The sequence below is a fragment of the Trematomus bernacchii genome, unplaced genomic scaffold (genome assembly GCF_902827165.1).
Source record: "Trematomus bernacchii unplaced genomic scaffold, fTreBer1.1, whole genome shotgun sequence".
NCBI lineage: Eukaryota > Metazoa > Chordata > Actinopteri > Perciformes > Nototheniidae > Trematomus > Trematomus bernacchii.
The window spans coordinates 296889-403656 of NW_022987714.1; the positions used below are offsets into that span (position 1 = coordinate 296889).

At 39.6% G+C, this 106768-nt stretch overlaps 12 protein-coding genes across 16 annotated transcripts; 5 read left to right on the forward strand and 7 right to left on the reverse strand.

The window, feature by feature from the left end:
* The first annotated feature begins 2774 nt into the window (after positions 1–2774).
* On the forward strand, positions 2775–11529 carry caprin1b (cell cycle associated protein 1b). Its single transcript, XM_034141225.1, has 18 exons — positions 2775–2908; positions 3924–4082; positions 4297–4359; positions 4448–4534; positions 4639–4874; positions 4970–5052; positions 6747–6938; positions 7052–7104; positions 7191–7274; positions 7825–8004; positions 8086–8194; positions 8308–8369; positions 8463–8555; positions 9019–9165; positions 9526–9679; positions 10048–10212; positions 10770–10876; positions 10972–11529. The coding sequence occupies exons 2-18, from the start codon at positions 3924–3926 to the stop codon at positions 11056–11058; spliced, it is 2061 nt and encodes a 686-aa protein (XP_033997116.1). The 5' UTR covers positions 2775–2908; the 3' UTR covers positions 11059–11529.
* A 1010-nt stretch (positions 11530–12539) lies between these two features.
* On the forward strand, positions 12540–22059 carry nat10 (N-acetyltransferase 10). Of its 2 annotated transcripts, none has more exons than XM_034141226.1 (29): positions 12540–12663; positions 13423–13543; positions 14024–14115; positions 14202–14373; positions 14539–14661; positions 14746–14807; positions 14896–15010; positions 15243–15350; positions 15501–15634; positions 15726–15819; positions 15901–15999; positions 16093–16229; positions 16742–16866; positions 16955–17105; positions 17628–17724; positions 17820–17936; positions 18432–18533; positions 18621–18695; positions 18784–18900; positions 19012–19145; positions 19235–19283; positions 19370–19466; positions 19558–19665; positions 20108–20280; positions 20371–20490; positions 20671–20769; positions 20931–21004; positions 21118–21198; positions 21285–22059. In XM_034141226.1, the coding sequence occupies exons 2-29, from the start codon at positions 13430–13432 to the stop codon at positions 21427–21429; spliced, it is 3114 nt and encodes a 1037-aa protein (XP_033997117.1). In that variant the 5' UTR covers positions 12540–12663; positions 13423–13429; the 3' UTR covers positions 21430–22059. The 2 variants fall into 2 exon arrangements, with proteins under 2 accessions (XP_033997117.1, XP_033997118.1); XM_034141227.1 differs by having other exon boundaries at positions 12552–12663; positions 13412–13543.
* On the reverse strand, positions 21734–27261 carry adal (adenosine deaminase-like). Of its 2 annotated transcripts, none has more exons than XM_034141229.1 (10): positions 27123–27261; positions 26861–26991; positions 25135–25195; positions 24939–25026; positions 24447–24528; positions 24150–24276; positions 23356–23436; positions 23132–23270; positions 22565–22665; positions 21734–22024 (listed from the first exon to the last, which is right to left on the reverse strand). In XM_034141229.1, the coding sequence occupies exons 1-10, from the start codon at positions 27168–27170 to the stop codon at positions 21833–21835; spliced, it is 1050 nt and encodes a 349-aa protein (XP_033997120.1). In that variant the 5' UTR covers positions 27171–27261; the 3' UTR covers positions 21734–21832. The 2 variants fall into 2 exon arrangements, with proteins under 2 accessions (XP_033997120.1, XP_033997119.1); XM_034141228.1 differs by having other exon boundaries at positions 26861–27031.
* An 895-nt stretch (positions 27262–28156) lies between these two features.
* Positions 28157–41867, reverse strand: LOC117491338 (tyrosine-protein kinase CSK-like). 2 transcript variants are annotated; one of them, XM_034141256.1, is made up of 13 exons: positions 41404–41867; positions 35649–35748; positions 35423–35536; positions 35213–35325; positions 32751–32970; positions 31817–31910; positions 31636–31701; positions 31122–31221; positions 30937–31027; positions 30776–30849; positions 30257–30452; positions 30059–30145; positions 28157–29181 (listed from the first exon to the last, which is right to left on the reverse strand). In XM_034141256.1, the coding sequence occupies exons 2-13, from the start codon at positions 35661–35663 to the stop codon at positions 28996–28998; spliced, it is 1356 nt and encodes a 451-aa protein (XP_033997147.1). In that variant the 5' UTR covers positions 35664–35748; positions 41404–41867; the 3' UTR covers positions 28157–28995. The 2 variants fall into 2 exon arrangements, with proteins under 2 accessions (XP_033997147.1, XP_033997148.1); XM_034141257.1 differs by lacking the exon at positions 41404–41867 and adding an exon at positions 39200–39346.
* A 164-nt stretch (positions 41868–42031) lies between these two features.
* edc3 (enhancer of mRNA decapping 3 homolog (S. cerevisiae)) lies at positions 42032–47767 on the reverse strand. Its single transcript, XM_034141255.1, has 7 exons — positions 47626–47767; positions 47225–47390; positions 46347–46573; positions 45894–46232; positions 45633–45786; positions 45127–45344; positions 42032–44775 (listed from the first exon to the last, which is right to left on the reverse strand). The coding sequence occupies exons 2-7, from the start codon at positions 47386–47388 to the stop codon at positions 44441–44443; spliced, it is 1437 nt and encodes a 478-aa protein (XP_033997146.1). The 5' UTR covers positions 47389–47390; positions 47626–47767; the 3' UTR covers positions 42032–44440.
* Positions 47768–49240: 1473 nt separating this feature from the next.
* On the forward strand, positions 49241–51342 carry LOC117491481 (ribosome-binding protein 1). The gene is made up of 9 exons (XM_034141493.1): positions 49241–49253; positions 49471–49643; positions 49734–49831; positions 49916–50051; positions 50145–50270; positions 50419–50532; positions 50720–50824; positions 50923–51021; positions 51109–51342. Exons 1-9 carry the CDS (start codon positions 49241–49243, stop codon positions 51340–51342), a joined length of 1098 nt encoding a protein of 365 aa, XP_033997384.1.
* Positions 51343–52066: 724 nt separating this feature from the next.
* LOC117491482 lies at positions 52067–55687 on the forward strand. Its single transcript, XM_034141494.1, has 9 exons — positions 52067–52110; positions 52219–52288; positions 52784–52856; positions 52959–53041; positions 53126–53224; positions 53783–53905; positions 53988–54122; positions 55009–55069; positions 55353–55687. The coding sequence occupies exons 1-9, from the start codon at positions 52067–52069 to the stop codon at positions 55532–55534; spliced, it is 870 nt and encodes a 289-aa protein (XP_033997385.1). The 3' UTR covers positions 55535–55687.
* Positions 55688–61095: 5408 nt separating this feature from the next.
* LOC117491273 (AT-rich interactive domain-containing protein 3A-like) lies at positions 61096–74874 on the reverse strand. Its single transcript, XM_034141170.1, has 9 exons — positions 74569–74874; positions 73275–73898; positions 68090–68164; positions 67934–68006; positions 66685–66868; positions 65964–66202; positions 63088–63363; positions 62868–62957; positions 61096–62489 (listed from the first exon to the last, which is right to left on the reverse strand). The coding sequence occupies exons 1-9, from the start codon at positions 74593–74595 to the stop codon at positions 62350–62352; spliced, it is 1728 nt and encodes a 575-aa protein (XP_033997061.1). The 5' UTR covers positions 74596–74874; the 3' UTR covers positions 61096–62349.
* A 2182-nt stretch (positions 74875–77056) lies between these two features.
* Positions 77057–81093, reverse strand: LOC117491857 (cytochrome c oxidase subunit 5A, mitochondrial). Of its 2 annotated transcripts, none has more exons than XM_034141961.1 (5): positions 80940–81093; positions 79509–79625; positions 77787–77908; positions 77558–77675; positions 77057–77466 (listed from the first exon to the last, which is right to left on the reverse strand). In XM_034141961.1, exons 1-4 carry the CDS (start codon positions 81010–81012, stop codon positions 77562–77564), a joined length of 426 nt encoding a protein of 141 aa, XP_033997852.1. In that variant the 5' UTR covers positions 81013–81093; the 3' UTR covers positions 77057–77466; positions 77558–77561. The 2 variants fall into 2 exon arrangements, with proteins under 2 accessions (XP_033997852.1, XP_033997853.1); XM_034141962.1 differs by having other exon boundaries at positions 77554–77675.
* A 2229-nt stretch (positions 81094–83322) lies between these two features.
* On the reverse strand, positions 83323–83982 carry rpp25a (ribonuclease P and MRP subunit p25, a). The gene has a single exon (XM_034141495.1). It carries the CDS (start codon positions 83980–83982, stop codon positions 83323–83325), a length of 660 nt encoding a protein of 219 aa, XP_033997386.1.
* A 2478-nt stretch (positions 83983–86460) lies between these two features.
* LOC117491485 (protein mono-ADP-ribosyltransferase PARP6-like) lies at positions 86461–92407 on the reverse strand. Its single transcript, XM_034141496.1, has 22 exons — positions 92375–92407; positions 91996–92073; positions 91039–91133; positions 90888–90948; positions 90693–90783; positions 90541–90607; positions 89873–90022; positions 89656–89785; positions 89378–89509; positions 88956–89051; positions 88765–88857; positions 88531–88656; positions 88259–88324; positions 88056–88123; positions 87895–87943; positions 87651–87763; positions 87470–87542; positions 87239–87308; positions 87030–87109; positions 86872–86935; positions 86703–86787; positions 86461–86587 (listed from the first exon to the last, which is right to left on the reverse strand). The coding sequence occupies exons 1-22, from the start codon at positions 92405–92407 to the stop codon at positions 86491–86493; spliced, it is 1917 nt and encodes a 638-aa protein (XP_033997387.1). The 3' UTR covers positions 86461–86490.
* A 4825-nt stretch (positions 92408–97232) lies between these two features.
* Positions 97233–104425, forward strand: pkmb (pyruvate kinase M1/2b). Its single transcript, XM_034142008.1, has 11 exons — positions 97233–97282; positions 98733–98907; positions 99037–99128; positions 100311–100442; positions 100570–100756; positions 100875–101145; positions 101227–101377; positions 101460–101612; positions 102651–102817; positions 103544–103725; positions 103845–104425. The coding sequence occupies exons 2-11, from the start codon at positions 98757–98759 to the stop codon at positions 103949–103951; spliced, it is 1593 nt and encodes a 530-aa protein (XP_033997899.1). The 5' UTR covers positions 97233–97282; positions 98733–98756; the 3' UTR covers positions 103952–104425.
* Positions 104426–106768: the final 2343 nt, after the last annotated feature.

A 106768-nucleotide genomic window follows, 5' to 3' on the forward strand; every position in this document is an offset into this window, starting at 1 on the left:
TGTCATTAAGCGGTAAAACCCTTATCTCTGTTTTTAGGCTTCATGTCACCGGAAAGGTGGTGCAAGTGTCATGTCTCAATTCTAAAATGTCTAAATATTTCATATGTAATGTTATGTCATGGGCCACACGTGCACACGGTCAGTTTTTCCGTGTTGATCATCTATAACTTTTATTTATATCTAAGGTAGAATTTGGGGAGCAAACGGTTAAGAGTGTAGACAACCTTTTGGGAAGTGGAGTCACTCATGTCCAGCTTCCTGTTTTGCCTGTTTGGTACTGAGAGCATTATGGAGTTGAAAGCCGTGTGGAATTTGAGGGCAGCTGGAAAGTGAGCGTCAGCACTAAGCAACAGATTCATACTAAAGAGCTATTCCTCATCATTCAACAAATATTGTGGATTTGTTACAAGTTTGTCGACTAAATAGCAAAGTATAACAAAGCTTTTGAAGGATGTACAACCAATATCCACCATCTTGCTGACTCATTAGAGATCTTAAAATATCTCCTAAATATTAGTGGAACAAAGATGGTAATCCATACATCATGGACTATTTGGCCCAAATTTGCAGGCCATTTCCTGGTTTAAGGGGACTCTGGACGTATTGTTGACAATTTGATAGCTTAAAGGCTGTAACAGCAATAGCAAAGCTGACCACTTCCTGCTTAATCTGAAGTGAAGTGATAACTGGCAACTGGTTTAAAGCTCTTCTCCCACGGATCTTCAAAGGTGGAAATGTTACCACATGGGTTTCAATAAGAGTCTCAAACTGTGGGATTCATTGTACATTCTAAAATGCCAAGATGTAAAGCTCAGAGGTCAGACGAGGAAACACCCTGGAATTCTTTATAAAATGGCTGGTGGACTGTGTTCAGTGTTGTTGTTTGATTGAAATACAGCAGGCTGCGGAAATTAGTCACTCATTGAAAGGGAGCTTCACTTACCCTTGGGATCCTCCCATAATCAGTATTATCCCTAAAAGAAAACACTTTCAGTGGAACAGTGCAATCAAAACACTGTGCAGCCATGTTAACTGCTTCCTGTATTCGGTAAAACAAAAGAAAGCTGGTCTCACATTCTTCTTGCTCCCTTTTTAAATACTGATGGAAAGTCTGTGCTCAGAAATGAAGAAAAAAAACTGAAAAGCATATAAGCAGCACCACATATATTAGAAAAGTAAGATAATCAAATATGCTTTCACTTGGTTTTAACATACATGTATGTGTGTGTGCTGTGTGTGTGTAGTAAGCAATTAATTGTACCTTATAATGGTACATTTGTAAATGAGTTTATAAAACATTTGCAGAATTTCCACACATATCAGGGCTAGGGGGTGTGCATAAACTAAACCTAATATGTGAGTACAGTTTCACTCTTTCAGTGTTTGTCATATTGCTGAGCTTCACTGCCACCTAATGGTGTAAGGGGGCAACCTACCAGAATCAGTTTGGTTCTTCCATTTATTCAAGTGCTGACAAAAACCCTTATACAATATCATTTCACATCAGAATTGAATGGTTTTTCTTTTATTAAAGTTTACATCCGAGTTTATTCACTTGAAGTCAAGACAACAGAGATGCCGATGGATTTGTGCTTGTAAAACATGCAGATTGAAATGTGTTTGTTATGTTCTAAACTTGAACAATGGATTAGGGAATACTGCACATCAAGACTTCCATAACATATATTTGGAGCTAATCTTAGTTCTTGAAAATGCAATGCAATGCAAAATGTAATCTCTACTGATATGTGGTCTACTTGTTAATTTGACACCTCTTAACATGCTTAAGTCAAACTAGGACAGCCCTATCAACTGCAGCTCTTCAATATACAATTCAATTTTTACTGCAATTATTGCAGGTTCTGTCAGTGTAAGGTGTAATGTATATGTATTATATACATAAAGTGTTACAAGTTGGGCTCTTATTTTCCCCGCATGGTGTGGGATTTCACACTGGCAATTTTGCAAGCGGAGTCTTTTTGTGGTAAATGTTGCCTTCATTTTTCCTTTTACTACATGAATGCATTTCTCCAGTAGGGGCAGAACTCAAACGGCCCTACATCTTTCTGACTCTCACTTTCCGTTCATTTGTGTGGTCCTAGGACCCCTGCCTATCTATCCAAAACAACCCTTTGACCAGCTTAGAAATGCATTTAATGTATCTTTATTATTCATGGAATATCATTTTACAATATATATAGTTGGATTATAGTATCATTCTGGATGTGTACTTTGGATCTGATTGTTTTATAACCAGCAATCTAATATTTCTCAAATAAGTTATTAAACCTTAACCAATAAGTGTAAATGACAAGCATCTTCAGAAAAAAAACCAGCCACTGAATTTGAACTTCAAAATGACGTGCAAAAGATAGCAAAGTCTTGTATTGCCATGTATAGCTGCAGAAAGAAACACTGTATATGGCACATGGATAGGGCCTTTACAATGTACATTTTTTATAATGTACAGTTTATGGTATAGTATAGAGACGCCTAATCAAAGCTAATGATTGTGCAGGTTTCCTGCCAAGAGGCTGTTGACTATTTTGCCTGACTACAAATATCACATCCTTATGTTTAAATGTGGCAAGTTTGATTATTTATTAAATATTCAAATTGATATTTGTATGTTATATTTGAAAGTGAGGTTATTATTAATCCTACCTTCTTTCGGGATTTAGTATTTATGGTTTATATATGCAGGCATGTCTTCGACGCCTAAAAACGGAGCTTCGCCTTTATATAGAGTTTCTCCGTCTTTCGCACGGTCTCAGTTGTCGGTGAGGCCGGCGGGGCGGATCCCACACCAGAGTAAAAGAGAAAATAAAGCAACACAACAACAATAATAACAACTTGGCCGTTTCCTACATTTCACTAGCAAGCTCCCCTGTGGATACATACCATAAAGGTGGGTATATCTTCAGTCCTGTTGCCTGGGGAACGCGGCTCCCAGCCGGCTGCTGGTTAGCACGCGTCGCCGTAGCTACAAGAAAACCGAGCTAGCAATGCGTGAAGATGCTAACGTTAAGTCAACGGTCTGTGCTAACGGTGGTGTGGAGGGCCATTTTACCAGACCTCAGATAACACCGGCGACCTGACCGTATGTCGGGGATGACTGGTCCAAGGAGCTGGGAGCCGAAGATACAGCTGTGTAGCTGCAGCTATTGGGGAAATAATTAGGTTAACTAAGGAGAAATGTGGGGTTCAAAGAGTAGGACTAAAGTTAGCCAGTTGCTGTGATGAATGGGTTTCTGAGGGTGAGGGATATACTGGAACTTGTATAGTTTTTTATTCGGAAGCTTAATTTCATATGTATAACCAGCGTCAGAAATACATATGTGATTGTGCCTCCAAATCTGAAACACTGGCAACATCGACCTTAATTGTTCTGTAAAAATAATTAATGTAATGTTCTACCAGTCATACTTTACTGTAACGTTACTGTTTTGTTCGTGCTATTAAATCCCACCTCAATCACTTGTATCACTTTCGTTATTCCATTCGTTAAAATGTTTGCTATTCTTAATACACAGGAAATCTCTGTGATATTTGAGTCGTGGGTTCTCTTTGTCATTCACTTTATCTAGGCCCACTGTATCATGCAATCTAACATTACTTCATGTAACACTTGCAGTTAGTTAACTCATTGATTAATCAGGACACTTTTGATAAACAATCACAATCAATTGGGCTTTTCTTTATTTTTGTTTTCATTTCAAACTGTTCCCTTTAGATTTTGGACTGTTTATGAGTTTGTGATTTTTAACAATTGTATCTACAGTGTTGACATTTTACATATAATGCTGATTACACTTATGTCAAATGAATCCTTTGTCCATGAATTTAAGTTATTTCTAAATAGATGTAGGCATATCATATCTATGCTATCGCCATAAGTTAATTTTTCACATTTTCATCTATAGATGCCCTCAGCGATGAATGCAAACGGGACCGTGCAGTCTGCCAGCCCAGATGTGGGATCCGCTCCAGGGTCAATGGGTAATTTTGCTGGACAGCCTGAAGTCATGAAGCAAGTGCTTTGTGTACTCGACAAGAAGGTCCGCAACATGGAGAAGAAAAAGGTGAAGCTTTTGTTCCAGATGCTTCCTCATAACAACATGTGGACATGCTGTTGTGTTTAATGTTGTGGCATGACATGTGTGTCACTCAGAAGCAATCTGTAACTGATATCTGAAGTGCCCTTGAAAAACTAAATCACTGACGAGAAGATTATCTTTACTTTTAATATGTACTAACATATTAAGAATTTGCTGCATTTTGGATCTTCTGTTACAGAGTAAACTGGACGACTATCAAGTCAGGAAGGATAAAGGGGAAAATCTGAATCAGGACCAGCTGGTGGGTGCACTGAAGCCTTATCATTCTGTACATTAGCACTAATAATCCTGTCATTCTTACAAGCACTTTTTCCTTTGCGTTTTATTAGGAGGCCCTCTCCAAATTCCAGGAAATCATGCATAACTTAGAATTCGGCCGAGATTTGCAGAAGACGTTCATGACACTGGGACAAGATGTAAGTATGACATTTTTATTTTTTGTTAAATTTCACCTCAAGAGTGATGTTGGACCTGACTTATAGTAACTTGACTTTTTGTGGCTCATGTATATTATCATTAGATCCAGAAGGCGGTGAAAAAGACTGCGCGGAGGGAACAGCTTCAGCGGGAGGAGGCCGAGCAGAAGCGGCTGAAGACGATTCTGGAGCTGCAGTTCCTGCTGGACCGGCTGGGAGAGGACGCGGTGCGGCAGGACCTGAAGCAGGGCGTCAGCGGATCACTGCTGACGGATGCAGACCTTGCATCTTTTGATGAGTTCTATAAACTGGTGGGGCCAGACCGTGACCAAAGCATCAGGTAGATCTGAGGCATTGATATCTAGATAGAGTTAATATGAAAAAAGCTTTTTTTGGTTGTTGTAAACAAGAGAATCTGTATCTTATCACTTGCAGGTTGGTTGACCAGTACGAAGAAGCATCGGTGCACCTCTGGGATCTGCTGGACGGGAGAGACAAGGTTGTGGTTGGAACAACATGTAAGTTAAATTTAACTTGGAGCCTATGATTGTTAGCGAGCAGAAGACCTTGATATTTTGGTTAATGATTGCTCATGCTAACTATTTCGAGCACCCAATTTACCAGCTCAAATGTTCCGTATCTTCAAACAGAAAAGGAACTTCATTGATAATCAGTTAATCATTAACTATATTTTACGATGATGGTGATAGAACATCCGCGGCAAAAACAAGCAATCTGAAGACATTCATTCAAAGTAATAACAAGTAGCGGCCCTACTGAAAGGTACAATATTAAGTTAGCATAAAAAGGGATGCATTATTTAAGTAATACTTGCTTTATTAAGATTCCCAGCTGGTGATGAAAATTGTTGGCAGAACATTTAGTCAGATGGTTGGTGACACAGCAGTCATTAGCAAGACTTTCCTTGTGATGAAACAGTCCGTAAGTAATTTCTTGGAAACTTTCAAGTAATCCCAAGATAAGTAAGCTAAAATTGTCAAACGCTCTGAACAAGACCTTCTTGTTATAAAGTACTGTAGGCTCTATGTTAATGTTAATGTAGCCCAGTATATATTGTATTTTGTGAATGCAGCATGTGTGCAGTGTTCTGATGTGAATAATCAGGCCTTTGGGAAATTGATGTTCTGCATTCTCAGCGCTCTGGCCTCAGGGCTGCTGCATTCTGCTGTGGGCCGAGCCTGAGGGCTGCTCCTGACTCAGCAGCGGGGGGGGGGCAGGGTGCCAGTGGCCTGTGGTTCCACTGGTCAGATCTCCGGAGCCACATTAGGATACTTGTGACCCAGTTCACTGTAGTGACACCAGCCAAGGCTTTCCCCTCAGTGAGGAGGTCTTACTCTGTGACTCAGGGGGATTCTTTTTAAGGCAGCAACAGACAGCTTGGCCTGAAGCATGTAACACTGACCTGCTCTTCCTGAACAGCTAAACGTGGAAATGCCTGAGCTAGCTTAAAGGCTTGATGGGCTTTCTAGTGAATGAAGTAATGGTTGTCAAATGACTTGGTATTGATTGTTAAAGTAGCATATTTCTTATCGATTTTGTCAGCAATTAAGGACATTTAGGCCCTGGATTTTCTTATATCATAAATTAGTTTTTGGTTCATCTTTTGACTCTTCCAGTATGGAGATATGGCCCTGAAAAATATGTTTCAATCTGTCTTGCATGTATTTAAATGTTTTGGTGCTTTCACATTCAATATTGTTGTTTTGGGGGAAAAGTGATTTCCCTTAACATTCGTGCATCCATCATGATTAAGCAAAATATGTCAGCAGTCACAGGGTTACTTGCTTTTGTTGTTGGATCACTCGCAATTAAATCTGATCAAACCATACCCACACTGTCCTGATAAAGCTTGTCTTAGTTTTTGTGTGTTTAAAAAAAGTAAAGATATTTTCTGTACTTCAACTTTGATTGTATACATATTAGATTTTTTGATTAATATGAAGATTGTGGGGCGTTAAACTGGGTATTTAATTTTGTTGTGTGATAAATGATAAAATCTCAGACCAATTAAAAGCACTGTACTTATTGTTACAGTGTGCTGTGTGTGTAGTCTAGCTAGCTGAACTACACACACAGTAGCCTCTTTCACCTCGCTTCCCCCCAATACCATGTCGACCTGACTTTAATTGATGTTGTATTGTTGTGTGGATTTCTTTCCAATAATGTGCTTACGATGTAATTCCTCTAATAGACAAGGCTCTGAGAGAGACTTTGGACCAGGTTCTGCTCAGTGGGTACTTTGACCGGGTTCCATCTCACCAAAACGGCATGTGTGAAGAGGAGGAGGAGGAGGAGGAAGTGGCAGCCTCAGCAGCAGCTTCAGCGGTGGCAGCAGCAGCCGTAGCTGAATCGTCAGAAGCAGAAGAGCAGACTGCTGATCCAGGTACTAACCAGTCTCTGAAGTCATGCTGCATTAAACTCTATTTTGAAATGCTAATGTAATAAAGCAATAATCAAATCAGCACTGCATTCTCTAAATAGTTTTTCTCTTTACAGAAACAGAAATAATTGAGGAGTTCACAGAGCCCATTGCTGTAGAGACGACAGAGGTGATACATTTTCCCCTTTCCAGTCAGGTCTTGGGGCTACTACTCTTTCCTAGCGTTGTGCTGATAGTTTCTTCTTCCCCCTGTAGTTCATAAACAGACAGTTCATTCCCGATGGCACATACAGCAGCAGTGAGAAGGAGCAGGGGGACGAGTGGACCACGGAAACAGAGGTATGCTGCAGGGATGGTTCTTTCTGGGATTTACATTTATTTATTCATCTTGTGTTGCTGATTTTTTTAATTCTTTTTTTTTCCTTCTGATTTTAGCTATGATTGCATTCTTTAATATATAAATATATATTATTATTTTGTGTTACTTTGTGGTTTGTTTTAACTATTTATTTTCACCTACTTTTGTTTAGTTGATTATAGTTAAAGTTTAAGGAAATCCCTTTCTTAGAAGACACATTATTTTTATTTAAAGTTCAATAAATGCGAGGTTTTCCAACTTCAATGACTATTCATGTATATATTTTAATGTCAACATTTACATTACTGTCAATATTGACCAATCATTAATCGTGGTTATAAATCTGCAGCAATAACAATTACATGTCATTATCAGCTTTGAAGTTTAAATGAACAAACTATGATATTAGTCAAGTTGAATCTTATTTAATGATCTGACTTTAAACCCACAGGTAATATCTATTAAGCACTATACAAGTTGTCTGTTTTTCCTGTTTTTCTAATTCATCTGTTCTGTCTCCCAAACCCTCAGGCAGTCGCTGCACTGCAGCAGCAACAGCCGCCGCCTATGCAGCCTGCCGTTTCACCTGTTGCTATGGAGACCCACCCCTTGAATTTAGCGTCTCCTGTGCCGCCGAACGACCCCTTGGTCAGGAAGCAGGTGGTAAAGGATCTAATGGCACAGATGCAGGGAACGTACAACTTCATGCAGGTGGGAACTTCGCTCTAGTAAACACAGTTGACTGTAGACATTAGACATTAAGCACGGTGCTCATCACTCCTCTGCTCTCAGGACTCCATGCTGGAGTTTGACGGACAGCCCATTGACCCCGCCATTGTCTCAGCACAGCCCATGAAACCCGCTCAGAACATGGACTTACCACAGATGGTGTGTCCTCCAGGTATGGTTATAAAGAGAAATCCAGTTCTGGTGATCTTGTATAAAAACATGACATTTGAAAGCTTGAAATTACTTTTCTGGTTTACTAAAGGTGCAATGCTCAAATCTTCTTAGTTCACCCAGAGTCCCGGCTATCGCAACCCAACTCTGTTCCTGTCCAGCCTGAGCCCACACAAGTAAGTAGTCAACCCTGGAAAACCCTGATTGTGTAGCCATGCTAAATATGCTTTGAAAGAGAATATGTTTTAATGTTTAATATCTGTGTCCAGGTTCCTATTGTTTCCCCAACTCCGCCCCCCATGTATCAGAGTTCACACACGCCAGATCCTCGACCCCCAACAGATACCATCGACCCCATCCAGGTAAACCATGCTTTGTGAAGAGTGAGAGCCCTTCTTAAAATGATGGGTATATCATCAGATTTGAGCCGATTGTCAATCAGGAAACGTTTCTTACTTGAGACTATTTTGTTTAACAACAATTGCAACATTTTAAGTTTAAAACGTTTTTTATAGTCCTTTAAATACTGTATAAGTATACAAACCGAGAACCAGCACCAGTCCTGAATTCAGTTGACTAAAAAATAATAGTCTTAATGAACTAAAAGCCTGTAAAATGTCCTGTTTGCAAGGCTGTGATGGTAGGTAGCTGTATTATTTAAATAAGAGCCAGGGGGGAAATGAAGGACATGACTTTAGTTGTCAAATATCACATCTTCATTTTCTCTTTTGATCCTACCAAGAGCATGTAACTTGGAATTTGCATTGTAATACCTGCACTTAAATGATATACGACATTGAACAATGTTGTGACCCTCTTTGTCAGACCTCCATGTCGTTGTCGTCGGAGCAGCCTCCGCCCTCCACAGCTCTCCCGTCTGCCTCTCAAACACAAGTGTTCCAGCCTGTCTCCAAAGCTCCGCACAGCAGTGGCATCAACGTGAACGCAGCACCATTCCAGTCAATGCAGACAGTAAGGCCCTTGTGTAATCTATCAAACTTACTCAATAGTTGTTCATGGTATCCAGAAATACAGCTATTTAAAGCATTTTGTGTTTTTAGTGTACTCAAATAGAATATGTGTCCTGTCAAGCAGATAGAAATGCATTTCCAGGACTTCGTGCATCACTGCCAAATATATCACTAATGACTGTCATTAGGGATTGTTAGTGCAGTCCTTAAGTGTGCTCTCTCATCATATTGCAGTTGTATGGGTTTTAAGTGAAGCAGCTGAATCCAGGAAGTAATGAGTAATGGACTTTACTCCTAATGAGCCTGTGACCTTTCCTCTGGTTTTGGCTTCACTACAATGTGGCCCTTGTTCTCCCCTCAGGTGTTCAACCTCAATGCCCCAGTCCCGCCAGCTAATGAGACAGAGGCTTTGAACCAGGCCAGCCAATACCAGAACAGCTACAACCCAGCCTTCAGCAGCCCGCCGCAGCATCCTTCGGAGCCGACAGAGATGCAGGCAGAGCAGCTGCAGACTGGTGGGCACATGTTTTCATTTTGTACTTACAGGATTGATTGTGCAAGATTTGTCTTGTCTTTTTTTAGAACTTTTTATTTATTCCACAAATATATAACATACATGGAGATGTACATAAAAGTCACCCCCGCCTCAGTTTACAGTCCACTCAAATCTGGACGTTATTGCTCACATACACATACATACATTACCCCTTTCCTTCCAAGTCTTGGCAAATTATACATAAATAGAGACATTAATTTAAATTCTCTGACCTTTCCCTGGGTAGTCGGTACAATTAACTCTATTTTTATTAATAAATACTGTGTTCAAATTATACTGGAGATTGACTTGCATCCGTTTTGGGGCACCCACTGTGTTTTCTGGTAGTTGGTGCCTTCCATTCCCAGGACCAGTCAGCAGGCCAGCAGCAGGGCCCGGGCTTCACCAGGCAGGGCCAGTCCTTCTACAACAGCAGAGGCATGTCCCGCGGCGGACCTCGCAACGCCAGGGGGATGATCAACGGATACAGAGGCTCCTCGAACGGATTCAGAGGTAGGAACACATCCTACAGCCACAAACATATCCTTTATTTTCACTTAAGTGACATCGCCTCATCTGTTAAAGATAGGGCTTGTTGTCATTCAAACATAGGTGTCAATTACATTATGGCTTAAGTCAGACTTAACAGAACCTTTACAGAAAAAATGGCATTGCTGACTTAGATTTTTTTTAATTAATTTTGAAGCCTCAGTTAATGATCTTTGTTGGCATGGTACTCCTTCTCACAGTGAGATCAAATGTCCCTATCGATTTTATTATTCATTAGACATATTTTGCCTTTTTGTAATTTAAAATGACAAGAATTTACAATTATTAAACACTTTCTTTCTTGAATTATGTAACTTCATACTGGTGTTGCTTTTCAGTTTAGGCATTTTGATTAAATTCAGATTAGTTTAACTGTCTTTTTAACATAAAAAAGTCAAAGTAACCCAGATGCTTGTAGACATTTAGAATTGCATGCATGTCTGAAGGGTCAAAATGTTCAGAGCTTACTTGGTATACATTTCAGGAGAAGCTTTTGAAGTTTCAAGTCTTCCTTCTTTCAGGTGGCTATGATGGATATCGTCCTCCTTTCGCCAATACTCAAAACTCTGGTTATGGACAGACTCAGTTCAACACACCTCGGGATTACTCAAACGGGAATTATCAGAGGGTATGAAAGAAGCTTTCAGTCCTCACACTCTGTTGGCTTTGCTTTCTGTGAGAGTAGTTTCTAACATGTGTTTTTTTTTCCCTCTGTTGCTCCAGGAGGGTTACCAACCGAACTACAAGCGCGGCGCGGGTCAGGGACCCAGAGGAGTGTCGAGAGGCAGCACTCAGGCAATACGATCCTGAAAAGGCCTTTCATAATGACTGTGACTGACTAACTTTGCACCACACTGAAAATTCCAATTCCAAAACGCATTCGCCCCAGCTCACTCATGTTCTTTATTTTTTTTTGTTCTTTATCAGTGGTATTTTTCCTGTCTCAAAGTAAACTCTGCTTTGGTATTTAGAAATATTAAATTGTTTAAAGTCTGAAACACAAGCTGAGCTGTAAATCCAATCATCGATTTACACATGCCATGTGCTACAATATTCCTGTAAACTTGAAAGATTTCATAAGTTATTTTTTGTATAAAAAAATGCACCTGCCACTGCTGGTCCAACCCTTGGGAGTTTGTTCCCCTTCTTGGTTCTTTACTGTCATTTTGGTTTCTAAAAAAACGTTTTTATGTTCAATGAGCTCCCGTTTCCTTGTTTGTAAATTGATGTTGCTTCAAGAGTTTCAATAAAGTTGTGTTGCATACCCATGCTTCAGCCTTAGTTTTCCACTGTACAGTTACTCAATCTGAATCAGTTTAATTTTCCAGATGTGTGGACACTACACATAGAAGGAGATTGTTGTTAATGCACACATGTAGACATGCAGCTAAACATAAAGGACCACTAGGAAGGCCATAGAGCTCAGACCTCCAGTAAGCCCAATCTTCCAAAATGTAAGGTGTTCTTCCTTGGCCCATGATACACACTTGCACCAAGTATCATGAAAATTGAACCAGTAATGTTTTCCCTAATCCTGTAGACCTAGAGAAACAAACCAAACTAAGCTCTGCGGTTAAGTTTTCAAAGGTGAATGCACTTAAACATTTAGCTATTATGTTGCTAAAAATAGGTGAAAGAAGATACATTTATTAAGTAACAATTAACAATAACATACAATGTTTTAAAATGTGACTGTAAATTGTAGTCCAATGATACTAGACTGCAATATGCTGAAGTGAATGATTAGTGTAACACCGTACATGACAAGTGCATACATTTCTATTTTAATTACTATATCTCATATAAAACTGAGATGCTGCCTTTCAATTGTCGTATCACCTGTAATTTGTTTACAGCAACAATAAGAACTTGTGTTTTTTTTAAGTATTTTGACTGTAAGGCTAAATGTTATTTGTAATGCTAACAAATCCCTGACAAACTGTTTTATTAATAAGCCAAATCAATCTAGTCTATAGTCCATGCTGTGGTTGCTAGGTATGTTACCACAGAGAGGCGCGTGCTCATTTGGTGCACATGGTTAATGGGCTTTTTCCCCCTCAACTAATGCTGACAGGCAGAATTCAAAAGGATCTTTCCTCCTTCTTCTGGTACCACCAGTCCCTAATTTGAAACGTTAAAACTGGATATATTATTACATCAATCAAACCAATAAACGCGTACGTGTAAATGAAGCAATAAGAGTTTAAGTTTTCCACCTGGCATACTAACTCGGGGACTTACTTGCACATGTTTTCACGATGCCGTCGCACTCTTCTGACGTCATACCGGGGGTCCTCCATGAACGGATGTCTCCACGTGAGTGTATCAACAGCATGATGTCTAGCATGTAAAATCAGCCCTTGACTTGTTGGAATTGCATACAGATTAAACAACCACTCGTTCCGATAACTGAAGGTAAGTGGAAACATTAAGTGTATTTTCTTTATATGAGACTTTCATTGCGTTTCTTCTTCGCTGTGTGGCTGATTTGAGTTTCCCTGCTGCCATGAACTCTCATTTGTTTTGGCTGCAAGTTAGCTTCAGTCTAATATTCCTCTTAACTCAGTTTGACAGCATTACTTTTGAATTGTTCAACTTCTATATTACCTAATAAGTTCCTCTTTAAAATTAGTAATCAAATATGTTTTTCCGTGTATCTTTTTTTTAAACGCCGATTTGCTCTAGGATAATAACGTCTCGAAAACATTAAAATATATAACATTTAGCCCATTTTATGAATGTAAATGTGGTTGTGCCTTTTGTAAAAAAAAATGCATTTATTTAAAAAAAGTGTGTTTTTTGTTATGTTTCTGAAAGATGTAAACAGGATGCATAGCATAATTATTATTATTATTATTGCAAGATTATCCATTTAATAAGAATATATTCCTGAAAACACAGCCTTATTTCTACTGTTTTAAGCAACTTGAACATTTTAACATCAATATTTCCTTTTAATGATAATAATTTATTAGGAATGCTTCCTGCTTTTATTTATTTTTTACTACTTAATGTGACTGTTTAATGGTAGATATCTGATGTTAAATGTTGTACATCACCATTTATGTTTGTGAAGAACAACTCAGTTTGACAGCACTGTGTGGGTGTTACTGCACCATTTGTCACACTGTATCTCATACTGTTTGCTTCTTTGTGTTTTCTGACTCCTCTTAGTGAAACAATGGCAACAGTCCGCAAGAAGATAGACAACCGGATTCGAGTCCAGATTGAGAATGGAGTCGCTCTGCAGCACCGGACGATATATGTGGTGGTGGGAGATCGTGGGAGAGATCAGGTAATCTTAATCTATAGCTGTGTGTATATCAGTTTCAATTGAATTCAACACACACATCCTTTTATTAGGAATCCCACCAAATGCACTTTTTTCTAAGAAAAATATCAATGGTGCTACACTTTATGACATTCAGCATGTGTAAGAAGTGAGGGTTACCTTAATGGTAAAGACTATTGAAAAACTGATACTGATTCTGCTTGGATCCTCAACATCCTTCATATGTTGATTTCCAGATACTCAACTATTCTGCCCAAAGGTAGCCCTTGCTTGCTATTTTCTTTTGAACAAACCTTAACTCAGCTTGTCGTGTCACTGCATCGTCCTTTTCCATGATGTATGGTGACCGTGAATGAGCTATGAATCTTTTGCTGTTTAGTAAATGATGTATTTATGGAAATGCTGTCTGTAGTTCAAACTACAGTCCTTTTAAAGTTTTGTTTCTGTTTTTTTATTAAATATTTAAATCTGCCTTTGATCCAGGTTGTCATTCTGCATCACATGCTGTCTAAAGCTAGTGTGAAAGCACGGCCCTCTGTACTCTGGTGCTACAAAAAAGAACTGGGCTTCAGCAGGTAAACTCCTCAGAGAATAAGCTGTTTGCCATTTGTTGTATTATAAAGGAGAAGGGTATTAAACTTGTCTAAAATGCTTGAAACAGCAATCGGAAGAAGCGCATGAGACACCTCCAGAAGAAAATAAATACTGGCACGTTGAATCTGAATCAGGATGACCCGTTTGAACTCTTCATCGCTGCAACCAACATCCGCTACTGTTACTACAACGAGACCCACAAGATCCTGGGAAACACATACGGGATGTGCGTCCTGCAGGTGAGTGTCTCCTCGTCCGCTGTACACCAGAGTGCCTCTATCAAAGAACATGGAATATGGTTAATGTAATTGGCTCACAACCCACAAACGTTTAGGCTGTAGTCAGATTTTGATGTAGCAGATTTACTTGACTCATTTGAGGTTTTTGTTTTCTGTGTCACCCAGGACTTTGAAGCTCTCACTCCCAACCTGTTAGCGAGAACGGTTGAGACCGTAGAAGGAGGAGGTATAGTGGTGATTCTGCTGAGGACCGTGAACTCTCTCAAGCAGCTCTACACGATGACTATGGTAAGTCTTTAACTTGTTACATCTCCACACATGTCAGACTCTGTTAGCTCGACTTGGGATCATTGTGGTCTGTTTTTCTCCCAGGATGTGCACTCTCGGTACCGGACCGAGGCTCATCAGGATGTGGTGGGACGCTTCAATGAGAGGCAAGGGCTCTTATGGATTTCATAACATTTGGAGCATTTAGAGCCAAAAGTTAAATGGTATTCATTTATTTTTTTCAACTGTTTTCAGATTCATTCTGTCACTTGCATCCTGCAAGAACTGTGTTGTCATTGACGACCAACTCAACATCCTGCCAATCTCCAGCCACATGGCGAACATCAAGCCCATTCCTCCAAAGACTCAGGTAACTTTATTATAGGAGACATTATTTTTTGTTGCTCATTGACTACGGAATATCCTCCTGAGGCATCTTAAAAGTTGCTTGGTTTTCCAAGTAACTTGGTACTTGTCAGTCTTTTTTTTTCACTTCTATAAACTACTTTGCAACTGTTTTTAAAAAGTGCTACATCAATGAAGTTTGCTTGCTTGTTGGCTCGTTGCTTCCTGATTTCTGACCTGTTGTCTCGTTTCTTCAGGAGGACGGTCTGACTCCACGAGAACAGGAGCTGAAGGACCTAAAGGAATCTCTGCATGACACTCAGCCTGTGGGTGTGTTGGTGGACTGCTGCAAGACCATGGACCAGGTCAGTACCTCTCACCTTTTAAACAATACAAAGTACAATTTTCAATGAATGTACTGATCGTATTTCAAGTTACCAACACAAAGGAATTACACCTCAATAATTGTCCAAGTCATAATAAATGTATATCTTAAGGTTTGAATTGTCCTCTAGGCTAAAGGAGTGCTGAAGTTCATCGAGGCGATCTCAGAGAAGACCCTGCGGACCACCGTGGCTATGACGGCTGCCCGTGGTCGAGGCAAGTCTGCAGCTCTGGGGCTGGCTGTCGCTGGAGCTGTTGCATTTGGGTAAGATTGGTTTGATAATGTCTTACAAATAAACCAGTTTGGTATATTATGCTGACTTAATTTGATATTGATTTCCTGGTATTGCCTACAGCTATTCCAATATCTTTGTGACCTCCCCGAGCCCGGACAACCTGCACACCATGTTTGAATTCATCTTCAAAGGCTTTGATTCTCTGCAGTATCAGGTATGCAGCCTGAGAGTCTTCTCTGTATCAAGGACTGTACGTTAATACTCTAAGCTCACATTCCCTTTTGCATTTTTGTAGGAGCATCTTGACTATGAGATCATCCAGTCTTTAAATCCAGACTTCAACAAAGCTGTGGTGAGGGTGAACATCTTCAAAGAGCACCGGCAGACAATCCAGGTAAACAAGACTAGGCCACTCTTCTCAAAGTTATTTATATATCATATTTAGTGAATTACTCACCTCTAACCTTCCTGTCCATGTGACCAACAGTACATCCACCCAGGAGACGCAGTGAAGCTGGGTCAGGCTGAGCTGCTGGTGATAGACGAGGCTGCAGCCATCCCTCTGCCTCTGGTGAAGAAACTGCTGGGGCCTTACCTGGTGTTCATGGCCTCCACCATCAACGGGTCAGTATGCTGGATGACATACATGATCCAATATCACACTACTTTTGTCCAAATAACTATACATGCAAAGACATTTAGAGGTGGTATTTTGATTATTATGGGTTTAATTAAAAGTCAGTTTGTTCTTTGATGCTTTGGCAAAAACATGAATACCAATAAAGCCATTGAAAGGCAGGAAAACAAATATTTAATAAGAGCAGTTATTCAATGCATTTTTGGATTGTTTTGTTTAAAAATAGTCAAGAAATACGCAATATGATGTTTGTAAAGCCTAGGTTACATATGCTTGATTTTTCTTTGAACAATAGTAAAAAAAAAACTGATAATATTCAGTTTTGTATAATAGAATATTTGTATTTTAAACAAATATTCACACCTCGAGAATCCTTCAACCAGTAATTCTGATTAGAGTTTTGAAATGGTTGATATTTCAGTTGATCGATAATTTACTTCACTATTTCAGCTGTAGCTCTTTGCCTCTCTCACCGCTGTGTTCCTCTCTCTCTCTGCAGATATGAAGGCACCGGGCGCTCTCTCTCCCTCAAACTGATCCAGCAGCTGCGGCAACAGAGTGCCGACAGTCAGCAGAACATGTCTGCAGAGAACAGGAGCTCCAACACAGAGAGGCTGGCAGCAGGTACAGACATCAGGGATCTGTCTGTGGTTGTTTAGTGACCAATGCGAGTCAGAAAATGGACTGACTGTTTCTCTGTCTCTGCACACAGCTCGCTCTCTCCATGAGGTCACTCTTCACGAGTCGATCCGGTACGCCCCTGGAGACGCTGTGGAGAAGTGGCTGAACGACCTGCTGTGTCTCGACTGTATGAACATACCCAGACTCATCTCCGGCTGCCCCCTCCCACAGACCTGTGACCTGTATCCTTTATGCACTGACCTGGTCAGCCCGGATTACATTACATTTCAATTAATTTAATTTAATTTAATGACCTATTATCCTCTCCCACATACTGGTTACATACAGCATGTAATGGAAGCAAAACATATTTTACATATAATTAAGAAAAGGGGAAGACACTTGTAATAAAATCAATGATTGCCTTCCAGTTAATATCAACTGGTATGTTTCAACCCTCTTTTTAAGTTTTCCAATATCCACTTCAAATATTTCTAAAGATATAACAAAACTTGGGGCTTACAGAGAACATTTCTCTTTTTATCACTGCTCATCTCTTTTTTGATATTACCATTCAGGACCATAACATTTAATGCATGAAACAAGAAATAAACTGTTATCATTTTGTAGCTAATCATAATCTTATGTTAATCAAATCAGACAACAAAAAATGTGAAATGTTGTATCACTGCATGCAACTGTCTGAGTGACACACTCCTACACACCAGTTTGTTCTGCGTTTGTCCTTAACCCCCACTGTGCAGGTACTATGTGAACAGAGACACCCTGTTCTGTTACCACAAGGCGTCTGAGGCCTTCCTGCAGAGGCTGATGGCCCTCTACGTGGCCTCGCACTACAAGGTGAGAATATTAGTCTGAGGATCACATTGCATCCTACATTGTATCCTGTCATCTGTTTGTTTATTCGCCGTCTCAAATGTTTTCTCTGGATCCAGAATTCCCCCAACGACCTGCAGATGTTGTCCGATGCTCCGGCCCATCACCTCTTCTGCCTCCTCCCTCCTGTCCCCCCCACACAGAACGCTCTGCCCGAGGTCCTCGCTGTGGTGCAGGTAAAACACTGCTGACTGGCGGCCATTTGATCAGATATTCGTTTCATTAAGTGTTAGACCTGTGTCAATTTTACTTGTTCATTTTGAGGTTTCGTAGGTTGTTTCCTTTTTGTTAGTTGACTAAAGGTCTGGGCATTTTGTCTTATCTTTGTCAAAGAAAACCCTAACTTATCTTAGTTTTAGTCAATGAAAAACTGTTGAGTTTTTAGTCACCAGATTATTTTGAACATTTGATGTCAGTCAGTCCAGCCAAAACATTACTTGTTTATTTCTTCCAAGCCATGTTGTTGTTATAGTTAACTTGAATAAGTAAGTTACTCCAAATCCTGACTATGCTCATTGTGTGCTGCCGCTGTAGTCCTGTTATGCAGCACAGGATACACAAATATGCTCAGTTACAGCTTTTATTAACAAAATTACCATTTTTGTATGCTTCTATCTTTTTAATTTGTGAATTGACTTGACTCTTAGTAAATGTACATTTGTTTTTCTCAGGTGTGTCTGGAGGGAGAAATATCTCGGCAGTCCATCTTGAACAGTCTGTCCAGAGGAAAGAAGGCCTCTGGGGACCTGATTCCCTGGACGGTGTCAGAGCAGGTACACACTCGATACAAGCGCTTTGAGATTTTTAAGCTCACATTATCAACGTGCAAATATTTGATCCTCTACTTTTTCTCTTTGTAGTTCCAAGACCCAGAGTTTGGCGGCCTCTCCGGAGGCAGAGTGGTGCGGATCGCTGTCAACCCAGACTACCAGGGGGTAAGAGCCTGCACAAGTCTCAGCATGTTTCCAGTGTCATTTGAATCTGCATGTTCTGTATCTAACTGGTTCTCCACCTGTCCTCCAGATGGGCTACGGCTCCAGAGCTCTCCAACTGCTGCAGATGTACTACGAGGGCAAGTTCCCCACCATGGATGAGAGCACAAACTCAAATCCAAATGAGATCACATCCGTCAGCAGCGAGGTAATGAAATGACATATATTCAGCAATATTTAGAAGACATCGATTACACACATGCATTGTAACTAGGGTAGAAACTCATGTGCCAGTCGTGTTGTTGTCTCTTGTGTGCAGGCTGTCAGTCTGCTGGAGGAGGTGATCACTCCGAGGAAAGAGCTCCCCCCTCTGCTGCTGAAGCTGAGTGAGAGGAGAGCGGAGAGACTGGACTATCTGGGAGTCTCCTATGGCCTTACTACAAGGCTGCTCAAGTGAGTGTCCTTGAATATGGAGATTAGGGTTGTTGTATTTTTGCAGATTTTTTATTTTATTTAAAAAAACTCTTTTTGCAACCTGACAGGTTCTGGAGGAAAGCTGGTTATACTCCGGTCTACTTAAGACAAACCCCTGTACGTATAAAAAGAGATTGTTATATATTTGTCTGTGCATTTTGCTGTCGTCACAGGCTGTAATTATTGTGTGTGTGTGTCTGTAGAACGACCTGACAGGAGAGCACTCCTGTGTGATGCTGAAGGAGCTGAACACAGATGACTCCCCGGAGCAGAGCCAGTGGCTCTCTGCCTTCTGGAAAGGTGAACTTCAACAACTTTCCTGCACTGCCTCTAAAGATCTGGTTTGTTTAAACTCATGATAGTCTGACTACAAAGTTATTGTTTCCCTCAGATTTCCGCCGGCGCTTCCTGTCTCTCCTCTCCTACCAGTTCAGCAGCTTCCATCCCAGCATGTCACTCAGCATCCTGCAGAACAAGAAGTCCAAGGAGGAGACCACCGGTAAGACTCCTTTAATAACTGATGCTGTCACACTAGAGGGAGACAGAGCTCAACAGTGAGGTTCCAGAAGTGAAAAACCTATTCATTTTCTGAACAGAAGATTCAGATTATTAGCCAAAAGGTTGTAACCATCCAAAGTAAACGTATCATGCTCTCTGAGATTGTGAACACTTTATTCCGGCTCGTGCTTCAAATGCAAACGCCATATTTGTTTTTTTATGAAGACATGTGTGATCAAACGAGTTTCATTGAGATCCTAAGTCCCTGGAAACATTTCTCTGTAACTGCCAATGTAAACGGCAACTGTGTGGTCCTTTAAAAAAAAAAAATGGGTGCTCTATCTTTATTCATTTGAATATTTTGATCTGTATTGTAGCAGTTCTAACCCTTCAGATTTCCTCTCCACCTCACACACTTTCTGACCTGCCTTTGACCTCCACAGTTCTCAGCAGATCCGAGCTGGCCTCCAATTTCAGCCCTTACGACCTCAAGCGCCTGGAGCTGTATTCGAGGAGCATGGTGGACTACCACCTCATCATGGACCTGGTCCCAACAGTGGCTCGCATGTTCTTCCTCAAGCAGCTCGGGGACGTGTCTCTCTCTGCAGCACAGTGTGTACGTTTCCCTTGAGCTCATGGTTTCAGTTGCTTCTTTGTCGTGAATTCAGTTTTATTTGAACCTGTTGCTTTTCCCTTTTTTCTCTAGGCTCTACTGCTCGGCATAGGTTTACAGCACAAATCAGTAGACCAGCTGGAAAAGGAAATTGAACTCCCAAGCTCGCAGCTCATGGGCCTCTTCAACCGTCTGATCCGGAAATTTGTCCAAGTAAGTTTACTCCTAAAAGCCGTACATGCTGTGAGGAAGAAGCCATCAAATGTAATGTAATACTTCTGCAACAACATTCATCTTTGTATATGTGTTGCACTGTTGGAGAAGCCTGTGACTGAAGTGTTGTATTGCCATATCTACATGACAATAAAGCCTTGAAACTTGAAACAATCCTAGGTCTTCACCAGCATCCAAGAAAAAGCCATTGAGGCAGAGATGGCGACTTCTATAGACGTTTCCATGGAGCCCACTGTCAGAAGCCTCAATGATGATCTGGTATGTGTTTAACAACTCTGATTATTTTAAAACCTTTGCTGGTTTCAAATGCTCATGTGGAAAGTGTTGCTTTTCTTTTTTTCTCTACTATGTAAAGTAACCTATCAGGGAAAATAATGAATATAAGAAAAATTGTTTAAAAATGAATCTGTCACTCACAGAACGAAGCGGCTAAAGAGTTTGATGAGAAACACAAGCAGGATGTGGAGAAAGTCAAGGAAATGGACATGGAAGAGTGAGTATAAGGTTTTGAGGAGGGATGATTTTGGTCATTTGTGTAGCATCTTGAAAATGCGCAGGGCAATATTTACTGTTGTAGTTTTAATAATTTCCTTTTTGTATTTACAGGTACAATATCCGTGGAGATAATGAGGAATGGGACCAGGTGCTGAAGAAAGCAGGGACCACAGCAGTCGTCAGCATCAAAAGGTGCAGTGACATCAGGATTTTTGGCAGACTGTGGTTGTTTGGGATGTTGTTGAAACATGTTTGTAACAATGTCCTTCTCCCAACAGTGAAAAGAAGAGGAAGTATGAAGGGGAAAACACAAAAGCAAGCAATGGGGCTCCAGAGCATGGAAAACTGAAAAAGAAAGAGACACAACACGGAAAATTCAAGAAGAACAAAGACAAGCAGGGCAAATTTGGAAAGAGGGCGTGACCGTAAACTGCTGCGTTGACAGGAAAGTGTGTGGGAACCAAGCGGTATCAACATGATATTGCAGATACTGAAGAGCACCTAAAAGACTGGATATCCTCTGAGATATATTTTCTTATGCTTATGATTTTTTTCTTTCTACAGTACATCATAACAAGTTTGTTGCTTTGTTTTATGGTGTGTGCAACATTGCAGAGACCCTGTATATCGGCAGCAAATAACACACTTACACATGTTGTACTAAATAGGAAGGATTTACTTTCAGTTATTTTAAACATTTTCACAGTATGTTTAGAGTTTCCCTTTTAGTTGAAGACATGATTTCTACAATGTAAAATGTTAATGAATAAGTTCTGTAAAATGATATGTGAGGTATATTAAAGGCTGTCAGTTTCCCTGTAATGGATCACTTGAACACTTGAGGCTTTAAATCAATCCACTTCTGTTTGAGCTGCTGTTTCACAGTGTCCGGGGCAAAGATACAGTCTATGGCATCATGGGAAAGTTTCCACACAGCTTCACGACTGAGATCAAACGTGGAAGCTGCCAGCTGATATTCCTGAGACAAGTCCGTACTGAAGACTCCTTTATCATCAGTCTAATGTGACAAAGAATAAAATCATTCATGGTCAACATGGTGTCAATTCAGGTTCTATATCAGGTGTCCCTAACCCTTAAATGGTTACAGTTTCATGGTGCATACTTTAGTGTCATTTGACAGTCTGTGTCCATATGTAACAAGTGTGATAAGTGATTATATTGGCTGTTAAACGGGTGTTATAACCGTGTACATCAGGTGTTATTTAGAAAATAGAAATCAATTATTTTCCAAAATATTTATGATGTAGTAGCAATTTAGGAAGCAAGCATATTCCAATAAATATATAAAAATGTCCATTCATAGTGTCTCATAAAATAGCCTTTATATGGCATACTATCCCTCGACTCTAATTCATTCGAATTTAGCAAACAAAATAATTTTTGTTCAGTTTTGAAATACATTATTCTGACTTTGGAAGTCTTTGTAAAGAAAGCTAAGTATGTCATTAAACATGTAAAACCGTCAGTTCAGTATGCCACAAAATGTCAAAATGCAATTAAAAACTGGTCATAGTATCGTATGTGAGGCGAAACTTACACAAATCACACTGGGATGTCCCATCTGGTACCAGTGTTTGAAATGATGATCGGAGTAACGTGCAACCGTTTGTCCTTTGACGTTTGATGTCAGGCAGAGCTCTGAGATAAAAAGATAAAAAATCCTTAAAGGTAGGGTAGGTAAGTTTGAGAAACCGGCTCGAGATACACTTTTTGTTATATTCCATGGAATGCTCTTAACATCCCGATAGCAATGAATATCTTAAGTGCTTTGACAAAAAATCCATAAAAAAATGTCATCTGTGGAAGCCGTAGTACTGTAAAAAGCACGACCAATCATTTTAGCCGGCCCTGCTAAAATGATTGGATGGCCTACCTGCCTGTCAGCCTTCCATCTGTGCACAAACTTATCTCGTGCCCTCATTGGTCATGTGCGCGTTCGTGTGTGTTGGAGGAGGGGCTCTGTAAGGAAGTAGCAGATTTTCTCCAGTTGTCTATTTTCAAATCCTAGCGATCTCGAGCCGGTTTCTCAAACTTACCTACCCTACCTTTAAGCAAGTCCACTGGTGCACACCTCAAAAAATAAATCTTTTAATCTCACTCTTACCCAGCGGTATGTTGTGCTTCACCACTTTGTCAACAAGCCCTTGAGATCCCCCCATGGCCGGGTGCAGGAAGGTGCCATGACCGATCCTGTCCGGAGGAAGATCCAGCAGCAGGTCGGACTCCTCCAGCTGGGACGGGACCTGCAACCGTTCATGTTGGAACATCAGATCTCTCTCAGATAATGTGCTCACTGATAACGGATTACATTTAATGTTGTGGTCATACTTCTGAGAGGTGCAGGGACAACTTCAGTCCACAGTTCTTTGCCTTCTGCAGAGCAGGAAGTAGGTCTTTGCCATGGCCAACCTGAGAGGGAAAAGTACATTCATTAACAGGAAGTGTGAGTAAATGTCAGACAGGTGGATTCCTTTTAAATCTCACTGAATATTTCATTTACATGGATTTGATTTTTTTTTTAATTATCAGTAAAGGTTTGGAGGCATCTACTGTACTGTACCGTCCCTTTAATTTGCAACTATTCTTTTTGCAAATAGCATCATTTGATTATAGCAATGCATCTGTCAAAATGCAAAAAAGCAATAAAATAAACAAGAAACCACGTTGGGATCAGTCATTGGAATACTCCAACAAACTATAGTGACTGCTAACACCATGGACCAGGGATTACCAAAGAAACCTGAGCAAATTGTTCAACAGCTACCATTATGGAAGACTGCACTTTCTGTAAGAGATAACATTAACCATTGTTTTTTATGCTTTTTTCTTTACATTACCTTCATAAATGTATAAGTAAATGTATTTGTAGCTTGCACTTAAAAGCACAAGTATCAGAAGCAAAAGTACTATTTCTGAACATGTCATAACCTGCAAAAAAATGCTAGTCTAACTGGTCCCCAACTAGTGGGTATTGTAACTCTAATGGTGCGTAATATTAGGAGTAAAACTGTCTTTTTGATCCGTCTGAGAAATAGTCAGCACATGTGAAAGGCAGAAACTGGTAACACAGAGAAATTAAATAGTGAATGTTTTAATTCCAATGATGCTCAATTTGTACTAACCGTTGGATCTCCACTGAGGTCGAGTCCCAACACCAAACCATCAGACGACAGCATGAAGTCCTCAGCAAGCTTCACCGTCTCCATGGCAACTTCAGTTCCATTCCTGCGGTCAATCGCCACCAGAAACCTTGAGAACAAATGAACACATTTACAGCCATGCACTACTGTGGCCAGCACTCACGTTCCTAGTAAAACATTATGCAGACTGTAATGGGAGTGTGTTCAACACAGGCACTTCTCACACACACAAAAATAAACATTTGCCGACTTGCACACAAAAATAAAACTGTTGCCTACCTGACATCAATGTCCACTCCTTCGCTTTTGCATTGTGTAATGGCTTTGATGACGGTTTCAATGTAACTCTTCTTTGTCAATCCTATAGGGAAAAGGTATTAAACTTGTTTCAAATTCTTCAAGTTTGTTTTATGTTTTGCACCAAAGTGTTTTCCCAAAGACACACATATACTGTAAATGTATACACATTAGGGGTGTAAACTACACATGTCATCACAATACAACACTATTTATAGTGTGGACAATGATGGCATGTTTTAAGAAATCACAAAGTCTGCCACGATACAATATAAATATTTTACACATTTGTATCAACCCACAAAACAAATAAAATGGGATTTTTTGGAATCATGTTTTCTTGAATGGTAATACTGACAAAGACGTGCCATGGGAATATAAAATATGTGTAAACTGTCTAATTTGAGAGCCTAATCATTTAATAAAACAACCTTGACAGTAAATCACTTCTCAGATATAAGGCTGCTTCTCCACCTGTATGTTTCTCCTCCCTTGGTGTACTTCTCAGCTCTAAATATTTGACACCATCTGCTGCAAACTCTTTGATCACATCTGTAGCAACCTGTGAAGAGAGAAAAGAAACAGCTGTCAGTAACATTCTGTGCAAAACATATATATATTTAAGTCAACAACTGCTAATTTCATTTTTTTTCAAACAGTCAGTCTTCACCATCAGGATGTCTTCCTCCGTGTCCACCAGCTGATGGATGACCTTGAAGACTTGGAAACACCTGCAGACATCAAATATGCTTAAGTTTACATCTTCCTCGTGCAGATCAATGTTGTCTGTTTTGCTAATTGTTTGGTCAACAGGCTGTAAACATCATGCATAGGACTACAGTTTTTTTCTATGGAAAGATTTATTATAATTTACAGCAGTGAAGCAATACAAATGAAAGTCATTAAAATGTTCATAACATAAGGTGGACTAAAATCCAATAAAAAGCGACATGTCGTATTTGTTCAGACTACATGACATGGAAGCTATTGAAATGTGTTCTGACTTTTTAAAAAAGGAAACTGCTGACTTGTTATATCACTATTAAAATAAAAATAAATTCAATGCAATGTGTCCTACTTTGCATTGTTCCAAATCTGAAATAATCTTCTTTTTAAATATTTATTCAAGATAAATTAATTACATATCAGTTATAAAGAAAAAAAAGAAGTGAATGTTTGTCCAATAACCAACATAAAACTATTCATAGATAATGTTCCTGCATGGGTAGGTCATTATTTTGTATTCTATTCTATTCGTTGATGTTTCATGTATAACTATACCATTTCCATTTTTCAATATGATTAATTAAACAATATATACACATATCTATGCCTACAATTCATTATAATATTATTATGATTAAAAAATGTAATTTACACCTGATATGCGCGCCATTTTCTTATAGATTTGACCCCTTTAAAAAAGAAAAACCCCCTCTTCCCATTGTCACATAACTATTACTGCGGTCAAGCCAGCCTCCACTTCGGAAAACACGTTCAAGCCAGCCTGCACGTTGTATTGCGGTGTGCGAATATCCTATGCATTACGGTAGAGGCCTGGAAAAACTGCCTTCAAAATAAAAGCGCTTACTCGGTCAATAACAAATATACCAAAAAAACATACCAAACATATTCATAAATACTGGAGCTTAAATTAAGAAATATGGTCTATATAATGTGATCAATAATTATTTAAAACAAACTACGTATAACTACCACATTATAACTGAGTGAATGTAAAACTTTCAAAATAAATAAAATACTTTTGAAATCTCATATGGGCTATCGTCCATCTGTTTTTAGATAAGAATAAAACAAAAACTATCCAGTATCAAAGACTAATATCACTCCAGGGTGATAGCAGGACACCCCATCTAGTCACTCAGAGAATATCAGGACAATCTGATGTACAGTTTCAAAATAAAATACCTTTGAAGTCTCATATATGAGCTATCATCCCTCTGTTTTTAGATAAGAATAAAACAAAAACTCTCCAGTATCAAAGACTAATATCACTCCAGAGTGATAGCAGGACACCCCATCTAGTCACTCAGAGAATATCAGGACAATCTGATGTACAGTTTCAAAATAAAATACCATTGAAGTCTCATATACGAGCTATCATCCCTCTGTTTTTAGAAAAGAATAAATCAAAAACAGATTATCCTGATATTCTCTAAGTGACTAGTTGGGGTGTGCTGCTATCACCCTGGAGTGAAATACGTCTTTGATAATTGACAGTTTTTGTTTTATTCTCATCTAAAAACAGTAACACTTTAATACCCACCCATTGTTATACTTGTACTTGTGAAATAACGACGATGTCATCATCAAATATAGCTCTAATTGATACAAAATTGGTCCTTTATTAAACTTTCATATGAAGTTACACGCACTCATCCAGGGTCCTCCGCTGGCCCTTGCCGATGGCCGTCATGCCGTGTCCGATGTTGAGGTGCGGTTTTCGGCTGATGAGCTTCTCGATGGTCGGGCAGCTGACGGAGCCGTTGAGGTGAGCATGGAGCTCCTGGTGACGGTTTGAAACGCTGACGTTAGCATCTAGGTAACTATAAATGTACACAAACATACTTTTAACCGTGTTTAAACTCCTCAAACTTTCTTCTCATCTTAAGATGTATCAATGCTTTTGCGACTTACCACTTTTGGCAGCTCCCGATAGAAGACATCGACCTCATTGTCCATCATCACAACATAAAACAAAGCCTGTGTAATCCTGAGCTGTGATCAGAGCTGCAGGCTGTCACTTAACGCTGACACTGTTTTCAGTCTGTATTTCACTGTGACACCAAGTGCAACACAGTAATAAGCCCCCATATTTTAGGGGGATTCTCCTCCTCAAGGTTCCGCTTCTAAAATCGTTGAAACCCCATGAGGCGACTTATATTTACTTATTAGTTCATGTATTGCCGTTTGAAGAAAGGGAAAATTACATAACCACTATCACAGCCTCCGTTAATAAGAAACTGAACCTCTTGATAGCACTGCAATGGCTTAAAGGAATAACCTTTATTAGAATATATCAAATCAAATCAGGTTTTATTTATAGAGCACATTTAAAAACGATGTTTGGTCGGCCAAAGTGCTGTACATCACATGTAATAAAAACACTTTACTACAATAACAACAAAAGACAATAATTTACAACAGCAAATATAAAAACAAAACACAAGGAAATGTCAGGAGTCATACTCTGACTAGAAGGCCTGAGAGAAGAAGTGAGTCTTCAGTGAGGATTTAAAAACCCCTAGGGTCTGGGCCGACCTCACATGGAGGGGCAGACTGTTCCAGAGCCTGGGGCCTAGCTGCTCGGTCCCCTCGGGTTTTTGAGCCTGGTCTTGATATATATATATATATATAATATAAAATATTATAAAACAAGTACATACATTTGTACTCTTTTTTTTTAATAGTGTACTTTATTAATCTAATGGCTGTTATTATCTTGTTATCCAGGTTTTTTTAAATGCAAAACATATTATAAAAGTTGAGAAAAGGTTAATGGTGGAAGTAGAAAGCAGCAAAGAATAGAAATACTTAGTAACATATAAATATCTCCAAATTGTTTAGGTACCATTTGTATTTGATTTTGATTGGTTTAAGTGTAAATGTATAAATGAATAATTCCATATTAAATAGCTAATACTTGACTTTGAAAAAAAGGAAAATAAAAATGTTTTTTCAATATGTATTTTATTAACATTCGTTTTTCTTTTTACATACAAAATCCAGAATATTTGGTTCAATCTGAAGAATCAGAAAAATAGAAACATTTCATGATGTTGGATGGAAAATTCTGTACATGGGAATGGTTTCTACATGAATCAGCTGAATGGTGTTCTATATCAGTAGTAAAGTTTACATTTGTCCACACTTGTGCTTCCTTTTATAGGGCATTTGAAATAGACAACAATAAAAAATGTAAAGCTGCATAATTAAAGTTATTTTAACTTAGTCCTCTTAACAAAATAATTATACGATCATGCAGTAAGGTGTACCATGAAACTGTAAAAAAAGAATAGAGTGTGTAATGATGTATCAAAACCATCTTCCTACTTTTGACGTGTCTCTCCTCTTTAAACCGATACAATGGATACAGTCAACTTAGTCAAATGATGTCACGGTCCACTGTAAATGTTCATTACAAATAATGCAGTCCCCAATATGACCAAGGCTATCAACATAAAGGTCATAAAATACACAAAACAGGTCAAGGCACTGTGGCCCTGAGGCAGCACTGTGTATTAAAGAAAGACTCGTTGATATGACAGTTAATCATTCACTCTTGAAAACCTAGCGCAGAAAGAGCGACCGAATCAGATATTAAGAGTAACTGCAATATGAACACCCTGAGACATGGATGCTGCTAAGGAACATAAACGTTGACAGTTATATCGGTTCACGGACAAAGCTAACATTGTCTGCAAAATATTTCTTCCTCCTAGGTTGTGGTCCAAGTGGTCAAAATGAAGGGAGAGGAAAGTCACTTTTTGTATCCGTTCTGTCAGATGTCTTAAGGTTTTTTCCCTTTCCCTTGGCTGATATGTTGTAGCCACTCCTTCAACATCTGAAAGCTTGGTCGAGCAGCAGGGTCCAGGTTCCAGCACTGTTTCATGATGTTATACACCACTTCAGGACAGCCGTCTGGACAGTCCATTTTGTATCCCTTCTCCACTCGAGGCACGACGTCTTTTAATGGCTACAGAATGGAATAAGTAGTTGTGAGAAAGACAGTGTTGACAGAAAACAGCTTACAGCTTAAGGACGATTTGAGGCAAACTATGTAACTCGTTAAAATACAGTCAACCCATAAAAGTTCACTGCATATACAGTTCTAGTTTTATATATTTTCATTAAAGAGCAATGTGGTTTATTGTCTCTTTTTTATCTAATTCATTAATTTTTGGTACATACATTATAAGTAGTGTTATATTATGTAGAAAGGTTGCAATACCACATCATAATTCAACCCAGTCTCACGGCATTTCGTGTTATAGTCACGAAATGAATCTATTGATTCGTGTTCACCAACACGATTTCCCCATTTTTTTCGTGTCACACAGAACGATTTTAAAAGCAATGTAAATAATAACAAATTAGAAGGAAAAAAAGATAAAAAAAATACTGATTTCAGTATTCTGACACAGAACGATTTTAGAAGCAAACAATAAAAAAAATAAAAATAATCGTGGCTTGATATAGAGTAAGAAAAGGTTTTTATGAACCACACAGCTTCTGGTCTTCCAAGACCCGACCGGACAAAAAGACGTGGTGCAGGCACGAAACATACTACCAATAGAAATACATTGCTTTTAAAATCGTTCTGTGTGACACGAAAAAAATGGGGAAATCGTGTTGGTGAACACGAATCAATAGATTAAATTAATTTCGTGACTATAACACGAAATGCCGTGAGACTGGGTTGCATAATTGTACACTTTAGTATGATACTCTCAGGTATTACAGCAAAAGGAAAGAGTCTAGGCTGTTTCTGATAGTTTCACTCTTAAATCAAAACCCTTATTTTTCCTTAATATTTTCTTTATGCCTCTTCCCGAAAATATATTGGTACTTACAATTCTTGGGTAAGGCACTCGGCCGAAAGAGTAAATCTCCCAAAGCAGAATACCGTAGCTCCAAACATCCGATTTGGTGGAGAATTTCTATTGATTAGGAAAAAAAACACATGTAGAGTTTATTTCACATCTTGGGAGCTACACAAGGCAAAGCACGCTACTTGACATCAACAACAGTCCATGAAAACAACAGCATACCTTTTCCCTGAGAGCCTCCGGGGCGGTCCACTTCACCGGCAGCTTGGCAGTGTCCTGAGTGGAGGAGGCCTCTTTGGTCAGACCAAAGTCACTGACTTTGGCCATGTTGTCTTCTGACACAAGAACGTTGCGGGCTGCTAAATCTCGGTGGACAAAGTTGTTGTTTTCCAGGTAGGCCATGGCTTCACAGACGTCTCTGTGAAAGCACAGGAAAACAAAGTTCAAAACCTCAGAACTTTTGTCTTTCCACATTCAATTGTGGGATCAAAAACATGCAGTCTACATTTCCTGATGATCCAATAAAACATGGGCAATCCTAAAGTGTACACAGTAGAATGTTCTTGCAGTTCAACATGGTTTAGTTTAAATCTAGTGAGCCTCACTTATGATGTATTTACCCTAATTATATCTCCAACATTATGAAGCTAGTTTCATGTAATCCAGTAACCTGTCCATCAAAAACAAGCTTCCCTGACTAGTATATAGTGTAATTGTAGATAAAGTGTTAGTCATACGCACAGAACAAAATTAAGGAGAGCTTCTCCATCAAGTACTGTCCGGCCTCTGGAACGCAAGTAGTCAACCAAACAGCCCTGAAAAAAACAAAAACAGAAATGTTATATATCTGTAATGTCACTCTGGAGGTTGACACATTTTCAGAAGGACAGTCTGCCACTCACTTTGGCCATGTACTCAGTAACTATAAACAGACTCCCGTTCTCCTCGACGATCACTCCAAGCAGCCCCACTAGGTTATCATGCCGTAGTTGCCTGAGAGAGGAGAAGAGCACACAGACATGTTATTTGTTTACATGTAAATTTGTGTTTCTAAAACCAGAGTGGCAAAATATCTAATCTTTCTTACGTCATGACAGAAGCCTCTTCAATAAAAGCCTGTGCTGTAGCATCGTTCTTTATGCACTTCACAGCTACTTTAGTCCCTCTGTAGTCTCCCACCATGACATCTGAGGTGAATACAAACAATAGAAAATCAATGGTTAACTCGCATTTTAAAGTGTCATCCCTTTGATACAAAACAAACAAATGTGAAAAACAAAAGCCTTCTCTTAAACCATATGAGAGGTGAGGGAATGTGTTTCATTGGTAAAGGTTTTCTACCTGATATTTAGTTTACATAAGAAAGTTTGCATGTCCAAGGTTTTACTCGACTTTTATCAAAACCTTTGTACAAATTCTATACACAAGATGTAATGCTGAATGTGTACCTATACCTGTTCATAGTATACCGTTTGTGTTTGTAAAATCAGTCTACTCCAGTCTACATGTTCAGTATACATATCAGAACTTTGCCATATGTAAGCAATACAATCAAATTAGGTCACTTTTCTACTATTCAAAGTAAACTTGAAGCAACTTGCCTCCAAATTCTCCTTTTCCAATAACCTGCTGCAGCTTGAGGTCTTTTCTGCTCATCGACCAGCCACCTGTTGGCCATTTAAAGAGGAAACAACATGAAGCTGAAACATAACAGGCCCATACATGCTTCTCGTAAATAATGTGGATGCATAAATTGTAATTGACCAACAAACTGAGACTCACCCCTGGAGAACTCATCCTGAGCGGCCACCGTGCCTTCCTCCAGCTTTGGCTTTATTAGTTTGGTGCACAGACCATCAGCATCTTTGGTGTAGTGCTACATACAGAGCAAAAAGAAACAAATTATGCATTACAGCACTTTAAGGGGTCTCCAAAAGTTGTTCATTGCGTATAGCCTTATTGTTTCTAGAAAACAGAACCACCTTTGGTACATCATTAGCTCAATTATTTATCAGGTTATACTCCACCTGGACAAAATCCATTTGCCTTTAAAGAATGAAAATGTTGCCGGATTATTGTACATGTACTGCGTTTTCTGGAAGAGGTCCATACCAATGTGAATAATGAAGTCTCACTTTAAATAAAAATGACTTTTTATTCATAGATTTTGCTGTGTTTTGTCGGTTTGAATATTCCTTATCATGTTAACCGTTTGTTCTTGATTCATAATATTGTATCTGCGGTTTTGACTTTTATTTAGGCATATAACTATACCACCGTTCGATAACAGAGCATCAACCAGCATTAAAGTTCTTCGGCATTCAAACTCAGCAGTGCTTCAGAATGACCAATAGAGGGCTGTAAAGTCAAATTAGCTAAATATATAATGGACGACGGAAAAAGGTTTTACATAGGTCGGACTAAAAATACTCTGTGTTAAACAGGAAAGGGACTCATTTTGAGAGTAAAAGGCCCCGCGTCTTTTTGAGGTTAGAACTTTGCACCTCAGCTTGTTCACTCTTCCTCTTTGACACTTCCTGTTCATTACTTGTTCCAGGAACTGTATGTGGTCTATGAGGTAGCACAGAGACGCAGGGGCTCATAACAGGAAAACACAACAAACATACAGTAGACAGAGCTCTATATAGCACCAGGACGCGCACTCGGAACATCCCGTTTTATTAAAAAAAAACTAAACAGAGATCTAATGTCTTACCTCAACCAGCTGCATGAGGTTTTCAAAGTACCCCTCGTCATCGATGGTGAGCTTGCCGTTGGTGTAGACGATGCGATAGTGCTCCACCTTGCTTTCGCAGCTCACACACAGGGTATAGTCGCCGGGGAAGTTGGTGCTCTCTCGCACCAAGAACAGGCCGGTTTCATGAGGGATAAGCAACTGCTCTGCCTGTTCCCGAGTTATCTTCCCATGAAACCATCTGGGAGTCAAGAAACAGAGAAGCAACAAATTAATAGTGGCCACTAAAACCATGTCACCGAAACTAATCTAATCACTAATCACAACAATCTTTACAATGAGGATAATGTATGCATTCTAGAAACTAAATGATTGAAATCTATTTGTATTGTTTCAGCCAACTTCCTACTGTTTGCATCGGTCATTTGAAAACACATTACAGGTGCAGGCACACAAAACGTCCAATACACAAGTCCCTCAATGATCTTTATGAACTTCTTAATGTTTAAACTTTTTTAGAGCAAAGTTGGTTCAAAATCTAAAGTCATCTTGGCAGCTACACTCATAGTGCGGTTGAATTACAGTATACTAGGGATGTAACGATACCAAAAACTCACGGTACGATAATATCGCGATAACAAGTCCACGGTACGATATTTATCGCGATATTGAAAAAAAAAATTTAAAAAAAATTTGAATTTTTCTTTTAATTTCTTTTGAAAAATAATTTGTTTTACTTGAAAAAAAATTATTTATTAAATAATAAATCTGACAGCATTTTAGTAGGATAGTAGTATTTTAAAGTGTCAAAAACATAATAATCAGACCCTGCAATAAAATAAATCAAGTTTCACTTTAGTTTTTCAAGTAACTCAACTCAAACTCACTAACTCACTCACTCAGCATCATCAGACAGGTTTTTAGGAATATGAGCATGTCCACATTTCCAGGTAGAAGCTGGGATGTTTGGGCGTTTACAATATCCCCTGCTGTGGAAAAAACTCTCTTGCTTGGTACTGATGTTGCTGGGACAGAGATATGCTTTGGCCATGGGTGACAGCAGTGGGTAAAACTGTGCATTGTCTCTCCACCACTTCAAAAACAATACCGTTTTGGCCAAGAAGGTGAGGCTTATTGACAGGGCGAGATATACATATACTGTAGGTATGTAAATGTAGCCCTGTAAATACGATGTCCTTTTGTGTTATCTGTTGTTTTATGTTCATGTTGTAACCTACTTGCTGCCATGTTGGACAGGTCTCCCTTGAAAAAGAGATGGGACCACCTAGTTAAATAAAGGTTTAAAACAGTTGCAGTTTTTTTACACTTTATAATATTTTATTACTGTAAATGGGTGCTTAATGCAAATACACCAATACTGTTCTAGAGATTAGAGGTATCGATTACACTCATTTGCATATGACAGAGCCACAGTATGTACAGTAAAGCCATTTGCATGCCTCCATGAGAAAGTTACATTCCACTATCACACAGAAAACCTTATTGGAAAGTGAGGAAAAGCCTTTACTCAAGTATTTCCATTGTATGCTACTTTGTACTTCTCCTCCACTACAATTCAGAGGTAAATCTATTCTGACAGAAACAGAAGCAGCTTCCCTCTGAGGTATGACAGCAGGGATTTTCCCTTTATTTAGGGATTTCATATTTCATAAACATGCTGCTCAAAAGGTCGACATCCCCTTTTACCATTCATGTCAGGTTATATTTACAAAAATTCAGTAAGAGCTCGTTTCCTATGATAACATCAGCTGGAGTCCTTTGATACTGCAACTGTAAAAAGGTGCTGCTGTACAAGCAGAATGGATGCTCAGAAACACGGTTCTGTAGGACATTATAAATCTTTAAAGTGAGGTTTTAATTAGATAAAGTTTAGAGTAGCAGTTTTCCTTCTTAATGGCTGTATTTTGCAATGTTATGTTTTATAGTACCTTTTTTTGGGTGTGTTTATGGCAAGGGTTGTTGTTGTGTAGCTTGGTTTGCCCTTATGAAGTCATTCAAGACCTTATTTTGTGATTAAGAGCTCTAAAAAAAAACTCTTATTCATTTACATGCTTGCTTGCATGCATGCACACGGAATCCAATCATGTGGACAAACAGAGAGATTTTTGAGATAACTTCAGTCTGAGATAGACGACAAACAACAGGAAGCTACACAGGGCTGAGCTGGAAACAGACACAAGTGCACTGCAATTACACAACAGCCCGACCCATCTGTGGTCGCCATTCACATAACTGCAGCGCCACTGCCACGACAAATAGCCCATCTGCCTACAGCAACCACACAGCCACAGAGCGAGGGCAACGTCGAGCTATTTTAGCCATCGCTGCAGAAGCAAACCAGAGCTAGAGTGGTAGCAACTTTTGAAATATAGAGAACACACATAAGTCTAATCATGTTTGCTATTCAGAGTGAAAGATAATATTGGGCATCAGAAGTCAACCATGATAATCTGTGTACTCACGGCATCAGACTCAGCTTCCCTCCAGATTTCACACCTTCTCTTTTCGTAACATAGTTGGCAGGAATCGTTCCCTCGCGACCGGCAACATTTTTAGCTTTGTACCAGTTTGGATCCTGAAAAACAAAATGTCAGAAATTAATAATTAAAATAGTGGTGTGGATTAAATATTGCATGTTAAAAAACTACAAGTTATAGGCACTGTAACTTTACCTTGGTGACGATAATAATACTCAACACGTCTCCTTTGTTGAAGGGCAGGTCCTGTTCTGATGTGCCTTTGAAATTGTACCTGGCCACACACTCTGTGCCCTGCGGCCATGAAGTCTACGGGAAATGGGCACATCACTAATTAGTAAACAAATGTCACACACATATCAGACATGTCTTGTTGTGTATCTACGTTTTGACTTGCACGTACTCTGGAGGCCTGTCTTACCTGCACCTCCGTCATGGTGAGGCGGTTCAATCCTCTCACAAGTGATGATGTTTTCTAGCTGCTAACATTAGAGCTGGTAACACACATACACATGCAGTACCTAAAAAAAGAAACAGAATTAAGTCAGTATGCCGCTGCCTTACTATATCTACACACAAAGTATCAGCAAGACAATTAATGTGTGGTTTCTTGGTGTGTAAGAGCATGTTAATAGTATGAGAAATACACTTTCCCCTCACATCGTAAACTGGAACCCATTACAAAATTAAAACCACTCTTCAAAACCATCATTTGAACCCATCTTACTTACTTTAACAGCATATGTCTTATTTTACACCGATCTTGAATCTGTGTTATTTTCAGTTGCCCATTGTATATCTTATTATGAGGATTTCATTGATGTTCACGTACTGGTGCTTCTTTTGCGAGGGAGGCGTGTGGTGCAGAGGGTTGTGCGTTGGTGTTTGTATCAGGGGTCACAGGTTCAAACCTCACTGCAGTCAGCATGTCGTTGTGTCCCTGGGCAAGACAATTCACCACAAATTGCTCCTGTGGGGATTGCCCACAGTACTGAGTATGTAAGTCGCTTTGGATAAAAGCGTCTAACAAGTAACAAGTGACAGAGGTGGGAAGTAACTAAGTACATTTACTCAAGTACTGTAATTAGGTACAATTTTAGGATACTTGTTCTTTACTCAAGTATTTCCATTTTATGCTACTTTGTACTTCTCCTCCACTACAATTCAGAGGTAAATCATGTGTACTGTTACTTCACTACATTTATTTTATAGCTTTAGTTACTTATATTTGGATTAATGATGTGAAATATAATCAACACTTAAATAAGACTTTAGTTACACCTGGAGTAAATTAAAAAGCTACCTTGGATTATATATATATGTAATACATTATTCTGAAATGGACCAATTTGGATAATAAGTACTTTTACTTTTGGTACTATATTTTGATGCTAATACTTTTCTACTTTTACTTGAGTAACATTTTGATTGCAGGACTTTTACTTCTAACAGAGTATTCCAAAACTCTGGTACTTCTACTTTTACTCAAGTACGAGATCTGAGTACTTCTCCCACCTCTGGCTACAGGTACAGGTGTGATGTAAGGTGACCTTGAGTGACATGAACGCGGTGTATATTTGTAATGTCATGTATAATTTTTTCATTAGTCAACAATTCAGCTATTATCAGAATGCACTAAAGTGGCGTCAGATCAGTACGTGTGAGTAAAAATAACTCACTGGTTCAGAAAGCAGAACTTACAAGTCTTCTTCTTTTGAAATCACACTTTCACAACTGGGGCAGAATGTTTCCATGACGCAGAATAACAGGACAGTTTGTACCTAAAGACAAGGCTTCAGCGAACTTAGAAATATGCTCTAAAGAAGATTTCTGAAAATATTCTAGCCTATTAAGAAAAGGCGGTAAACTTCATCTATTATGTAGTATGTACTCCATATGGTGCTCGGTTCATTTTGACCAAAAATGGACACTCCACTCTCCAGCTAAGCACCAATGACTGGCCGTTGTAGGAGTTAAGATAGCTCTCTTCAGCGCAGGAATGCAAACTTGTGGTGAGATCTAACCAGGCCAGAGGGACTCATCCAGTCCAGCGTTTCTTTGCGTCAATAAAGCAGCCACTGCAACTCTAACCTCAGACCTGAGTCACCCAGGGGCCGCGTTTCCATGATACATGCACAACACATCAGAACCGGTATAACCAAATGATGACCTCTGGATTAAGTCATGCTTAACATCCCCCCTCTCAATCCTTCCCCGAAAAACACCACTTCCTCTCTTCCTGTATCAGTTCCCATGGAGAAGTGGGGGGGATTAATGGTCAGTGCTAAGGGAAAATCCTGGCTGATAGATCTGTCACTTTATATGAGGTCACATCCTCCGACGTCTCCATTACTATGCAATGAACTTCCTGTGAGAGAGCCCAGATTTAGAAAACACCAGTATTTGGGTGGGGTTCTCTTTAAGCTCTTCCTTTTAAAAGCATATTTCTTACATTGAAAACATAAACTGGCATTTCTTCTATGTCACACATTTAAATAAAGAACCAGCCTCTTCAAAGACACTAAATGTGAGACTTATGTTCGCTCATGTGTCCCAGAGAGGACTGTCATCACCCAGTATGATGAGGATGACGCGGATGTTGTCCCCCGTGGAGACCCGCAGCTGTCTATCTGGACATATTTCCCACGCCCAGCAACCAAGCAAGGACACCCCCACTTTGCATCTGCTCGTCCCAAACCCATCTTTTCTATGTGACACTTTGACATTTCACTCTGGGGGAATGTTCTAACAGGAAACACAAAAACTATAAGTCTGAAACTATGCTAGTAGAGCATTATTCTCATTGTAAAGAATCCTAACCCAAATACCTCCAGGTGACCCCTATTAACGGTTTAAAAGTCTACACAAGGAACTCATTTTAGCTGCATAGTCTTACTTTTATAGATTTAAGTATATTTTATTAATACAATTTGTGTTGTTTTAGTGAATGTTTTTTAATAGGGCTGTCTGTTTTACGTGAAAATGAAAGATTGGAACACATGTTATAAATAGCACCAAAAAAAAGGCAGCGGATCACGAAAGTGGAACAAAAACTATTCGTGTTTGGACTAAATGTCATTGTGATCCATCCAGCAGTTCTCAAGGCATTACATTACATTACATTTTAAGTCAATCCATCTAATAGTTGTTGAGATATTACAGCCTTGACCAAAGAGGACTGACCAACAATGCCATCCCAAGAGCAATGCTACTAGTGTGGTTACAAATACAATCTTAATAAAATCTACGTAGGATACAAATGCTCACTATGCTCTAAAACAGAATTTGTTGATTGCAACAGAATCTGTCTGTCCTCATTGAAGAAGCAAAGTGATCTCACCGACTGAGGAATAGATGAGTGGGGCCAAGCATTTTTTTAATTCCTCTCTTTTTGGACAGTGCACGCATCGCAACAGCAGGCCAGCAGCGGCTGACTGAAAGGGACAGAACTCGGTCTGTCATGGTGTCACATTGCCATTTCCAGAAAGCTCCACATGGAACCACAGCTTGTTCGATTCAGTAAGGGGACAAGGCTATCATTGTGAGTTTCTACTGACCCCTGAGCTTCTACTGACCTCTGTCTCATTGAGAAGTTTATCATCATAAATCAGTCAGCCCAGTAACTGGCTTTCGGTTCAGTAAAGCTTCAGTTCAGTAGTTATCAGTTGCACTTCATGTTTTATGCAGAGAGTTCAAGTGTCAGCTGCTCTGGTATTATGAAGTAAATAATTTCAAACAGGCAAAAAATAACCACATAAATACAATGATATGTTTTAATAAGTGAATTTGTATATCAGACTGTGGAAATTGTCTGCTACAGAAGAAACGACTCATGACATACAGTAAGCTACTGAGAACAACAGGAAACCAGCAAACCCAGTGGCAGACTTAACATGAAATGAGTCAGAAAGAAGCCCAGAGAGCACAAAAACACTCCAAATGTAACAAGTAACTAAAATAAAGGTGCCATACCTGTAGATAGAAAGCTACTGTGGATACAATAGTTCCATTTTGCATATTCTTGACATCCATAACGATCCAATTGTTCAAACCAAACTGGTTGATCAACATTTGGCTCTTGTCTTTTGCAAGCCAGTCGCAGTCTGAATTTTACAGATGAGTTAGCCTGACTGCACCAAGCAAGACAGGACAGGAATGTAGAAATATCTTCTTTGGTCTTGTTTAAATCTGCCACTCCCTCGACTATCTGCAGACGTGAAAATGCTGATCATGTAAGGTGTAGAAAAACTGCTGTGATACAGTGACGTCTATGTGGACATTTGTCACTGAAAAACAACATTATTCACTGGTCTTTGAAATGTTTCTTCAAAGTACATTTACTCCATTACTGTAAGTAGATTTTTGAGGGACGTGTTCTTCACTTTAGTATTTCTATTTGAGGGTACTTAAGCTCCACTATACCTTTCAGAGGGAAATATTCTACCTTTCACTCCACAGCATTTCTCTGACAGCTAGATTTACAATTCCAATTAACATTTACCATTGAATAGAAACATAGCTATAAACAAATCAAATGCCTTGTTAACGATTAATTCAGAGGCTGGATGGGATCCTCTGGACACCTAACAATTATATAAAGTATGCAAAATGTAAAACGACTTGATCAGCTACAAAAGTAAAATACTGCTTACATATCGATACACCAATATGAACAATCTAATAATATAGTGTGCAATATATCAGACACAGCGGCCATTTAATTATGTAAGGAGTACTCTTGGTGTATTTTGTTGATAAAACCTCTGTGCTTTAAGTGTGATTTGAAGCAATACTTTTAAAATGAGCAGTATGTCTGTGTTATTGACTGTGTGCTCCTGCATCTGTGTGCAGCAGGGGGTCCTGGGTAATCTGCCCCTCATACATGTATGATCCTGACCCTCCAGCCTCAGGAGGCTCTTTTGACTGCTTTGATGCTGCTGCCCTGTTATCATCACCATTACAGCAGCAGGGTGGCAGGGCCAAGTGCACCGAGAAGGAGACAATACCGAAACAGAAAGAGTTCCTGCCAACGTTCAGCCATGCGAGTCCGAGAGCCTGCAGATGTTTTTCAGAAAGCTCAGAGGAGGAAATCACCTCTGCCTCCAGGACAGCAGCTGGACTGTGGAGCTCACTGTATCAACTGTCTGCAGGAAGTAAGACAGGAAGTACGAGTCCAGTGGCAGGCCCTGCTGCACAAGCCTTCATTGTGTCACTTTAATGACTGTCAGTATTGCCTCTGAGGCTGATATAAGGCATAAAAGCCATTGGCAGGGTATACATGTAAAATAGCACCTTGCTTATCATAATTAAATACAAAACGTCACATTGAAAAGCAAGACTGTCGTCAGAGTGGCAGGGGAAACCCCCCCTCAATTTGGCACCCAGGCATTACAACAAACTGTGCATTTTACTTCTATCCAAAGTTCAGACATGTGTGGGTAATTGGTGATTTAAACTAGTCTACACGTCAAAAACACCATGTAAGGCAACGCTTGAATGCCTGAGCAGCAGACGGACACTTCCTGGCTGAGAGCTTTGCTCAACATGCTCTGCTGATGCAGCCGTGCATGCAACACAGAGTATGCTTTGCTGTGGTTTCAAGAGCCTGTTTCACAAGCTTCATGCTTCTTTCAGATGTGTCACCCTCCATCTTCTGCCATATTATAAGACAATGCCAGCCAGCATCAGATTAGCTTCAGTCTTTTTCAGAAACTTGCAAAAGGGGCATCACCCTGAAACAGACCCAATGGCTCCTCAGTTCCTCTCTCTCACAAATGCTGGTTCTGGTTGGTAAATTGTTTCATTGGAATGAGAGATAAGTGACAAAAAGCAATAGCAAACTGAAAGACATTATTAACCCTCTACTTGTGCATTATGTTTTACAATATAAGACACAAAGAAACGTTCAAAGATGGCAGGCTATGTGACAGTTTTGAGTCAGCAGGATACATTGCCTATTATCAATACTATTATCTACCATGTTGGAACAGAGACATTTGAGAGCTGCGTGATGCAACTGCTGCACCCCACATTGGCAGGATATCACACATTTAGTTATCCTGTACTCATTACATACAAGGAAGTAACATTTACTTAAGGGTTATTATGTAGCCTACTTCAACCACAACTTCACTGTATCTGCAAGCAAAGGCTCAATTTCAAAATAGAACTCTTACCTTTTTTTCCAGGCAAAAACCGAGACGTTTCGGGTAATAACAGGTGACTTGTTTACTGTCCGAAGAGCCTTTTCATCTGAGGGACAGCACACAAATTCCCATTCACCCCAAAAAAAATACCGACAGTTGATATCGAGGCGAAAAAACAAACCAAAGCCCCGACGAGGAAGTGAAATCTGCCCCAGGTGACACGAAACCTTCAGCAGTCCAAAAGTATCTCGATAAAACCAGCCGAGACTTTAGTTGGTGCGTCTCCTGTCAACATCACCTGAAAAAGCCCCTTTATATGAAGAAAAAACAACTTTGCTACGAACTTCTCACTGCAGTCTCGACGGTGATTTTGTGGAAAAAGTCAAAATGAGTGAGGTGAAAACGCGATAACCCAACTTGTTAAATATTGCAGCCATTAAACGACTGCTTTCAGATTAATTTGAGTGTACTTCAGCCTGTCCCACTCCTTTAACCCGTCACACACATTCAAGTTTTTTTTGCCCCACCTTGTTTTTGCAGTGCACATGCGCGTTAGTGAGAAACTAGTCCGGCTAAAAATGTATCATTAAATTCATTTCAGGCGATTTGGTGAAGGTGTTAGATCATTAATGTGGACAAAATGTACTCACATATAAAGCAACGTTGAAAGTGTTTATTGTTTCAATCTGCAGACATGACACAAGAGGACTGCACAGTACTTTTGCACTTGAACCTTGATACTGAACTTCGCACCAAAAAGGAAACTCTTGTACTGTCTAGACAAAACCTCCCACTGGCTGCATTTTATTCCTGAACTGCAAACTAACCTTGCATGTAGTAAACACCCAGCGCAGATGTGAAACATGTAAACTAATGTAATGCATATATCAAGAAGCAGAGCCTGCATTTAAACAAATACACTTTCAAAATGCTTTCCTGCCAAAGCCAGATCACCACATGGTTTATGACTGTTCACATTTCGTAGAGAAATACCCATATTTTCGGGGGAAAGGTATATTAAGCTGCCATTACAAAGGAATAAGGAAGAGACATCAAGTGTGGTTTAATGGCCCCCTGGCGGCCAGCTCTTCACAATCAGTAACGCTGGCTGATGCTTCCCAGCCAGACTTGTCTCAACAGATGTGACATAACACATCAGGCCGGAGGAATGTTGGAGAAAGGACAAACCCTTTGTGCATGATAAGTCATTTTCACAGAATCAGTGTATGAACCCTGTGCAGGATAATGTGCACAGAGAAAAAGCAAACATATAATGGAAGTATTTTTAATCCTCCTGAGATGTTATTTTGTGGATACAAAACCACTGTAAACCTTTCCCCAGATGACTTCCTTTATCATTTCTGTAACTGCTTCAGTGCAGCTTTGTATAGACTAAACTGACCGCAATTATACACAATTTAGGGACATGTTGTATACAATGTCCATGTCCAGTACCTAATACAACGGTCTTTGTCTCTGGACACATTTAAAAAGAATGTGATTTTGTAAAAGAACAAGCAAAGGGTTTGACTTTCATTGTCACATTTTTTGGCAGTAGAAATGCCTACAACCCCCTGTCAAGGCCTCGTAAAGCAGCACAAAACAAGCAGCTCTCATTGTAAATACCACTAATGGTGGAGTACACACAACAGGCATACTTCACAATACCAGGAGAGGGAATTTAAAAAAAGATACATTAGTTACATTTCTCATCACAGATGATTCACCTGGAAATGCATTCATATCTGAAATATAAAGAGCCTTTTTACTTAAGAAAACACAACTTGTTGTCAACCGAAAAAACCTGTCGACATTCTCACCTGCCTGGAGGTCGAAACTTAAGACCATTTTGTCTACCAGGCATCCATTGGCTTTCATTTGTTTTCATAAAACATGAAAATCCACTTGGACATTCTTGACATTTTAGTCCATAACAGACTATGTCTAGAATGCATGGACTTCTTTTAAATCAACTACATTACGACAAAACAATTTAACTACCACAGACTTTATGATTGCTCTGATGAATTCCCAAAAATCTGTAATCTGTGTTCTGCATTTAAAAAAGATCAGATTACATAAATGATTGGTAGTTAAGGAACTAAAACGTGTAAACACTCTGCTGTGGTCCTTTAACATACAATAGAGAGCCAAAGCGAACGGATAGGAATGAAAACCAAGACACAATGACAAAGGTTCCCAGCTTGTACTTATTTTATGCTAAAAAACTAATCCCTGTTCAATTTAAGGTTGATATTTCTCATAACTACTATAGTGGATGACACATTGGCTTGACTGAGAGGAGAGATTGCACAGAAGCTAGTGGAACATCATGACTTCAGTAACACATTTCTGTAAGCAAATCTTTTTGCCTATAAGAGGTTTTAAATTACATCTTATCAGAGCCCATATGAAGGCCTTCTTTAGCTTTAACAAACAAAACTGCTGATATCTGGATTCTCTCTATCAGCTGCTCCATTCAACACTGGTTAAGAAAGTAGAAAACTACTCCCATAAATGACAATTTTCCACATTTGCTTAAATGGGAAGTAAGAGTAATAAAGTTCTGCAGAGTATGGCAGGCTGTAAGGCCATTAGCAATGGTGACACCAATCTATGTTGGTTTTCTGTGGTGATGTAATATCATCACATTTAAACAAAATATATGTTTGAATGGTGTTTATTCACCAGATAGGCTCAAGAATGAGTTTAGATTGCAGTGACATCCAGAAATATTTCCTTTTTAAGTCAGAGATTGTCAATCTGAAACATTTGAACATTAGGTAATATTATTTTGACACTTCAGATGTGTCTAAAAAGTATCATGTAAAAACAATAGTATCTACATTATGGCTGAAGCCTCTGATGGTCAACACATTTACTTTTTCAATAAAGCTCTTTCCTATCCCACCCACAGGGACTTAGTCCTTGTAGAACTAATTGACCAAACAGTGGTCCCTTTCTCATGTCGATGAGTTAGTAACGTAATGGATGAACTCTGGAACATAAGGCGCCAAAACCCCAATGGTCATGGAGGGTGAAAGATTCATGTTGACTATTAGTCCCATTACGCAGAGTGCAAAGGGATGACGAATTTGCAGCCAAAGGGACAAATGTACTTGATTCCCACTTCCTTGAACACCTGTCGAGGAATACCTATGTCACACAGGTAAACTCTGCCGGCCCCCTCGGCAAGGGAGAGGGGGAGACAGAGAGAGAGGGACCACTTGGCCTCCACCGCCTGACCCTGTCCACTACCAGGAGGGTCTAAGCTGAGCACGGGCGCTCGGTTCTGGTTCGCCCAGTCTGCAGCCGCCCGGTACCAAGGCTGGTCCATCAGGAATGTGTTCTCGTGGCAGTCAAGGCAGTTTATGATTAAGTCCACCGGCGTGTCTGGGAGGTCTGAAAAATCAAAGAGCAACATTTGAATATCTGACCACTTGGAATGCAAAATGTAGTCAGAGTGCAGATCTCTACCAAGTTGGTCTCCCTCTCCTTTCCCAAACAATGAGGACTTGTATCTCACTTAATTGTCCCTCCATGCTTCATACTGTTAAGATAAAAAAATATATGCATCTTAACAGCACGAGACTGTAATGTAGTTAATTTAAAAAAAATCCTTAACCATACAGTCTTATAAGAGCACAAATAGACATTATGAATATATTCAATATGCACACAGTCAAAAATCTCCCCACAGTTAGGCTTAGCTGAGATGAAAAAATCTAACCAAAAGTAGAAAGAAATGCATACCTTTGATACTTGACACCTGTTTGCCACTGGTCTTGTTGAAGAGGGTGACCTCGCTGGTGACGCAGTCCAGCATCTTGACAAAATTGGGCAGAAACATGACGACCTCCACTTCATGATTGGCCAGGTGACGACCACAGCTGATGCCCTGGGCTCCCTGAACATGAGGGCCACACAGCAGAGCCACTGTGGGACGCTGGTGTAAGTTCTTCGGAGTGAATCTAGAGGAAACAAGGAAAAGAGACTAAGTTGAATTTCCTGAAGTTTGCACTCTCCAAGCACTGGATAGCAGTAAACTTATGTTTGGCGTTGAAAATATAAAATGCTAACTGTTACCAACTAATTTCTATGGAACTTGAACACTATACTGGCTTGATATGTTATTCTTGGCAGATTTCTTTTTGCAGGATACTAGCTCAGAAGGCGAAACAAAAATAGTAAGACTTAACTATAATTTTTTACCTAAAGCTGTTCTCATCTGTGCTAACAAACCATCAGTACATCCTCACCTGTTGGGTCCTCCCAGCAACGTGAGCGCCATCTGAGTCGCACACACTCCGGTCATCTCAAGTCTTCGCTCCAGTGAGAGACCGTGGCGCTCAGCGATTGACAACAGACGCTGATGTAGTTCATAGGATATACTGGGTACAACAAGCCCAGAGTCTGTATTGATGGAACGAAATATTTAAAAGGTAAAAAAAAAAAATATAACAGTCTTTAGATATTTGCCCTCAGTACCTTTATTTCTTTACAATGACTTTACAACTTACCAGTGCAGTACTCTTTGGCCCCAGGCTGCGGCACAGTAATCTGTCTGTACACAACAGGTTTGGCCTCCAGGATGTTTTCATCATGGCGGTACCGTGTGGGCGTTTGGTCTAGAGGCGTCCCACGTGATCTTGCACCGTTACGGCGCTCCGAAATGTCGATTTCTGAGAAAACTGCTGCTTTGTCAAAAAGAGCCAAGTTTCCTTCAAAATCAAAATCAGCATCCAGCCCGTCGTCGGTGGCCTCCCCAAAACACTCGTCGTCTCTGGGCTTCATCTGGCCGTTCTTCACACCATTCTTTTTCGGTGTTGCTTGGTTTGCCCCTTTACTGCTAGATGACCCTGATGGGAAAATGACATAATCATCTCAACAGAGCAACAATCAACAATAGGACTGCAACGGTGTGTGTTCTTAACGTCAAATGAAAGCTCAAAAGTTGAAGTTCCGGGACTTACAGGAGTTGTGTCTTCGACGAAATCCTTTTGGCTGGCCAGGTATGTCCACGTGACGTTCTCCTTGGCTTTTGGAGCAGTGCTGAGGAGAGTTGAGATTCGCCGCAGACCTGGGGTCGCCCTTTGGGACTGCGACTGGAGCACTGCTTACTTTTGTAGATGCAGAAGAGCTGTTTCTAGCATTGCCAATTGTGATATCTAAAATCTTGAGCTCCTTTATGTCAATGGCGCTGCAGAAAAAAGGGACAATTTTATATTTAGTGACAGAAAGAAACAGCGGCAGGCATTTTTGTCATTGGAAGACCACTAACTTTATAAAAGAGATTACAATTATAATAGTAATGTAATTTCCATTCCACCTCGATAACTGTCTAGCCATCTGGTTTAGTGCTTCAAAAGATGCTTTCAATCTTAATAAGATCCAGTTCACTCAAAACAGAGCTGTTCACCTTGCTACCCAATGAGCAACAGCGTTTTATACCAATTGCGATTGGTACATACAGTACATAAGACCAATGTGTGATTAACCTACATACCAGACAGACAAAATGATGACACACCAGTCATACCTTCATGTGACACTTTACATTATCTTTACCTAAAACCAATGCTTCAAATAAACTGTTATGTAAAGGACTACATCAATCATGATAAACTACATCGATCCTAGATTACCAGTACGATCAATTTTATAAAGAAAATAATAACAGCAATTATTTAAGGCTACATATGATACTGTATGTGAAGGCTGATTATATTTGTGGTGCTTACTTTACTTTCTCGTATTGTATCGTATCTCCCTTTGTTTTGTTGTTAATGTGTTGTATTTTGGGTGCAACCGAGGAAGAAGAGCCAAGAATTTAAATAAAGTACAGCTTTACCTGAAAGTGACCTCGGGAACAGGGCACTTGACTCCATTGTGGAAAGGTTGTCTTAAGGAGATGGTTTGGCTGGACTGGTCCACAGACACCACCTTTCCTTGATACACTCCCAGCGTTGGACCACAGTTAATTGACACCAAACTACCCAACCAATCGGCTGCCATGACTGCACAAGGATAAAGAACAGAATATTTAGCTAGTTGTCGGATAATATTTGTAATAACTTCAAACGTGATTTTAAATTATTCAGTAACTTTCTGAATGCAGGACATCACAAACACGGATTACATGAGGTTATCGAAGTTATGCTAAGTGACTAGCGTTAGCTTCGGCCTGTTTTCTAGCGTTCATTAAAAGACGCAAACACCGTATTTGGTTAAACACGTGTTTAAGTTTTGTACCTTTTTGAAATCTATACGAAACACACTCTTTTCAAGAAAACCAATGAATACAGTGTAAAGTTAGGTGCTGCAAGGAAAAGTGTAGCTCCTTTAAACTGTTAGCTCTTAGCTCATTGAATGGTCAAAAGATGCTGCTGGTGCTAGCTGCTGGATGACAACATCCTGCTTCCGGTATAAGGCGTTTTTCGAAATAAGAGTTTAACCCTGAAATGTTTACGCACAATCTGACATGCTGCTGATTTTCCCTTTTAAGCTTGTGTTTTTGTTTTGTTTTGTTTGAAAGTCTGAGTCACATGTAGCGCTAATGACCATTATTAATTGGGATGTGCAATATTTTTGAAGCATAGAGCTGAATAATGATTTGCCTGGACTATGCAAAGAAACAACTATTTCATTAGTTGCATGCAATATTTCACACTGAGCTGGAGAGTATCAGCATACTTGGTAAAGCCATGTTACTATCTGACATTCATCATCCCTGGCGGTAACATTATATCCTCTACTACTATATTGTATTTAATAACAACACATGTAATTTAACTATAAACCATATAGATACGGCAATAAGGGGGAATAGAAAATAACTCAATAGGCAATTTTGATATACTTGCATTAGTTACTGAAACTGAAGTCAAAAAACCCTCTAACAGCATAATTATAAATCATTATTTGTGTGTGTCCCTTAAGGCAACCATCATCAATCATTACACATTCACTGTCGTACATCATTAATCAGAGGTTAGCTATGTGCATTATTATCAGTGTTGGGGAGATGTTCCTAACGACTCATGTCAACAAACAGCCACTCAGCAGCAGTGAGATCATATGGAGACTATCCCAGAAGTGTTAGCACATGACACACCCATCTCACTGCGTCCTGTGTACACAAGTTACCATGGATACTCAATTCAAAGACTGTACACTGAAAAGCTCGCAATCAAAGCTGTGTGATGCTTTACAAGCAAAGCAAGTGAGCATTGTCAGTGGAGAGGAGGGGGTTTCTGCAGCAAGGTACTGTAAGAGGAAGCAATTGTGTGCAGACTCCAGGTATTAGATCAAAAGATGTATTGTTTATTTTCTTGTCAATCACATTTTTATACAGACATAATTGCCTTTAAAATAGAAAAAGATGTGATTAAACAAATGTAAAATGAGACAAAATAATTATGTGAATCACAAAAACCCTGTAATAATCATGCAGTGTTAAAACTAGTTGTTGACCATCACGCAAGCAATGGAAATATCTAGACACATGGTCCAAGAATAGCCACACACCTCAAGCTGCCACCTTTGTGTGAAAATCTAACCCTGTCATACGTGGGGAGAGGAAGACTGCAGCCTCACCCGTACAAAGAGAAGACATGACTTGGATCGAGGAAGACTCTCCAAAATGTTCAGACCGTCGTACAGAAGCTCAAGTCCATTTTCTCTCAGTGACCTCGACATGTGGGACACCAAATCTCGTTTTACAGCTCAAGTAAGACCCAAATATTTGTATCTGGTATAGCAGGTTGGTTGATCAGAGAGGAGTTGTTTTAAGAAATATGTTTTTTTCTTTCTTAGAGCTCAGCATGGTGTGGTACTGCAACTGTCTCTGGGACTGGGTTTCTGTCGGATGTCAGCTCCAGGTGAGGAAATACTGAAATTAGTTAAGTGTCAGAAATGCTGTTGGCAATTTTAAAGTCAGTGATGCGTAGTAATAAGGTTGGTTGATATATGTTATGTATTCCAGCACATCTGGGAGCACTGGTGGCTTCAGACAGAGTGACCCAGGTCTGAGGAAGTGGCAGTCGTTGTCCCACCTAGCACCTGAATGTGTGACACAGCCCTTTCTTCCATCTCCAGGATCTGGATTAAGGTTTGCTCGAGGTGAAAGCAGCTATAGACAAGCAGAAGGAGCCCATTGGCTGCAGGATGCTCACAAGCGTTTAGACACTCAGCTGGACCGGCTGAGGATGAGAAATTCACCGCTGAGCCACAACATAACTGCTGCACAACTGCTTGACATGAAACATAAGGTAAGCGAAAACATTATGGACACTATGGTAAAAGTTTAATCTTGTTTCATATGCACACAGCATCCTGTTTTGCACTGATGTGTTTCACAGCAGCTGTCAGAAACACTGGCCACTTTGGAGCAGGAGAAAGAGGCAGCTGAATTAATACAGTTTGGAAAGAGTCACCAACGCAGAGCGCTTCAAGAAAAGTAAGTGAAGCAAAACACATAGAAAGGAAAAGTTAAAAGACTTTAGATAAGATTAAAAGTACTGTTGTGAAATTCACTCATAAGGGTGCTACAGCTGGAGAAAGAGTTGTTGCATCTGAGATCAACTTTGGACAGAAGGAGCCATGATCAGCCAACGGAGAGAAATCTTGACTCGCTTAGCGGAACATTACCGAAGAGTCAAGACAACTTTAACAGACAGGTAAGCTTTTTGTATTATAAAAACAGATGTTTTCTAAATGATGCATTCTTCCATAGTTTTGTTTGCCAATCTCTGACTTGGATTTGAATTCAGGTTACGCAGAATGTTGACTTAGAGCTGTGCAAGCTGACAGATGCTCTAAGAGATGCTGAGGCGAGGGCAAAGACAAAAGAAGATGAACTCAACCAGGCGCTCAAGAAACTCCAGATTTCTACAGAGGTATAAATGATATATCGGAAATCTTAAAATATACTATAAAAAATATTTGTACACAAAGTCACACTGTAGTTGTTTGTTGTGCTGCTATTTAGTTTTTGTTCAATGTACACATCTTTAGGCTCTGTGCATTTTGTTTCTACGTTTCCAGACACAGCAGACTCTGTTGAATCAAATAGAGGAAACAAATCAAAGGAGACAGAATCTCTCTACATTGCAAGAAGAGCTGAGTGAGGCTAACAACAAGATTAGCCAAGCATGCCTGGTAAGTCTGCCGCTGATTAAATAACCGCAAAGAAATGCATGATTAACACAAAGAGAACTATAAAGTCTGTAGGCCTTGCTATTATGTAGGACATGTGGTGTTTGTTGCACGTCTGTGCCAAGGGGCCCTTTGTTTCATAATCATCGGAAAGAATTACATCTTGAAATGTGTCTTTGATTCTTCTCAGGAAAAAGCCATCTTGTCAACTCAAATACTAAAACTGGAAGAAAATATAAAAGAGCTGAAGGCCAAACTGACAGGGGCTCTGTTTGACAAAGATCACCTGATCCAGGTATAAAATGTTTAACTGTGTCTAAGGTATTTAAGATAAAAACTATAATGTGTGTGAATTACAACACGATTTGTTTTCTTCTGTTGTGTGTTGTTAAGGAGAGGACCCAACAAGGTCCAGAGGGTTGCGAATCCCAAAGCAATAAACACGATCAGGAAACTGTTCAAATGAAGGAAGATTTAAAGTCGCTAAAAGAGGTGGAAAGCTTCAACTAAACATAATTTTTTTTATTTCACATTTACTGAATTCTTTATAAAATGATCCCTGTTGTGTCTTTACAACAGGTAAATGAAAAGCTGACAGGGGAGCTTGAAAAGATTAAGCAGAAACTGAAAACATCACAGTCTCAGCTACAGGAAGAAATCTTGGAGAGGCTAACCATCTCTAAAAGGATCACAGATCTGGAGGCAGACTGCGCTCAGCTGACCACAGAAAGAGAGGAACTGCTGAGTAAAGTTAGTGAAAGTGGACATGAAGAGATAACAGCGCTGAAAGAAAAGTGCCACCTGCTCAGGTGAGATGTTAATCAAGTAACAAATCCTTCAATTCTGGAGATAAACTTATTAAAAAGTAGGGTACCCTCGGTCCTCAAACCCACAAACTATTTATGCAGGGAATCTGTGGAGGTTTTGGAATTAGAAAAGCAGAAACTGCAGGATCGCTGCATGTATTTGGAGGCCGGGGTCCTTGAGAGGGAGGAAAAGCTACAACTGCAAGAGGTAGAGCACCGAAAACAAGACGCAGGGAGACTCCAGAGCAACGAGGAGCTGAAGGCTGTGGCCTCACACTGGGCACAGAAATGGCAAAGGGTGGCTTTGACCCTGCAGTCTACGCAAGAGGAGCTAGAGGAAGTCAAAAAGAGCAACTCCAGAAATGTATGTATGGGTATCCCCCACAAATAGCTTTAATCTCTATCAGTGCATTTAGATGCAAGCTGTAAATCTCTCAACAGAGATTAAAAGACTTAAGATAGAGGGCCAGAAAGACAAGATAATCACTTTTTACCAATATGCATTTTATCTGAAGGAATCGGACTTGCTGCTTAAGGCTGAGCTTGGCGCATGCAAACAACAGCTGGAGCTGGAGAGGAGCAGGACTCTGCTTCACAGATGTGAAGATAAAGGTGAATGTACTTCTCTTTCAGCAGTCTGTGGCACCTGCAAATGTTATCAACAAGTGTTGTTTTATTGTGTTAACACAAGGGGGCGTTAAAGTGCTGTGACCTTGTATTTGCAGGCACTGATGCCTTGGCACAGACTGAGGACAGAGGGACACAGACAGAGTGGGTGGATTTTGATGAGATTGTCATTTTCAAAATGCATGATCAGCAAACGCTCAAAATGAAATTCTGTTATCTGAGTCTTTATCGTGTACTCTGACTATCTGTTCGTCAGATTATCAGAATCCTCTTTGTTATGGGAGCCATCATCAGCCTCTCACAGCAGCCAAAACAAAGCCCCCAAGGTAACAACATGTTCCTCTCTCACTGAACTTTTGAATTTAGGGTGGGGGTGGGGGACTACAGTGATGTATTTGTATGTAAACATGTATGTAGGATAAATATTTAGTGTGTAGGATACTTACAGTTGACTTGATATATAGGTGTGTGTATGCAACGCAGCGAGGTTAAGGCAGAAGCAAAAACTGTCAGAGTAAGGGAACAAAAGGAAAAGTAAGCTTACAAATGCTGAGTTGTCTTAAAGACTGGGAAGTGATTCTGTAACCGGTTGATAATCTAAATGTGATAATGAAGAAGATTTTAAGAGTCTGGAAAGGCTGAGAGAAATTGAAAACAACAGGTTCAACTAAAGATGTCTCACTTTCTTTCTCTCAATCTAAACATGCAGCCTCATCAAGCTATTAATTAAAAACACAATAGATCTGTGCTTGAACGGTTGGAATAACCAGCACATCTCTTCTTCCTGTATCATCTGTTTCTCATGAACACTCACTTTAAAGTCCTCTGAAGCTCAGGATGATGGAAACCAAGCAACTATCTGGACCAGTAACTCACTGAGGTCCCAGCTGGAAGGTAAGAGACTGTTTTAAAATAAATACACATTTGGTAGGCTCATGCAATGCTTTTCCTCACTGGCTCAGATGTAAAACATCTTCTTCCTTCGTATGATTTCAGAGAGCAGGAGGAGAACGAGGCAGCTGCAGGAAGAAGAAACATTGTCAGACCAGAGGCTCCAAACACTGAGGCAGCTTTATCCGGTAAAGTTCATAAAAACAACACCTCTAAGGATGGCCTTCTATAGTGGTAGTGAACATAATGAATGACAGATTTCTTATCTACAGGTTCAAAATGAGATACCATCTGTTGAAGGCAGGAAGGATACAACTGTCTCTCCTTTAGATCCAGAGACAGATCAGCAGAGGAGGATGGTCACTGAGCAGGTACACAATGCCTGATGCTAACACCATTTCAGTTTGTTTTAATACAAGGATCTAGGGTTGGTTACGTTGGTCTGATACATTTTTAAGACCGAAATATCTCAACAACTATTTGATGAATAGGTCAAGCATTTTATTTAGACATACTTTCCCGAGAGTATTTAGCTGAAATACACAAGCTACCAGAAGAGAATAAAGTAGCTACACCAGTTGCAATGTTCATTATAATCCAATAATATAATATGAATAATACTTTAATTGTCAATTCTGAATAATTGATTAGTTTGACTTTTCATACTTGATAACTTTCACTTGTAGGCCTAAGCAAAAGTAGCCTCTTTCTTCCACCACTGCTAATTAGCAAGTGTTAGCATGCTAACATGCTAAACTAATAGGGTAACAATAACAAAGGAGAAAGGTGCTACATCCTCACGTTAGCATTGTCATATTCATTACATTAGCATTTAGCTCGAGCCATGTAGGGCTGTAAGCCTTGTTTTTACCTTTTGTAAATGACAAAGCATCACTTGATGAATATACTGTATCTTACCATGGTTGTAGTTAAAGAATCTGTTTAAGGAGCGAGAAGGAAAAGAGGTGGAAACGGTTGACAACAGATTAGCTGCAGGTCAAAATGCACCCTCCTCACCAGAAGACCGGTCCCAAACATCTAAGGGTGTAAGGGTGAGGAACCTTTCAGAAACTAACATATACAGCTAGAGTTTTTACATTTAACTTAAATATTTTCATTTTTTTCTCCATTCAGAATTCAGTGGACAGGAGGATCTGGCAGCATGGTTCAGGTTTAATGCCAGTGTTTGAGGAGGATGAAGAGGAGTGTGACTGTCCAGGAGGGGAGGAGGCTCATGTTGAGGAAAACTGGCTCAACCAAAGCCAACAGGTTGCACAGACTTAGATTACATCAAATGTAACGTTTTTTTAAGTAGAAAAACATAAACAAACAGTCTAAACAGGTTGTATGCAACTGCTAAATGACTAAAACATCAGTTTTAAACCTCCAGCCACAACACAGCTCAAAGACCATCTGCATCTGCCTGTCTGCATGCAAGCATGTTTGATATATAATGTATTAGCATCTGCAACCGGTGGAAATTAATATCATTGATGGCTTAATCGTTGCATATATTATATAATAAAATGAGCAGAACTACCCACACATTCATTCATTGCATACACACACACACACGCACGCACACACACACACACACACACACGTGCACTAATCCCAGTTTCTGCTTTAATCAAAGAATATAGGCCTACAGGGAGGAGTGTCAGCCTGGCTGCATAACCACTTAAACGCAATGTGAAATGTCTTTCAGCTATAATCTCACATATGACTCTTTCTACTGGGTAAATAATCTGATTGAAGCTGAGGAGTGAACCGGTCAACTGGAACACATCTGACTCAATGATAAGAGGATAGGAAAGAGTTACAGTACGTCAGTGTCTTGTACTGAAAAACATTCAGATAAAATACAACAAGTCTTTATCAAAGTCTTTAAAAGCTCTTAATGGTTTGCAGTGCTGATAAATAAGAAACTGCACATTTTATCTTCTTAAAACTTTAGACTTTGTGACAACAGATGCAGATCTTATTTGATAAACAAGAAGTTGCCCTCTTCTGCACTTTTTAAGCTTCCGTTTGAAAAACATATAACAACAACAATTTACTTAAATAGCATTCTACAGACACATCTGCAAAAGAGGTCTCTGCACCCAAAATTATGATTAAATTAGAGATTAAAAACTGCTCTTTCCCCTGCCAGATGTCAACTATGACTGCAGTTATCTGCAAACTGAAGGCAAAAAATGAAAATCTGCTGCCAGGTGAAGTTGTGCATGAATTAATGTAATAATCAGTAGTGTAGACATTTGCTTTGATATGTGCAATGTTTATAGTTTTGAGCTTTTGGGAAATCTATGGGATTCATACATTATTAATACAATAACAAGCTACTTTTCTAATTTGTATTTGTTTACTTTGATCTTAATTGATTTTTATTTTTATTCTTCTGTTCTTGCTTGATTTTCTATCTTCTGTATTTGCAAGATATGACATTTTAAAATGTGTATGTTTTGTGTGACTTATGTCTTTTTTTTCCTGATTCAGCAACACTAAGGTGCAAACCAATCCAGGACTGCCCTCTTACTGCAAAAAACAAGACTGCTCTCGGTTCAGATGTGACCGACCTGCAGCAGATCAAGCCCCCTTTGCTCTATCCTGATGGATTATTCCTGGCTGAGCTGGTAGATATCTGTAGCCCAGATGAAGAGGAGGAAGGAGACAAATGAGGTGTTTGTGCTGAACCAGCTAACTTTGTGCCTTATAGCTTTAAATGTTTTACTCAAAATAAATGTAAGGACTAACTTATTTCAGCAATTTAAAGACACAATGATGTTAAGGTTATACTTGATAGATGCTTTTACCTCAGATGACACTGTTAATAAAAGTCACCAAGCAAGCAAAACCTGTCTTTTATTCATATGGCAAGCTACCGTTCTTCACATCATTCAGAAAGTCCAACAGCCAACAAGATATTTAAAAAAACTATCTTAGAGTAACAATAAAATTCCATATGCACATGAAAAAATAAATGTATTGCATGGATTTCAGTAACAAGGACTGATGTTAAGCAGGACTTTTACAAACGATTACTTCAAGTAGCTTTATGTTTTTCCTCTTATTTACATGTAGAGTGACTGAATGGTTATAAGATATTATTAAGTTCTCCAAAAAATGTAAAAGATCCATTTAGAAAGACGACATACATTGTTCTGTTAGAAGACCATGCATTCTGAACTCTACAAAGGTTGTTTTGTGCACTTACAGCACCTTCCCAATGGAGTATTAACAGGTTGATCCATTGAAATAAGGCCATTACTAAGGCTATTGCTGATTGCCCATATACATATATATACACACAGATGAACTCTCAGTAATCAAACAATTTCATATACAATGTAAACACCAGCTGTGTGCCCTTCATGGCAAAGGTGACATGATATTTTTAACTTCGGATACCCACTGAGTTTTTACAATACATCAGGTCCACTGCTCCCAAAGTTTTTCTTGAGTGTCAGCACTCTATAGACACTCTGGTTGTACAATGTGCCAGCGTGCCTGCTCCACCTGCAGGCTGCACATGTCCCTCCAGTGAGCGAGTCCTGCACCTGCAGCCTCTGCTCCGATAAGCACTCGACCGACAGCTTTTCCTTCAGGAAGGACCTACATGTGTCCCATTAGAGAGGAAATAGAAAGTGGAATTCAGAGGGTTATGTTAAGAAAACATGTATAAATTGGCATAAATGCATTTTACTCTGTGATATGTACCTGCATGATAACAAACTCAAGCAGGAGGGGCAGCTGAGTGATCTCTCCTGGAGGCAGGTCTAACAGGAAAGAAGAATCCCACAGAGTACAGGAGCTTCCTTCAGTTTCTCTGCTGCTGATCATGACTCCTTTATTATGCAGATTAATCACCACCTGGTATTCTGTGCACACAAAGATTATAAGTGTGAAAGAAAGTCTATTATTGAACAAAAATTAAACATGACAGCTGATATTCAAATGCATGCAGGAAAGAAGTGGCTTTCCAACTACAGTAAATGGAAGCAGTGGAGTAGAGTTCGCATGCCACAATGTTTTTGGTGTAAAATATTTTCTTGCAACAGCTACCAAACTAAAATGCAGACGAGCAGGCATTTTCTTATAGATGAGTCAGATGTAAAACCTAAACCTAAAAGGTAGAAATGTTGAAAAAGCACATCACACTAGTAGGTTTATCAAACTGACAACATTTTCTACTGTTCTCACTCTCTCTAGAAAGCATAACATGCATTTTCCCCCTATCTTTATCCATTGTAATGCCATTCTGTCTATTCGCATGAACAAATCTGATATAAAACAAACAGATTATCCTAGTCAAATTCATGTGACATAACGGCACTGAGACAGATATCATCTAATGGCTCTTTATACAGGATGTGCTTGTCTGCAATAAAAGTAATGCCTAGACAGGCTAATGCAAACAAAGATTAGATCTGTCAGATCAGAGATCCAGAGGAGATTGGAACATTTTCCTGCGGATTGTGAATAGTGAGGGATTAAACTACAATGTCATTAAAAAAAGGGATGATCTCCTGCTGCATTTGAGTCCTGTAAAACATCATTTAATCCCCTAAACATTAAAAGCAAACATAGGGAATTACTTTACATCAGCCCTTAAAAAGCAAAAGTTGGTTCCGCCCTGCATGCTTACATAATCCCTATGCAGGTTGTCTTTACAGGATCACTGAATGAAATACACATTTTGTCAAATTCTAGTGACATTAAACGCCGCCTTTACCTGCTGCTGCCAGCGAGTGGACGAGGTTTTCTAGGTTTTCTGCTCTGAGGACCGTGGCTTTGATGCGGTGGGCCGTAGTCTGATACTGAAGCAAAATGTAGATCTGTGGAGGACAGCTTAGCACTTTACAGGGCGGTGCATCGTGTGATATCAGACTCTGCCGTCAAAGAGCAGAAAGAGAAACATTGATCCGCAGGACATGCAGCATGTGTAGTGCAGTAGCTTTGTAGAGTACAACATTCAGATAAATCACCATAGGAAACATCGCCTTTTATATACTGACAAATACAGATTTTTGTTTGTCTCCATGTCTTTCGCTTGTTGCACGTTTCAGCAGATCATTTAACTGTGACCTTTCTACAGGATTACCAACTGGGCTCAACAGGCAACACTTTGCCTTGGGCCCCGAGACCCACATGGGCCCCTAAAGGTCTTGACCTTTGATCTTAAACATGCACCGTAAACATGCTCGAAAGGGGCCCAGCAACATGTTTTTGATACAGTTGTCCTTACAGGTTATTCTGCTCTATATCTTTAAAATGAATTCAACACCTACTCACATATTTTAGTTCAACACACCAGTACCTTTTTTGTCCTCCACTTGTTTAGATCGAGCTCTTTTGTGAAGTGAAATTGTTGCTCTGATCCCCAGTCTCTCCCTCCACATTCAGCCTCCAGTTCAGCCAGCGTGGTGCCTCTCATGCTGGGAGGTTCCCGTGTGTATATGGCTATTCTCAGGACACACCTCATAAGCTCCTTCACAGAGCTCACCTTCAAAAGCAGCACCAGGCTGTGGGTCTCTGGGCTGAGCCTGCTCTGGGCAGAGGCCTGTATGGGACAGGGGTAGAGAGGCGGCAGGCTGCCCAGCACAGACACATCCTGCAGCCTGTGGGGCGTCCCAGTGAGGCTGAGCACAGTCACTGCCAGGGTTTGTTGCTCTGGAGAGAAAGCCATAGTGAAATTGAGGCAGGGATTTGGTGATATTGGCTGTTGGCAGCTGGCACTGGAGCCATAGCTCAGTTGAGCCAGTGGGATTCGTTCTTCAGGCATTGAAGGAGAGACAGCACTGGGGCCAGTGAGCCGGCTGTGTTCATTGTAAGATATTTTATCTCCAGTCACCATGCAGTGCCTCTGCAGAGTCTTACATTTTTTGGACAACTGTCCCAGTTTGGGAAATGCAGGCAGGGAAGCATGGCTGGGATCAATGGCTTTGTAAAGGGGGGCTGTTTGTGGTGTTGTGTTGAGGCGACGCAGGGAGAAATAAGACTTTGGCTGGTGCGTCTGTTCAGAGGCAGCTCTAGCTGGTTTAGAGAATGGCAGAGAGGACAATTCAGACACCGAAGGGGCAGGGCTGGTGAAAGTGGAGGGGTACTCCATGTCTCCGTCCAGCTCCTCGTATTGCTGCCTTGGCAATGAGGGAGGCGGGCTCTGGACAAAGGTCAAAGGTTCAGCAGGAGCCTGTACGGAAGTCACAGCATCTTTGTCTTTCACTTCACTCATATGACTTCTCCAGCACAGGACACATCCCAGGCACAAACTGAGACAAAAAGCGATCAGTCCGACCAAAAGAAGGATTTGGAGGTGAACTGCAGACAAAAGAGAGAATAATAACTTAAATCAGATGGCAGCTGTTCAGAAACTGTTCAGAACAATATTCACATGCCTAAAAACGTTGTACCACATACTTGTATTGGTACAAATGCGGATGTTAATTTAGAATCATAAAAACTGTGAACTTATCCTTTAGGGCCATACCTTCCAGTTGTTTGGTGAAAAGGACCTGCACCAGGAGCCAGAAGAAGAGTATGACCATGATGCCCTCGATCATACCCTTACAGCAGAAGAGCAGCACCGACTGCCACAGAGGCTGACCCGGATACTCCTCATCGTGGTAAGGCATGGTGCCAACAGAGTGCTGAAGGTTTGTCAGAGCCTATTTTAAAACATCCACAAGTAGAAGCCAAGAAGTCCCGGTGAAGAGGATAATTTGTTTGGCTTATTAAACCACATTCTGGCTTTCAGTCCTGGAGATCTCCCTCACATGATTTTGTTTCAGGCAATCTATGCCATTATTTGGGTGTGCCAGAAACACAAAGGCACAAAAAAATCACACTATTTAAAACACAAGTTTCAGTTTTGAGTAATAAAACCTGCACATTGACAATATATTCCAGTCATCGTCCGAGGACAGTGATCCCTTCATCTGCAGTGACTTGACGAGTATTATTCCGCCCTGGTTGGCGGGGCAGTGGGCGGAGATATCATCTGATAATACCTCTGAATTGTGCCTGTAGCATCTTTCTTCTACAGTATTCCAGATGCCATCCAGCAGTGTTATAGAATAACCCTCCCCACATTAAATCCTACAACCTGTTCAATCTGACCTTATCATCTGACCCGTGAGCTCTCATCTCCATTAGTTTAACCCGGTATAAAGTCTGTCAAAGGTCTGCTGCAGAGTTCAGGAATTAACTCTCAATACAGACTCTTTCCGTTCTTCCTCTTCCATGTAGAAATTAAGTAGACTTCTGATAGACTTATGTGGGAAAAACACCAAGGTCTCAATTAGGAAGAAAATATAAATGACTTTTAAGATTATAGACAGGGAAACAAAATACTGCATGTTTACTGGTCCATGCTCTTGGCTAAAGAGATTAAAAGCAGAGATGATACATTGAATACGGATAAATGTGCATGTTTACAGATAAATAAGACCCTTGAACTTGTGTGGTCTCGTTTTTTTTATAGCAGAGTAAATACTACCCCCATCTGGCCACTCACTCGTGTATTATTTTCCTTTGGCATGTACTGTCCAGCAAAGGTGCAGGTATTCAGATCATTTACTGGAGTAAAACTAGAAATACTGCAATTAAAAATACTCAATTATTATTATAGTGCGGAAAAAGGTGCATACTTATTTTTAGCAAAATATACTTAAAATATCAAAAGTAATTTGATAATGTGTTTAATTTACGACAATGCATTACATTTGTAAAATGATCCATGTGTTTTCTATGTAAACTCTTGATTGATATGCAGGGTAAATAGTGCATTTTGGATTGGAAGTGTGAAGTAAAATTAAATGGAAAGTACTCAAGTTGAATAAAGACACTCATTTACATTCTACCATTTGGGTTTTTGGTTGCAAACCAGGTTTTAGAATGTCCTAAATACATCTAAACATGGAAATTCATTTCTTGACATTGGGATCAGTATGTGTGACATCAAAAATCATTTCAGTCACTGGTGAAGATTGTGAGATGCAGTTTAAAGATCAGTCAACAGCCAATAAGTGGACCTGTGCTGAGATTTTTGACGAGGTATTAAATGCTTAACTACTTATTAGGATTGTTTCAAGCTGACACACGTCTATTAAAAGACTACTACACAATTTTATAATCTTAAACGAACATTATCAACCGCAAGGCTAACTTCTATTGGAACATGATAAAACAAGCCTATAAATGCAGGGGTTTTCCAAAGGTAACAATGACTTGGCTGAAGAAAAACAAAACACAGTCTTTCTACAGCACACAAGATGGTTTTATTCCTTATGGCCACATGTCCAAGAAATACGTTCAGCAAAGATCAAAACAGAGTTTAGCATACACCTTGCTTTCTGAAGTTCACAGTGACATTTGTTTGCATGATTGATATGTCTACTTGATTGTCCACATACAGTCCATTTCAGCAGATGTCTAAACCAACACACTGCATTAAGTATTGCATATTTCTCTAGAAGAGTGAGGTAGCACTGTTTCAGTGTGCACTTGTCAAAAGCTTGAGGTCATTAGTGATACATTCTCTGCATTAATGCAAACACAACACAGCAATATATATTATAAGATACAGAATAACAGTGATGAGTCCAAAAGGACATTCCTGAGTCCAGAAGAAATTCCCGAGAAACTTACCAACATGGAAAGTCAATTGAGGTAAATGTTGAACCACTTCCACCCTACATATAAGTCTCAGCAAAACCGTCTCTCTGGTTTTGCCTTTGATTCAAAGCTGACATGAAATCAATGTTTTGAAATTAATTTGAGGCTGAGCCAAATGATTAAATATAAAAAAAAAGATAAAATGAAACACAATACAAAACATACAAAAATCCAACCTGCAAAACATTTCTCAAATTTTTTTTTTTTTTATACATAAACCTGGAAAGCTGCTATTAAACTATGAGCTTTCGGTCGGGTTAAACCAAATTTTAACTAAAAGGGGTACAAAATGGCTCCAGTAAAACAGTTACAGACAGGAGCTATGACATTGAGCTAAGGCTTTTTGGTCTTCATTAGCTGCATTTTGGCAACCATACTGTTCTACTATGGCTATGGAAAAAGGCAGCTACAGAACTGTTAGATAATTAGACATAAATGCAGTTGACAAACCAAAGAAAAGTCAAAATACACTTCTGAACGAACCTTGTAAAGCCATTTAAAAGAAAAAACATCTAACAGGCACAAAGGTAAACTCTGATCTGAATCTATATTATGGTCAGTTTTAAAGCCTTTGGGGTTAAACATCTCTGTCCTCTTGACAAAACTTATTTAAAGCACATTATATTGTAAAAATAATGTAAAAGTTATAGATTTCCTGAAGTGGTACGGCTGACTTTCTGCACTGCTTGAGTAGACAAACAGGAAGTCAACTAGCACAACTAGAGGGGTCCTAGGAGACAGCAGTTTAGTTAAGAGTTCACACAGTTTTTGCATGGTGCTAAATAATTTTGCTGAGGACACATTTAAGGTCAAGTGAGGCTTAATTTGGTCCCTTAGAGGAAGTGGAAGATGAAGAGGAGGGACTATGCGAGGAGGACTTGGCACTGAAACCATTCGTTCCTGCCAGATTTACAGCCTGTGACGCCGCAGGAGCAGCCGACTTCTGGGCGAACAGCTTTCCTGCAATGCAGAGATCAGAGATAAGATTACAATGAAAACCATAAAAAACATACAAATTAGGAAATTCAGTCAAGTTTGAGGAAGAATGTAGTGCTGATAAAAGTGAAAACGTATATGTTTTGTGAGGAAATCACTGCTCCAAGGCATGAAATAGTTACATTCAATTGTATTCCATTCTCGCCTATTCAACCAGAATTTGTAGTTTATCTCCTGCTTTTGTACAGATTAAAGACACATAATAGGACAGTTTGTTTTCTGAAGTGTACAGGAGCCTGTAGGCGTACATTGTTTATCTTCTGACAGACGTGTAGCAGTTTTTTGGGGGGAATTTAAAAAGCACTAAAAAGGCATACACCCTTTTTAAATGGTATCGCTCACCTGAGTAAACTGTGCCATTGACCTCCACAGACACACTGATACTGGCTGCTCCATTAGTGGAGATGCTCAGAGACATATCCTGTTTGTTCTCTGTGGGGGGGGGGGGGGGGGGGGGGGGGGGGGGGGGGGGGGAATAAAACTACTCCATTTAATAAACTTTCCTTAAATCATGTTAAGTAATGAAAGAGCCAGTATAACAATCACAGCCTAGACAACTCACCATGTCCATTGTTAAGTTTGAGATTCATGGGGTTGAAGTGAGAAGCGAAGGCCAGGAGGTTTTGTTGGATGGCCTGCTGCATGAGGCGCTGCTGCTCCTCGGCCATCCTCATCATCTTCTTCTCTGGCCCGTCGGCTGCGGCTCCTCCAGCGCTGCGCTCCAGCCTCTCTCTGAAACTCTCCAGCGCGGCAGCTTGTGCCAGCTGTTGCTGCTGCTGCTGCCCCAGGGCCAGAGCCATGGGCAGCCTGCCGGGCATCACAGGGGTAGGCATCTCATCTGATTGGGAAAACATCACAGTGGGAATAGTTTTAAATATGTCATGAAATTAGAAGAAGTGTTTAAAGAATAGGCAAAGGAAAAAGGCAATGGAATGTAAAGGAATGAGTCTTTAACTTTGAAATGAGTTAGCATTTGAGCGCTTCCGGGCTACCTTGAAATGAATCAAAATTAATCGTTTCTTTAATGAGTTATTGCTTAGATGCACAAAAATGGTCTGTGGATAACACGTGCTTACATGAACATGAGTCAACCTTTATTTTAGCTGGGTAAAATGCGGCCATCAGGTATTTTGTTTATAGGATTGTATTAGCTATTCACTTCTACCAATTGCATTAACGCTTTAATTATTATAAAGGGCGGGCGGGGAGGCGTGTGGCGCAGTGGATGGTGCGTTGGTGTTCGTATCAGGGGAGCACAGGTTCAAACCCCACTGCAGTCAGCATGTCGTTGTGTCCCTGGGCAAGACACTTCACCCCAAATTGCTCCTGTGGGGATTGTCCACAGTATTGAGTATGTAAGTCGCTTTGGATAAAAGCATCTAACAAGTAACATGTAATGTAATAAAAGTAGTGTTAACATGTGTTTATCCAGCTGATTAAAACATTAAGGTGCGTCTACCCAGTGTTAATTTTGGCAGCTGTTTTTGATTTAGTCTTAGTCTTTAGACGAAAATGGTTATTAGTTTTAGTCACATTTTAGTCATTTCTATCCTTCATAGTTTTAGTCTAGTTTTAGTCGACGAAAACTCAAAACGTTTTAGTCTAGTTTTAGTCGATGAAAAATTACATTTTAGTCAACTTTTAGTCAAAATGTTTTTCTCTTTAAACCAATTCAGTTAGGCAAATACAGGTTTCTGACATTGTAATCAAGGTGACAGCATCAAGTGTTGAAATTCGTAAAGCAACATTTCACTCTCTTAACACTTTACTTGTGTAATATCTAGGGATGGGTATCGTTAAGGTTTTCTACAGTACTACTAGTCTTATCAATACTGCTTATCGATCCGGTACTTTAACGGTATTCTTGTATTTACTTTTTATAATTTTTTAAAGGAAAAAAAAACAAATTGTTAACCGAATTAATTGCTTTATTTAAATGTGAAATAAATGAAATATGTATAATTATGTTAAAATATTGTACTGTACTTGAGTAAAATGTTGAGGTACTTTACTGGAGTATTTAAATGTTTTGCTACTGTGTACTTCTACTCCACTACAGTTCAGAGGTACATGGTGTACTTTTACTCCACTACATGTATTTAATACCTTTAGTTACTTTACAGATGTGGATGAATGATGTGAAATATAATCAAGTGTTGAGTCAGACTTTAGTTCCACCTGGAGTAAATTCACAAGCTACCCTGCAGTATACAAAGTCCTTCAAACTAGCTGCACCTTTACCAGCTTTGAGAACACTTTCATGATCAATCATTATAAAACATATCATATATATTATTCTGAAATGGACCAATCTGCACAATGACTACTTTTACTGTCGCTACTTTAAATATATTTTGATAATCATACTTGAGGAACTCTTTCTACAGTATGGTATTTTTTTACTTAGCTACAAGATCTGAGTACTTCTCCCACCTCTGCACACCTGATGTGATAACGTTACTCGTAATTGGGGCAACAGAGCTACGAGTTAAGGAAGTCGAAAATTGTGCATTTCTCCGACAGAATATGACGTCTTTAGGCCGGCTGTTTGGACAGACTACTCGTGTCAACGCGCTAACGCGAAAACATGGCAAACGAGCTTTGTCCACATCGAGCCTTGTAGAGTGTCTCTCTCTGAACGCTCCGTCCCCGGCAGATCTCTGTGTGCCGCTGCAGCGTGTCTGTTAGGCCCCGCCCCCTGCACGAAACACACAGGGAGATCGCTCTTCTGGAGTGAAGAGAGCGGAAATAATGATATTGCAAGTTAGAAATGTAAGATGCATTTTGACAGACAAGACAAGCAATTGGGGGGAAATACCCTGCATTTTTAATGTCCGATAGTCCACCATTAACACATTAGTCCCGTCTCGTCTCGTCAACGAAAACTAAATATACATTTCGTAAAATTTTCGTTATCAAGAATCTATTTTTAGCTCGTCATCGTCTCGTCTTAGTCATGTAAAAAAGGTCGTTGACGAACATTTTTCGTCATAGTTTTCGTTGACGAAATTAACACTGCGTCTACCACAGATCCCATTTTCTGCAATATTCTACAAATCCAATGGAAATATCCCAATGCTTTTTTATCAAGAAAGCCCTTGCAAGGCTGACGCTGGGTCGGCCTACAAGAAACGGTAGCAGTTTATAATATGCCTCATAAATAATCCTGTCTAGGTTACCTCGATAAATACTGGAAAAAAATGATCTCCTAAATGTGCAGGAGGATCCACCTGGTTCAACACCAGGATGATTTGTAATGTGTTAAACAATAGAAAACATGTTAAAATAGTTCAAACATGCTTTAAAAATCAAGTATAAGACCTCTAATGATTTAGTTAAAAAAAAATTGAAGTTTGGTGGAAGCTGGATCATCCAATTACCAGCAGGTTCTCATTGTGATGAGAACAATTGTTGTTTTCCTGCACACTCATGTCATACCTGGGTTTCTCTTCAGAACTGGGCTGGCGGATGAATTCAGGCCGTTCGGGGTAGTCTGCATGGTGGGTGAAGAGAGGCGGTGTTGAGCGGAGCTTGGGGAGGGGGAGTAGCGGTACAAGCTGTTGGTGTAGCTCGGGCGTCGGCCCTCTCTGCGGTTACTGTCGATGGCAGCCTGCAGCTCACCTGGAGAACTCAGGCCCTTCTTCTCACACTCAAATGGGTACAGGTACTTCATATACCTGCAAGGAAATGTTTCAGATTAGTCATATGATTTATAGCAGCACTATTTAAAATTGTAAAATAACCTGGGTATTAAAGAAATTATATTTGATGCCTTTTTTTTTATTAAAAAACTATTTAACTTGAAAGACCATTAACTCAAAAATATCAATGTTTTGCACTTTCTTTGAATTTCACCAAGTGTACAAAATACTGAGGAATGTGCAAACTATAACTGAAATGTCAGCATTTAAATCAACAAAAAAGATTGACATACTTTGATTACTCATGTAGACATGCACACAACTATTTAAACTAAACGTTTTTTGTTTTTGTTTTCAGGAATAACAGCAAATCATTTCTTCTAGTTCAAGTACAGCAAACCTAAAAGCAAAAAAACATTAACTCATTTTCTAGCCCATTTATTCCTCGATTGCTCCTGAAGAGAACAGCAGTCAACAGCCTTTTCAGCTTTTCTGTTGCAAATGAAAGCGACACCTACTGGGTGCGGAGCGTAAAGGCTGCGCTGGTGATGGATGTGGGGAGGTTGAGACCCTTGGTGATCTCCCTCCAGATCTTCTTGTTGATAACCTCCACCAGGCCTCCCTTCTCTGTCACCAGAGCATAAAGCCGGTACAGGTCCAGCACCTGCTTCGCCATGATGGGAATGCGGTTCACAGGAGTTCCTGGATGAACGAGAGGATAACTAAATTAAATCCTGAGAAGTTCGCACGACACATGAGTGACCTTGTAAAAGTAGGGAGAGCACAAGTAGGAGGAGGGCAACAGCAGATTAAAGCAGGTAAGGGTCTGCCCTAAATGTTTGGTGAAATGGTTAAGCATGCGTAATCTGTGTGGATAGACTTTTCTAATGAAGCTTATTTCAGATGGATGGGGGTGGGGGTAATTCCACAACAGCAACTCTGTAGCTGCATTGATTTGAGTGTTGGGGGGGGGAAGGGGGATTTTAGAGCCAGCAGTGCCTGCCAATCACAGGGTTGATGGCTAACCCTTTCAATCCCCATTTGGACTAAAGCCAATTAAGCGAGGGGGCTAAAAAACTGTTGTAGAAACAAGATTTATTTGGTTGAAGACACACGCATGCACACACACACTGCAGGGACCCTGACCTGCACAAACGAGTAAAGATTCCTGCAGCTACTTCTGCTTCAAAGTTTTAATTGGGCCTACTTTAACATAAAGTACTTAACGCTGGTAGACAAATAGAGGACAGGAAATGTAAACAAAAAGTATACAGCAAATCATCAAGGTATAACAGACACATTTCTATAGCTAATTGTAGATAATGTTGAGTAAAAAGGCTGTTTTCAAACGATTAAAACATTCCTAGATTTCTGTAACATATGAAAAGCTACTAAGAATATTTCAAGCTATTTTAACCTCCATAAAAAACGTAGAAATTATAATGATACGTTTTATTATTTAGCAACCTAACACTTAATTGACAGTCTTTACTTGATATGAATAGTAAGACCTGCAGGATTCGACCTTTTGAGGTTTTTTTCATGCTATTATGGACACAAGAAAAAACTATTCTTATCACCAATTCATAATACAGACTGTGCCATCCGCCGCTTTGAAGTAACTCATTAACTTTGCATCTTAGTTAAACTAAGGGCCTGCTGCGTTCACTTGCAGTGTAATGTCACACCACCACTATGTCTATTTAATGTTCGAATGATCACACAGATTTCCCCTAGGTAAAACAACAACATTTTGTAAAACCGTACCTCGTTTCTGCATAAAAATGAAGAGGTCATCAAGAAACTCCTTCCGTTGTGGGTCATTATCAAGTTCATAAAGCTGTAAGTTAAAAACAAACAATGGCAAATGTTAGTGTGTGATAATGTCAGCCTTGTTACAACACATCCACAAAATGTACTGACCTTGGCGAAGTCCCTTGATGGTTCAGCTTTTACTTTTGCTCCGTCACTCTCCTCAGCCCAGATGGCACTTCCTCTCTGTAAGAAAAACAACACACAGACATCAGTGAACAGTTTGTCCTCCAGACTGTCCGGAGTCCTCACACCGTGACCAGTTTAATGATTGCATTTTCAGGGTTAAAATTGATGTAGATATGGTGTTTTACTATTTATGGTTCAAATACTGCCCACAAGACATGCAATAGACACACAAGATTATGTAAATCAAAGAAACACTGGCAGGGTGTATCCTCGGAGAGATACCATTTCTTTATTTGTCCTGTACCCTCATGGACTCTGGACTCTGTGCTACACACCTCATGTTCAAGCCTGATTTTTTCCCAGCCCTGAAACCACAGCTCACTGCATACAAGAGCGTTAACTGCTGGTGTTGTGTACAAAAACTACATCTAATATTTATATACTACACATATTGTTTTACACTGTACATACATTTTACTTTTTTTTTTTTTTTTAAATATACTAACAGTCCTGTAGTTTATAATGGTAATCGGTCATACTGTTTACATCATGTACTGTTAGTATTATATCACATTGCTAAATGAATACAGACAAACTATGAGTATCAAAATTAAATCATATACATCACTCCAATGTATAGTAGGTGTTCTCATAATATTCTTAATTTTAGGTTATGCCACAATCACACCATTATTGCACTTGACTTTTACTACCTCGTAATAAAGAGTTAACATTTGTCTGGTTTATATTTTTATTTTACAATGGTTTTTTTTCACTTATGTATTTATCTGTATTTCTTTGATGTCCCTTTGCTGCTACAACACATAATACAAACCTATGGTAATCAATAAAAAGGCTTATTTTGTCTGATATTTCACAAATGGGGGTCCATTCAGAGCTGGGCACAGTAAAAGGGGGATTAATGGAAGGGCTCATTAGGTAGTTTAATGTGACATGTTATTCGTCCATCGGCCCCCTCCTTAACAAGACAGTTAAAGGTTATAAATGTGAGAAAAGGGCAGTGTGTGTGCAACTGTGTGGAAAGGCCTGCTGAGATGTTATTGTTCTGCCAATGCCCACGAGAGCTGCACGATGATGCAAGTATGAAAATCAAACATGGTTGGTAGAACAGTCTCAAGAACGCTCTGTCGTTACAATTACATTAAGTAGATGACGCTTATTTTCCTATTATTCCTTCGATCTTCATTCAAAACTGACATTGCAGTACATTCATTTAGGGACTATAGTGGACCTTGTTTCATGTTGTGTCACACTTGGATATAAATCATTGGCTTGCTTTATAGCCTCATGAGGGCCCACACGTCATTCATCCCACGTTTTTGTATTTGATAAACTTCAATTGTCACCCTAGTTTATTAAAGTACCATTTTTGTCTTTAATTGTCTTGCCTTGTTAAAATGTCACGTAATACTTGGATACAAATGTATTACTTTTTACTATAAAGCACATTATTGAATTCACTAAATCTGAAGTGTGGCGATCCGATCTGATTGAGGTTTAAAACCCATAACAATTTACCGTTTGAGCTACAAAGAAACATGATGCAATAATCTCTCTTCCAATCCAACTGTTTACAGTAAAAACAATATTATATATTGTATAAATATATTAATGCTGATACGCAGACAGCTGCAGGACATTGTAAAGCAGAAGTTCACAGCCTTTGTTGTCACATGTACACCCACAGCCCAACCAGAGGTCATTTAAATGTATTTTAAACCACCACTTTAACTATTCTTATATACATTACTATTGTCTAACTATTTTAAATCCTATATATCAATTTTAGCTTACTATCTGAACAGTTTATTCATTACCTTTAAATGGTAAATGGACTGTACTTATATAGCGCTTTATCCAGTCTTTAAGACCCCTCGATGCGCTTTACATACTACATGTCGTTCCCCCATTCATACAGAGCCGTGTACCTTACTCTAGGACCTAACATTCACACATCTTTGGCCATGCCATCGGGAGCAACTCAGGGTTAAGTATCTTGCCCAAGGATACATCGACATGTTGACTGCATGGGCTGGGATCGAACCCACAATTTATCCTTTATTATAAACTACTTTAAATATATATACATTTCTTTGAGCTGAGTTTTAAACCATTTATCCATTTCTTTAGCGTACTATTTCAACCATTTATTGGTTGCTTACTATTTAACCCAACAGAATAAATGTTATTTTAGCTAACCATTTAAAAAACTTAAATATTACTTGTAGCTGACTTTTAAACCAGTTTTAAATTTCTTTTTGCTAATTATTTACCAAAGTATTTGTTACTTTAGCTCACCCTTTAAACCATGAACCATACAGCACAGGCGATACAGCTAATTGATGACATTATCTCAACAAATTGTAATTTATTTTCAATTAAAACATTTTCCAGAAGAACATTTGCAGAATTAAGTATACCCTCTGGTTGAAAATCTCTGTTGTAATGGACTCCTGTAAATACCAATGTTTCTTTCTTTTCTGTTGCTGTTGTTAGTTGTTGTTCTAGTTAAACAGTTTTATCTGTATGTCTTCACTTTACAGATAAAACTGCCCCTGTGGTGGCCGAGCTGTTGACACATCTAATGGCTTCAGCTTAGAGTTTCTAATAAAGGACTTCTCTTCCCCCAGCCAAAGCTTATTGATGTGAAGGTAGATAAACATCCCAGTCTTTTCACCAAGAGATGGAAATAAAACCCTTCCCCCCCTTATTGATGAGCAAGTGAGACCTACTGTGGCTCTATTAACAAAGAGCTCTCAGTTAATTGCTCACAGAGTTTTCACACATCCAACCCTGGGAATCCTGATAGTATTCAGTATGTAGGTCAGGAAAAGGTTTCTTTTGTTTTGTTAAAAAAGGCCAGATTTTATTAGGCTTCAAGATGGTTTTTTATTTATTTAAATAAGATGTAAATAATCAGGTTTATGCATAAAACTATACACAAAGTAGTAATGTTAAGTATGTCTGTTCAACCAGTCAAGATGAAAAAATAAAGAAATGACACTTGATTTAAAATCTAGTCCTATCAAAACACCCAGCGGTAACTTCCTCTTATAATGAGCTTCATTAAATCATTGTGTGTGAAAACTGATCCCTCTCCTAATGTCATGTAACCACAGGGGGACCAAATGTTTAATCCAAATCAAATTATTGAGCCTTTAGTCACCCGAACATCTATCTGGCCCCTTGCTGGGCTGTGGACTGGGAATGAGAGCAAACGGGGGTCATTCATCCCCGCCCTTTCCACATTTAATGGCGTATAGTGAGACCGCACACCAGGAGTGAACAATGGCTGCCCAGCATGGGGAGGCTTGTACAGCATGCCAAAAACTACAAAGATGTTTGATTAATAATGGTAGTGAAGGAAAGAAAAACAAAGGATTATGGAGATGGTACAGATTTAAAAGTAAAAAGAGGTTAACAAGAGTAAATAATTACAACCATTTCAACCAGCCACCAATTAACTTGCGCAAGGCCCTACTTCAAACTAACAAACAGAACTTATTTATAATCACGTCACATAAAACCGCCTCAATTCAAACCACTGAAGGAGTCCTGCTTTAAAATTAACTGTACAAAAAAAAACAGCATTTAAAAAACAAACAAATCTGTGGTAATGGGCTTCATACCATTTTAAAATCAGCTCGCTAAGTTCATTTAATGTTTCCTACTTCTCAAATACCTTTATTCTAATATATGTTCCAGAGAGGATTTTGTGCTTTAAGCATCTAAACACATAACCTTAACCATTTCACACACACACACAATTAAGTTATTTTCACAACTTGTTGTTGTGCTTTAATTAAAACGGGACAAATGCTCTTCATTGCCCCAGGTGTTGTGTGCTGGCCTGACAAAAGGAAATGCAATTCTCACTACAGTGGCCATATAATGTATTGATTACTTGCAGTTGAATTAAGCTGCCATTAAGTGTTGCCAGGCAACGGTAAAATTATGCAGAGCTATCCACTGAGCTACCAGCAAGGTTTGTGAGCCTGTGAGGTTTTAGAAGGGCCTTATGTACACATAACCTTTTTAAATTATAGAGAAGATTTACCACAACTCAGGCAACAAGGAGGGCACACAAGTAAATGTGAGATATCACAAAGAAAATTATGCGTAAAACTCAAAACAAATATCAAAAAGCCCATTCTGCTCCACTGAAACTACTGTAAGTCAACTTTATGGGTAGTTGCTTGCTGGTATGCTGTGAGGCACTAACCCAGCTGTCCTCTGGTCACAGGCCTCATTAATCATAATGTATTGTATTGAAGTGGGGCCTTTTAAGGGAAACACACACAGAACAACCAATCACATGGGCTGCTTGTAGAAAAAGTCTCTGACGGGAGCCTCTGTTTCCTATAACATATCTGTTGAAAACATACTCGTAAATACTAGCTTTGGGCCTCATCTAGAGGAGATCTGTCTGATACAGTGAGAGAAAAGTCCACCCCCTACCCTGCAATTCCTTACAGTAGTTAACCTTTGAAGCCATAAATACACGCTTGAGGCGATTTCATTAATCCCCTGCTCTCATTTTAACTTCATCTCTGTCAGGCCTGCTTTGAGCAGTTAGGATTGGACCACAGCCAAGACCAATTAGCTCAGTCGGTGGCAAGGGTGTGTTTTCTAAAGTGTGAGACACGAGCTATAGCAGAGGGAGAGATCTCTGGCTTGCCGAGTAATTAAACACTATCAAACTCAGGCATTTTGCCAATAGGAAACGCTCCTTCCCCCCCCCCCCACATGTGTGAGAGCGCAGGAGGCGACACAGCAGGAAGAAGTCAAGAATTATTAATAGGAATGAGAACACACAAGTATCATGGAGAGATACAGAAGTTCATTTACTCTCTGTACAGATAGTTTTCTCTGGTTGAGACTACATCAGAATGGAGTTATAATCACAATAATATATCCAACAGTGGACAGAGTTTTTATTTTGGATTCATTTCATTTCATTTCACACCTTTATTTATCCAGGTTGTATCCCATTGAGATCATTGACCTCTTTTTCAAGGGAGACCTGCTCAAGTAGATATATCTGTATCTTTTAAAGAGAAACCCCTCACTACCAAATATAGAAAACAATACAGCGTAGAACAACAATATGGCCTTTATTGATGCAGTTCAATCAAAGGTAACTTACTTGTTTGAACGACTCATCAAAGCCCCAGTCAGCGAAGCCATTGGGCGAGGTGAAGGCCTGTTGTCCTGCAGGAGACAGCAGCTCCTTCTCCTCCTGCTCCTCTTTTATTGCTACTGGAGGAGGAGATTGGGACATTTGCTTCACAGCGGACGCCTGAGGTGTGGGATAAGGAGCGAAGGGGAAGCCAGGAACCTGCTGGAGACACGGCTTCTTCGCCTGTGGACGAGGCCCGTCCCCCATCTCCTCCTCATCATCATCTTCATCATCATCTTCCTCCATGTCATCATTCCCTTCAGGCCCCACCATTTCCTGCTCCTCCTCATCTGAGTCTCCATCTTCCTCATCTGGATCTGTTCTGCTGTTGTAAGCCTGTTGAGCTGCCAGATAAGTCTGTCCATCTGCTTTGCCAAATAATGCGGGGTCTAGTCTGGAGCCAGAGGCCCTGGCTGCAGCAGCGTGTTGGGCGAAGAGGAGCTGGGCGTGAAGAAGATGTTTCTCCTGCAGATTCATCCCCAGTTTGGCCTCTTGTTGTCTCTGCAACTGCTCCATCACTGCCTCCAGCTTCACCCCAGAATTACCAGGCGGAGGAAACCCAGCTGAATTCCCCTCCTCAGTGAAGCTTGACTATGCACAGAAAAACAAATAAAATCTCAAAATTAATTGGGGAAATGTTTGATTGGGTGCTTTGCAATAAATGCTGCAGAAATGTATCCAATGTTAATGGAAAAATGTATTCAACAAATAAAAAAGGGTAATTATTTCTTTCCCAGAGTGTTGTTCAAACACTATATTGTCTGAACAAACCTATGTATATTTATCTTCTGATAAAAACAAATTGACATGGTAAATTGAAACTTTTCAAAAGAGGGGGGCTGTCTCGGGCCCAGAAAGCCCAGCATATGTGGATTAAAGTGAAACAAAGCTTGATGGTTTGAGACCATAATTAACAGAAAATGTACAGGAAAAATCATGAATTAAACTAAGAATAAATTAGTAGCAGGATACAAAATGCTCCTCACTTAGATCCCTGTATCCTCAGTTTGTTAAAAGCTACTTAAATATGCAAGAACTCGATTTTTCGGTTTTATTAATGGAAAAACAACAATTTCCCAATGCAGATCAACGCGAACACACGGACCACACTGATAATCACAAAAACACTCCTAATAACCAAAGCGAAAGGGCTTTTGAAAGCGTGCAAATGTTCCTAAAACGATTACATTAATCGCCATTTGCTTTGTTACTGTAACAAACACGAAACACGGGTCGCAGCCCAGCAGTCGTCGACACTCACCATTTGCGCCTTCGAGTAATCCATCATCGCCAACAGGTCGTATCTAGTTTTTCCTTCTTCCCTCGGGCAGGAATAAATCGCGTCGCATGACCAGTTTTCCTTTTAATCAGAAAAAGCTTGCTCTAATCAAGTGTGATTTAGTGGTTGTGGAGGCCGAAAAAAGGTCGAAGCTGGAGGAGGGGTAAACTGCTGTGCGCTTTACCTCCCTGGTCACTGCGCATGGAAACTCAAACATCTCTGATTGTCTTTGACTGAGTGGCCTACACCCCCAACTCACATGAATGAAAGGCCCGCCCCGTGTGTAAAGCTCGTAAAGAGGGGTTTCTTTCCTGCATTTCTGTGGAGCTATACCCTCCCACTTCACACGGAAATCCCACCCACTGCTATTATCCTTTATACACTTGTGTGGTTTTATTGAGGCAACACGACCTCTATTCAGAAAAAATAAATACGAAATGTAATCTGGACAGTGGTAGGGGAACTACATTTAGTACATTTACTCAAGTATTGTACTTAAGTACAATGTTGAGGTATTTGTACTACCATTTTTTGCTTTCTACTTCTACTCAACTACAATTCAGAGGTAAATCGTGTACATTTACTCCACTACATTTATTTAATACATTGAATTACTCAGATTTGGATTATTGATGTGAAATATAATCAACGCTTAAATAAGACTTCAGTTACACCTGGGGTAAAATTCACAAGCTACCCTGCAGTATAAAAGTAATTAAAATGATCTGCACCTTAACAGATTTGATAAACACTTTAATGCATCAATAATTATAATCAAAACATGATATATATTATTCTTAAATGGGACAATTTGCATAATTACTTATTTTACGTTTTACGGTACTTTAAGTATACTTTGATACTAATGCCTTTCTACTTTTACTTGAGTACAATTTTTATTGCATGACTAGGAGTATTCCTACACTACTTCTGATTGTACTTAAGTACAAGATCTAAATACTTATTCCACCTCTGAATGTGGAGCTCATTCATTAACATTGCAAACTGGGGCTGACCTCTACACCACAGACACTGTTTGTTTTTCACGGCTGCCTGTTTGGTTACATTTCACAGCAGAACACATGCATGGAAATTAAGTCTGGCTGTAAAGTCATGGTTCATTAGTTACTCTGCTTTTTTCTTTGAGGCAGGATTAACAGAGGACGTGTAGAACTGCTGTCAAATGTAATCTGCTTCAGGGACTGCAGATGTAATATTTTACATTTCCACAATTTGGTCTATCTTCAAAATAACTGACATTAAATAATATGTATTGCAGTAAGATTAACTTAATCAGTAATAGTTGGTTTATTAGAGCTTAAACAGTATACATAGGGATCTTTTGCTTGGCAAGAAAACTGATTCTAAATGCAAGCATCTACATCTGCTTCTATTTTAAACAGCCAAATACCACATGTGACACTTCTGGAAATCTTGGTTGAAGTGACTCCCACCCACTCTATAAAAAGACTGAGCAGATGGGGGTGACATGACAGGATTAATTACAGGATAAGAGCAAAAACTAAAGTCAAAAAATTAATTTTAGTCTTTCATTAAGCTCAAGAGTTTTTTTCTGAGTTTTAGACGCTTCACAAATCACATAATTTATTCAAACAGCAAATAACAGAGTGAATCTGATAGTGGGGTTTGTGGCGATCTGCCAGGGGCTCCATTATTTTAACCAAAGGTTTAACTTCAATAAAGCTAAAATAGTTCAAATAATACACTCTAATCTAACAAATTGTATAGTGTGTATGTTCTGAAATCTACTACAAATCATGCCTTTGATATTGTTTAGTTACAATGTTACCCAACATTTGTGAGTGTCTTTTTGACAGGAATAAATGCAAAAAGAAATGCATGAACAATATCTATTAACACATAGGATATATTCCTGTTTTATCCAGTTAATCAAACATTTTAAATTGCACTTGTTTCTAAATCTCGAGTCTCTGATCTAGTATCAGAGATGAAGAAAATGGCAAAAATTGCTATTTTCTTCACCAAGTTTGTGGCTTTACTCCACGACACTAGGAACACTAGTCTTAAATGATTTCCTTTTCTTTTTTTTACCTTTGACTCGTTTAAAACATTTGAATTTTCTTGCACTAGTTTTGCTAAAAACGAATAATTGCCATAGATGCAGGTTAAAACTTTGCTCAAAAAGAAAGAGAAATATTGGCAACATTTTAAATTGTCCAACTACTTTCTTTAGCAGAAGCCTATTATTCAGTTTAACCAATACACCTTGTAAGTATGTTTTGCTTAACCTTATACAAAGGTACCTTTCATCTCGAATATAAACACAACTCGCCAATACACATATAATCTATCAGGGTCCATTGAGTGTTAGAATTGCCTGATCTTCAATAAAATAAAATAAAAACTTCAAAATCATTTTTAGATGTCATATTTAGGCTCCCTTAGTGTGATATTTCAGTTGTGTTAATAATAACATAAAAAGAGCATCTGACATGTTAACACCTTTATTTTACAAGCAATTAAATCTTCCCTGAAATGAAAACAGATGCAATGCAGATTGATACAGTAGAATGATTTTGACATTCATGTGAAAACGCTGCTCCCTGGTGGCAAACGGTGACTGTCATACGATGTACGGACACACTCCACCAGAGAAGTGACGCTCTGCTCCCCATTAAAGCAACTTGTAATGAATAGAGCGTAATGCTTCAAGTACTCAAACCGTTTAAAATATCCCAAAGTATTTGTGAAACTTCACTCTAATTTATTATTAGATTCATGAATATGTCACAAGCAAAAGAACTTAATAAAAGGCCCAATTAAATATCACAGGTATCATGTAGGGCAAACAGTTAGGTGAAGGGTTCTGTGTCCTGGGGATATCCACCATCATTAGATCTGAAATAAAACAAACATTTATGTTAGATTGCACTTGTATGACAAAATGGGTAGGGAAAAACATGACTTAATAGAGAATTTGAATACCTACTCATCTACACTTTGTCAATGCCAAGCTCCTCAGGTGTAGAGATGCCAAGCTCCTCTAATGTTGGCTTCAGCTCTTGGATCAGATACGGGTAGATGTCTTTATGAGGGCCGGCTTTATCCTGAGGAAATGCCAAACGGTCATTAATCATTAACTCAAGTCCTCCAGCTGCAAAGATGCTGGTTGGCAATATTCCCTGAATTAAACACAGAAGGTGCCCTTTATCTCTCACCTTCACAGCTTCCAAAATTCGGATAGCGCTCGCCAAGTCGTTTAGCCTCCGACAGGCTTTCAGAGCTGCCTCCACTATCTTTGGCTCGGGTACCAGATCATAACCAATCAGTGTGTTCATCCCTGAAACAAGGAATTACAACTGGTAAATTGGAGAACAGTGAGGAAATTAACACTTTAATATACGCTGAATTTCTTTCCTGAGGGCAGCCATACTCCATATGTTGCATATTTGAGGCAATCACGTTAAAAGACCAAAACCAAAAATAAATTGATTCTACCAAAAAGTATTTTATCTGTAGTAAACGTTTTATCAATTGTATCGTATTTATCTGTAAGTCAGGCACACAGTTACTGTTCCACATATTTCTTTATAACAATGAACATAAGGGGAGTTGATCCCACACACCATCCTCAAGCTGTGTGTATTAATATATGCCTGAAAGATATTGCAATGTTAACTCAATAATGAGTTGCTTAAAAAACCGACAGTGCCCGCAGTTGTAGAAAATTACATAGCTTGTTTTAACTCTACATTAGTGAACTGTATATAATTAAAAAAAAAGGTGTACATGAGTGGTGTTAGCCATGGGTTGAGAGCCACAGACAGGGAAAGTACTGAGTACTAAATTAACATATTATATACATAGATCAACTTCAAAATATAGTCACTACTTTCTTCTTGAATGTACAAGATTAGCCTATGAATGTTTTCAATGTGAAACTGCAAACCAATCACGTTTCTAACACTACTTCCTGCATACGTTGCATGTTCAACCATTCGGAGACCACAGAGGCATTTCCGCATGTTTCTAGCCTGATCAATGAGCCGTTCCCCATTTCACTTTCCAAAACATCTATTCCCTTGTGCGTTTTCTCTTCAGACCAAAAATAGCCCTGCATTGAAAGAATTTGTGACGCCTCAGGTACGACCAGGATGATGAAATACGATGCAGGAAGTGCAGGTTTAATGTGTCTGCAGGCTTATCATCTTATAAAACCTGCCCGGCTGTTAAAAACACTCAGAGACAGAGTGTCATCATGTTATATTCTGTTGCCACAATAGTAGTTGTAGAGTTCACATTACAAAATCATTATTAAAGAAGTGTGTGCTGCATTCACATGTTCTTACAGTGATATGGCCATAACCAATCAGAATGGTAGGGGAAGCATTGCTTTGACTTTGGCCAGGTTTCAAATCTCAACAGGTTTTGGTACCAACAAACAGGTGTCTGTAGCCTGATGTATTAAAAACTGCGAAATACCGACAGCTCACATTGAAAGCTCATTTGAAAAGTTAGGAATTGTTTCGTTAAAATAAAAAAAGGGTTTAGTCGAACAACATGTGTACATTCCTCACAAACGGGGTAATGGAAATATATTGTTTTGGTTTCTTTTTTAAACAAGTTTGCACTCGTATTAAAAACCTTTCAATGATAGCGGGCTCTAGTGTTGAATAGGAGCTGTTACTGCCATCAAATGATACGCTACAATGCTCATTCACAAAATAAGTGCTAATCTTATGGAAATAAAATAAGCAAGCTTGTTGACATTTTATAACGCTTACACATTATTAATCTCACTACAATACATGATACTGTGAACTGTGTTTGAGTAATAATAAGCAAAAAACTAACGATTTTATTAAAGTAAGGCATTTCTCTTGTAATATTTCCCTTAGGCAGTCATCCTCACAGATTTATTTTCAAACTATCAAACCTACCTTTTCTCAGCTCCCATGCATCAATGTCTGACTTGTTGAAATAGGTGACCCAGCGGGCATCAAACTCCTCGTCCGTCTCCTGCTTCCCATGCGAGTAACCCCTCGAGGCCAAAAGAGCTGTGTGATGTAAACAGTTTTTAACATATCAGGTTAGGTCATGTTTATTTATATAAGCTCATGTCACACATTTGCTTCATGAGGCTTTACAATTTGTCCAGCATACAACACCCTCTGTCATTGATTACCTTAGTTTGAATAAGTGAATACTTCTCAAACATCCCTCCATCGAAAAACTCTGATGTGCAATAAGTGTGTGTGTCCAACATGCCATAACAAACCAAAATGATAGACATAATGTGAAAAGATATGGAAATAGTGATCTCCTTTTAAAGCATTCACAATGAAAGCTTGTGTAAGGCAAGGCAAGGCAATTTTATTTATATAGCACCTTTCAGCACGCGACAATTCAAAGTGCTTGTAAGGTAGCGTAGAAGGGCAAATACACTCAAGGGCATGTATCTACACTGAGTGAAGTGGAATAAGGACAATCTTTTTTAGAGCAATGTTATGCAGCTGGCTCTCTTCCAGCGTCCTTATATGACCTGGCTGCTACACCTACCAGGAAGGCAGTCTGACACACAGACAGGACATTTATGTTTCCACTATTGTTTTTGTAAATACACTTCAGGTGTAGAAATCAGAGCAGTACAATTTTGAGGGACTTTTACTTCAATCCACAAGCTACCCTGCAGCAGTATACAAAGCAATTAAAATGAACTCTACCTATACCAGATTTGATCACACTCTAATGCATCAATAATTATAATCAAAACATGTTATCTATATTATTCAGAAATGGGCCAATCTGCATAATTAGTACTTCAACTATCGGTACTTTAAGTATTTTGATGCTAATACTTTAGTACTTTTACTTGAGTAACATATTGATTGCAGGGCTTTTACTTGTAACAGAGTATTCCCACACTCGGACATTTCTACTTTTACTCAAGCACAGGATCTGAGTATTTATCACACCTCTGTAAACATCCTACATTTATATCAACAATGCTGTGGTGAATAGAAGGCTTTACAAGAAGTTAGCATGTTAGCAGCTAGCATCTGCAGAAGAACCACAGGCCCGGGCTGAGCCTCACCGACTGGGTCAAAGCAAGGACACAGACACCACCAAGCCAAACACTGGGACATTTTCACAGCAGCTTTTACTCAGAGTGTTCGGGTACTGCTAGTATTTAACGAAAGATTAATTAACCTAAGTAAAACATGGTCACATTTGACATCGGGGGGTGATTTTTTGGTAGATGCACCGGTTAGCTACAGCTAGCGATTTCAGCCGTGAGGGCACACATGATTTCCAGCTCAGCCCGGATCATTTTAAGAGTTACAAAATTACATTTAAAAATGAGCACATACCTTGACATCCCGGCTGTGTACGGGTGATACTCCGGACACTGGAGACCGAGAGACGGACGGCGGCTCTGAACATGATGCGGGACAGCCAGCTACACACACCGGGGAGAGTCTGAAGGAGGAAGCTAATGGCTTTAGCTCGGCACGTACGCGGCCCCCCTTCTGCGCATGTGCAGACTGCAGAGCTCATACATGGTATATTGTCCTTTTTGTTGACCTACTTTGACCATGACATTGACCCTAAAATATGTTCTAAAGTACACAGCCTTTTCATGATTTTTCAGTTTTATTCTAATTAAAATATTTGAAATAAATGTCAAGCCCTAAAACATACAATTCAGCTGTTATGTTAAGTTTCCATATTTAAAGGGGACCTATCATGCGAAATGCACTTTTGTACGTCTTTTAAACATGAATATGTGTCCCCGGTGTTCCAGGGAACTCACCAAGTGTCAGAAAACACAACCCTCTCTATTTTCCTCCATACCCAAATCTCTAAAAACGGGGCTGCAACGGACCTGATAAAAACTGATCCAGATTTGAACACGTTACTGATGTCAGGACGGTGGCGCTACGGCTATTGGGCCAACTCTCCACCTATCAGGGGAATGTGGGGTTGGGCCACGGCCGGCCATTGCCGCTCGAAAGCGCTGGAGACGCTGTAGTACATATGCCAGGCCTGTAAGTGGCGCTATAGTCTGCCACAAAAGCAGCGAAGAAGACTTCCCGCGCATGGTTGCCATGGTAGCCCTTCTGTTTATTCTCCGCTGTGGCTCTTTTTCTCCCTCCCCGAGGCAAGCGTTTGCTCCTGCTGCTGTAATTCAATGCAATCCCTCCCCGTCGAGGCAAGCACTGTAATTATCTCCGGTTAGTCCACCAGCAGATGACAAACACCCACCTCTCCGCCTCTTCCAAGGAACGAGGGGACCGTGCGGCAGAGTTTCAGTTAGGTTTTTTTTCGCCGGTCAAGATGTCCGTTAAAGTTGAAATCTTCCGGACAAAATTTGAAAAGTGTCGGTCAAAGGTCTTCTTTGTTATTTATTGAGCTTTAAAACAAATGAATAACGACTCTATATAATAATATAATAAAACACGGAGGACGGAGATCTCCCCCCTCTTCTGACAGCCCAGCAGCTGTTCAGAGCACGCTCCCCTCTCCTGCAGGGGGGCGTGGTCAGCTGCAGCTCACAGAATCAGCCCCCTGCAAAAACAGTGCTGGAAAGAGCAAATGGAGCGAAATGAGGCATGGCTAAAATGCAGGATCTGTTTGGTATTTTGAAAAAAAAACTATATTTATATACTTTATATAGGTATGGCCCTACAATATATTGTTCAAATATAGCATGATAGGTGTCCTTTAAATAAGTGAAACCTCTAGGTCATATTCTCTACTATGAAGTGTTTTTCCATGACAGGATTTTTATCAAACAAAACAAGATATACACACTCCATAACATCAGAAAAAGGGGACATCCCTGGGAAGGAACATCATCATTATGAAAGTTAATCCTCAAGCAGAACATTGTGGTTGATCCATGAAAATATACATCATTTCACAAAAGTAAAAACCAGAATAGAGAATTTTGACGCAAACAATAATGTTTGTATTTTACCTTTTGTATAAGAGGATCTCTGATATACTATATATAACTAGTAACTATTTATATTGCTGCTTATCATCATGTGAACACATACAATACTAACATTCAAAACACATTTTAACTTGCAAACCGATTTCTACATATCATTCTGAGTATCATCACTTCTTTCATTGTCAGTGAAGCTGCATACTGATGCAATATTGTAGATTATGATGAGGAGAATGTCCTTAATGTTGATCATCTGGATGAGAAATATTATAGAATTATAATATAATATGATTATTTCATATTATAGGCAAACTTAACGTGGCTAAAGAGACATAATGAAATAAACCCCTGATCAAGCTTAATATGTAAATTATCAGATATTTTACAGGCTGTAGTTCAAAATTCAAATTGAAATTCAAAGTCATTCAGGTTTAAAGAACAATGTAAAAGTGCAAAATACAGTTTGTCCATTTGGTAAATCTTAATTTATTGTCAATGTACCATACAAGGTAATCCATTTGTAGTCTTGTTATACTACATAAGAAAAACACAGAAATGTTTTTATGATAAAGAGCCATACAGCCTGAGAAAAGAAGCTGCTCTGTAGTCCGGTGGCTCCTCAGAGGATATTTTTGTATCAGGTGAACAGGCTTTTAGGCCACTTGCCAGCATACTGTCATATCACTGATGCTCAGTGGATGGGTGTACTTTTCCTCTTTGTATGTTTCCAGTTAGGATACTTTCCGTTGCTCCTCTGTATAAATTGGACTTGACAGACGTTCATGAGGGACCTACACTCAGTCACCCAGACAGACTCTCTTGGCTGTGTGCTGTGAGGAGGGACTGTGAGCCGGCCTGATCAGACCTCTGCGTCTCTCTGCGTCCTCTGTGGGGACACTCTTGGTTTGGGGGGGTTGATATCCAGGCTCCTGGGGATCCAGAGGGTCTTTAGAGAGCAGGATACAGATGGCAGGGACAGTCCTCTGCATGGTTATACCTGGGGCTCCCTGCTGGGGACTCTCCCAGACCTCATTCACCGTCTTGTAGTAGAGCTTTGACACCTGGTGGAGTTCTCCCACTTTTCGTTTCAGAATCTCCACACAAGTGATGGTCTTGGTGACTCCTCTTCCTGAGCCAGTGAAGACCACCTGTCTCAGCGATGTCCCATTGCTGTCTTTCCCTTCCCCTTCCCCTTCCATGCGAGCTGTTGCAAACCGCAGTAAATTACGGATCTTGCTTCCTTCTTTCACTCGCATGTGCAGGATGTCAGCTGCTAGGCCAGGGATCGGATATGGACTGCTGTCCTCTGTGCGGCTGACTCTCCTGAAGTTGCTCTGGCCAAGCTTTGAAGACGAAGATGAAGGTGGGACATCAGGATTGGAAGAAGCAGACTGTTGTTCCATTAAGGAGCTGCTTGTAGCGTTTGAACTCTGCATCTGACCTCTGGGTTCACTCATGGTTTAAAAAGCAGTTAAATAACAGATGCTGTTTCTGAGCCTGCAGCCTCAGATTAGTTGCATACCTCCCCTAAGGTCAGAAACATGTTTTCTGTCCATTTTGCATAAGAAATGTAAAACTGGTCAGCCTTGTAATCCAAACTTCAGTCTTCTCCTGTTCTTCTTTCTGTCCTCTGTCCATACAGCATCTCCTCCTCTTAGTCTTCTGAGCACTGAGATGACAGCCAGCAGTGTGAAGAGGGTATTTCTTCCTCTAATCCCATTGAAGTGAAGGAAAAGATGTCCTTGCTCTTTTCAGCACTGAGGACAGCTGATGCCAACAAACATATGAGGCTCAGAGAGAGACATGTAGAGTGGGACATAGGGCTCTTAAAGGCACACACATCATTTAATAATGTCTGTCACAAGTTGTTGGTATTTGAAGGAAGCTTTTGTTGAACCCTGAAGGGCTCAGAGGTTTTATTTGTCCATGTGGATGCTTGAATTACATGGATGAATTAACATGAGTTAATTAGATTAAACAAGGCGTGCAGTTGAAACAATCCTCTGTTTCAACTGATTTGGTTTCGATTGTCAACGTTTTTAATGTGGCTTTTTTCAGATATTGCACCAGTCTCACTTTGGTAAAGATATTGAAAAATAAAACAACAACTTTGGCAACATATCATGGTTTTCAAGGCAGCGTTCCCTTTGCACTATCATCAGAGAGCCATATGGTCCTTCAGAAATCTCTTCCTTTGGGCTATTACAGCGACTTCAGTTCTCCTCCATCGCCTGCTGGCCTGACCCAGAAAGTGTGTGCTACCTCCTGACATTCATGAGGACAATTGTACCTCGCAGCATGCCCATTTATTTGTTTGCCACATTTGCATAAAACCAGAACTTGAAAGAAAAGATCTGTATCCAGATGCAAACAGATGAGTTTTCCAAGAGGCTTTCTCTTCAGGAGCAGAGCCCAGGGAGGCAGCTGTGGGGCTCATATGGAACCAGTACACTGTTATAATGGTGCATTCTGCCTCACAGGATGGTATGCACCCCATAATATTCACTGACTCGAACAGTGAGCACAAAGATGTGGTTCCCGGTGGTGTTGATATATCCCAGAACAAAATGCAATTGGTTCCATGAGAGTAACCCACTGGCCATGAATGTCAATTTAATGCATGTTAACTGTCCATCAGTGATTTCTCATTATGACAATAGTGATAAAAAAAACACTCTGATAATGTCTGTGGTTTAGTCACTGCATGTGCCACAACAATCCCAAATCGTTTTTCTAGTTTGAGACTTTCTTTTGTGTGTGTGAATCTTGTGACACATCTGTCGTGTTATGTAGTGTTCTTTTCCCTGAGGTAGAATACTACACAGGCTCATGTTTGAATGTTCTCACAATAAGATCTAATTTAAACAATTATAATTTAAAAAAGTGTAGCGGTCTCTACTTAAAGACATTAAGAGCTGCTATAACATGACATTATGAGGTTTCGTTGGCTTTGTGAAGTAAAGCCTTCAGCAGTTGTTATTGTAACACTTCCATCTTGTGGTACAAAACAGATATTACACATATTTGTTTTGTGGCTCTTCAAACATTACATTAAAAGGAAAACATTTGATAATTTGAAAGAAGAAAATTATGTTTAATTGAAAAATGTGTGGTTATAAAAAGGTACAAAATATGTGTTTACTGTACAAACGTATAACACATATTTATGACATATCTTTACATATAATACATATTTACACAAGACTATTTGGGTGTGTCAGATAAGACAAAATGAGATGTAAGGCAAACAAATCTTTACAGGTGCCTGAAACAACACACCCATTTCATCTCATATTATTGCAGTTGATAAAAGAAAGAGAGCTCTTCACCTTTGTGGTGTTTTTTTCTTTACTTTGATTTAGCGTTTTTAATTTAAAGTTGACCTATCATGCTATATTTTAATAATATAGTGTAGAACCATACCTATATAAGGCATATTTATACTTTTTTTTTTTTAAATACCAAACAGATCATGCATTTTAGCCATGCCTCATTTCGCTCAATTTGCACTTTTTTAGCTCTGTTTTTGCAAGGGCAGATTCAGTGAGAACAGCACCACCTACAGGCCTGGCATATGTACTACAGCGTCTCCAGCGCTTTCGAACGGCAATGGCCGTGGCTGTCTCCTCCTGATTGGTGGAGTTGGCCTAATAGCCGTAGCGCCACTGTCCTGACGTCAGGACAGTGTTCAAATCTGGATCAGTTTTTATCAGATCCGTTGCAGCCCCTTTTTTAGAGATTTGGGTATGGAGGAAAATAGAGAGGGTTGTGTTTTCTGACACTTGGTGAGTTCCCTGGAACACCGGGGACACATATTCATGTATAAAAGACGTACAAAAGTGCATTTTGCATGATAGGTCCCCTTTAAATAAAAGCTGACAATCAAAGAAAGCAAAACCTATTTCAGTCAGTGTGAAAATAAATAAATATGAAGTCTGCACTCTTATGATAAAGCATTTGTTTTCTCAGCACGGCATTGAAGCAATTACTTGTAAAATGTCCCTGTGGATCTTGTCCTCCTCGGTGTCGATGTGAACATCTCCCACCTGACCGTTCTCATATCTGAAACAGACAAAAGCAGAATGTTGTGCAAACCTGCAATATAATTTGAAATGAATCATAACTCTGGGAGGCCGATAGGATGTGAAGGTATTTCTGTTTCTGCTGCAAGACTCACACAAAGAGGAAGCGTGTGCACACATGGTCGGGGATCGGACACACCCAAATGTTCCCATGTTTTTGAAGGTCCTTGGAAGTTATGACTGGCAAGACATGCAGATAACATTTACAAAACAACTGTCCCAAAATAATTCCCACAATAATCAAATTAATGATCTGAAATGTACCTTCACAGAGAGCAATGCAGTTTAGATTCCTGTTTTGCAGAAACCTGGCTTGACCCAGTGGTTCCTAATACAAGGAAAGACAAAATAAATACAGTAAATACAAAAGAATAAGAAGATATCCATGCAACCGGTCACATTTTGGACAAACATGACTGTACCTGTTTGATTCTGTTTATTTGGTTGTATTTCTCAATGAGTTCTTCTTTGGTGTCCATTTGGTGTTGCCCTTTACCCATCTCTGCACAAAGAGGAAGGGTCAGTTTTAAAGAAACATGCTAAAATCAAAAGATGATGGTCATTTGTGTACAAAATGTAATTTTGTTTGCAAAGTATTATTTAAAAACAGTACGAAAGTGTGCATTCATACCAGAATACCCAAATGATATGCTCGAGATAGGACTCAGATAGATGCCTTTCCCATATGCAGCTCCATGAAGCTTGAATAAGAAACAATGTGACTTAAGTTCAAATCTGTATGGTTTTATAGATTTAACTCTCAAAAGATAATCGAATAAGTCTGTTGAATTATACGGCATATAAAGGCTTATATTTACTTAGCATAAGGAATCCAAGACCCTTTCACATGTTGATACTCTACCTGTAATTTTGTATAAGAGGCATTAATCAGTCCCTTTCTCAAAATAGAGTGCCAGTTTTCAATGTGGGAACCACTGCAAGAAGAGAAAATAGCATCTAAGCGAATGGAGCAGGGATCACATGATGTATGTGCGGTGGATATGAAGGTTTGATATTAGTGGCACAGCTTTGTATTTACTCACTGAAAAGCAAAGGTGCTGCCATAAAGTTCCCTGGCTGTTTGAAAGCGAGCCTCTTTAGACGGAGGGCTGCTGATCAACAGGAACTGATGGGGCGTGTGCATGAACTTAAGTTGCTATTGTGCACAAACAGGAAAGCTTACAATTACAATTTACACAAATTATAAAAACAATATACCATGTCATTTTTGGCTAACTGTCATTTTGGGTAGATGTCATTGTCTAACTGTGAACTGCTCTATGTTACCCTGTCCAGCGGGAGCTTGACAATGTGTGATCTGTTGCTTGCTAAAATCCTGTTGTCAAACATACAAAAACACATTGGTATGGATATAAGAAACATTTGGATTTGACTACATCTCACATGAATGAAATAGAATAAAAGTATGTTTAGATTGTGTCACTCACCATTGTAGTAAGGGATGAGCGAGAGGGTCTATCATGTCCATCTGCTTCTTTATTTCAGAATATGGACCCTGGATAGGATGTTGTATTAATGCGACTGTCAAAGAACCATTCACCAGCTTTCAGATTATTCTGAGAGGCCTTGAACCCCATATGAATTTAAAAGATTGGGTGATAAGTGTTGAATTTATTTTAAGATCAGTCACCTGTGACATCCTCCTGATTAACAAGACATTATCCAACGCTTTTTGCAGCCTGTCGTAGCTCTTTCTCTGCAATGACAAAACATTATTCCTTCAAGGCAAGACAAGGCAAGGCAAGTTTATTTATATAGCACTTTTCTGTACGCGACAATTCAAAGTGCTTTACAAAACAAATTAAAATACTTTTTATGAATAAAAGCAATGTCAGACTCAATAATTATAAATCAAGTAAGTAATCAAACATATATATATCATTAGATACATTTAGCTGACACCTTAGGATTAAAGGCCAGGGTTTGTGGGTTGCAGGGATCAACCACAGAAGGGTACGGTTCAAATACGATGGTCTTGCGTGAAGACTGAAGGGCGGCTCTGCACATGGCCACCAGCAGGTCAACCACCTGTAGATCAGCCATTACTGCAATGCATCAATCTTACATTATGATTGCCCAAACTAACTATTAAACTACCTATGAAACTACCTATTTGTGTATGTTGGTTTCTCCTACCTCTGCACCAGTGGCAACCTCCTCTGTAGCTCCAGACATAACCCCAAATGTATAAAAGGAAAACACACAGAGCTCTCTGGTGCAAACTGCTGGCTACAAACACACAAAAGGTAAAAATAAATTGAGTTTCAACCATTTTTTCTTAATCAGCAGATAGGCCACTAAATCTTCATCTTATTGTGTGAGTGTACCTGTAACAAAGGGCCGTTCTGTAGCACATGTCGCTCATCACAGACAACACAGTATTCATTCAACGTTGGGAGTCTCTGCTCCACATACCTCATTACCTGTGAACACAATGGAAAACAACATTATAGGTTTTTATTGCATTTCATTTTACTATCTGCTTTATATGAGCTTAAACTTTAATTACAATTGTGATGTCACACATTTCTTTCAATCAGAAACTCAGCGCAATATTTCTGTATTGTCTGCACAGCAAACCAATGGATTATTTTACCCATTACAAAATGTGCCCTGCAATTAGTATTAAGTAACTAATTACATTTCAAAGTGATCTGACCCAGCAGTGATTGCTGCACTGGCAGAAAAAGCATGTGGTGAGTTTGACTCTCTCTGACAAAACATAGTAGTATTTGATGTCTTGCTTTACCTGCACCAAGAAGCCATGCTGCAGAGTTGGGGTGGTCTTACAGTGCTTGATGGCCTGGGTGGAGAAAAGCAGCTCTATCAGCTGTTTGGTGCTGAGCTGTGCTGACGACTTTACCGCAGACACCACCACCCTCTGTGAGAGAAGAAACACAAACACTGGTTAAAACCTACAGAACCCATATTTACTAGGAGTAACAAAAACATTGAAAGGATGTTTCAAATATGGCCGTAACCATAAAATACCCAGGAGAATCTCTCAGATGAGTGCTTTAAATTCACCTTTCCACTGGGTGTGTCGGTGAAGAGGTCCCCTGGGGGATTATTGATGGTGTAGGAATTTGCACGATTTATTTTCATCGCTGGTGAAATGATCCTCCCTCTCGCAGGACGTTCCTGGAGCTCACTGGACCTGCTCACAGTGAGGAACAGTGAACGTTGACTTCAAATCAGACCGACTCAGCAACAGAACCGCTGGATTCATCAGACGGTCACATACTTTGCTTTTGTGAGCCAGCCGCTGAGTCTTGCACGAAATGTCTTGATGGTTCCACTTGACCTGAACCAGCTGTGTCCTCTCTTCTGTCGGACTACAACGCTCTCACATGTCAGATGTTTCCACTCCTGAGATAAGAAGACTGTGAGAATACTGGGGAGCAGAAATGAAGAGTTAGTTTGAGCCATTGTGGAAAAGCTTACCATAGAGGGCTTTGGATGTTTCCAGACTATTTGATGTGTGTTTATCAGCCTCCTATATGGATTACAAGGGGCTCGCTCCACCTACTAGAAGATTTAAAAAGCCCTTATCATCTTTATACATGGTAGATCATGAATTCAACTATAAGACAACATCGATGTTGCACATAATGCTTGCTACATTACGCAACAAACCAACTTGTAAAAACCCAGACCATGGTGTATTTCTAATTGTATTCAAGTCGTTTTGTAGCCTTAACCTAAAAAAAGTTGTTTTGTTTTAAGGCTCAACACAAGTTTAAGCAGCTGTTTATAACTACAACCATATTTACTTTCACCAAGTGCAGGTAAGTGAAGTTTGCCTATTTTGCCCTGTCTATACCATTCAAATATAATGCATAACAACTGAGTTAAATGATCTGATCTCTTTTGTAACTTAAAACCCTTTACAATATTTGCCCTAACACTTACTTCTGTAGTTGCTTCCTCAGGCTGAAATGATCTCTGTTGGACGGTTGAAAGACTTCAACTGAAGGAGCTGTTGGGAGAATGAACACTTAATCAGGTGTTACATTGATTTATTTATAGTAAATGTAGTTTGCAGCAGTGTTGTTGATGCTCACCAGGTCCGTCGAGATACTGAGACGAAGAGAAGTGCAGACGGATAACAATGGGATCTGAGGGGTTAATCCTCCAGGCCTCGGCTACTTCATCCTTCGGACACCACACAGCACAAGCATATTAAACATACCAACATGCCACAACAACAAACATGTCAATGTACTGAACTTGAATTGAGTGTGTTGTAATTCACGTACATCCAAAACGTTGGTATTTATCTTTAAGTCAACATCCACTTCTTCAATTGACACATACTCCCTAAAAGAAGAAGAAAAGTAGATGGAGAGTTGACAACGTAGGAAAGCAGCCGAGATCCTTAAAGATCATGAATAAGAAAAAGGTCCTGACCTGATGGAGACTGCAGAGTCTGAATACAAAGTCCTGACTGCCTCTATGTCAGTATCCAGCTGAGGGTGGGGAGGCAGGTCGGTGGCACAGCTCTCCTGCCGAGACAAACACACTTTCCTCATGGCCCAAACAGCTCAGCACCGCGGGGGGCGAGGGATTAACCAGTCACATAGAATAATGGCTTAGAAAAAGGATTTTACGCCTCCTTAAGATATTAAATGTTGGTCACACTTTATTTTCATGGACCTCTTCATTCCTTGTATCATTTTTAGCCCACGATAAACACTTAAAAACCGTTTACTGTAGCACTTCACTAGATGTAATCAAGTAAATGGAACTGTTTGAGTTTGTATTAATATATGTTATGTTATAAACTCAATAGGCCGTTGAAGGCCACAAGATACTGCTGAAAGTCCCTGAAGAAGTCTAGTAAGTGGTAACCTTGAGTTAGGAAGTTAGGGTAAAGATTTTTAAGTTTAAGCCTTTCAATATTGAGTTAAAACCATATATTTGAAACCTGCTGTATCAGAATCAGAATCAGAATCAGAAACAGGTTTATTGCCAGGTAGGTTCACACATAGGAATTTGACTTGATGTCATGGTGCATACATAGGAGCAGTATAAAGAGCTCATCAGTGTTTCATAACACAAGATAAGGAATGTTGTATGTGATGTCATATGTAGTGTTTAATCAAGTATTTATACCTGTTTATTACATGTTTTTCTGTTGTAGTTGCTTCAAAAATTATTCCCAGTGTTATGAATGATTGATCAAATCTTTATACTCTTGTTTGCATGTCAAGAAAGGTTTCATAATATATAAAGGTAGTGATTTCGCTCCGAACATCCAGTGATGATAATTTGTGTTTTTGTGCAACCATTGTAGGTAGTTGTCTTAATTTAGGTCTGAGATGATAATTGTGTCAGTGCTTGAATACCATTCAATACAATGCTTACATGGACTCCACACAGGATTTCCTCCGAGTCACTGTCCTCATCAGTCTGGCTCTCTGTCTCCTGCTGGCACTCGGTCTCCTGTCGGGTTAATGGGGAAATCTGTCAATCAAAAGATCTTCTCTGCTAATTACTTCCTCCTGTCTTCCTAAAACAAGTCAACTATAGCCATGCTGCTGAGACTCTCACCGATTTTAAAATGTATGCAGATAAAACTATCGATCCAAAGTCAAAATTCTGACCGAATGTAATTAATTGGTGGATGATTTCAGATGTAAAAAAGTATGCGTGTCAATGCAAATACTTTTCTACCCTGAAACAGATTTAACAGATTCAGTGTGATATTATAAATATGAGTAGTAGAGGGTTGTTAAAGACTCACCATGTGTTCAGTTCTTTGGCACTTCTCCAGCATCAATCAACAGTATGCTTCCCCCACTGTGACTAATGCTGGAAAACACATGTGACTTCAGATACTATTTACCAAAATGAACACATTGCTGTCAGTATTTTTTCACAATTGAAGCTTTATACCTTTGAATACAGATATTTGTATTTACCTCCCTTTGTCTGAGCATCTATTGTAAAAAAAAAAATACAATCATTCAAAAGACTACAGCAAGTTAAGTGTTTACCTTTCATTCCCGAATAAAAAACATGGATTGTCCACATATTCCAATCGAAGAAACAAAGTAATGATATACAAAATAAATGCTCATGTCCATGTGTGACGATCAAACGACAAAAACAATGAATATTGCTGTTTGATTGCTCTGCAGTGTTTGCTGTGAGTGTTTGGCTCTCCTCCTGCCTTTGGACAGCAGGAAGTCCCACATGTTCAGTCTCAGACTTCGGAGTCACGTGATTGGCCGATGATACCGACCACCTGATCAGCTGAACCTGGTCCAGAGAGGGGAGAGGCTGAGGACAAGACCTGCAGCTCCGTCAATCCAAGACTTTGCTCTGATGCACACTTACAGATACTTTTACAGACTTACTTTTTTTAAAGGATCTATACCAAACAAATATGTTTTAAAAGTCTTTATAAGACCATTTGCAGGCCGGGATATCTCTGCAGGACCACAATAATTGATTTAAAAGTGTTATTTATCACATCATATTTAATATTTATAGCCTTTAACCAATATTGTGCTTGAATATTGCTACTCCATATTGCTTTTTCTGAATAAATGTGATTCATTTTGCAGCCCTAATATTATTGCTATCCTCTTTTCAGACTATTAGGAGGAGAAAAACAAACATAATCCTCATGCTTTCCTCCAGACTCTTCAAAAGTCTGATTCATGAATCAGTTTAAAGACTGTGAAAAGAAAAAGGGCCCTGATTGCACGTTTGAAGGATGGTGATATGGGTGAGGTGTTTTAAATGTATTATTCCTGTCAGTGGGCCTCAGTCTGACCTTAATCGGCAATTACCCTGGTTGGCCGTCACCTGCTGCTCTGCAGTCTGGACAGATTAGACGCTTCTACGACTGCATACATCTGTGCAGGTCTTCTCTCAACAAGTGCCTTTCCCAGAGTAATCCACTTAGACTTGAGTAGGTGATGGTTATGTGGCTGTGTTTATTTATAGTGGGTAGGCACTATAGCATGAACCCTATACTTTACAGAATACTGCCACTTTAAAAGCTGTGCATGAACATTGAGAACATCAAGCAGATTGCATTTCTTCTGCGGAGAGCCAACACTCTGCCAACGCCTCAGACACTTTAATATTATATTGTGTTGTCTTTGTTTTGTATCCACACATTTGATACACCTCATGTTATGTCATAACGTGTTAGGCCTTAACTGTCAGGCATCAGAAGATAAATGAACAACAGTTTCACAGTGAATTGTGTAGGGATCAGATTTCCACAGCAACCAGCTCCATACATTACATTACATGTCACTTGTTAGACGCTTTTATCTAAGCGACTCACATACTCAATACTGTGGGCAATCCCCACAGGAGCAATTTGGGGTGAAGTGTCTTGCCCAGGGACACATCTATAAATATGTAATGCATCTGTTGTATAGAAACAAAGTGGTCAAGATTGAGCATTATAAATAAACTGAAATAAATACGGAATGTTTAATCCTTAAATAAAATAAAAATATTCTACTGAGATTAAGATATCTCTATATCTCTTTTGTTTAATTTAAACAGGATAAAATCATATAGACACGCATACATAATTTAAACACACAGACAAGACATTTTAATTGAAATCTATGTTTAACTCATTTAATTGGTTTACTATTTGCATATGCATTGCAATCATTGCAACTGAAGTTAAGGAAGAAAGCCTTTTGACCTGACATTGCAGTTGCTGTAGTCATGAAGAACAACCTAATATCTTCCCACTATTCAGCACATATCCTGCAGGATCACACTGTCACCAAGAAGACACTTCAATCAGTCATCCACAAGAGAGAGCTGTTGTTGAGAGGGAGAGAGAGAGAGAGGGGGGGGGGAGACAGATGGACAGTATGTCCTGCACTATATGGCATGCAGACTACTATTTACTAAAACAAGAGTAAGTGATTGTACATCAGTGCGCAATTGATTGAACAAAACAAAAAAAACTCATTTCTATTTCTGTGTCTTTCTCACCTCTGTACATCAACATTATTTCAGAAGAGGGACAATTGAATGATGATTTTGATTGAATAAATAAATGGAACAATGTATGAATGAATGTCACTGACGAATGCACCATTTTTGTTTTCTCACAACGGTGTTTTTTACTTAACATTTACAATTACTTTTAATGTTTTGCAACTCAGAGTTCTGTTGTCTTTTCCTTCGTGCAATGCATTGGGAGAAAAACGTGTCAATCACTGGCAAAATAAAAAAAGGAGTATGTTTACATACTGTACTGATTGTACTTGAATGCATTATGAGTACGTGGCATGGATTAAAGACATTGATAGGACGTGTATTATTCAAAAAGAGCTGAAAATACATATCTTTTTAAAAACAAGATAAATTGTTAAAATGTTGTGAAATAATAAGGACAATATGTGACTATATTAATCTCATTTATTATTTAAAAGTGTAATAAGTGAATTCGGCTCAAATTCTGAAGACAAATGAACACAACTACTTGTGTGTTCCTGCTTTGATGTTGTAAATGTGTCAAAACCGAACAGATGCAGCTGAAGTGGACTGAGGACTGAGGACTGAGGACTGAGGACTGAGGACTGAGGACTGAGGACTGAGGACTGAGGACTGAGGACTGAGGCACGTCTCTGCAGCCGGTTGCTCCCCCGCTCTCAGTCCATCTTTGGTTTGTATCTTTAACACCGTACATGGATGAGGGGTGAAAAGTCAGCTCAGATTTCAACCTCCTCGAGGATCATAACACACTTTAAAATATGTTTATTGGTACCTTGTAAACAGCCTTTTAGCCTGTAAACATTTATTTGACACTATTTGTTGTTTTAGCTGTTAGGAACCATATTCCTGGTCCATGCCGTTAAGGGCAGTTTATAAGGTTAGTTAAATAATGTGAGCGTTCAAAGTTAATATCTGACTTATTTATTGTTATTATTGTTTTTTCCTGCAGATGAGAAAACCTGAATCTTATTCTTAAAATATTGTAATAAAAGTGGCAATAACCTGCAGTAATGTAAAAATAGTATGCATCTTAAACATGGTAAATAAAAAAATAGAGCACCCCTATCATTTGACATACATATTTGGGCTGAGACAGCACAGTGAAATAAATAACGTTGAAGGGACTGCATATAAATGTTAACCATGCCACTGGGCGGATCTTATGTTCGGAACAGTATGTTCCTAATATGTTCCTCAGGCTATGAAGCCCAACATGGCTCAACTATATATACATATCATGCATAAATTGACATAGTGACAACCAGCCATATGGTGGGGTTACATTTACAGTATATGTTTACAGAACACTATTTTGAATGGAAGTGTGTCATGTGTTGCTATACTTGAGTCAGTGTAATGCACACAGTAGGTTGAAAATAGGTTTAATTCCCTGCGAGTATTTACTGTTGCTTTTGACTCATCACCTGTCATACCCCTAACTACATCTCATCTTCAACTTGGCTGCACCTTTCTTCAACTTTTGAAAAATCATTACTGAATATATGGATGCATTTGGATTGTCATATGAGGATCCACATGCACCCCGCCGCCCCCCCTGCTGAGATCATGAAACATCCTTATATGATGCAGCCCAAACCTACTGCAGCCTGTATATGCATTACATTACATGACATTACATTGCATTTAGCTGATGCATCCAACTCCAAAGATGAAAAAGGAGAGAAGCTTTTTCCAAAAAGGACATCATGGTGCAACCATTAAAGGAGGGTTGGATGTAATTCAATAAATAAATAATGTAAATCATAAACAATAACAAAGGCAAAAGGCATCTGAGAAAAGTTTCAACATATTGAACAAATAATAACAGCATGAAACAGCTGTGTCAGATGAGCCTCTGAAGCAAAGTGGGAAACTTGAAAATTAACAAAAATCTTTTAATTTTCATGTATTTTTCAAAACACTTTAGGTTTCTACTTAGACTGCTTGTGTTTGAGTAGAAACCAGACAAAAGGTTAGTTAATGCAGAATTGTGTTTAAAGTATGATATGGGGTCAATAAAGGCTGATCATGGCAAGTTACCAATATAATTAAACAAATATTTAAAAATCTATTTGTAAAATAAATTATAAAAATAAAATAAAAACATAAAAAAAAAAGAAACATCTAATGTTGAAACATGCAAAGGACTTTTCCTTGAGATAAAACCAATAGTCACACAAGAACACAATAAACAGAATAGTAGGTTAGTAGAGAGTAGTATATGTATTTTACATTTATGTTTTTTTATTGTGTATGAGTAAAGCACCACAGTCTAAATGACAGGTCCTCCTGTTGCTCCTCATCGTGTTTAAGGTGCTCCAGGTCCATAATAATGTCCCAGGCTCATGTTTAAATATCAGAGGAGAGCTTCGTGATTGGCCAGGCGAACAACACTCACACCTGCGCTATGTGCATCCACTTTGTGTGATTTTATCTGCAAATTGCAAATTGTAAAATATCATTTCGTAAAATAACTACTTCCGTGTAAAAAACGCACGTTCAACTCACTGTCAAAAACTGTAAACCGCCCGTTAAATCTTGCGCACTATATCGAGTGTCCCCCCCGCACATCGTTCTCACAGGAAAGTAGTTCCGGTTAGTGAGGGGGATAAAAACTGTCGCGCGAGCCAAAGAGGGGCGTCTTGGTCCTGTAAAGTTCACCCAGTAGGTGAGTAGCAGCAAGTAGACTAACTATAAGAGAGAGAGGAGAGGATAGCTTATGTTAGTTTTTGAATTAATGTTTAAATCAATTTATAATTTATATTACTGATCAAACTGTTACTTAAACTATCTCCACATCACTTGTTGTGAATATATTTAAAGTTAGTAAGCAGGATCTTTATTAGTATGCATCAATTGCATTTATGTTTTTTAAATTCACGAATAAGCCTAAACTGTATTTGACCTGTAATATGGAGAGAGTGCACTGGTCTGCACATACAGTTCCTTTATGCAAACTGTACAGGGCAATGCCCCACACAGCTGTCTAACTTTGATTTGTTTTTACTTATGTATTTGTTTATTTTATCCATTTATCTGTAACCTGTCCTTTAACTGCAATGTAATTTGTTTCTGGGGCAGATAATTACATATTCTTTAATTAAACTGCATGTTTAAAAACGAATACATCTTCCTAATGAAATAATTAGCAGCTAAAAGTATGAGTGTTTTGTCCGTGATTCAAACATTTCTTCTAACTTTTTGTAAATAATTATCTGTTACAATATGCAATATTTTGTGGTGACATTACTTAATAATAAATACTAGCATGGTGGCTTTGAAATTGTCTTATATGGTTTATATATATACATATAAACCTCGGCTTTTCATCTTGTAGTTTTGAAGTATTTAGTCATTTTTCCTGATATGTTTCGATAGTCCATAATGCTCTCAGCTGCTGTGTTATTTTAGGTGAATGCTGGGGGCAGGAATGGTGTCCCGCCACACACACACACCCACTATGTTCCCATGCCAGCACACATTTGTCATGCATGTTGCGTACCTCTATTACAGCTGACTGTAAGCTGAATCCTGATAACTGCTCCTTTGACCTTTTAATTTGCATTGTTTGGATTCTCAAACAGCATTGCACCTCAGGCAGCACAAATTAGGTTTTGCGACTTCCTTCTGGACTTATTGTTCATGCGTGTGAATCACCTTTAGCCTCTGTCAAGTGACCGGCTCCTCTTCTTCATAAACATAAACTCCCGCTGGAATGTGGCGAGTGCAGTCAGGCAGGCACTGCTGTTGTTGTTACTCTGCACAGGCTGCCGGTCAGCTCACACTGTCACTGTGTAGAGGTCACACTTTCCTACAAGTGTGTACTTTTCCATTTAGTTAATTGATCTAACTGTAGTTTCTGATATCCCATAGTCTTTTCATATGCATATTCTTACAATCATGCAATAATATATCAACTTGATAGCGTTTATTTCAAATCTTTGTTTCAGCAGCCATTGTTTTACCATTAAAATCACACCTTGGTGTAATCACCTATATGATCTTCTGTCTGTAGCCTATGAAAAAACCTCCTGCAAAGCCTATTTGAATACGTGTCAAAGGTCAAGTTGTTAAGTACTAATCAATCATCATACTTGTTTCCTCATCTGTCTCCACAGGGAATTGCAGACACAGATCCAGTCATGTCGAAGACAAAGGATATGGGTTCTTCCGTCATCCACACGCAGCAGATGCACGCTGCGATGGCGGACACCTTCATTGAGCACATGTGCCTTCTGGACATCGACTCTGAGCCTGCTGTGTCTCGCAACACTGGCATCATCTGCACAATCGGTCAGATGAATTGACAAACCCTGTTAATTTGTCTCATGTTACATTCTCTTGGCAACAAACAGAAATAATTTCGTTATATTTTACAAACATCATGTTTAGCCTTGTATTAATTCATCTGTCTCGATGCAGGACCTGCCTCCCGCTCTGTGGACATGTCCAAGGACATGATCAAGGCTGGGATGAACATTGCAAGAATGAACTTCTCTCATGGCACACATGAGGTGAGTCAAAGAGGAGAGAACGATTATTAACTTTTTGCATCTTCAAAACTTCAGCCTGCAGCAACACAAAATCCTAAATGGTGCCATCACTGATTCAAGTGTGCAGGGTTTAAACCCTGAGCAGTACAGCTGTAGTTTCTAGTTTCAGTCATGATTCAAAGTGTACTTGTCCTTTAGAGCTGCAGCCATCACTGTGACATTTCTCCTGTGTCTTGGTAGCTGTCTCTGGCGGTAATGTGATCCATGAGCCAGTACTCGCCCCTTTGGTACCGGGTTGTAGCTTGAGCTTTGGCCAACTCTTTGGCCAACCTTATACTAATCAACCTTCACCTTTAAAAGTCATGCTTCCTTACCTTTTTCCCTGTCACCTGAGTGGATTAGCATTCAAATCTATCCTTAGCTGTAATGGGAACACTTGCAGTTCACATTTTGATCTTCAATGGTTAAATGCAGGGCTTTTTCTCAACTTGCTCAACTCTCAACTCTTGAGGTTTGTCCAGTCTGTGTTTTAGCCAGGCTTGCAGCAATAGTAAAATAATATAAGGGATACATCTGACTCCAGAAAATCAACATTTAGTGGATTGGTTATGAGGAAAGCAAAATAATTCTGACCTTTATCTCAGGTGTCAGCACAGCTACAAATAGTTTTTTCTGTTAGAGTCTGGCAGCAATAGTGTGAGTTAAAGGCATGTAGTGATACCACAGTGGAGTGTTCATTATTGACTGATGACAGCATACAGTAGAATGCATTTACTGTAGACAGACAGGCTACAAGTTATTCATGATTATCCCATGGAGTATTTGGTGATTATTTGTTAATTTAAACACAAGGTTTAACGGCTGCAGCCTAACTATTTTTGGAAACTATTTATGCCAACCTAGACAGTCTGTCAGCAGCTATTTATGTATAGGGAAACGGGTATGTGCAACATATGTGTTCCAGTTGTCATTCAAGATTTTACGGCACATATTCATGTCAACCAGTGCCGTGCTGTCCTTGCGACTGTGTGACCTAGTTTGTCGACCAGTTGTTGTATTCATTTAAAAAATGTCAAACATCTAGAGATAATCTTTCTACAACTTCATAAAACAAGTGTTTATGACTTGTCACAAACACTTGTCGATTCGTTCAGCTTTTTTCATTTTTTTCATAACATTTGTTAAACACTCTATGTCATTCAGTACCATGCTGAGACCATCAAGAATGTCCGTGAGGCAACCGAGAGCTTTGTTCCTGGATCTGCTGACTACAGACCAGTGGCCATCGCTCTGGACACCAAGGGACCAGAAATCAGGACCGGCCTCATCAAGGGCGTGAGTTCTAGTCAAATAACAAAGGCTCCAAAGAGGCCATTTTCGATTTATCGCATATAATCATGAGGTTTCATGCAGCAATTTTCCACTAGAGAATAAACACGCTTTCCTTCCTGCTCTTGTTTAGAGCGGCACTGAGGAGGTTGAGCTCAAGAAGGGAGAAATGATCAAGCTCACCCTGGACAACCAGTTCATGGAGAATTGTGACGAGAAAACTCTGTGGATCGACTACAAGAACATCACCAAAGTTGTGCAGGCTGGATTCCACATCTACATTGATGATGGTCTTATTTCCCTCATGGTTAAGGAAGTTGGTAAGCACACAAACAACCATCTGTTTGGTTCATATTGTTTGTCTTTTATGCAGATTTTGCATTCACCTTTCTGCTTAATGGTGGAAAATAAAATACACTTCACTCTGTGTGTCCTAAGGTGCCGACTTCCTGATGTGCGTCATTGAGAATGGCGGTACTCTTGGAAGCAAGAAGGGCATCAACCTGCCTGGAGCTGCCGTCGACCTGCCTGCTCTGTCTGAGAAGGACCTTCAGGACCTGCAGTTCGGTGTGGAGCAGGGTGTGGACATGGTGTTCGCCTCTTTCATCCGCAAGGCTGCTGATGTTCAAGCCGTCAGGAAAGCTCTTGGTGAGAAGGGCAAGGACATCAAGATCATCAGCAAGCTGGAGAACCACGAGGGTGTGCGCAGGTGGGAAGGATGCAAGCAGTCTCAATATCCCCAATCTGAAACTTTGGAGAACTTTTAAGCTGATTGCTTTTTGTCTGATAGATTCGATGAGATCCTGGAGGCTAGCGATGGCATCATGGTTGCCCGCGGTGACCTGGGCATTGAAATCCCAACAGAGAAAGTCTTCCTTGCCCAGAAGATGATGACTGGCAGGTGCATGAGAGTCGGAAAGCCCATCACCTGTGCCACACAGGTCTGTGACATCAGTAGGACAACTGTTCTTTGGAAATCAAATTAAAAAGAAAAGTGTATCAATGAGTCTTTTTTCTGATCAGATGCTGGAGAGCATGACCAAGAAACCCCGCCCCACTCGCGCTGAGGCCAGCGATGTCGCCAACGCTGTCCTGGACGGCAACGACTGCATCATGCTGAGCGGTGAGACCGCCAAGGGAGAATATCCCCTGGATGCCGTCCGCATGCAGCACAAGGTAAGAGAGCCATTGATTGTTCCTATTTCGTTAGTGTTATATTGTGTGTTAAATAGCAGCATATGTCATAGTATTGTTAAAAGTATAACAGTGTTTCTGCACGTTTTGTTCAATTGTTGTAACTGCACTTGCAGAGTGTTGATCTGTTCATGTGTTTGAGGCTGTTAGAAGGCCTCCATTATCAGTTAAAAGCTCTCTAACACTGTGTGGCATGTGGTACATCACGGTTCATTGGGAAAACTCTGACATCTTGGTGTTGAGAGTAGGCTGCCAAACCATAATGTAGTACAATGACTAAACTACCAAATATACAAGATCAAGCAATATATGATAATGTATAGCTTGTCACTCTTTGACTTTAAATAAACATATTCACACCGTTTGTGAAGACCTGAAATGTTCTTCTTGTATTTAACAGAGACAATATTATATAACAATGATGAATTCTTCTAAAGAGACATTTTGCCCTTGTAATGTCAAATCAGTCTTATTTGCTCAAGGTTCCCCAAATGTGCATGATCAAAGTCATGAAGAAGTAACAATCTAACAACACATTGATAAAAACTGTTAACGAAATGTACTTCTTGCAACAGTAAATGTAAAGAAAGTGAAGATAACATTTTCTTTGTGGTGAGAGTATTATTTTCTAAAAGATGAAGAATTAAGAGACAAGTAGCTTTCAGATTGCGAGCACATCATTGGCACCAGCTTGGATTTGACTAACAGCTTGTTAAGTATTTGTTCAACTTGCTTTGTGTTTCCCTGTTGCACCCCCCCTCCCTCTGTCCATCTGCTTTCTGTGTGTGTTCATATTACTCAATTAGCATGTGTCTGAAGATCTGCAATGCACAGCAACAGTCCCTGGACAACATGGCCGTCGCTGTTGTTTAGCTTCATGTCTCAGTGTGCTTTCAGGTATGAATACCTCTGCACTGTAGTTGAATGCCCCTTTGTTTTGTCCTTTAAAGTACAAACTAACTCCTGCAGCGGAAACCGGCTGTGTGACTGCAGCCTGACAGTTTATTTTCACATGTTCAGATTGCCCGTGAAGCCGAGGCAGCCATGTTCCACAGGCAGATGTTTGAGGAGCTGCGTCGCACCACTCATCTGACCCGTGACCCCACAGAGACCGTCGCCATCGGTGCCGTCGAGGCCTCCTTCAAGTGCTGCGCCAGCGCCATCATCGTGCTCACCAAGTCTGGCAGGTGAGACGCAAAGAAAAAGTCCCTCCTGTAAATCTGCTCTGTAAGGCTCAGACTCATATTCATACACGGCGCTCACTGAGAGCAAAGGAAGAGGTGCATTGTAACATCTCTCCCGCCTCCCTCCCTAACAGAAGCCCTCCGCTCATATGAAGTGTGCCAAATATCACAGCACGCACAATCTGTGCTCCACTTTTGACCTTCTGATATACGAACCCTGACATTCATAAAGCTAATTTTAACTCCCTCAACATTCCTGTCCAAACGGGAGTTCATCCCCCCAACACATGATACAGAAGACGTATTACTGACAGCTGGATGGATTTATTCATTATAAGGGTTTAATGAATCAGCTATAATTAATATTTCCATGACAACAATGGATCACAGGACTAATTTCAGCTTATTGCTTTTAGCAGGCCTGTTCTGCTTCGCTTCTCAGGAGCTAAAAGAGAATTATTGTTGGACAGTAGGAGAGGAAAAATACTATAAGCAAATAATAATGTTAGCTAGTAAGCTACTGGATGTGAAATGCCAACAGTTTTCTAGTTTCAAGTTCACCATATCAACCAAAACCATAAAAATATGTCAATGGTGAAGTTCTTTCTTGTTTCCACTCTCCTTGTGGCCAGAGCAAAATATATTGCAGGTCTAGGTTTTTTCGCACTTCTTATTGGGGTTGAAATGTCTAAATCTGTAGTTATACATTTTGTATTAATTTCTTTTCAGGTCCGCTCAAATGCTGTCGAGGTACAGGCCCCGGGCCCCCATCCTGGCCGTGACCCGCTGTGGCACAACCGCCCGCCAGGCCCACCTGTACCGCGGTATCTACCCCCTGCTCTACACCAAGCCCGCCAACGACGTCTGGGCCGAGGATGTTGACCTGCGTGTGAACTTTGCCCTGGAAGTTGGTGAGTAGTGATGTTTATTTTGCAGTTAGGTAAACGATTAAAAGGGCAGAGCAGGGCTTTATATTTAACCAACTGAATCCTTATTTTTCCATTAATGCTCTTCTTTTCTCTTTCTGTAGGCAAGCACCAGAAGTTCTTCAAGGCCGGTGATGTCGCCATTGTTGTGACTGGCTGGCGCCCAGGTACCGGTTACACCAACACCATGAGAATCGTGCTGGTGCCTTGATACTTCATCAACGGACATTAGTAACCGCTCCCCATCCCCTCTTCTGTAACCTGCCTCCCCCCTGTGTCGGACTTTTCGTTTCTGTTGGTCTTCATCACTAACAGAAATGCAAAACAAGGCCGCTCCAAAAAAAAGGACTGTGTCGATTACAGACATTAACTCCCAGATTCCAGTCATCCTTTTGTGTAATTTATTGTCCAAATCCTGCTGCCGGAGACCCAACTCGAAACCGTTATAATGGAAACTCTTCTGTCAAGCGTGTGCCTGCATGTTGTGGAGTGGAAATAAGCGTTCCTCTGCATGCACTGTAAAGTAGGCTAAACTTTTAGTAATTTCCTTGGTTTTTCATTCTTTAATTATCCAAGGTTATGTACTGCTATTGTCTTCTCCAGTGTATCATGTTTGTTGGTAACAAGTGCCATTGTGATCAGGCATAACCAGGTTCCTTTCCATTAAAATGAATTCTTGGGTCAACTGTGTTTGTTTTCCTCTCATAATAGGTCTCACACCAAACTGAGACAAATGTTCCAGTGATAAAGATTGTTCTTTTTCTAAGGTGGGCTATTTTATGCCTTAAACATTAGATGGCGCCAGTGGGGAGATGACAGGAATCACGGGACGGATACTAAAACGGGGGAAATTATTTCAGAGGAATAAAAAGGAGGAATACAATGTAGAAAAATTCTCTATTGTAGGCTAGTCCGTGAACATTAGCATAAAGAAATACCTAAAGGACAAGTCAGTGCTATATGGACTGTATTTTTAAATAAGCATCACTTGCAATGGTGAAGCTAGTAAATTGGGTTTTCTACTTTCTTTTATAAATCATAATTCATTATTTGTTGATTATATTTAGTATAATAAATCTCAATCTGCAAATGACCAGTAATTAACAGTATCAACTATTTGTAGTGAGGTTAATGTACAATATGTCCCTCTGAAGTAGTGAAGTAGAAGTATAAAGAATCTGAAAATGAATATACTAAATTAAAGTAACTCAAAATGTGCACACTAACTGCGTACTTAAGATATATATTAATGCAATCTTTAACAAAATGACGTCATCTTGTGAAGTTTTAACAGGACATTTAACAGTGGGTCTGTCTTTTTCTTGAATGTCATAAAAAAAACATTTGTCTGGATCTAATTTTAATAAAACCTCCAGAAGAATGGGGTCAAATCTATATTTAATCACTAATCCAGCATTTACCAACTTGATGAACATGGCAGATACTTTTCCTTGTTCTGGCAGATTACAATCCGGGTTATTTTGACTGTTAGCACTGAACAACACCGTGCAGTTCTCCATTTATAATCCGGCTTAAAGTCTGAAACTTCCCCAGTGTTCCTCAGATTCTCCTCACATCCCACGCTCTGCTCTTGAAAAATAAATCAACAGCTAGGACGAGCATCGTTGACCATATGGTATTTTATTGCATTGAATTCAGTAACTAAAATAAAATATATACCTAACATACATAGGTGGTGGAATCCTCAGATTTGTTGGTTAAAAGGCAGCGAAATGAGAAATAAATATATAAATAGATGAATGACTGACACCTTCTTTCCTACACACACCTTTAGGTCGGTTGCAACCCTACACTTAGGTGGTGTGGGCGTGGAGGAGAATAGTGATGAGGGATTGATCGAGCCCATTGGCAGTGAGTGGTTAGTGACCGATAGTATCTCTTCTCCCTCGAGGAATGGGGGGGTCAGAGTCACTGCAAACCTCAGGGTCAGTAACCAGGCAGCTGAAGCCACTCGACACGATCCTCTGATGCTTTGACCTGCTCACAGCTCCACACAGAGAAAGAGAACGTATCATCTAAACACATGAAATTATTAACAAGTAGAAGGATTCAAGAGTCCGGTTTTTAAAAAAGCAGTCAGTGATACACGTCTTGTTGATGCAGCATAGCATCACAGAGCAGCAATTGTTCAACAACAAAGCTTACAATCAATTAAAAGTAAAATGAAAGCGGTAAATATGCAGCAATATGACCCATCAGGGTTTCTTGTCAACCACGTGTCCAAGTAACTGCTTTTTAGCCCTTTGACTGGTGCAAGAAACACTCGGATCAGTCTTAGTGCATTGCTGGTTTCAGGATGTTTGATTATCCACAATTGCTTTGATTCCATGTAATTCCCTTTTTTAATCTGTTTTCATACTAAAAACAGAACATCACTCAAGTGCTTCGATTCACAGTACCTTTGTATACCCATAGAAAAACACAGATTATTGCATACTATGCTGATGACACTCAAACAACTGTTCTGTACTGAAGTTATTGTCTGGCAGGAATGAGTTGGCATCAGTGTATTTGGAAATTGTCTAAAACGGGTGACACTTTCCAGGACTGTACAGAAAAACCACATTCAAAAATGTGAACCGCTTCTTGCACTCAGACAGACAAACATTACATTACATTCATTACTTCAGTTTTTGAGAGTGTGATCTGATTGGTTTATGACCCATTTTGGGTGTGCAATATTGCTGAAACGCTATCTTGGAAGACATGCTGTTATCACGTTAGGTGATCTCTGAAACGAGCAAAGTGCACAGTCTGTCTCTCCTCGAACCTCTTGGAAACCTTGCATTCACACGACACACTCGTTGGTGGGAAAGACATAAAAAAGGACAATCATTTTTGGTTTCAACCATAACAGGATAAAGTTTTGGACAAATTTCCAACTAAACAGGTGTCGCTAAAAGGTAACACAAAATGTTCTGGACAGTGGGGTAAAAACTAAATACTTAAAACACAGAGTGTGGTTATTATACAATACATATAACAATTGATATTTTCATGGGCTGCT

Excerpts from the sequence above, each read along its gene's own strand:
- caprin1b (XM_034141225.1), top strand. The coding sequence starts at position 3,924 with ATGCCCTCAGCGATGAATGCAAACGGGACCGTGCAGTCTGCCAGCCCA. Across the intron at positions 8,195-8,307 it reads ACAGATGGTGTGTCCTCCAG|TTCACCCAGAGTCCCGGCTA; the intron begins GTATGGTTATAA and ends AAATCTTCTTAG. Across the intron at positions 8,556-9,018 it reads ATACCATCGACCCCATCCAG|ACCTCCATGTCGTTGTCGTC; the intron begins GTAAACCATGCT and ends CCTCTTTGTCAG.
- nat10 (XM_034141226.1), top strand. The coding sequence starts at position 13,430 with ATGGCAACAGTCCGCAAGAAGATAGACAACCGGATTCGAGTCCAGATT. Across the intron at positions 15,635-15,725 it reads GCTGGAGCTGTTGCATTTGG|CTATTCCAATATCTTTGTGA; the intron begins GTAAGATTGGTT and ends TATTGCCTACAG. Across the intron at positions 19,666-20,107 it reads GTCCAAGGAGGAGACCACCG|TTCTCAGCAGATCCGAGCTG; the intron begins GTAAGACTCCTT and ends TGACCTCCACAG.
- adal (XM_034141228.1), bottom strand. The coding sequence starts at position 27,160 with ATGAGGTCGATGTCTTCTATCGGGAGCTGCCAAAAGTG. Across the intron at positions 27,032-27,122 it reads ATCGGGAGCTGCCAAAAGTG|TTACCTAGATGCTAACGTCA; the intron begins GTAAGTCGCAAA and ends GTACATTTATAG. Across the intron at positions 25,027-25,134 it reads CGGAGGAAGACATCCTGATG|GTTGCTACAGATGTGATCAA; the intron begins GTGAAGACTGAC and ends CTCTCTTCACAG.
- LOC117491338 (XM_034141256.1), bottom strand. Across the intron at positions 31,702-31,816 it reads TCAGGATGAGTTCTCCAGGG|GTGGCTGGTCGATGAGCAGA; the intron begins GTGAGTCTCAGT and ends AATGGCCAACAG. Across the intron at positions 30,146-30,256 it reads CGGAGGCTCTCAGGGAAAAG|AAATTCTCCACCAAATCGGA; the intron begins GTATGCTGTTGT and ends CCTAATCAATAG.
- edc3 (XM_034141255.1), bottom strand. The coding sequence starts at position 47,388 with ATGGCAGCCGATTGGTTGGGTAGTTTGGTGTCAATTAACTGTGGTCCA. Across the intron at positions 45,787-45,893 it reads GGCCAAAGAGTACTGCACTG|ACTCTGGGCTTGTTGTACCC; the intron begins GTAAGTTGTAAA and ends CCATCAATACAG. Across the intron at positions 45,345-45,632 it reads TTGCTGGGAGGACCCAACAG|ATTCACTCCGAAGAACTTAC; the intron begins GTGAGGATGTAC and ends TGTTTCCTCTAG.
- LOC117491481 (XM_034141493.1), top strand. Across the intron at positions 50,052-50,144 it reads AAGACAACTTTAACAGACAG|GTTACGCAGAATGTTGACTT; the intron begins GTAAGCTTTTTG and ends ATTTGAATTCAG. Across the intron at positions 50,825-50,922 it reads ACAAAGATCACCTGATCCAG|GAGAGGACCCAACAAGGTCC; the intron begins GTATAAAATGTT and ends TGTGTTGTTAAG.
- LOC117491482 (XM_034141494.1), top strand. The coding sequence starts at position 52,067 with ATGCCTTGGCACAGACTGAGGACAGAGGGACACAGACAGAGTGG. Across the intron at positions 53,042-53,125 it reads CACTGAGGCAGCTTTATCCG|GTTCAAAATGAGATACCATC; the intron begins GTAAAGTTCATA and ends TCTTATCTACAG. Across the intron at positions 55,070-55,352 it reads AAATGAAAATCTGCTGCCAG|CAACACTAAGGTGCAAACCA; the intron begins GTGAAGTTGTGC and ends TTCCTGATTCAG.
- LOC117491273 (XM_034141170.1), bottom strand. The coding sequence starts at position 74,595 with ATGATGGATTACTCGAAGGCGCAAATG. Across the intron at positions 66,869-67,933 it reads CATTTTTATGCAGAAACGAG|GAACTCCTGTGAACCGCATT; the intron begins GTACGGTTTTAC and ends TCGTTCATCCAG. Across the intron at positions 62,958-63,087 it reads CAAACTTAACAATGGACATG|AGAACAAACAGGATATGTCT; the intron begins GTGAGTTGTCTA and ends CCCCCCCCACAG.
- LOC117491857 (XM_034141961.1), bottom strand. The coding sequence starts at position 81,012 with ATGTTCAGAGCCGCCGTCCGTCTCTCGGTCTCCAGTGTCCGGAGTATC. Across the intron at positions 79,626-80,939 it reads TACACAGCCGGGATGTCAAG|CTCTTTTGGCCTCGAGGGGT; the intron begins GTATGTGCTCAT and ends TACATCACACAG. Across the intron at positions 77,909-79,508 it reads TGCATGGGAGCTGAGAAAAG|GGATGAACACACTGATTGGT; the intron begins GTAGGTTTGATA and ends TCCTTGTTTCAG.
- rpp25a (XM_034141495.1), bottom strand. The coding sequence starts at position 83,982 with ATGAGTGAACCCAGAGGTCAGATGCAGAGTTCAAACGCTACAAGCAGC.
- LOC117491485 (XM_034141496.1), bottom strand. The coding sequence starts at position 92,407 with ATGCTGGAGAAGTGCCAAAGAACTGAACACATG. Across the intron at positions 87,944-88,055 it reads GCTCATCCCTTACTACAATG|GATTTTAGCAAGCAACAGAT; the intron begins GTGAGTGACACA and ends GTTTGACAACAG. Across the intron at positions 86,788-86,871 it reads CTGCATTGCTCTCTGTGAAG|TCATAACTTCCAAGGACCTT; the intron begins GTACATTTCAGA and ends ATGTCTTGCCAG.
- pkmb (XM_034142008.1), top strand. The coding sequence starts at position 98,757 with ATGTCGAAGACAAAGGATATGGGTTCTTCCGTCATCCACACGCAGCAG. Across the intron at positions 99,129-100,310 it reads TCTCTCATGGCACACATGAG|TACCATGCTGAGACCATCAA; the intron begins GTGAGTCAAAGA and ends TATGTCATTCAG. Across the intron at positions 102,818-103,543 it reads GTGCTCACCAAGTCTGGCAG|GTCCGCTCAAATGCTGTCGA; the intron begins GTGAGACGCAAA and ends ATTTCTTTTCAG.